The sequence below is a fragment of the Natator depressus genome, chromosome 21 (assembly GCF_965152275.1).
Source record: "Natator depressus isolate rNatDep1 chromosome 21, rNatDep2.hap1, whole genome shotgun sequence".
NCBI lineage: Eukaryota > Metazoa > Chordata > Testudines > Cheloniidae > Natator > Natator depressus.
The window spans coordinates 8544632-8685453 of NC_134254.1; the positions used below are offsets into that span (position 1 = coordinate 8544632).

The 140822-nt window shown below is 45.7% G+C and overlaps 8 protein-coding genes and 1 pseudogene across 11 annotated transcripts; 6 read left to right on the top strand and 3 right to left on the bottom strand.

Moving 5' to 3' along the window:
* Nucleotides 1-28666: 28666 nt before the first annotated feature.
* Nucleotides 28667-35773, top strand: LOC141975546 (chitotriosidase-1-like). The gene is made up of 9 exons (XM_074935994.1): nucleotides 28667-28758; nucleotides 29462-29518; nucleotides 30600-30765; nucleotides 31480-31604; nucleotides 31743-31866; nucleotides 32127-32309; nucleotides 32535-32651; nucleotides 33712-33844; nucleotides 35244-35773. The coding sequence occupies exons 1-9, from the start codon at nucleotides 28682-28684 to the stop codon at nucleotides 35525-35527; spliced, it is 1266 nt and encodes a 421-aa protein (XP_074792095.1). The 5' UTR covers nucleotides 28667-28681; the 3' UTR covers nucleotides 35528-35773.
* Nucleotides 35774-36742: 969 nt separating this feature from the next.
* On the top strand, nucleotides 36743-65289 carry LOC141975473 (chitotriosidase-1-like). Of its 2 annotated transcripts, XM_074935853.1 has the most exons (11): nucleotides 36743-36827; nucleotides 37408-37437; nucleotides 38526-38727; nucleotides 39331-39387; nucleotides 39739-39889; nucleotides 40805-40929; nucleotides 42841-42964; nucleotides 62534-62719; nucleotides 63578-63697; nucleotides 64341-64469; nucleotides 64990-65289. In XM_074935853.1, exons 1-11 carry the CDS (start codon nucleotides 36803-36805, stop codon nucleotides 65287-65289), a joined length of 1449 nt encoding a protein of 482 aa, XP_074791954.1. In that variant the 5' UTR covers nucleotides 36743-36802. The 2 variants fall into 2 exon arrangements, with proteins under 2 accessions (XP_074791954.1, XP_074791955.1); XM_074935854.1 differs by lacking the exons at nucleotides 62534-62719; nucleotides 63578-63697; nucleotides 64341-64469; nucleotides 64990-65289 and adding exons at nucleotides 44889-45071; nucleotides 45297-45413; nucleotides 47472-48272.
* LOC141975805 (chitinase-3-like protein 1) lies at nucleotides 55906-60264 on the top strand. The gene is made up of 6 exons (XM_074936467.1): nucleotides 55906-55990; nucleotides 56752-56884; nucleotides 57014-57137; nucleotides 57846-58025; nucleotides 58301-58417; nucleotides 60121-60264. The coding sequence occupies exons 1-6, from the start codon at nucleotides 55906-55908 to the stop codon at nucleotides 60262-60264; spliced, it is 783 nt and encodes a 260-aa protein (XP_074792568.1).
* Nucleotides 65290-76482: 11193 nt separating the features above from the next.
* On the top strand, nucleotides 76483-92662 carry LOC141975472 (acidic mammalian chitinase-like). The gene is made up of 12 exons (XM_074935852.1): nucleotides 76483-76657; nucleotides 77677-77706; nucleotides 85550-85579; nucleotides 87163-87364; nucleotides 88298-88354; nucleotides 88461-88626; nucleotides 89539-89663; nucleotides 90132-90255; nucleotides 90401-90586; nucleotides 91132-91251; nucleotides 91374-91515; nucleotides 92362-92662. Exons 1-12 carry the CDS (start codon nucleotides 76609-76611, stop codon nucleotides 92598-92600), a joined length of 1470 nt encoding a protein of 489 aa, XP_074791953.1. The 5' UTR covers nucleotides 76483-76608; the 3' UTR covers nucleotides 92601-92662.
* Nucleotides 77864-80884, top strand: LOC141975806 (acidic mammalian chitinase-like; annotated as a pseudogene).
* Nucleotides 92663-94649: 1987 nt separating the features above from the next.
* Nucleotides 94650-100544, top strand: CIMAP3 (ciliary microtubule associated protein 3). Its single transcript, XM_074936447.1, has 6 exons — nucleotides 94650-94774; nucleotides 95121-95263; nucleotides 95790-95888; nucleotides 97171-97304; nucleotides 99578-99695; nucleotides 100271-100544. The coding sequence occupies exons 1-6, from the start codon at nucleotides 94750-94752 to the stop codon at nucleotides 100337-100339; spliced, it is 588 nt and encodes a 195-aa protein (XP_074792548.1). The 5' UTR covers nucleotides 94650-94749; the 3' UTR covers nucleotides 100340-100544.
* Nucleotides 100545-105232: 4688 nt separating this feature from the next.
* On the bottom strand, nucleotides 105233-115246 carry LOC141975554 (acidic mammalian chitinase-like). Its single transcript, XM_074936004.1, has 11 exons — nucleotides 115199-115246; nucleotides 113830-113885; nucleotides 113376-113405; nucleotides 111889-112090; nucleotides 110737-110793; nucleotides 108150-108315; nucleotides 107755-107879; nucleotides 107179-107302; nucleotides 106848-107030; nucleotides 106273-106389; nucleotides 105233-105510 (listed from the first exon to the last, which is right to left on the bottom strand). Exons 2-11 carry the CDS (start codon nucleotides 113843-113845, stop codon nucleotides 105376-105378), a joined length of 1155 nt encoding a protein of 384 aa, XP_074792105.1. The 5' UTR covers nucleotides 113846-113885; nucleotides 115199-115246; the 3' UTR covers nucleotides 105233-105375.
* Nucleotides 115247-118321: 3075 nt separating this feature from the next.
* Nucleotides 118322-125515, bottom strand: LOC141975471 (acidic mammalian chitinase-like). The gene is made up of 11 exons (XM_074935851.1): nucleotides 125491-125515; nucleotides 125234-125263; nucleotides 124049-124253; nucleotides 123152-123208; nucleotides 122064-122229; nucleotides 121587-121711; nucleotides 121136-121259; nucleotides 120854-121036; nucleotides 119876-119992; nucleotides 119412-119547; nucleotides 118322-118590 (listed from the first exon to the last, which is right to left on the bottom strand). The coding sequence occupies exons 1-11, from the start codon at nucleotides 125513-125515 to the stop codon at nucleotides 118322-118324; spliced, it is 1437 nt and encodes a 478-aa protein (XP_074791952.1).
* Nucleotides 125516-129554: 4039 nt separating this feature from the next.
* TAF8 (TATA-box binding protein associated factor 8) lies at nucleotides 129555-140286 on the bottom strand. Of its 3 annotated transcripts, XM_074936081.1 has the most exons (9): nucleotides 140221-140261; nucleotides 139460-139603; nucleotides 138697-138853; nucleotides 137654-137752; nucleotides 136936-136998; nucleotides 135093-135217; nucleotides 134598-134745; nucleotides 134119-134261; nucleotides 129556-133655 (listed from the first exon to the last, which is right to left on the bottom strand). In XM_074936081.1, exons 3-9 carry the CDS (start codon nucleotides 138707-138709, stop codon nucleotides 133512-133514), a joined length of 735 nt encoding a protein of 244 aa, XP_074792182.1. In that variant the 5' UTR covers nucleotides 138710-138853; nucleotides 139460-139603; nucleotides 140221-140261; the 3' UTR covers nucleotides 129556-133511. The 3 variants fall into 3 exon arrangements, with proteins under 3 accessions (XP_074792180.1, XP_074792182.1, XP_074792181.1); XM_074936079.1 differs by lacking the exon at nucleotides 139460-139603 and having other exon boundaries at nucleotides 129555-133655; nucleotides 140221-140286; XM_074936080.1 differs by lacking the exon at nucleotides 140221-140261 and having other exon boundaries at nucleotides 139460-139792.
* Between the last annotated feature and the right edge of the window lie 536 nt (nucleotides 140287-140822).

Sequence of the window (140822 nt, forward strand, 5' to 3'; positions counted from 1 at the left end):
GGCTCCTGAGCGGGACACATTTTTATGCTGTCTGTCCTTAAGGTCTCCAAAGAATTGCTTAGACTAGAAGATGAACAATCCATAGGGGCCACTGAGACCCTGCACTAGGGTGACCAGACAGCAGGTGTGAAAAATCAGGACAGGGTAGGGGGTAATAGGAGCCTATATAAGAAAAAGACCCAAAAATCAGGACTGTCCCTATAAAATCGGGACATCTGGTCACCCTACCCTGGATGCCCAAAAAGCCAGCAGGTAGAGCTCTTCATATTGGATTCTAGGGGACCTGGCTCTTGGAGACGTATGAAATCTGATACCTACGCGGAGGGGCATGGCAAATGGGGCAAGTGGCATATTTAATGCAGGACTGTGGGATCAGCTGCTGCCTGAGAGTCCGAGTCTGTGCTGCACCTCCAGATATTCAACAAAAAGAAAAGGAGGACTTGTGGCACCTTAGAGACTAACAAACTTATTTGAGCACCTCCAGGAGATTCAGTGCACAAGGTGCAGCCCAGGAAAGACGAGCGCAGAAGTGGCCTTAAACCCTCCGAGTTCTGGGCTGCTCCGGTGCTTGAAACCACTCACGGCTGGTTTAACTTATGACAGCTTGGCAAAGGCCAGAATCCTAATGGCACCGTGTGCTGTGGGCCTCCTCCCCCAACCCACCCCCATCTTGTCCTGCCCTGGATGTCAGGGCTTGCGATGGATGCAATGGCTGCTATGCTGTTCCTCTGTTGTCGGAGGTCTTCCCCCATCCATTGTGGGGGCTTTACTTGACCCCCGTATGCTGCTGGAGCAGTGTATGCATGGTGGGGAGAATTTACTCCTAGATCAGAGACCATGGTGGCTGAAGCATAACAGATGGACAGACGTCAGGGAGAGGAGAGACGGCGGAGACGAGTGCCCCAAGAACAGACTCTGGCTCTGCCCCTCACTGCTGAGTGCAGTATGAACCTCCCAGCTCCCTGTGAAGAGAGAATCACCCACACAGACGGAGCAACACTCTGGCATCCAAACCTGGGTGTGACCAGAGGGTTAATCCCAAATTTAGAAAGAGATTCTTCTAATACCAGAGGGGGCGGGTGGACTTGGAAAGAGGCCCTAAAACTAGTCCCAAGTGCTCCTCGCCATGCCTGGCACTGCCCTGGAATTCTTTGCACCTGGGCGAGGAGGGTGGGACAAGGGTTGCTGCTTGGATTCCTCCTGCCCCTGCATTCGGTGCCTTCCTATGGCACGTGGACTTCGGTTCGGCCAGTACGCTGCATTAGCTCCCGCCTCGTTAATAGCGAACACAAAAATACAGCTGGAAGGCAGCAGCAGACGCAGAGTTTGTGTTCTGTTAGCCGGATAGGAGCGACACAGGCAGGCCTGGGGGATCAATCAGACTAAGCCCCTCGAGGAGCAACTGCTCTCTTAGCAAAATGGCTCGTGTGGGCTGTGATTGGCTCATTGTAAAGGAAGGGGCTATTGGCAAAAACGTCTGGATTTGGATTCTGAATCTGCACCGTTTGGATCCAGGCTTTTAGTTTGGACCCCTCTCTATTACTAACGAAGCACCTCAAAACAGCTTCATCATGAAGGACTGAACGTGCATTTCAGCACTAGCTAGTACATCAGTGTTGTTTCTGGGGACATTATATTACCCATATTAGAAGTGGAGTGAGAAGGGTGTTTAGTCTCAGAGTGTGTGCGGGGCGAGGGGAACTCTGAACCATTTACAATTTTCAGCTCAGAACCTTGGGACGTCTCCAAGGATTTGTTCTATTGCTCAATTCTGCACGTTGCTCCAGGCTCACTTTACTGAAGCCCAGGAGCTTGTTACAGGGCGTTATTAGGGAAAAGGCACATTTGGAAGTGAAACATGTTCAAGTTAAACATGGCTTGCCCTGCCAGCTGCTTGGTCATACACAGGAGCAGAACAGCCTGCTCCAGACCTTTCCCTGTGTTTCATCCCTACCCCTACCCCACTGTAGCTTGCTGTGGGACAATATGTTCCCATAAACAGATGATACTTTGCCAGAGAAGGGTTAAACTTCTCCCCTCTGAACAGAGAAAGTATGTACTTCCTAGGACAGCACCACTAGGCCAAAATGGACACAGCTTGCTCAGGCATATCTGAGGAAGGCCTTTGATTTGTTTGCTATATCTCAGGGCCCAGTTCTGCAACACTTTGAAGGAGTCGATAGAATTACTCATGCGGGTAGAGATGGCTCACATGAGTAAGGGCAACAGGATCAAAGCCTCATCCTCCAGCTGAAGAAATCTGTTTGAGGGGCTTCCTTACTAACATGGCTGATATAGTTTATATTAGAGGGGAATTGATTTGAGGGAATAAGATGAACTCCCTGAAAAATACAGAACCCAGAATCTTCCAGATAGTTTAGAGTCTTGCAGGGGACGAAAGGGAACAACTTGGCATGCGTCTACACCCTCTTCCCACCCCTCTACCCCCCCCCCCCGCCCAGGTCTTCCTCAGCAACGTTGAACGCCCTTCCAGTGCAGAGCTCGAGTGATGAATATAAAAGTTGTCTTCACGTTGTTCAGCTGTGTGTCTCTGATGCTATCTGTGAGGCCCTCAGTGTCATCCACAAAGCTCCCAAGCCTGCATAGGCGCGGGAAGGAGGAGTGCGGGGGATGCTGCAGCACCCCCAGGTTTTGTGCCCGGCATCCCGGCCGCTGGCTCCGCACCCCTGCTGCCCAGAGTCCTGGCCACCAGCCCCACTGCTGCCTGAGCGCTCTGCTGCTGGCCCCAGATCCCACTCGGTCACTGGTCCTGAATCCCACCCAGTTGCCAGCCCCGGAGTCCTGCCCAGCCACCAGGTCTGGGCCCAAGGGCTCTGCCGCTGGCCCTGCATGCGGGGTCCCAGCCGCTGGCCCCGCGCCCGGGGCTCCGCACCCGCCCCTAGCTGTGGCCCCCACCTCGACCGCCTTACCCCGTCCACATCCCCCCTTCCCCGAGCCACGGCCCTGCTCCCGGCCCCAGCTCTAGGGGGCGGTGAGGAGCGCGGACAGGGATAAAGGGAGGTGCAGCTCATCACCCCCCACTCCAAAAACTGTCCCAGCGGCACTGCAAGCCTGGGTAGAAGTCAATGCACTGCTTGCCAACCTGCCGTTCCATGCATACCCCTTAGAGTTACATCCCCACCACCACCCCACCCAGCAGCAATGGCATTGATGATTTCCACCCCCCCACACACATAGAAAGCTTTGTTCCTGTGACAATAAGGGGTGAGCAAAACCTTCTGGGCTGCAATATTTTGCTCTAATTTTGGTTGCTGGGCAGGGTGTGGAGGTGGTTGGGTTGTGTTTAGGGCCCGTGATATACAGGTCAGACTAGATGATCTGGTGGTCCTTTCTGGCCTCAAACTCTATGAAACACACCACTGCTGGTGACTGGCTCATGAGCTCTGGTGACAGAGCAAAGAAACCCAGACTAGGGGTGCATTTCTTTCTGAGGCGTGGGAGGAACCCTATCTGGGCTGAAGGCAAAGGCAGCCCTAAGGAGATGGGGAACAGGTAACAGCAGCTAGGAGGGAGGTTGTTACAATCGACGCAACAGCTCCCAAGAGCTGGTTGCACCTGGGTATGTCTCCTTTGTGTTTGTTTGGATGCGGTGACATTCGTGTTGTTCCTGACAAGCCTCCCCACGACTCACGTTCCCCAAGCTGGACGTGCCTGGTCCAGAGGAATGCAAGGAACATGCTCGTGAATTCCAAGGCAGGAATCTGTAAAGAGCCAGGCTTGGTCCAAAAGCCTTTGGCAGCCACTGGCGCTGCTGCACTTTCTCTTTATAAAAGAACGGATGTTTTGGAGAAACTTTCCCCTTCCTGTGACGGGTCTTGGCTGAGGCTGCTCGGAAGCTGTGACTGTTCAGCTGCTTTGTCAGGAAGCCCTCATCACAGCCAGGATAAGGGGAGGCCACTTTGCTGAATCTGAGACGTCAGTGGCGGCCTCGGGAAGAAAATGGAGATGCCAGGGCAGACACTGGGAGACCTCCTGTGCTGGACCAGAACCCACCCTGTTTCCAGGCACCGCGAGCCCTGCCCTGCTTTTGAACCATGGAGCCCTCTGACGAAGCAATTCATTTATAAGGATTAGGAGGCCTTTACGCGTGCTCACCAAAGGGGCATGGTCTAGTCCTCTGAGCCCAGGACTGGGAACCAGGCATGTTTGCGTTCTTCTGAGCCCGCTTGACTAAGGAGTGATTTGCCCATGGCAAGCCACTTGGCCTTGCTGAATGAGACCTGATGAGAGTGGGAAAACAAGTGAATTGCACCTGTATGATGAGCAGAACCAGAGCCGCTGGGTTTCTGGAGGGATCGATCTTGGGCACTTTTATGAGCCCCATCACCACAGTACCTGAGCACATCACCATCTATAATGTAGCCTCACATCACCCCCGTGAAGCAGGGCTGGACTGTTATCCCCATTGTACTGATGAGGAACTGAGTACAGACAGACTTGCCCCAAAGGTCACACAGGGTGATTGGGGAAGAGCAGGAATGGAACGCCGGGTGTCCCAGAGCTCAGGCTGGTGCTCTAACCACTAACCCATCCTTCCCTTGCTTGGTGTGACCAGGGGCTCAGGAATGCCAGGCTGCTACATCACAAACTACAGCCACAGCATATAATGCTGGCCTCTCAGCATACTTAGGATCTTTCCTACAACTCTGCCTGCTTGCCTGACGCAGCCTTTATTGCTAATGTCACAGCACCCGCTGGAGAAATGCATCCGTGCTGTTTGACCAGGCTTACATTTTAAAGGGACAGTCCCACACCAGGTGGCAGCTCCCAGCTGTGCAGCTAATTGCTCAGCCATTCTAGTGACAGCCATGTGAGGTGTGGGTGCCCGTGAGCCCTGGCAGCTCCAATTCCCCACCCCGTCCTGCTCAACATGCAGAAGATCACGTCATACCAGCAGGTCGGGGCATCCGTCACTGGACTTCCTCCCTGGGGCTCTCAACACAGAGGTGGCTTCCTGAGTCAGTTGCTTGTAGGTGCAGTACAAACGTTGGTGTGGATCGCTAAAGCTGCCTCTCTCCCTGTCTGCCTTCACAACCGGTGAAGTCAGCTGGGACCTCTGGCGAGGGGCAGGGGGTCTTACGGGGACAGGACTCTCGACTCTGGGAATTCATTCCCCGCCATGGGCCTAGCATAGACTAAGCCCATTGACCGTCAGGGCAGAGTGTCAGGCTTCTCTCTTTGCTCAGACCTTTTGAGGGGGTTGACATCTGCTGACTAGTTGTGCGTGCCTGCACCCTAAGATGGTGGCAGAGGACGTATTTCACACAGGAAGGAAGAATGCTGTTGTTTGCATGTCTGTTTAGATACTTCAGGTTTGTGTTGCTATCACTCTGGGTCCCCTCTCTCTAGTCATATCTGGGGCCAAGGCTTCACAGGCCTACCATTTGGAGTAGCCTAACCATCCCTGGAAGAGTAGGCGTAGCTGAGTGGAAGATGGTGGGTACCAAACGGTGCAGTCCAGCTCTTAGGCAACTGTCTCCTAGGTTACAAGACTAGATTCTATTCCTGATTCTGCTGTCTACCTGTGTCTTACCACAGGCAAGTCAGGTCCTCCATCGATGCCTCAGTTTCCCCGATAAAATGGCAATAATGATAGAGGTTTTCTTGGGTAAAGTGCTCTGAGATTTATGAACTTTGGGACGTTTTGAACTACGTAGCCAGTCAGCAGAGGTAGAGACTGGGAACACAGCTGCAAGAGTGTCCCTAGTGAGGCGACCCGGCATGCTGATTGCATCCCCCACAGCAGCCTCCAGCTGAACCGAAAAGTGTGCACACAGGGCATGGGGTGGGGGTTTTCATCCCAAATCCCTGTAGTTCAGAGGCTGAAATGGAAGCGAGAGGTAGAGGATTGCTTTATTATGTTCTCTCCTATGGGGGAGTTTCTTATACAGGGCTATGCACGTGTTTCTCTGCGGACTCGCCTCTCCAGTTATGTGTAATTAGGTGCTCATACAATTTGTCTGCTATTTCTGTAGGTTTAATGCATAGCAGGAAAATTATCCATGAGAGTTTGGCTTAGATGATCAAAACTGAATGCAGGGTAGAACCTATGGGGCCAGAGATTCCATTTTAAAATAAACCTCTCCAACTCCAACCTATTCATCATGAGGCAGCGTTGTCTACAGGTTAGAGCAGCAGACAGGGAGCCAGGAGACACTGGGATCTATCCCTAACTTCAGTGTGACACTTCAGCACATCACTCACCTGGCCATTACCTTCTGACATGGAGTCTAGTAGTGCTTAGCCAACTTTGTAAAACATGATGAAGTTCCTTGGTTAGAAGGTGCTGGACAAATACAAAGTATTATTGTTTGGGTCAGTAAAACACCAGGTCCTCAGATGGTGTAAATCAGCCGCGCCCCATTGGATTTAGCCTCTGAAAAGAGCAAAGAAGTTAGCGAGTATCGAGCAAAGTATGAGTGGAGTGTCTGACACATTACAGGGAGATAGTTTCCCTTGGATGAGGCCTTTTTCCATATTGAATTTCTGTGATCTGCGTCGACTCCGGTTTTATTAGACGTTTCTGGCAGACAGCGCTCCTGGTTGCTCTGCTCACAGCTTCGAGCCTGCAGCTCCTGCCAGGATAACCAGCATTTCTGAGTTGCCTCACGTACGGGTCCTTGAAATCTGCGGAGGCTGGAGGAGTTTGGCACTGGGGGAGTAAACAAACCATAAAAGGGTCTGAAATGTCTGTTTGCCACTCCCCCGCTTCTCGAGAGTGCTCTTGGTCTGAGCAGCTTTCGCAGGAAGTGGGCTACTGCAGGTGCTCTCCATGGTGAAGAGGAACTAATAATAGCCCACCTATTGTATCCTAGCCACTCCAGAGCTCAGAGGAAACATTGCCTGGCACATTTTTATCTGCCATAAATGGCTGGTTTTTCCCTCCCTCTCAAGGCTAGCTGGACATGAGGACTTAGATTCTGCTCTCAGTTACACCAGTAGAAAGGCAGAGAAATTCAGTGTCGCCAGCTCATGATCTCATCGCAAGCCTCGTGATATTTGATGCTTTTCTTAAAGCCCCAGCTCCTGGAGTCAAGTTATTACATGAGACTCTCAGCACTCATTTAAAACACATTTCTAGACCCCCATGGTTGTGGACAAAACCTTGACAATGTGAACCAAGTGCATCCCAAGGTTAAAAAAAATCCGGGTGGCCAATAAAGAGAACTCAAAATGTGTTGTTTTAAGAAATCTCATAAATTTGGCAAGGGGGATGATGTGATTTTTGAACTCTTGGGGAAGCTGACAATACTTATAACTCCACCGATTTCCCTGGAGCTACTTCGGATTTACACCAGTGTAACAGAACATGATGCAGCCTAGTGTTTTATTCTATCTCTGCACAGTGAGATGGAGGGGATGGGCTCACTTGATGCAACTACAGCATTCAAGCTCTTGGTGCTGATCCCACGTCCTTTTCCTCCTTCCCCCATTCTGGTAGGATTTCATTGAACCCGAGCAGCTCAGTTTTGGAATCTAGATGCGGGGCCTGGAAAGGTCTCTCTGAGCAGATGGGAGCTTGTATGTTTAAAAACAAAATCCCAACATATGTGCCACCCAAACCAGACAAAGAACTGGCTGCAGTCTCCGATGTAGATCATGAGGGATTTTTTGCTGGAAAAATGGATGTGTTCCTTTTTGAGATCGACTATCATTTTGCCCAAGGAGGAGTTAAAAAGTCCTCCACCGAACATTATTGTGCCCCACTGACTTCCTCAATCTGAGCACCCCAGCAATGGAAAGGCAGCTAAAGTCCCTGGTAATATAATTATTGTGTCAGAGCCTGCAGGCCTATTCCCCTCTTCCTGCAGGATCAAAAGACACCAGTGGGCCACGTTCTCTCCTGCGTGATATGCGTGGCACAGGAGGGAGCTGCTAGAGAGCAAGAGGAGAGAATCTGGGCATTGGCACTGCAGAGCCATGAGCCCAGATTCAAGGCTGGAACTGTTCAGAGACACTGCCAAGGCCTGCCCCATCTGTGGCGAGAGGGAGACACGGGTGCACACACACCTGCAGCCCCTCTTCCATCTCCTGCAGAATGTCTAGCTGAGGCTCTGGCTGTGTCAGCCTCCTCCTGGCACTGGCCAAGGCAGCTTTTGGTCAGACCAAAGAGGTGGAAGCTCAACTGGGAGTGGTGGGGCAGCATCCCTGTGACAGGTGTTTTCCATTTTCCCTGGATGCGTGCATGGAAGATTTCCTCAGTTCTTGGAGCAATGGCTGTCTGGGGCTCTTTGCTCAGTGTCCTCTTCTGATTCCCTTCCATACCTACGACCTGCCTCCCGCCCATCCCTGTGTTTACAATTTTGTCCCTGTACTTTGACTTCTGAGCTCTGTGATCCCTCCTTCATTGATTCCATGATGGTACCATGCACTGATTCCAATGCATGGCACCATCAATGGCCCTATGTGGTCTGTCTATGGCACCCCTCTTCCAAATCCTGCTCATCCTTACCTGAAAGCCCAGCTAAAATGGCCATCACTGTCAAAGTGGGAGTGGGCGCAGAGGCCATCAGACCTGCTTCTTCCCCTTGGAAATGTCCAAGCTGCCCTAGAGAGGGTTTTTGCGCACAGCATCTGAACGTTGTCACGGGTGGCAAATACAAAGTGAGTGGCTGAGTTAATATAAACCTTCCCCCTGCTGCTCTCCAAAAGCAATGAAATTGGTCAAAGAATCAGAAAGCACCAAGGCTGCCATGTTCTTGCCTATTGCCTTTGGAATCCACATGCACAGCTGAGCCTTCCTGCTTCAGTACCTCTTGGGCACCCGTGTAACAAATACGAATCTGTCCCTCCCTGTCAGGGCTCTCACTAGTATTCAGATCCCATCAGAGATACTGGACCATTATTTCCTTTGGCTGCCATGGGGTTACTCCAGATTTATGGCTGCTTAACAAAGCAGAAGCTGGCTTGCCTCAGAGGAGTCCAGCCCCTTTGCTGCTTGTGTCCCAGGTAAGTCACTACCAAGCAGCAGCAGGGAAGGGATATACAGGCCTTAAGGAGTCCAGTGCACACCCAGAATAGAGAGGTCAAAGAACCAGCTTGTTCTGCCCCACACGTGGGTTATATAGGGGTGAAAGGGAGCCGATGATCACGTATCTTGGTTGCCAGCCCCTGAAGCCAGCGGTAGGAAGAACGATCTTTGGAACAGACTAGACACGTTCGGCAGATTAGTCGAAAGGCCACGGATGCATTGTGCAAGTTTGGAAGAGGCTCAAGGAGATGACCCCTTGAAATGGGGCCGGGCATCAAACATCATGTGCTAAAGGGGGCTTAGACCGAGTGCTGGGCAGGAACAGAGCTTTCCGAGGGGTACGACACTGCTAACAGCTAGTGATAGCACCATCGCCACCACCATAAGCAGTGTAGGAGTTGGATCATTTTCCTTGATTCTTCATGTATAGCAAGGTCATCTGCATGATCACAGCCCCAAGGGTCCCGGCTTCTTCCCCTTTCCCCACTCACACCGCCTACCTGCCGCCATCTGACGGGGCAGACGCCTTTCGGTGCTTGTTGTCACTTCTTACTTGGCTGAAGGGGCCTGCTGTTGTGTGACATAACGTAGAGCTGGGCCCAAACCAAACCTCTGGATCTAATCACCCTTGCCCACAGACTTGGAGAATTTAGATCCAGAGCCAGACTTGGTAGCTTGCCCATTATCGAATCGGGATGGACTAAAGACCCCAGATCCAAACACCCCAAACTCTGGAGAAAACTCAGATCTTGGTTGCAGTTTCAGGACACGAGCTTGTCTCTCGACGGGAGATGCTCATTCCCTGCTGGCCCACAGGCTGAGAGGCCCTCAGATGGAACAGATTCTGGTTCTCCCTTGTGGCAGCTCCTAGCATTGAGGCAAACTCCTCATTTTAAATAGCACCTAGGCCGTGCATCACAGAACAACATTTTGGTGGTAAGTGACTTATCAGCTACCTTGGGCCTAAGCAGTTCCTGGAGCATCCTAAATTCACCCACAATTATACTGCTTAGTACCTACCCTACATGATTGCTCTATAATTACACAGGGGTGCCTAATGACACTATGATTAATTCAATAAATAAATGCATAGGACACAGGTCATACCTTCTGATCGAGGCTTGACCAATGGGCCTGGCCATGAAACCCAGCTGGGGTGGTGGTTTCCAATCAGTCTGCACCTATGAGATTAGAGACCTGGGCATGATCTTCCCTTATGGCAAAACACTCCTTAAAATCAAGTGAGACTAAATTTCTCAGTGGCCTCAGGATCGTATTGAGGGAAAAGAGGAAATAAAGGTACTTTTCACTGTGCCAATATGTAAGCATTGTGTTTGCCCATGGTAGTACTAAACTGGCTTGTCTTAGAGCATGGTCTAATTAACATGGTGCATGAAGGGGTAGAGAACTAGTCACAAGATTAACGACCTTCTCCCCCAGCAGGATTTGAACATGGCTCTCTCATACCTTCAGAGCAGTTTAAAGATTTTTGTAGGTGGGTGCAAGACAGCCTAGCTCACTGCAAAGCCACATTAAAGGAGGAACTTAACACTGCTCACAGCACAGTCAGACCTATAGGGAAGGTAGAGAATGAAGGCATGTCTACACTGCAATGTAAGGCCAGGGTCTGAATTTAGGATCAAACACACAAATCGCCCTAACCCAAGGCTCGGACTCAGGCTCCCTGGATCCCACAGGGGTGGAGGGTCTGAGCCTGAGTCAAGCCAGGACCCAGGGTTCATGCCCTATTGCTTTGCAGTGTAGACACAGCCCCACTGAACTCATGCTCTGGGAGTCCTCCAAAAATATCCCACAATCCCAAGGGCCAACTTTCTTTGTCCTCTGGACAGTCAAGTTTGGTGGACAGTCATGTTTTCCCCCAGTGCACCAGAAGCAAAGGGCTAGAGCGGCCACATTTTGGGAGGGCGCTAGGAAGTCTAGGTTATGAGTGGTCGAACATGGGCCCAGATAATGCAGTGTAGACGCTGGAGTCCCAACTTGGGACCTAGTGTTCAACAGTTGGGGTTACAAATGAGTATAGATGCTCAAACTGTAGGTTAACAAAGGAACAATCTGCTCACTCAAGTTCTACTAATCTTCGTCTTACATTGCAGTGTAGAGATACCCTGAGAGACCTTTTATTGAATGAAGAAAAGAAAGAAAGAAAGAAAGAACCAGTGATTGGCATTTACCATAAATTTTGGGTCCAGAGCTGAATTTCCCTGAAACTAAGGGGGACGTTGGTTCTGAGCTGTGGGTTCAGCCCATCTTAGTGACAGAGGTCAGGATCTGAACTGGCTTGTCTAGACAAATTCAGACCCATATGACAGTTTAGGGGTGCTCTGATCCAGGGTTATTTGTCTGGCCTGTTTTAAAGCCAAGCCCTTCGCTGGAGTTCTGTGGTGTTCAGATCTGGGACTTAGGTTCTAGCCCTTTCTCTCGTTACAAGACATAAACTCTTGGGTTCCAAAAGGATCTTGCTTCAGGGTATTGGAAGGTTCATGCCCTAAGCACAGCTGGTGTCACTCTATTTCAAAAAGCATTGTGCTATAGCCACCTTGGAGAAGCTAGAGCAGTGAGCAAAACTGGAGAGAAATCAGAAGTCTACTAAAAATACCCCAAGGAAGAACATTCTGCCCGAAGCAGTTCTCAGCAATAACAGGAGGAGAACATTGTGCTGAGCGCAGGAGAGGGATTTGCCAGTCCTGGGATGTGTTTGTGGGGAGTATTGTTTAAGAGATTAGTACTAGATTACTGACAGAGACCAGCTGTTCTCCGAATCTCGCCCCTCCCCTCCATCCCAGCCAAGGCATTTTGCTTCGCTCTGAGCCCAAAAAAGGAATGCATTTCCCTTCCTGCTTGTGTGGCGTCTGACGTGGCCGGACTTGCACACGTCAGCAGGATCGGCTCCCCACGAGGAGGCTGGTGAAAGCTGCTTATAAACATGTGACGTAGGAGACCAACAGACACACACAAAGCGGTTAACCCCTCCAAATCCAGAGCTGGCGCTGGGGGAGGGCCAGAGCTGAAGGGACAGAAATGCCACCAAGGGAAGCCAACATAAGTTCCGTCTCGCAGTAACACACACACACACACACACACACACATATTGCTAACTCCAAGCATTCACATATCATGAGTCACCCCGCCCCAACACACACACACACACACACACACACGTATTGCTAACCCCAAGCATTCAAAAATCACGCATCCCTCCGCTCCCAAAATGACAATGATTGGCTTAAAAATCATGAGGAAAAAAACCACTGGGTTCTTTTTATTTGCTCTGTGGTTTTGAGCCCTTAGGTCGCACTTGCTAATATTTTAAAGCCTTTCTCTGCAACCACGATGAGGGAAAAAGAAAAGGAGTACTTGTGGCACCTTAGAGCCTAACCAATTTATTTGAGCATAAGCTTTCATGAGCTACAGCTCACTTCATCATGATGAGGGCTACACGTTTCCTTTTAGAAGTGAAAGCTTTCATTTGTCTTGCAATTTCATGATTCCAGCAGCTGGGACTTTAATATAAGCACTAACAATTGTAAAGCTCACCATGAAATCATAAGTTGGCAACACTGCTATAAACACCCCACCCCCACCTCCCTGCAGTGCACTACAATGTGTGTGGCAGGGGGAGGGGAGGTCAATCTGCAGAAGTCAGGAGAGCACATGTGGTTATGCTACAAATTGGCAGAGGATAAAAGTCCCTGTTGGGGTCTCTGCAGGGATGTCAATTTATCTTCTCTGTGGACAGGGTGAAGGAGGGAGGTGAGTCTGGTCCATTTCACCCACTGCACTATGGCACTCAAGGGCTGAAACCCTGAAGGTAGGTGAGCAAGACACTCAACCCCTGCCCAATGAATTCCTGACAGATTCTCCTCTGTTGTGCCCAACCCAGATCAGACAGTGGGTAGCTTTTCAAACTGTTCTGAAAAATAGGAGCAGCCTTAAGATAGTCCCCTTCACCCAGTTCCTGCTTTCCATCTTCCATGTACCTAGTAAACAAGCCATCCAGCAAGCAATTGTTAACTAGAACTTAGCGAGACAAGGTGCATGAGGTAATATATGGACCATCTTCTACTGGAAGAGATGAGCTTTTGCCCTTGCGTAGAGCTCTTCTTCAGGGCTGGGAAAGGTACTCAGATTGTCACAAATTGGAACAGATTGGTTAGCAGGAGTTAACACGTTGCAAGAACTATACAAGGTGAAGTGGGCAGTTAACACCCCTGCAGACAAAGGGGTCTACAACAGATTGTTGTAATGAGTCATAAATCCAGTGTCTTTATTAAGTTCATGATTTTTATATGTCTACTCTAATATATCCTGTGTAGAGCTCTCCCACCAGCATAATTAAACCACCCCCAATGAGCGAAGGTAGCTCTCCCACCCGTCCACACCGGCACTTTTGTTGGTCGGGGGTGTGTGTGTTTCCCCCCCCCACACACTTATGACTGACAAAAGTTTTACCGACAAAAGTGCTAGGGTAGACATAGCCTTAGTGTCTAGCAACATTATGAATTTAAGCTCCCAAGCTCATCTTTTGAAGAGCTCTGTGTAAGCTCCAAAGCTTATCTGTCTTTCACCAACAGAAGTTGGTCTAATAAAAGATATTACCCCACCCTCCTTCTCTGCCTAGAATTCTGGGACTGACAACATTGTAAACTCCAAACTTGTTAATGTTTCTCTTTATTAACCCAGCTCTTTGCCCCCTGGAGCATATCTCTTGGCAGGGAAAATAATCAGTCGTTTCTTTAATGAATTTCATCTCTTTTACTGTTTCCAAACTGGCCGTAAACCTTGAGTTTAATAGGATTTCATGAATGTCAGTGGTATTTGAAATTATTTGCTGAATAATTTCTATGAGTAATTCTGGTCGGCAAACAGTTCACAAGCATTTGAAATCTAAGCTGTGCTTAGTTCTGAGTGGACACGCATTGTAGGTCACATGGTATGTTCCAGTTCTCTGACTGGAGGAGCATAACGTAGGCCACCAACAGAAATCTGGAACCTGCCAGGTTGAACATGGTTTACCATAATGAATTGCCAGGTTCATACCATCAGTCTCCCGAGGGACAGAAATTCTCCCACAATTAAATACACTGTGAAACATTCATACAGCAGCGGAGATTGCCGTGATGCTGTCAGGCATGGGATGTACCTCCAGAAGTCTTAGCACCATGAGTGATAAGCACCAGGAGGTATTAAAATAGAAATCCAGTAGAAATGCAGGGCTTTACAGCTGCTCTCCATCATGATAGGCTAAAGTAACTCAAGGGTAGATTCCTCAAGTTAACTCTAGAGTAAAATGCATCCTTACAATCAGGCTTATCGTCGGTCTACCCTTGTTTGAAAATTTAACATTTTCTAATTAAGCATGCAATTTCTCCCTCTCTCAGCTGGTCTACAGAAGGATAAGAGCCTCCCTACTGCTATCAGCTAATGGAGATACTCCTTTAACTCTGGGATATAGCCTGTGTTTTTGGTGCAGAACACTGAGGTTATATATATCCCTGCTTGGGACAAACAGTGTGGGTACAAAGGTCTCTTTTCTCTCTTCCAGTCTTGATCCAGACAGCTCCATATATGTGTGGATTGTCAGCAGGTGAGGTTGTTGATGGAAGGGGCTCAAACCATAGACATTTGGATCCACATCTAGGATTTCAAATGCCTCAAAATCCAGGTCTGGGATTTCAGTTCAGCCCCTTTTGAAGACAGGAGCCATTCGCAAAACCTGGCTCCGATTCCAGGCTTCAGATTTCAGATACCCTCAGAAAGGTTGCACATAATCGTCTCCTGTGGACTGTAATACTTCGGTATCATTTCAGTGGTTGGGTTTAGCATGAGGGTGCTGGGTGGTGTTGGTGGCCTGTAAATATACAAGAGGTCAGACTGGAGGATGGGGTGGACCCTTCTGGCCTTCAACTGTATGAGTCTAGATGCTGTTCCACCCGGGGATTTTAATTCTCAGCTGCTCTGTTACAGGAGACTTTCAGATAGAGACAGTGGGAAGATGGAGCACAAATGTCAGCATTAAACACAAGTCCTGTGGGGACTGAAGTGAGCGCATCAGCCATAGTTCTCCACTCCCCCTTGTGGTCAGGGTGGGAGGCATTCTGAAAGCACAAGGCTACTTCCCGTCTGCTAGAACTGTGGAGCTGCCGTTTTATTATTATGCCTATTGTGTGCGGTTTATCCAGCCCCTGCCGCTTCTCCTTCCCTGTGCCGTGGGAGCCATCGTGTTTCCTATGCAAACAGTAACTTTGCTAATCTCCGCCATTATCCAGCTCCCTGTTCAGGTCATAAGAACAAGAACAAATCTAGAATTCTAAGACAGCTCTCAGATTAGTGTTACTGACCGCCTTTTGCCCTGAACAGCACCCAGAGCCAACACCCTCCTCCTGCCCTCTTAAGATACTGCAGATCCAGACTCTGCAGAGAGATTATGGGGTAAAAAGGGCCAAGAATTGGGGAGGAGAACACAAGACTTTGGGTTTTTCCTTATATGATCAGTTGAGAATCGATTGTCACCTACGCTGACTACAATCACCCTCTGAATGGCTGTCAGGGAGTTGGTAATCTATGTTAGGATTTTATACTGCCACCCATCACCATAGTATCTGGGCACTTTCCATGTAAAACTGATAGCAGAATCCCTAGTGGACTTCATGGAGTCTCTGATTCTTCTCCCTTTTTGGAGTTAAAAAATAAACTTTGCGTGGGGTTGTGTTTTTGATTGTTTACATTTTGATTAATTTTGGCTTCTGGTTATTGGGAAGACAGGGAGGGTCAGCGTTGAGAGTGTCATTCTAATGGTGAAAAGGCTTTTTCGAAGAAGGTGGTCTGTGGAGAAAAGTTCTGAGGCATTTCTTGAAGATGGTCAGACTCTGGCTTTGTCCTATCTTGTCCGGAAGTCTTCAAAAAAGCCTTTCCACCATAAGAATGACACTTTCAGAGCTGCCCAGTCAAGAAGGAAAGAGACACCAAAAACCAAAACAAAACAAAAAAACCCACATAAAACTGGTGATAGAGAAGGGAGAAAGCCCCCAAAACATCTCCATTCTAAGTGTGTTGGTTGAAGAACTTTGTATATCAACTTTACAAGAGACAAAAAACAAACAAACAAAGGAACCCCTCCTTCAAAGTTGCTTTTCAGATTACAGAAGTCAACAGTGAGCTGGGGGTATCCTTCCCCAGTAAAAGCAAAGGTGTATTGTCTCCCAGACCTTGCAACCTTTTCCCTTTTCCTGGGCAGCTGTCCAAGTACATGGAAGTTTGGAAGAAGACTTGGTCCCACACAGTGTAGTTGACCTAGGACTTTATTTTCCAAAGTAGATAAGATTGAATAATTTTGACATTTTTTGTTTTCTGAACAAGGACAGGAATCTTCAGATGAGGTCATTGTCCAACAAGAGGAGACGAAACCAAGAAAGTTGGTCAAAGACAACGGAAAAAGGTATTGTAGTGCCATTAAGCGTGTACCAAAATACATGATTGCCCTCCCCCACTACTTACAAAACAACCTCTCTACCCTAACTCGCTTTCGAGATCACTATCATTGCATTATCCTGATGTCCCAGTAACAGCCAAGGAAGGATCATCATGCATCATCCAATGATGGAACTGTTCATTATAGCCATAAATGTTTCTTTTTAGGATCCTTGGCAGTATTGGCTTATTGTTTAGTGAAGTGCATTTAATTAGTACCTTATTGTGTGGAGCTCAGTTTTAATTATGTGTCTGTATAACATGTACATTCCACAGCACGTACTGGTTGATTAACATTTTCCAACACCCCATTAAACTCTTTTCCTTCTATAGATAAGTACTCCATCAGAAGACTATTTTCCTCAGCATTTCAAGTCATTGTTTCCATCCCAACTAACAATTAGCAACATAAGACATAAAGAGGCGCTGCAAGAAAATCACATTCGCTAGTTTTCAGAAGGGACCTATGAAACAAAACTCACCTACAAAAAAGGATGGTAATATTTGTAGTGAAATGGAGAGTGGAAGCTCATGTAAATTTTGCTAGAATTGAGTGCACATTTCTCGAGCTTCATGAAAATTCAAGGAAAGGATTCAAGTTGAAAGTTAATTTTTTATATTTAATGCTTTTCAGAGTAGTTGGCATCAAACATTGTTTATGTCTTTTAATATTAGTTATTTTAGTAAAAGGGGCTTCCTTTTCCAAGTTTCTGTGATCCAAGTGTTGTTTAATTGTTTGAAATTCAGCACACTGGGACCCAAAAGTAGCAATACACTTGTAAGTGTGGGAAACAGAAACCACTGCCCTTTTGCTTGCAGTCTAATGCCCCACAAATTGCAGGTTTAGGATTATCAGGCTGGGGGAATAATGGCAGAAATGGGTTGTTCACATTCAGTTCTAATTTAGCCATGAGTAGCACATGGAACTTCTCTAGGCTCTTCTAACCAGCTGGGCAGGTGCATCTCAGCACCTGTTCCTTCGATCCACTCTTCTTGTTATGTCCTGTAAATGTTTAATAGGAGACGGTTGTTATCTCTGTTACCTAGGCAGATGGTTTAGGGTTACTGAGCTGGTGAACAAGGACTAATTGGAAAGTGACAGATGTCAGCTAAGCAGAGGTGCCAGGCAGAAATAGAGCTTCATAAATAAGTAATTAGATGAGGGGGGATAGTGGTGGGGCCAGAGCTACCTCTACAGTATCCAGGGGAGAAAGGGTGCGGTCAGTAGCCAGGAACACTAGAAAGGTCCTCTCTGTTTGAGCCCTGGTGTAACTTACTTAGAGTTGGGGCTACAGCTAACCCAAGGACTGTCTCATTTGGGTCTGAGAGAAATGGATCCAAGCGTAACGCAATGGCCAGCTAATGTCGGAGTCCCCTTCAGGGCCTCCCGTGAACAGACTAGGGTTCTTTAAACACGTGGCATAAGAGTTCCCAGTCCAGAGATCTTGGGATCAGGTCCCGCTGATGACTGCTCACATTACCCGAGAGGAGGAGGAGAGAAATCTAGAAGTTTGCTGCTGATCAAGTGGAAACACAAAACAGTCTTCAGCAGGCGTTCCCTTTTCTGAAGAGAAGACATGCATGTTCTGCAGTGTATGTGCACGCGCTTTTGGTTTTCGCGGTGGGCGTGCACACATTTTGTTTGATTGTGTACACACACTTGTTTGTGTACAAGTTTGTGTTGTTGGGCGCACAGGTGCATCCATACCTGAGCTTTTATGAATCTGTGGGCATGTGTATTTAAGCACAGTTGTGCAACATCTGCATTCCCATGCATGCACCTATAAGTAAATGTGTATAAGTCTGCATGTGTGCGTACACACCCCATGCTTCCATACACCTTTCAAAAGACGTCCCTTACCTGATGTCACATAAGGAAACTATTCTTGGCTATAAAGGGAAGTCTTGGGCACAAACACTCTGATTCTGGGGTCTGCTTTTATCTATAGACAGGGCAGGCAGAATCCATAGGAGTCTCATGTTTGTACATGGCACCTAGATACTACGTGATAGGTCCATTAGAAATACAGAGACAGATGGAGGATCCTGGCACTGGAATATATTCTTAGATGCAGAGGGCATCCAGTTCATTGACAACCATGACACTGGGGTCACCACGGTCACAAAGAGCCAGGAGGCTCATTGCCTCAATCCTGCTCGCTGCGGAATGTCCTTACGATGCCTGCGGTGAAGAGCGAAGGCTTATTTGTGGAACAGGTTGGTCACAATTTGAGTCAAAGCCTTCCACAACCTCAGAGGAAGCTGGAGATACGTTTACATAGCCTAATTATAGCTGTTTGGTGCCGGCGGGAAATGGGAGAGGTGAATGATGCCCTAACAGGCAGGTATAAATGCAGATGGGATTATGGCGCTTCTTTGATTCTTCAGTAAAATTCTTTCCCCAATGGTCTGATAAAATGCACACAGGGCCCAATCCATGGCTGGTGTATGTAGATGTAGCTCCATTGGAGGCAGCTGTTATGGCCACAGAATTTTGTAAGCCCTGGTCTACACTAGGACTTAAGGTCAAATTTAGCAGCGTTAAATCGATGTAAACCTGCCCCCGTCCACACGATGAAGCCCTTTTTTTCAACTTAAAGGGCTCTTAAAATTGATTTCCTTACTCCACCCCTGACAAGTGGATTAGCACTTAAATCGGCCTTGCTGGGTCGAATTTGGGGTACTGTGGACAAAATTCGACGGTATTGGCCTCCGGGAGCTATCCCAGAGTGCTCCATTGTGACCGCTCTGGACAGCACTCTCAACTCAGATGCACTGGCCAGGTAGACAGGAAAAGAACCGCGAACTTTTGAATCTCATTTCCGGAGACTGTGGGAACTGTGGGACAGCCACCCACAGTGCAACGCTCCGGAAGTCGACGCTTGCCTCGGTACTGTGGAAGCATTCCGCCGAGTTAATGCACTTAGAGCATTTTCTGTGGGGACACACACACTTGAATATATAAAAACGATTTCTAAAAAACCGACTTCTATAAATTCGACCTAATTTCGTAGTGTAGACATACCCTAAGTCATGTGCAGTAGCGAGGGGTGAATTACAGGTGATGTCTATGGGAGTGTGTGCTTTGAAGACAGGAATGGCTGGCGTCTTAAGAAGTTAGCAGCTATTTAATTTAGTTTGACTCTGATCTACAGCGAAGAGGGACCGAGCATCCGGGGTAGATGGGCATGAAGCAGAACAGCCCCAGCCCATGTCACGAAGGGCTACTGCTGAGGAAGCTGGGCTTAAAAATAGAGTCCTTTAAACAAATCAACAGGTGTCATGTGACATTAATAAAAAAGAAATAGGACTCCCTCCTGACTGCCTTAGATAGGCAAAGTGCTCTGAAGAGACTCAGTGTGGTTATCTTCCGCGTGAGCAAACCCAGACATGTTTAAGCGTTGGGTTCCCCTCCGATGATCTGAACCAGAGCGGAGTCCTCCACCCCCATCCTCTGCTCCTGGAGCGCCGGGGGCTTCTGGATGGGCCATGTCTTCTTGTGGCTGGTGTGGAGCTGTGTGCGTGGGCTGCTGTTGTGGCCTGGCTGGTTTTGGATCAGCCGGGTTTGGGCTCCCCCTGTGGTGGTCTCATGGGTCGGCGGTATCACTACGCTCTTTTCTCCCGGTGGTGCGTGGACGGGGACTCACCAGGCTGTAATATTTGCAGGCACTCTTCCCTGGATCCAGGGATTTTTTTTTTTTTGTTCCAACATGCAGTTATTTTTTCTGCACATTTGGGGCCGGCCTTCTTCCTATCACACCTACAACAGGTGTCCGGTCCGCGGGCTCTTCTCGGCTGGCCTGTAGAAATGGAGTTTCCATCACCGCACCAGAAGCCCCAACCCATTTGAATCATTCCCCCAGCCCTAAATGAGTCGCATCGTGAAAGGAGAGCAAGAGACTGAATACCGCTGCCCCTTAACTGCTCTCAAGTTCGCTGCTGGGCAGCTGAGCCGATGCCAGATCCCTGGGTATTTCAGCTATCTCCTTACTCACACAATGAGTAACATTACACCAGATGCCATCATCCCTGTGGCACATGCAGAGTGAAGAATGCCTGATGGGTCACGTGACTCAGGGAAAATCATTCTCCCCAGCTGTGTTTACACATCAAGTTTTATAATACCAGTAAAAACTGAACAAGAATAAAAAAATTCCGTCTAGGGCCTGATTTTCAAGGGATCAGCCCAACCCGTTACTGGGACTAGCTTTTCAGAGGAACTCAGCAGCTAATGTTCAGAACTGAGGGTGAGAGGCTTTCACAAGCTGGCCACACGAACCTTGGAAGAAGGATCATGCAGTTCTCCGTGAGCTTGCTCAGTGCATCTCTAACATATCCATCAGCGTTTGGATTCTATCCCTGGTTTTGCTACCAACTCCCAATGTGGCCCTGGGGGAGGCTGCTATTCTACAGTAGTTTCCTCATCTTTAGAAGGGGAATGGCAGAGACTTATCCATTCCAACGTTGCAAGACTTAAGTCATTAGTCTACATGGAAATCTTTGAGATCCATGCATGACAGAGGCAATATAAAAGCAACGTTATGTGTATGGGTGCTAATCAGTGAAGGCGCTATGCCGAGTTGGTGGCTGGGTAAAAGCAGACGTCAGGTTGGTTGTGATGAGAGCCAAGTCTGGGGGCCTCTCTGATACTTTCCTAGCTGCTGCCAGTGCTGTCATTGATATTTACCAAGTTAAAACCTAAAGGAGGCCTATGTAGTTACTCGCTTTAAGTCATGACATTAGCAAATGAAATTAATGCGACATGTTTGCATGAATGCCCGGGACAGGCTTGTCTTAACTAGCCTACTCTTCTGAAATTCAATAAGGGTAGTTAATGCAGGGATCAGAAAAAGCTTTGCGGGAAACAGGATCACTATTTATCTGTACCAGGAAGGATTGCATCAGAGTCATTTCCCAGGAGAGCGCAGCTCAGGCCAGATATGGGCAAGGCAGAAGGGAGGTCAACAGTGCCCAGCTACAGAGGGAGACAAAAAATAAATCGCCAATGTGGTCTCGAAGTAGGGTCAAAGTTTCTGATGCTCATCCCATTTTCGCTACTCAGACGTGTTATCCCAATGTGCAAACTCTGATGTTAGGAGCTCCAAGGTCACTCATTAGCAAGACTTTAACTCAGGGAGTTTAATGAGTCACTATAGCAAGCAGACAGGAGTGAAAGTAACACCATATGACTAGCTATGAATAACAAGATGATCTGAATGCCACTGCCCCTTAAACCCTTTTTGATTGTAATTTTACACTGAAAACTCAGAGGAAAAGCAGAATCTCACATAGTTTCTTTTAGAGGACCCAGAAAAGTGTATGTATCAACTGTATGCTGCAAAAGTCCTGGCAAAGCATTGGTCTGGAGTTTCCCACTTTGGATTTTATTCTGATTTAGGCAAGGGGTTTTAAGGAGATGGCTGTGATAGAGCCATGATTGCACTGAGTGTGCGGGAGAGAGCGACACCCCTTCTAGCTGAAGTTGTAGCTGTTTGGAAGTATCAGGAATGTCCTCTGGGGACCTTCCTTATTATTGCTGGAGGATTTGTTGGGCGCCTCAAAGGAGGCGTATGGGGCACTCACCCACTTAGCTGAAGGGTGTTGAAGCTTTAACAGAGAAGCCTTTTATCCAGAATGTTCATTGTTGATGTTAAGGAGATGCTAATGGACAGCCACCCTTTTGGTCAACTTGAGGGGTTGAACCAGGGTCCTCCAGAGGTAACAGCATGATCTTAAACTAAACAGCCAAGGCTTTATAATGAATGGCTGGTAACAACTCTCATCGTCTACTTATTGGCACAGAGGAGTATCCTTAACACTCACCAGCGAATTACACTAACGATAATCCCTTCTCCTCTTGATTGCTCAACTTTCACTCTCTTGTGACCAATTACATTAGCTCTCCAGTTATCCCTTGGGTCCTGCCCTCCTAGACAGGCCTGAATTTCTAACAAAATAAGCCAGGGACCAGAGGGAGAGGGGGGTAGGGAAGGGGTAGGGAGAAGGAGAGAATCCTTTCAGGACTTCTTTACACAAGAGCTTGTGCACTCTTTTTGCTCAAGTACCACTGCCGCCCCCCCCCCCACACACACACACACACACACAGAGGTAGGCCAGCTTTACCCTGGTATCACTGAAATGCAGCCTCCTCTGGAGAAAGCCTGTTCAGAGAATTTCCAAACAGAAAGACAGATGAAATGTAACAACTAGAGGAGGCTGTTCTACAGGATCCACTAGCGCTGCTTTATAGACCAACTCCATCTGTCCTAAAATGGTTACAGCACAGAACTTCCAAAAATTCTTAATCCAGATTGAGCCACTTGCTCATTCAGTGGGACCTTAAAACAAAACAGAAAAACACTTGTTTGTGCCTCACTTTGTCCATCAGGAAGCCTGGGCATCAAGCAGAAAACGCCGTGGAAAACAGACCTTATAATACATATGGCTGGCCAGTGTTTCAATTGTGGATTATTTTATTCACTGTGATGAACCTAAACACCCAATAGATGGCACTATTGCTATAGGGGGAAAAAGCAGAGTGCTTCTCATACATAGTTCCAACTGGAAAACGGGATGATTGCATCGGACTGAGCCAAGGTGAGATCATCTCTTTTATTGGACCAACTTCCATTGGGGGGAAAAAGATATTACCCACCCACCTTGGCTCTCTAATATCCGAGGACCAACATGGCTACAATATTTAGCATTGGACAGAGCTGTCACATTCCAGCGTAAATATCCTGTTGTAGTAATTCATACACAGTCCCCAAGGTAGAAGACTGGATAGCAGAGCCTGTAACTTGCAACTTTTTTGGGTTTTTTTAGGGTGGTCCCTTGTTTCATTGATTTTATCACACAGATTAAGTTAGGCAATTGCCTTTTCCTCTTTTGGAACACTGATTCACAGACGCCTCGCATAACTAAGAGTATGGTATTGCAACTAGCAAGAGCCTGCAAACAGTGATATGTCATCCACAACACAGTGCTCCTCAGCTTCAAGGCATTCTGCACATCTGAACTAACAAACGTCTGAAGAATCCAGTGTTGTGTCATTTATTTGCATTCATTTCACGCACAGGGTCCTATCACTGAATCCTATTCTATTTTGTAATTATATACTTAAACACTGAAGAGAGCAGATTAGATAATACATCTGCCATGATCAAGTCAATGTTATAAATATTAAACAAAAACCTATAGTCAAGTGCAAATCCGGTGTTATTTATACATATTCGAACTGGGCAGTTTTTAAAAAAATGGAGTCAACAAATGGTCTTTTATCCAATTAAATATTTAAGAACTTTGATTTCAAACTTGAACAGTTTTGACAAAATCTGAATCTTTTTTCCCTTCCTTTTCTTGTTTTTACCCTTTTGCTTTCTGCCCGTCTCCCTTCTTTTTCTTTCAAAAATGGCTAAAGTTTTATTTTCCAGTTCTCTCATTTTGTTAAAAAAAAAAAAAATCACAAAAAATTCCAAGTAGTGAAAAATTGGTCGATTTTGAACCCTGCGAAAACCAATTTCAAGGGGGTTTTGGTGACACTAGGTTTCCCTTCTCTGACCAGCTTTAGTACAGATTTTTCCTACAACAGCGGTTTGTTTTCTCCCAGTAGTATTTGAATTCCCTTCTCCATTCACGCTACCACTGCTGCTAAATCTATTTTTTAACCCAGAAGTGCTTTAGACACAAGTTGATATACAAATTATACAGAGAGGATCAGATTATTTCACCTTTTACTGAAAATCAGCCACTTCCAGTTGACAGCAGCCGTTTAACAGCAAACTGCAACACTACACAACAAAAAGTGTGTAAAGATACTGTCTCCCATTGAACCTGCAGAGGAAGTTTAGGAAGGCAAAAGGGAAGGCACCAAAACTGGAGTTAGGTCTAGACACTGGGGTTAATACTCAGTCTGGTGGAAAGAGCAATGGAATACTTAATGACCACGTGTGGTCAGGAGCTATGTTTTATGGCTCATCTATAATGATTTTTGAGTTATGAAATGTCGAACGCACAGACTTGTGGGTTCTCAGTGAGTTCTGAATGTTTGCAAGTTTTCCTGCGAATTCAAAATCCAAGGAAAAGCGAACATCTTGTGGATATGGACTTATGCTGAAGCTACAGTCCAGAGCCTTCAGAGGCTTCGGCCCTTGAGTCCAGGCAGGCTGATCACATGGCAGTAGTCCCTGGTGGTTTGGTTTGCTATGGACCAATATGTAGGAAGAAAAATCACAGATTATCAGATTCTACAATAAAGGAGGGCATAGATAAATCTGTTACTTTGCTTTCATCAAAAATTAAGTTCTCTTTTCCCCTGGCAGGCTGCAAGACACTCATTGCTTAGTTATATCCAAGGCAATCCCAATCATTGTTCTCCATTGACTGGATTTTTTCCTAGGTTCACATACATTCCTGGTGCTATACAGTGCGTAAAGGGTTATTTGATGCATCCAGTGACAAGGTCTCCAGCCTCATATAAAGTCAACTGGTTTCTTGCCTTTGAGCAAAGATATGGTAATTAGCTTTTGTCCTAAACAGATTTCCACTTTCCAGACTTGTTTTAGGGCTTTATTTTCTTTCACAAGCTGGTTAAAGACCTGCCTTTAGCAGAGTCACTAGTGTAATAAAAGCAAAGTGACTGAAAAGGCCACTGTCTTAATCCTCCTTGTAGGTCTTAAAAGTCACATCTGCTGGCCTTACTGACAGGTGTTTGCTCTCTCCTCCCGCAGAGCTGTTGCAGCCACGGGAGGGGGATCCAGATTTTATTCTGTCTTGTGCATCATTCAATAGAATGGTCAGCTAAATTCCGCCTGCAGAATCCTTATTCCCTGTGATGTCAGACAGCAGGAACCCAGCCGGATTTCTAGATTCAAGAGCGAGTTTGTGACCCCAGCAGTCAGTAAAAGTATCTTTTCACTTGTAAACTGAGCAAGTTTGATCTGGGAGTGATTGAGGCACAATAAATAGATGACCTCATGGTGTCATTTTACAGGTGGGAGCATATGTGCTAGAACTAAGGGTGCATAGCCCACCACTGAAATGCAGCCACCTCTGGGGTGAACGGCAGCAGCTGGCCCATAGTGCTACAAATTTCAGCTTGGAACACTGTGGCAGATTCCTATCCCCCTTTATGAAAGAGCTATGGGATCAATAGGTCCTGGTTTTTAGCCAAGTCTTTACATGGTTTCCAATATTTTGGGAGCGCTTGACTCAATTGCAGGGAGCCGAGAGGCACTGATCATTTTGTCTTTTTCTGACACAAGGGTGAGTTCCCTCAGAGAATGTATTGTAGGAACTCCTTAAAAGCCACATCATCTACTAGTGTTACAGGAGTGCTCCGTACAAGAGAGATGTCTGTATGTATGCAAATAATTACTAGATAATGTGCCAGTAGGTAGCACGCAAGATTACGTACCATTATTTCTGGGTGTTATAGGATTAAAGCTTATGCTCAAATAAATTGGTTAGTCTCTAAGGTGCCACAAGTACTCCTTTTCTTTTTGCAAATACAGACTAACACGGCTGCTACTCTGAAACCTTCTTTTTGTTGTGCACCATATTCTGCAGTTCTTTACGGGCTGCTCTTAACTATAGCAGGGCTCCTGCCAAGGATCAGTGAATCAAAAGTATAATTAGTCAAACAGAACATGTGCCTCAAGAAATGACTTTAGATCCTTAAAATCTTGTGATTCAGTGATCACCAGTGCAATTGCAAAACCTGCCCTTGAAAATTTAGGCGATTGAGCAAAATTCCTGCACATGGCAAAATCCTTTAACTGAAGACTGGCGACATGCACTCCTCTCAGTTCAACACAGCTGCCCTGCATGGGTGTGATCAGCTATAAAGAGAAAGCCTGAGCCCAGGCCAATGCTGAGCATCAGTCTGCAGCCAGAGGCATATCCCAGGTCTACAGAACCCAGCCCAGACCATCTGCAGCCACCATGGGCAGGGCGTTTGTTTGGGTTGGTAAGTTTGCAACTGGAGATGAATTTATGTGGGATGTAACTGAACAGGACTGTTGAGTTTTATGGGATTTGGATGTGAGACTGTACCATGTATTCTTCCCCCATGGCGTGGATGAGACATTGGGTTAGGCCAATGGCATCCTGCAGAACACCCACTACTAAAAAGTGGGTGAGAGAAAAGTTGCAACTGTCTAAACTGAAACCCAACATTTCTTGGGTTAACCAATGCTGGGATGCTTGACTACAGTTGTGTTGGTGGAAAAGAGGAACAATATCACCCCCATAAGGCAACGTAGTATTATCCTTCATCTTGCAGCTGGGAAAACTTTAAGGAACTTTCTGAAGGCCGTAGAGGCAGACTGTTAGAGCTAGCGTTAGAAAGCAGGAGTTCCTGGCTCTCAGTCCTGTGCTCTTATTCCACCTCTCCCTGCAAATTACTTAATTTACTTTTCAAGATAGTTCTCTTTTAGTTCTCCTGGGTACATTACAGGAGAACCTAAGCTCCGCTCAGCTATAACTTGGACAGTCTTTGCTGCCACGTGCCGAGGCTGGAGACTGAGAGCGACTTTGTCTTTGGAACTGACTTTGCAACATGTGGTTCCCTCTGGTTTTGAGTTTATTTGTATTGCAGTAGTGCTTAAGTACCCCAGTCAGGAGCCAAGGTCCCATGATAACAAGTAAGGAAAAAGACAACCCCCTCTCCAGGTGGGGAACAAGGAAGCAGAACAGAGGTGCAGTGGCATACGTTAGATAGTCACAGTGGTCTCAGTAATAATGGGTCCAAGAGGATATGTGTGGTCATTAGTTATGCAATGGACTGTAAACTTCTTTCTAGTGGGAGAATTTCTGCATTTCTGCACATTTTAACCTTGTAACAGTTACCACTAATGAACACGAGGCTGGAAGTTAGCAGGCCTGGGGGAGGGATTTTTAAATAACAATCCTCTCTGCATGCATCCGATGAAGTGGGCTGTAGCTCACGAAAGCTTATGCTCAGATAAATTTGTTAGTCTCTAAAGAACTCCTAATCTTCTCTTCTGTTTTTATTTTGCCATAGGTTTAGCTGTCTTGCTGTTTCTCCAATGCAGTAAGTCGCCTTTTCCATGATTGTCCATTTCTTAAAAGAGTCATGGGTAGCAGAAAAGAAATCACTTTGAGTAACAGAATAAGGCCCAGTGTTTAGCTAGGATTCAGTAAAGCTGTTTCCTTGTTCAGAGGGTTAATTTTTGAAGTCTCTGTGGTCTCTGTGAGCCTGATCCAAAGCCTACTGAAGTTTCATTAACTTCAGTGGGGTTTCGATGCTACTAATAAGCTCGAGTCAGTTACCTGTATGAACGGTACCTCTGTGAGTGCATCCACAGCCTGCATAGTGTAACTTAGCTGCTTTCAGATGCAATGCTGCTTGCAGGGCAGTGGCAAACAAACAGCTGCTCTCCCATACTGTCCTATACGACCACAAGTGGCCCATACGCTGGGGGACACATTCACTTTAAGAACAGAGGCAACGGAGGTTGTTCCTACTTAGCTGACTTTTCCTGTCTCCATTCAAAAATCGGGCGCAACAGACCCTCTTCTCACGAAAGCTTATGTTCAAATAAATTTGTTAGTCTCTTAGGTGCCACAAGTCCTCCTTTTCTTTTTGTGGATACAGACTAACACGGCTGCTACTCTGAGACCTGTCTTCTGGAACTGTAACACTTAGCATGTCTTAGATGTTCAAAGTCCTGTATCACTGCTGTACTGCAATTCTCAGTGGGGTGGCCATGGGCCACCGCTGTGGGACAAAGTACAAAGCAAAATGGCAGTGAGGCCTAGCATGACCATTTCTACACCAAGATGTGCAACCCAGCTTTTCTCAAAAGCTTTCGTCACCTCAGTACCAAAGCAGACCAGTCCCATTCCCCAGAGACAGGAAAGGAATTGGAAGGGAATTCCAGGTCCTTCTGGGTTTGGGGAACCATGACTCAAGAGCTTGACTACTGATGAATACTAATGAACTCAAGACAGTCTGTGAGGTCCCATGTTATCAGCCAACTGAAGGGGTGCATCGCATTTTGATTTCTTGCCTCAATCCTCGTCTCCTCTTGACACCTCTCTCCTATTTCCACAGGCTCTGCTTGCAAACTGGTCTGTTACTTTACCAACTGGTCCCAGTACAGACCAGCCCAGGGGCGCTTCCTTCCTGAGGACATTGACCCCAACCTGTGCACTCATCTCATTTATGCCTTCGCTGGCATGGACGTCAACCGGATCACCACTGTGGAGTGGAATGATGAGCAGCATTACAAGACTTTCAACGGACTCAAAAGCAAGTGAGTCAAAGGGGAGAGGGGCCTATCTCCCAGCGCTGGGGTCTCACCCCTAGGGACTGGAGCCTCTGGGTTTATCCTGAAGGAGGAGGCAGACCTGGGATTTAAGCTAAGTCTGTTTCTAGCTTCACCGAGGGAGAAAACGCCTTTGGAATCATTATTTATCATGTGCAGCTGTGTACAAGACCAAGTCAGTCCTTGGCCCAAGGACTTTAGAGTTTAACCTATCCTCTCCACGAGAAGAGTGAATGTGACAGTTTGAAGAGACTCATGTTGACATCACCATAAGTGTTAAAAAGCCCAACTTCTTGCATCTGAGGGGGATTCTTCTCTGACAGATCTGCTCGGACACAGAACGGACATGAACAAGTTTTCAGTGGGGTTATAGCAAAATATAATGTATCATCAAGCACTGGGGCAGCAGCTAAGCTAGAGGGGGAAAAACCCCACCATTCAGTATCTCCGCAGAATCTGGGGACAGTTCCTTAAACTTCAGGGATGTCCCAACTTCTCCTTCCTCATGTTTATCTATAGGAAGGTTTGAGGATGTTTACATTGCAGAAGTATGGAAGCTTTCCCCCAGATTAAGCATCCAGATTATGTCTGCGTTTATTAAGATTGGAGAACACTTGCAAGTCCAAGTGCGAGGGATACCATGAAAGTGAGCTTTTCCAGCTGCTTTTAATGCAACCTTTTCTCCCTCCAGGAATCCTGGGTTGAAGACCCTCTTGGCCGTTGGTGGTTGGAATTTTGGCTCTGAAAAGTAAGATGAGAGGATATTTGTTTTCTGCATGCAAAGCGTGAGGTGGGGGGAGTGAATTAAGCTAAACCTCAAAATCCTGTGAAGTCCAGGAGAGTCAGAACAGTAGCATGGAGGAAGGAGATTGTGCATTCTATCTACCTACATTAGGCACTTATATGACCACCATTGCCATAGTATCCGAGTGCCCCATAACACACCTGTAGTTAGCCTCAACACCTCTGTTTTCCCCATTGTACAGATGGGGAACCGAGACACAGACACTCCGTGACTTTCCCGCGGGCGCACCCAGTCGGTGACACAGCAGGAACTGAATCTGGGTTTCCACACCCCTAGACGAGTGCCCAGTTCATTGGTGTTCTATTTCAGAGCTCAGTCTCCAAAGGCAATCAGTATCAGCTGTACACCGCCTCGTGATGCCCACATCAATCTTCAGTACAACTGGGAGTTAGTGGAGTCACTCCAGCTTGACACTGGTTTAAGAACAAGATCTCGCCTGGGGGTTGTTTACGCCCTTTTTTGACTAAAATTTGTCACTGCTGAGGTTGCCTCAGAATCTTCATTCTGGCCTTGTTGTCATGAAGAGGTGGTCTTGGAAGGCAGAAGCTCAAATACTGTGTCTGGCACTGAGATTTGTGTGGTAACATTTTGGGAAGTTTCCACATCTCTCGTGCTCTTTGACAACAATACACTTCCTAGCAGCTGTGAAGTCTTTGGTGCTGACAACAATTCATGTCATCAGTGTTTAGCAACTTAGATTTTTTTATATTCATTTGTAAAGCTTTAAACCTGAAGCTCTCCCTGAAAGCTTCCTCCATAGCAAACAATATTCAGAATACTGTTTTGCAGACAGAAAGTCTCTTTCCTGCTCTGGATGTGACGTGGGCTGGAATTTAAAGTGAACTTGGGCTGAATATGGCCCTGCGAGCACCAGTGGCCTTGCACCGGTTTCCTCCCAGCTGTATGGAGCCCTCTGTGCTGCTGAGTTTACCTTCTGGACGTAGCAACTCTAAACTAGCCCCCCAATCTGCAGCGGGTGGTTAGCGGCACGGATGGGGGAGTTAACGTGTCACTTCCGTGTTAGGTTCTCCAGCATGGTGTCCACGCCTGGTAATCGGCGGACATTCATCCTCTCTGTGGTTGAGTTCGTGCGCAAGTATGAATTTGATGGTCTGGACCTAGACTGGGAATATCCAGGTGCAAGGGGAAGCCCGCCTGAGGATAAACAGCGTTTCACTGCTCTGGTCCAGGTACAGTAAGACCTAGAAGTACAGCCCCCTCCCTCCACTGCCAAGGCAGAGATATAAGGATTCAGGACGTGTGCTTTGTCCTCACATTCCACCGGCAAACACTATGCAGTCTGCAGAGTTGAAGTCAAAGCTGGAGCGCTCTCTAAAGTAGAGACAGACAGTTTACATATGAAAGGGTCAGACAAGTGACGGAATCAAGTCACCAGAGTGTTCGACCATCTGAACCATGTTTTTTGGATCCAAGGTTTGGGCTCGTCTCTAGCTCAGAGATCTCCAAAGAGTGGGGGAAGAGTGTGATCAAGGGGCATACAGGTAAGGTCAGGGATTGGACTTCCTAGCCTGCTGGCGGCTGGCTCTAGGAATCCCCACCAGATGAGCAGACACATAATGCCACAGTATCGGAAGATATTGATCAGCCACTTTGATTACGTGCTTCCTGGAATCTACCATCAAGACCTGTGCCTTCGCAGAATCAAATCATTCACAGCATCAGCCCTGAATACGTTAATACATTGATCAAATATGTGATCTAATTGGCGTGACCCACAGCTAACAGAATGCTCAGGACCCTTCTCTAACTGTGTTTGTCAGACATGTGTGCAGTCTCTCCTTTAGTTTAGATTTACCTTCTTTAAAGAAAAAATAAAGATGGAAGGCACAATTAAAAGGGGGATAATTGATGGTTGTTTGGGGCTTTCTATTATTCCCCCTCAGGAAATGGCTGAAGAATTCAAGGAGGAAGCCAAGAGGACAGGGAAGGAGAGGCTACTGTTGACTGCTGCTGTGGCAGCTGGGAAGGAAAACGTGGATGGAGCCTACGAAGTCAAGAACATCTCAAAGTGAGTCTATCCAGCCATGCAGTTTTACAGAGGACAGTCAAGCTACAGGACCAAATTCTATTACCCAGGATGCTTTGCAACGCTTCTCTTGCAGAGGGGAAATCAATGTCATCTTAGTTCCTTATTCTCCCTTTGTAGGGCCTTAGACTTCATTAACCTCATGACATATGACTTCCACGGTTCCTGGGAAAAGATCACAGGACACGTCAGTCCTCTCTACAAAGGGAAGACCGACACTGGATCCGCTGTGTACAGTAACACGGTAAGTATCAAAGAACTCTGTCGGTGACCCCTCCGTCCTGACAAATAAATAGAGCTCAGCTGCAGGAAATGGTTGAAAAGTCACATTTCCAACAAACCTGCATGTATCATCCTTCCCCCCGGTGCAAGTATCAGAACTTGCGTCACAAGCCCCGGACAACAGACATTCAGTGGCTGTATCACAGTTTGGTTGCAAACTCCAAAAACTGTTCCAGCGCCACGGTCGCATGGAGAGACTTCATGTCTGATCCCCTCATACAGGACTATGCTGTGACATACTGGAGGAACAAGGGTGCTCCAGCTGAGAAGATCATCATGGGAATCCCCACCTATGGACGGTCTTTCACCCTCTCTTCCTCCGAGACAGGTGTTGGTGCCCCTGCCTTTGGGCCTGGATCACTCGGCCCTTTCACTCGAGAGGCAGGATTTTGGGCCTATTATGAGGTAGGGAAGAATTCACTTTTCCTGTAAGCGGCTCATTAAATGGTCCTGGGTCTATTGTGATTTAAATATGGTGCCTTGGAACTGCCCCTTTGATCCTCCTATCGGCAAACATGCTAATATTCGTAAGATTCCCCAGGAGAATCGGCATCCCCCTCTGTATTAATTCAGAGAGGCAGCCAATCTCGATGGTCTCTTCCCGTCTCTCCATTTCTGTATTTTTTTCAGATCTGTACTTTCCAGAAAGGTGCCACCACCAAAAGGATCGAGGAACAGAAAGTCCCATATTCCTTCAAGGAGAACCAGTGGGTGGGGTATGACGACCAGCAGAGCATTAAAACCAAAGTAAGCAGTTCCTATGTATTCTTCTTGCCACACATTGTGGAAGGCTGGAGGGGGGCTGTCGGAACCTTCTCCTAGCCCAGAGAGATGGGCTCCGCTTTGCCTCGTTGTGCGTATCGGCAGACAATGCTTTGTGTGTCCCTAGCACTTTGCCTCTGAGAATCTCAGTGCATTTCACCAAAGTTAACCTGTTAAGCCTCCAGTCCCGCCTACCTTCTGGGAAGGCTAGGGTTATCCCATTTTACAGATGGGGAAATCAAGGCACAGAAAGCGAACGTGACTCGCTTGAAGTCACAGCAAAAGATGAGACTAGAAGATGACTTATGTGGTGTGCTGTGAGTGGAAGCGTGGTCTGGCGGCTAACACCCAAGTGAGAGCAGGATGCATCTCCTGAGCAGTGGAGGAGTAGACAGAGTTAGAATGGAGAGTCCCCTCTGTTCCTATCTTAGTACCTGGGGTGCATAGTGATACACGGGAAAGGGAGTGAGCTGCGTGCTACAGCTGGGTCTTGTCCCCTTGCCAGGGGAGTTCGAAAGCCTTGCAGGTGAAAAACATAGAGACTACTCTCAGTGATGTTGCACGGGAGGAATCAGTCAAATTTGGCCCGTCAGCAGGTGAATTCAGCAAACAGGCCCCCCCACGAGCCCACACAATCTTTTCCTTGTGTGTAAGTGTAGCAGAGAGGATCCAGACAATGTTCTGGGGCAGGGAAGTTCCATGACTTGCAATCTGCTCCACCCTGGCAACAAAATCTTAAGGTCATATGAGATTTCAGACCAAGCAGGAAGTAGCACAGGGCTGTAAACATCCCAGACATGAGCGCCGTTAGCCCCAAAGGGATTCCTGCCTACATGAGATTCATTCGTTCAAGCATAGGCAAGCTTTTAGCATGCACTTGCCCCTTCTCCCATCCACCTCTCAACCTCATAGCTGATTGTTTTGGATTTTCAAGAGGCTCCTTAGACAATAACAGTTGCTGGAGTTCTAACAGAGGCGAGATGTTTTAACTTCCATCTCCCACCAGCAGCCAATGTCACAGTTTTGGAGTTTTTTCCCCTCCCAGGTTCAGTATCTGAAAAAGAAAAGTCTGGGAGGGGCCATGGTCTGGGCCATCGACCTGGATGATTTCAGCGACTCATTCTGCGGCCAGGGGAATTACCCTCTTCTGCAAACTCTGAAGAAAGAACTGAGATGCGGTAACACATGAGTTCGTGGTCTGCCCCACACAGATAATGCAATATCTTCTTGACACAGGTCTTTTTATTATTGGGCAAGAGAATTTGTGTGGGGTGGGGAGAGAGAATGAATTGCAAACTTGCACCACAGCCTCAGCCTCCTCTGAATGCTTTCGGGGTCCCCAGGGAAAGCCCTAATGACAAAAACATTTACGTAATAGACCATTTTTCTTTTAAATGCCCACGTCCAGCTTTTGGCGTAGAGCGCAAAGGCTGGAGCTGCATCACTGTTGCAGGGCCCAAGCCTAAAGAAGGGAGCCTGGGACACAAAACACCCTGACGAAAGTTGTCTAAAATCTTTGCATTGGGCCATGTTGTTATGCCTCCTAAAATGCACTCATGCAAGGCCATTGTGAATACTGGGGAAAAAAGCCACGTAACTAGGGAAATATAGAGAATTGGAAGAGTTTGCATCTAACGCTCATGAACTGTGCCACCAAACCTGCCAAAAGCAGATGGGAAATTACACATCAGAGACCCCTCCCCAGAATCATAGCTTTGTAGCTGATTAGCCCAAATCTGATTTACTTTAAAGCATGCCTCTGGTAACAGCCTTATTTATTAGTTTCTCCCCCAGGCCTGTTTCCATGTTGTTCCCCACGTGCCCTGTTCTCTCTGCTCTGCCAGACCACCACCTTCACACATTTGTATCCCTCTTGGAAACTCATTTCTCAGACAACCCTCCCCATCAACTTTCAACCCCACCCTATTTAGATACATTACAAAAAAGATCAACCAGAAATACTGCCATGGTTTGTGCATGCCTAAAGTAAATAGCCACACTGCATTGCTGTAACATTTGTCCTTACATATCCCATTCCCCTCACTTGTTTTCCTCCCCTATGTCCTGGGCAAACTCTTCAGAGCAAGGTCCTAGGAGACTTTGGAGTGCTATCAATAATCTATCCAGCCACCATGTATTTACGCTTCAGCATTAAGTCACCTTTAGTTTTACAGGTGTCTGTACCCAAAAAAGTCTTTGAATAGTGTCGCATAACATAGTCCATATTTATCGCACAAACAGTAATTTACCAGATCACTTTCTACGTCATTTGATTCAGAATTAGAATCTTTGTGGACTTTATGCTGTGTCCACTACAACTGCTGTGTATCAAAAGGTTGTCCTGTTGTTGGTTTGTTCTGCCCTATAGAGCCCCTGATCTAGCTATCGGCACCTTTACATCATCGCTCGTTCATATTTCACAATAAAAAGCCCCGTGTCACCTAACAATCATTTAAACCCACCACCAAGCTGTCTAAAACCTCCAAGGGATTGACCATAAAATGTCTCCCTTCGTTCCATTTTCTTTCTGACTAGTAGATGCCGATAATGTTGTTTCTTCTGTTAATGCCCCCGCAGGGCTGGTTCAGACAACGTCTGTTTCAGAAACCACTATCAGCTCCACGACATCATCGCCAACTGTTTCCTCCTCAGCCCTCAGCTTCACTACACTACCATCTATCCCCACCACAGCTACCAGCTCCACGACCAGCAGGTTCTGCCTCCATAAGGCCAATGGTATCTACGCCATCCCCGAGGCCAACGCCATGTTCTACATATGTGCCAACGGGCGCACCTTCCGAATGTCCTGCCCGGAAGGGTTGATTTACGACTACTTATGCAAATGTTGTAACTGGCCTTAAAAGCAAAGAGCCTCAAATCACCTTCATGGAGAATTAAATATGAGATCGATTTGTATCCACTCAGATAGTTTAGTTTCCTCTGCCATCAAATCAGAGCTTAGGAGATGGTCTATATTGCAAGTGTACCCAGCAACCTTCTTCTCTATCCTTGCTGAATTACTTTCAGGAGCAACAACTATCTCAGCAATGCAGGTCAGAGTTAGGGAGGAGAGTGAGCGGGAGCAAAATATTGGCACTAACAAGCCGGGCTGACAGATTCTCAAACTGTCATGCGTTTATTTCTTCATTTTGCATTGGTCTCTTTTAGAGTCTGGCTTCATCCTCTGTCCTTATTTCATGTTTGTTTGTTCCAAGAAAATAAAGCTTTCATTTCTAAATGAAGTTGTCGTACTTTTCGTCTATGGGGTAGAAGTGTCAGGCCCTATAAGCTTGTGTTGCTACTGAAAAATGGGGCAGGGAGGAGAGAAGGAATGAGGAGATTTATGGCCTCCTTACATCAATACAATACCCTAGAGTTTGACGTGTGGTTCACTAGACAGTACAGTAAAGCATAATGCTTTATCTCAGCTCCATATTATTCCTTTTGGAAAGCTCAGCAACATAAATTCAAGATGTACTGGAGTGTCTGTAGGAGAACACAATCTGCTACTAGTCCAGTCTGCCACGGGTGTCAAAGCGAGCCAAACAGTTTCTGGTAACACCCTCCCCTTGGTGAAGTAGCCACAGTAGCAGAAGTGGAAAAAAACAACCAGGCTTATCAGGGTCTGAGGCCCTTTGGGGCCAACCTTGCTGCAGTGAGAACTTGCATGCAATGATAAAGGAATGAGGCTTAGAGATTACGCAAGTCTCTCCAGTACAATGACACTATTTAAAGAGTCTTTGCTCTACATCTTCAAGAAGAGTAATAAACCACAGAAATTTGTACCCAAGATCTCCCGCTCCTTGCCTCGGCACCATTTGTGTTTGTACATCAGGACAGAGCCAGGCTGATGGTAGGTATTGCAAAACCTACACAAGCGTGCACACACACGGTGCATGCTAAAATTGCACAAGAATTCCTTCACTACAAATAGCCAGCTGAGGTGTCAGAGAGACAGAGTAAATAAGGCGGTTCCTTTGTGAAAAAGAACTTGCGGAGTTCTCGTAAATCAGGGTTATTGTGTCAGACAGGTATAAAATGTGGCAATGAAAAGCAGAGACCAACCATTTTGCAGTCAGATCCTGTTTCCTCCACACCACAGTGAGAGAATCCAGAGCAGAGCTGTATGACCCAGCATGGGACAGGCAATCATTTGGGCTGGTAAGACTGGAGCTGGTGACAACTAGTTTAACTCTTGTGCCGGGTGTCACTGAATAGTCCCTAAATTGTATGGCAGTTTGGTGAAGTGGACGCGATGGGATTCCCGGCTGGGGAAATCTCAGTGAAACAAGCACTTGGGGTGGATGTATTTGGAGACTCATTTGTTAATGGATTGTGACCAGGGCCACCACAAAGCAAATTTTAAAGCAAGAAAGTAATTGAAGATGCTTAAAACAATCTAAAATTTTGTGATTGTCCAAGCAGAAAAGTTCTTAAACATTCAGAAGAGATTTTAGAAAGAGAGAGAGTTCCAAATTCTGGCTTTCATTTTCGCATCTGCAATTTGTGCTTGCAATCAGGTGCTTCGACATTTAAATGGCCTAAATTGCACCCACAAACTGCAGGTGCAAAAAGAGGTGTTGTTAAGGCCATTGTGAAGATTTCTTAGACATGTGCATATGCCTCTTTGGGAGTAGGGAGGTGGGGTATTTATCATCCAAAACTCGAATTCTACTTTACTCTCATATAATCCACAGCATCTCAAAGATAGGTCTTTACCCTTGTTCTTGTATTTCTCTAGGTTTAGCTCTCTTGCTGTCTCTACAATGCGGTAAGTAGCCACCTTACATTGTCCCCTGGTTTTACAGAGGCCAATAGAAACGTGATTGATCACATGGGATGGGGAAGAAAAGTTGTTGGGTTTTAGTAAGTCCAGTTTGGGTGGGATTTTTGATTCTTGTACTGGGCCCTGCAGTTCAAAAGCAGAAGGGGAAAGTCCTTCTCCTTAAAAACATCTCCAAAAAAGCTGTGCAAGGCCTATTCACATCCTGCATGGGTACAAGCTGCCTGCAAGGACATGGAGTCATTTGAAAAGGAAGGAGGGAAGTTGCAAGGTTAGGAGGAACTGCAGGGATCATTCTGGCTGCACGTCTACTGCCTCCCTGCCTGAGACGACCACTAGCCAAAACCTCCCCTTCTCTGCCTCCCCCTCAATCCCAGCTACACCCATGGCAGAGAGACAGATGCACCCCCCTTCTTCCAATGATTAAATGACCCCTGTTTTACTGTAGAGCATGGGCAGTCCAGCGTGCCCACTTCAGTGCTCTGTGGTTAATATCGACTCCTCCATCTATGGCTTTCAGGTATAAATCCCAGATCTCTGCAGGCTACAGTCCTGTCTGTTAGCATTGCATTGCACAAAGGTGCACCATGATCCTTAGTCACTGACAGGGGGAGTGGATCGCAGAGCTGCTTTCATCCTTCAGAACTCAAGTCAAGAGTCCTCCTCCTTTGGCTTTTGTTCACCCAGCTATCGCATTACAAGTAATGCACCTTCTAGCATTGCAAGCTGCCATAGGCACGATAAGGCTCAGTATGTTTTGATTCATCCTGCAGATCACAGCTTGGTTATTTTATCAGGTGGGGCCTGGGCACCCCCAGGAAGAGTCTATCATGGCGCTGCCCCATAAGAGTCATGCCATGTTACGGCCTCTCATAATAGATCACTGTCTACCCGAGGCCCCAAAGGAAACGCAACAGAAACCGCAATCCACTCACAAAGCTGTATTGATATTAGAGGACTAAGAGGCCGTTTGGGCCCCTTGGGTATTGTCTTGTTGGGAGATCCCTGGGAGGTGATAGAGATAGCACAGCGATCTCAGGTTTTCATGGCACCCAGTCCTCTCACTGTCTCCCCAGGTTCTGCCTCTAAGCTGGTTTGTTACTTCACCAACTGGGCCCAGTACAGGCCTGGGGAGGGGAGATTCCTCCCTGATGACATCGACCCCCATCTCTGCACCCACCTCATTTATGCCTTTGCCGGCATGAGCGACCACGAGATCACCACCGTGCAGTGGAACGATGTGACACTTTTCGAGGCTTTCAATGGCCTTAAAGCCAAGTGAGTAACACGGGGGCGCACCTGCTTCCCTGCATCCGGGGTCTTGCCGCCAGGCTGGCTGCGGGAGAGAAGGCTCACCCTCTGGTCGAAGGGTAAGAGTTTTCCCAGGGAGTATCGTGTCATCCTCAGGGGATAGAGTGCATGTAGCCAGAAAGCAACAGAAAGCTTCCAGGGGTGGGGAATTAAACTAAACTCCACAGCTGAGCATTCACTTCAAACCCAGTTCCATGACAGAGGATGAGGGGAGCAGCTGCTCCCCACATCTCGCCAGCAGCCAGTTCGGAGCTGGATTCGCAGCTAAGCAGAGCCTGAGCAGGCGAGTCAGCCAGCTTTCCACTCCTCCTGGGTAGGCCTGGCCTGAAACCACCCTGGGCATAGTTTAGATCATCCAAAGCTCTCCAAACTACTTTAGCTAAGGCTGTCCCACAGGGACCGCTGTGCTAGCTGGATCCGAGTGCCATGCTCTCCCTTCCTTGCCCCCGACACCCACCTCCATGCAGACGGGGTAGTGGGTGGGAAGGAGACTAAGTCTGTCGAGTGAAAGATTCCCCATAGGACAGCCAAGCCAACCTTCCATTGTTTAAATGCACGTTCCCCCTGCAGGAATCGGAACCTGAAGACCCTGTTGTCCATCGGAGGATCAAACATGGGAACTGAACGGTAATACCGGGATCTGCGTTACTATTCCACTTCTGAGTGTGGAAGTTAATCTACCCTCGTGACACACCTGCTCAGAACAGCGGCGGGCTCGAACCCACCACCTCCAGCTCTGGGAAAGCTTTTAGCTTATAAACATGGAGGTTGAGGAAGGGGAAAATTGGTTCCCCCAAGAGCAGATGTAAAGGAGTATGGGCACGTCTAGTGTGCCTTCGCTGTTGCGTAATTATTGTCCTTGTAATAGGCAGTTTGCAAGCTATGAAGTGTGTATTTTGAGTGCAGCCAATTCAAAGCGTACTGGGAATCTATACTACGATATACATGAATACAGAAGGCATGTCACTTTCATTCCAGCTTCTCCCACATGGCTGCTTCGGCTGCTAATCGCTGGACATTTGTCCGCTCTGTGGTACAATTCCTCCGGACGCATGAGTTTGATGGACTCGACGTAGCCTGGATTTACCCAGGGAGGAAGGATAAGAGACATTTCACTTCTCTGATTCAGGTACAATAAAACCAGGGGGTGTGGTCACAGTCTGCAAAAGGGCTACCCAACAATGGCAGAACATACATGTCAAGCTCATAGCCTACTGCACCCAGCACATCACACACCCAGTGGATCTCCGGGGAGGTGAATTTTGTCCGTCTTTCATGGAGACGGAACCACTTTCAGAAAGAGTTTGGACATAAGGGGAATTCAGAAATACATGAACATTTACGAAGTATCACCCAGGAGAGCAACAACACAGTCATGCTGTGTCAGACTTTGGAAGGTCTGAACAATGCCCATGAAATCCTGCTGCACAGCCACTACGCTAGGATCATAGCCCAATTCCTTTCCCTCCAGGCACACTGTTGCGGGGACCCTTCTGGGTCTCATTTTCACTACAACCCATGTGCTCCAGCCTGGGGAGATGGAGAAACGTGGGCTTAGTACTAAAGAGCTGGAACATTGATACTGATCCTAAGAACATCCAGAAGTAAACGAATCAGGGTTAAAAGAACCCACAAGGAGTTTCCGAAAGGATCTACAAAAAGAAAAGCAGGACTTGTGGCACCTTAGAGACTAACACATTTATTTGAACGTAAGCTTTCAAAAGCTTATGCTCAAATAAATTTGCTCAAATAAATTCGTGTTCTTTTTGCGGATACAGACTAACACGGCTGCTACGCTGAAACCTGGCATTAAGAAAGGATCTAAACACTCCTAACTTCAAATCAGAAGCTAACCTCAGAGAGGCTAGATAGGAACACCCATGGAACCGTCACTGCAGGGTTCCTTGCACCTTCCTCTGCAGCAGCTGGTACTGACCAATGTCAGACAGGATGCTGGGCTAGATGCGCCCCCGGTCTAATTCAATGTGGGACGTGCCTATGTTAATTCGGATATTCAGGTGAGCTGCTTACTTATACCCTCTAGGAACTAGCAACGGCATTTGAGAAGGAAGCTCAGAAAACCAAAAAAGAGAAGCTTCTACTTAGTATTGCAGTGTCTGCCGGAAGGATAAATATTGACACAGGCTATGAAGTCGACAAAATCTCCAAGTAAGTGTATCCAGTGACACAATTTTACAAAGGCTTCTAGAGAAGCTGTAACCAATCAGGAAAAATACCTGAGCATCGTCGTGAACAGTTCAATGAAAACATCTGCTCAGGTAGCAGCTGTCAAAAAAAGCAAAACAAAGTTAGGACAAATGAGGAAGAGAATCTTCCTGAAATTGCTCCAATGATATTATATAATTCAGTGGTACATCCTCTGTGTTCAATGCAGGTCACCTTCTTTCAAAAAAGGATAGAGCAGAAATAGCAGGGATTCTGCCAGGCAATATTGCCCAGCGGGTAGGGCACTGGATGGGGACCCAGGAGAGCTAGGTTCAATTCCCAGCACTGCCACTGGTTAGCTGGGTGACCTTGGGCAAGTCACTTCCTTCCTGTGCCTCCATTTCCCAATGGGTAAAATGGGCATATAACAATATTGACCTCCTTTGGAAAGTGCTTTGAGATCTATGAATACATACACATGCAAATATATATAGGCAACAAAAAACTAGACACCTGGAGAGAGTTCCATAAAGAGATATTGGAGACTGGCTTAGAGAGATGAGTAAAAGGGGTTATGACAGAGAAATAAAATAGTGAATGGTATAGAAAAGGTGAAATTGCCAGCTCCTATTTACCATCTCATCATGCAACAGAAGGGGGACATGAAATCACATGAATGCCGCTGGAAATTTTACAATATAGATTAGCTTGGAGAACTCATTGCCACAAGATAAATGACAAGGATTACACTACATTCATTTAGTTTTTTTGTTTTAAGAGCTATAAATCTTCACAGCTCAGGCCATCAGCCAGTCATCAGTTGACAAGGTTAGACGGAAACTTCCCTTAGAGCAGATTCATTACACAAATGTCCCCAATGGATTTTCTGGCACCTTTCTTTAAAATATCTGGTGCTGGCCGCTATCAGACAGGATAGTGACTAGATGGACCCTGAATCTGATTCAATATGACAGTTCTTAAGGTACATAATCAACATACTTGGCCATATACAGTTACCCAGAATGCTTCATATCCTTGTATGCTGTTAGAGGTGCTAAAACTAGAATCTGGATTCTGAAACTCAATCACATGTCAGGAATGCTCCTGCCACAAGAGTTTTGTTTCCATGTTCAAGCCAGAACCAAAAAGGGTCCACGTTCTTTTTTTCTTCTGTGTACAGCTGAGTTCGGGGCAGAATGAAATCACACTATTTCCACCTCCCACGATTGCAGAAGTTTCACCAACAGAAAAAGTCAGCAGATCTTGTCAGATGAGACAAGTTGGGATGAAATGTTATGAGGACAGTTTGCAAGAGATTCCACCTTATCAGTGGATCCAAACCCACACGCTCATTGTGTGAGAGGCTGAGGGAACTGGGTTTGTTTAGTCTGCAGAAGAGAAGAGTGAGGGGGGATTTGATAGCAGCCTTCAACTACCTGAAGGGGGGTTCCAAAGAGGATAGAGCTCGGCTCTTCTCAGTGGTAGCAGAGGACAGAACAAGGAGCAATGATCTCAAGTTGCAGTGGGGGAGGTCTAGGTTGGATATTAGGAAAAACTATTTCACTAGGAGGGTGGTGAAGCACTGGAATGCGTTACCTAGGGAGGTGGTGGAATCACCATCCTAAGAGGTTTTTAAGGCCCGGTTTGACAAAGCCCTAGCTGAGATGATTTAATTGGAGTTGGTCCTGCAATGAGCAAGGGATTGGACTAGATGACCTCCTGAGGTCTCTTCCAACCCTAATCTTCTATGATTCTATGATTCCAGTTCAGCCTCAAAATTATTAAACCTAATCCAGATCCAAATGTAAATATTAGGTTGTCGATCCCTCTCCACACATTATTCCTGTGTGCCATTTTGAGGATGTTTATTTTGGGTTATGTAACTTATCTCATTCTCTTTTTCCTTTCCTGCAGGATCGTGGATTTTATTAACCTCATGACCTATGACTTCCATGGGGCCTGGGAGAAGACTACAGGACATGTCAGTCCTCTTAACAAGGGAAGGAAAGACCTTAGAAGTGCTGCATACAACAATGTTGTAAGTGCCAAAGATCCTTTTGTCTCTCCTCCCCTCATCCACCTAAAGTTTTACAAGCAATACAAGTTCTGAAAGCGAGGAAGTGACTTGCTTTGGAACTGTTTCCACAGTAACTGAGCTAGCTACCAAGTAGATAGAGAGACTCGTGACTGTGACTCCTCCACATGCCTGAGTACAAACAGCCCTGTACTTTGCCAACATTCCTACAACACAGTAAAGCAGGTCAAGGGGTATTTTCAGTGTCGACAGATGACGGGGCACGAGGGATGACGTTCATCAACAGTAGGACCACATCCTTCCAGCTCTCCTGAAGATATTCAGATGCTGGTGTTGGGCTAAAACCAGCTGCCCCAAGTTACGTGGTGGCAGATAGTGTAGGACAGCAATGTGTCTTTTTTTTAAAGTGTATTTAGTGTCTCCAGGTAAGTCCGGTGTGGTCTGTGGTTTAAGTCTGGCTTGGATCACACAGGAGAGGAATTTGGCAGTCCCAGCGTAGATGCGAGTTGAAAGTCATGAGTAACTCCATTGTAGCCCAAGAGCGGCAGTTGTGTTTAAGCAAGAGAAGAAATCTGGCCCCTTTGCTCTAATACAGCGTTTCTCAAACTGGGGTCCGCAAGGATATTCCGGGGGGTCCACGGGCCCCGCTGATCAACGCCTCCCCCTCCCTCCCAGCGCCTCCTGCACTGTTCCCTGGCATGCAGGAGGCACTGGGAGAGGAGCGGGGATGGGACATGCTCAGGGGAGGGAGTGGAAAGAGGCGGGGAAGAGGAGGGGCAGGAATGGAGCAGGGGTGGGGAGAGGTGGAGTAGGGGCAGGGCCTGAGCGGGGAGCTTGGGGGTCCAAGTAGGGTTGCCAACTGTCTGATCACACAAACCCAAACACCCTTGCCCTGCCCCTTCCCATGAGGTTCCGCCCCTGCCCCTGCCCCTGCCCCACCCCTTCTCCAAGGCCCTGCCCCACTCACTCCATCCCCCCTCCCTTCATCGCTCGCTTTCCCCCACCCTCACTCACTTTCACCGGGCTGGGGCAGAGGGTTGGGGTGCTGGAGGAAGTGAGGGGTGCGGGCTCTGGGAAGGAGTTTGGGTGCAGAAGGGGGCTCTGGGCTGGGGCAGGGGGTTGGAGTGTGGGAGGAGGTGAGGGGTGCAGGCTCTGGCCAGCAGGCACTTACATCGGGCAGCTCCCGGGCAGTGGCGCAGCGGGGCTAAGGCAGGCTCCCTGCCTGCCCTGGCCCTGTGCCATTCCTGGAAGCTGCTGGCACATTCCTGCAGCCCCTAGGGGAGGGTGAGGGGGCTCTGCGCACTGCCCACACCTGCAAGCGCCACCCCCGCAGTTCCCATTGGTTGTAGTTCCCGGCCCGCAGGATGGGGATGGGGGCACTGGGGATGGGGGCAGCACACAGAGCCCCTGGCCCACAAGAATGTGCCAGCCGCTTCCAGGAGCGGCATGGGGCCAGGGCAGGCAGGGAGCTGTGCTGCCAGACTTTCAGTGCCTAAAATCTCCCAGTTTGGCTTCAGTAGCCTCCAGGAGATGGAGCCTGATTCCAGGAGACTTCCGGCGAAACCGGGAGGGTTGGCAACCCTAGGTCCAAGAACAATTTTAAATCAAAATGGGGGTCATCAGGTTGCTAAAGTTTGAGAACCACTGTTCTGATACACAAAATTATCATGCAATTTAGCAGTCCAAATGGTGAGGCCAGGAAGAGGAAAGGACATGGTGACAAGAAAGAACATCCTGATCTCCTCACACGGGGAAACAGTTGTTTTGGGGGGAGTGATAGCTCAGTGGTTTGAGCATTGGCCTGCTAAACCCAGGGTTTGAGTTCAATTCTTGAGGGGGCCATTTTATTATTTTTTTTTTTTTTAGGGGTGGGGGGAAGGTCTCAGTTTAGGCTGCCAAATACACGTTTAATATTTCCTTCAAACAGGACAATGCTGTGAGACACTGGGAGAGAAAGGGCGCCCCAGGGGAGAAGATCATCATGGGAATCCCAGCCTATGGGCGGAGCTTCACCCTTGACACGCTGGATACAGGCGTTGGGGCCCAGGCTTCCAAGGCAGGACTGCCAGGCCCTTTCACTTCAGAAGCAGGATTTTTAGCCTATTATGAGGTAAGGGGCGTATTTGTTCCATCTGGGCGTACTTTGGGGGAAGCAGCTGTAAGAATAATCTGTGATTTTGCATAATCAAAGGGAAGCCGTGCTCAGTTTTCTAACTGAAAATGGTTTCAGTCTGCACGCCGAGGAGGAAAAGGCTACTTTCATTTCCTCCCCCGTCATGCTGGCTCCGACCCACTACCCTCAGCCTCATCCTGCCTCCGATGTGTTTTGTTTTAGATCTGCACCTTTAAACAAGGTGCCACCACGGAGATGATTGAGGAGCAGAAGGTCCCTTACTCCTATAAAGGGAACCAGTGGGTAGGGTACGATGACATGGAGAGCATTAAAACCAAGGTAAGGAGGGCCCCAACCGTTTGCTTTGGGCCGAGAGTGACCTGACGTCTGGCGCCAATGAGCGTGACACCTACTTCCCGCTGAGAGGTATGGCCACTCGGCCAAGTCACATGACAACAGTAACAGCTTCATTTTAGGCAACATGCGTGAGGTTTCATCCGCCGTAACAGGCTCCCATCGGCACTCAGGCTGAGGTTCTGCCAGCCAGGTCCATATGGGAACATTAAACAAAAGTAGCTGGAGGAATGTGACTATTGCTGCGACAAGCAAACACCGTTAGGTGCGGTGGGAGCTGCCCGTTCCCACTTTTCCATTCTAAGCTTACCACGCATTTCAGGGAAAATATTGTTCTTCTGGGCTACAGCTTCTTGTGTCCTCAGCCCAAAAGGCAGCATAGAAATGAACAGAAATCAAGAGTTTACCTGTTCGAATTCTGCCGGGGCGGGGGGGAGAAAGAATTGCCACCACCCTCCTCCCCAAAACCTATTGTAAACATTGTGCCGGTGCTCGCATGCCTGGGTACGTCTAAATCTTCCAACTTGCCAACTTGGGTTGAGCATTCAGATCAGAACTAAGGAAACAAGTTCTACGCATCTGGGGCAGCAGAACCGTGGGGGTGGATGTCTGTGCATGACACACTGAGTGCAACACGAGGAGGACTGTCAGTATCAAGTATGAGGCCATATGGCTTTCTAAGGGCAGGCAACAGAAAACAGCCTGGCTTGATGAAAAGTCGGATAAACCTACCACAGATAGGTCAGCTGGCTGCTCTGTTTATGAGCGCCATGAGGGGAGGAAGGGTCATGCTTTTCTTGCTGTCCTGAGAGAAAGCAAGTCTCCATCCCCCTCCGCACACACACAGCGCAGCAGTGGCTGCTTAGGATCAGTGCCAGACTGAGCTATGGATTTCCACCCATCAAGTTTAGGGGGAATATTCTTCTCCCCTGTCAATTAAACCTGGATCACACACCCCCTATTGTACTTTGGAGCTCTCTGTTGCGTTTTGACAAGGGACGTTGCGCTGTAGCCAGGCCTCACCACAACACTGACATCTGGGTTCGGAAGCCCTATTTTACAAGATAAATTGCCCAGGGAAATAATGCAGCTCTCAGAGCCAGTGTTTAAGTATAAAAAGCAGATGCTGGAGAGAACTCCCAATACCACCCGCAACATGTGGGTACCAGACAGGACTCAGCCAAGATGGTCAGGGACGCACCCCCATGCTCTGGGTGTCCCTAAGCCTCTGACTGCCAAATGCTGGAACTGAACAACCGGTGGATCACTCGATAATTGCCCTGTTCTGTTCATTCTCTCTGAAGCATCTGGCACTAGCTGCTGTCAGAAGACAGGATACTGGGCTGGGGGCCATTGGTCTGACCCAGTATGGCCATTCTTATGCTCTTATGAGTACTCACCAACACAGGGGTTCTCAAACTGTGGGTTGGGGCCCCAAAGTGGGTCATGACCCTGTTTTAATGGGGTTGCCAAGGTTGGCTTAGATTTGCTGGGGCCCAGGGCTAAAGCCAAAGCCAAAGCCCCATTGCCCGGGGCCGAAGCCAAAACCCTTGGGTTTCAGCCCTGGGTGGCAGGGCTCAGGTTACAGGCCCCCTGGCTAAGGCTTAGGCCCTTCGGTTTGGGCCCCCCCACACACAGCAGGGGCGGTGGGGTTTGGGCTTTGGTCCCCCCTCCTGGGGTCATGTAGTAATTTTTGTTGTCAGAAGGGTGTCACGGTCCAATCAAGTTTGAGAATCCCTGCACTAACACAATGAAATCCCTCCCTTAGATCCCAGAGGAAGGTCAAGCAGGGAACAGGTGTGAAATACGATTCACAAGAAAGCCTGTTTCAAGAGGCTTTTGCCCAAATGGAAAGAGAGTTCAAGATCTTAAAGTTTGAAGAGAGGCTGTCCCGTGCACCCCTCTTGCTTCGTCAGGGCTATTTCTCACTCTAGTATCATGTTAAAGGAGATGCCCACCTGACGAAGCTCAAATAGCACAGGGGCATCTAAATGTCTGTGCCTCATTTCACGCCCTCTGTTTTTTCCCCTTTCCCTCCCTTAGGTTAAATATTTGAAGCGTCGTGCTTTGGGAGGGGCCATGGTTTGGGCCATTGATCTGGACGATTTCAGCGGCTCTTTCTGCCATCAAGGAGCTTACCCTCTCATACAGACACTGAAGAGTAAGCTGAGCGCTGGCAGACAATGAGTGATTGCACTGAAGTGCAAAAGTTGACAATATATACAAGGAAAGTGATCACTGGAGGTTTTGGAAGCATATTGATTTACTTTGCCAGTAGATCTGAGTTAGCTTTGCTTGGGTGTCTTTAAGATAACAATTGTATAAAATTTGAACGGCAGCAGTAGTCTCCTCGGGACATGAGAAAAACCCCAGTTAAGCAGAGACAGTAACATTTCTTATTAACTATATGCACAGTGGCTGCTTCTTTTCATATTTTTAAGTTGCTTTATAGCTAAAACTGTCCACCATAAAGACAAAGGTGGGGACCACAAACACACTGGATCTGGGTTTAAATTTTCCTGCTTGTACAGATTAATAAACTATATGCTAAGAAGACCAAAGATCTATACTTGCTTAATACAGAACCACTTGAGTAAAAATCAGCATCTGAAGGCCACACACACAAAATGGGGTCAGAGATAGAGACGTTGCCTCTTAGCCAATCTGATCAACCGAGCACAATTTCCCATAGGACAAAATTTCCTTTGGGGGATTAAAAATCTAACTCATGATGGACGTAGCTGTCAAAGATTTAACGAAGCCAGAGGAGCCTTCTCAACAGCAAGCCCTAGGCACTGAACTCACTAATAGGGGACAGGATGATCCTTGCACTTTGAACTGAAGGTTACAAGAATGAGACACGTACACGCACCTCTTCATCAGACCATTCTTCCGTGAAACAGACTATCTTGCAATGCACTCTAAGGTAGAAGCCAGTGACCATGTCACAGAGCAGGATAAAGAGAAAACTGACTGTCCCTTCTGAATGCGTCCGATGAAGTGAGCTGTAGCTCACGAAAGCTTATGCTCAAATAAATTTGTTAGTCTCTAAGGTGCCACAAGTCCTCCTTTTCTTTTTGTCCCTTCTGACTAACTTTCTCTGCTCCTTCACATCACACAGACAGGATGATAGGTACTTTACAAACATTGGTAGATTAAGAGGTGGGACATACAGAGACATGCCACAAGACACTTCTTTTATGGCTCACAGGAAACACGACACAGAAGTCAGTGTTTGTAATAATCTGATGCTATGGCAATTGACACTCTCCCCATCACAAACTTTGTCCAATATATCAGTGGAGTGATTGTCCAAAGGAAAACCTTTTCTTTCCAAACTGGTGCAATTGGCCTTGAATACAGTTGGTTGTGCCAACAGTAAGTTTATTAGGCCATGTAGTTTTCCTGTCTGTACCTGCATTTCCTCAAATGCATTTTGAGGATCTAGCCTAGAAAGAGAAACTTTTCCGGATCACAAAGAGGTCCGGCCCTTATCATGGCTGCTAAAACAAACAACTTAGCTTAATATTTCAAGATTTGTGTCTCATCTCTAGCCAATGGCTTAGCATAGCTATTTTCCAGACTTTTCATTCTGCAGGCCATTTTGAGAGAGAAATTCAATCAAGTATAAACATTAGGGGCCTCATATCATTGATTGTATTTCTGAAGGAGCCAAAACTCAGGATCTGGCTGGGAGATAAGGTCCATTTGGTAGCTCTTCTTTTTCCTTATAATCAACTATGGATAAAAATCACATGGTACTATAGCAGCCTACTGACATTGCATTCTAGTCATTGCCTAATGTGATTTGCATTTGTCTTGACCCACTTATCTTTTCTAAAGACTAATATACACAACTTGGCATTTGTAGAGGGCCCTGGACAACTTCAGGATCTTGATTTGCTTTGGAACAATGAATAGTTAGCAACCTCTAGAGATGCAGCAGCTTTCAGGGAGCCAAAGCTGGGACTTGTACCACTATCTCTCTAGTATTACAAAACATTTCTTCTGGCTTGAAAAATGCAACTTCTACCAGCTAGGAAAACGCCTCTTTGTCACATTGATATAGAAGAGCAAGCAACACTGACAACTACTGGTTGGTGACTTGAATTGCATGGATAGACCCATCTGTGTCTCATTTCTTTCAATCTGTAGCAAAAGCCAGGCAGGAGGGAACTGGGGAGGGTTGAAGGCAGAAACGCTACAGTTAAGTGAGAGGAAAAGAAAAATAAGTCTCTTGGAATAACACTGTTTTCCTTATCCCAGTAAGAATGTCTGTTCAGTGTTATAAAAAAGTGGCTTTATGGTTCATCATCATTGTGGCAACATCACCCTGTTCACAGGCCTGTGAACTTCCCCTGTGCACACAGAAACATTCCTTTTCCTTGCTTCTTTCTCTAAGTGTTCACAGGAGTCTTAAATCCTCCCCCTGGGAGTGAGTCCTCCCTGTTTTTTCCAGTTATTTCCCCCCCCCCCCTTCCCCGGCTTTTAAAAGAGACCTGATTTTTTTTTTAAAAAAGTCAACTTAAAAATGTTTGTGTAATTTAGGAAAATGTGGGATCCCTTGCCACAGATTCTGGGGATGTCCCTCAAGAGCAGAATCACATTCTGCAAGAGTCTTTTATGGATTGCTTATATTTTTAGAGGCAGATTGTTCATCTCCTCCAGACTCAACAGCTTCAAAGCCACCCCTTTTCCCCCCGACACACACCACCACCACCCCCTCCAGATTCAAACTGCATTTCTACATTTGTGCTTTCATTTTGTCTCCCGTAGTGAGAGATCAGCAAGCATTTCAAAGGCAAACCCAGGAAGCATACAGCCAAAGGAACTTTCTCTTTCCTTTACCCCTTAGAATTAGGTGGACCCTGAGATTGTTATTTGCAGCAATGCTGAGCTTATCTTGCAAGAGGAGTGATAAAATAGAATAAAGCTGGATACTTGTTTTGTTTGTATAGTCCACCAACCCAGACAAACCTGGGTTTTAGATCAGGTGACGGATCATGCTGGGTTTTCAGGGCATTCAAAACACCTCTGGCTACAAATGAGATTAGTTTTGTATAGCTGATTTCCCTCACAAACTTCCCCTGTGAATGGAGATAGGAAAATCTTTTTAAAAAGGAGTACTTGTGGCACCTTAGAGACTAATCTTTGAATCAATAAGTAACTGCCAAGTTGCCTCCAGCATCTGAAACTTCCCCCAGTGACAAAGTACAGGACAACGATTTAAAGAGAAAGAGGGTTGTATTTTGCCATCTGAGCGGTCTCCTCTATTTGATGAGATCAAAGTGCTTTCCACAGATGAATCAAGCCTCACAGCCACTCTATGCTATCCCCTTACTTTTTCAATGACCCTAAGTAGACCTAGATTCTGACTCTCCGCCCTGCATATTAGCCGCCACATCGTCCTTGTTCTCTTTGTTAGAAGCTTTAGATGTATTGGTTTCCAGTGATTTTATAGGATTGTGAGTTTTGCCTACAGTTCCCCACCTCCTGACTTAAGAGGGAAAAGGCCTCTGGCCAGCCAAATACCGAGTAAGCATCTAGACTTACAAATCAGTGCATGTTTCAGAGTAGCAGCCGTGTTAGTCTGTATCCGCAAAAAGAACAGGAGTAACAAAGAGACTAACAAATTTATTTGAGCATAAGCTTTCATGAGCTACAGCTCACTTCATCGGATGCATACAGTGCATAACATTTAGAAAGAAAATGCCTGTTGGCAATGCAGAGAATAAAGATCAGCCTGCTTTCTCCTACATTAAACTGCATTCCATTTTGATGTGGGCAACACAGCTCCAACCTCTCTCCCTAAGTTTCCCTAGCAGAGTGCCTATGTGGGAAATAAAGAAAGGGGGGAAAGACACCCCTCTCCCCCCAAATAAATACCCCACAACTCCCACATGCAGTCTTTAAGGGCTTCTGATTTCACACACCCACCTTCTCCACCGATCACTGCTTGCAAGATGCTTCCTCACCCATCCCTTTGCAGCTGGGGAAGGTAATGAAAGTTATCCCAGGTGTCTTCCATTAGGGTCTCTGGCACTCACTTCCAGCCTATGTGAACACACAGAGACACACACCCAAGTGAAAAGTAAATTAAAGAAATAGTATTTTCTAAGTCAGTGGCTCTCTCGACCTTTCCAGATGACTGCACCGCCTTCAGGAGTCTGATTTGTCTTGCGTACCCCCAAGTTTCACCTCAATTAAAAACTACTTGTTTACAAAATCAGACATAAAAATATAAAAGTGTCACAGCCACTATTACTGAAAAATTGCTCACTTTTTGATTACCATATAATTATAAAATAAACCAGTTGGAATATAAATATTGTACTTACATTGCAGTGTGTAGTATACAGAGCAGGATAAACGAGTCATTGTCTGTATGAAATTTTGGCTTGTACTGACTTCGCTAGTGCTTTTTATGTAGCCTGTTGTAAAACTAAGCAAATATCTAGATTAGGTGATGTACCCCCCTGGAAGAGCTCTGTGTACCCCCAGAGGTACATGTACCCCTGGTTGAGAACCACTGGTCGAAGTGACAGATGAGAGTAGATATGGGCCAGAGCCAAAATGTGGGGTCAGATGTGAATTTCAGAGGGGAGAGTATTGGATCAGATGATCTGGTTCAGATCTGTCTCTGATTCAAAGGGCAGATTCCCACACAGGATTGTATCAGCGAGCTGATGCCCGTTCTCCTGCACACCAGCAGACCTCAATCTACATCACCCAGTTCAATCCCCGTAATGCCCCAATGAAGCAGACACAGTGGCATGGTTCTATTCCCTGCCCTGCCACTGGGCTGCTGGGTGAGGCTGGGCAAGTCACTTAGCTGATCTGTGCCTCAGTTTCCCCATCTGAAAATTGGGATAATGATGCTAATGACCGCCTTTGTAAGTGCTGTGAGACCTGAGCAGGATGGGGGGATTGTGGGATTTTGGCTGGGGATGGGGTCAAGACATCTATGCTGCTCATAAAATACAGGGGTACCAATGAACCTTAAACTCATTTCCATTAAGTAAAGGAAACATTCATTTCAGCCATATAGAGCATCCTGGCTTTTACATTTCTTACACACATACACACACACACACCCAAACAAACTAACTATTTTTGGCTTGACATTTTTCACACTTGGATTGTCTTAGGGCAGAAGAGAATCTCTTTGGGAATGCATAAGGTTAATCAGACAAGCAAGCTGTTCGTGATTTATGGGACTTAGAACTCTCAGGGTATGTCTACATTGCAATTAAAAACCGGTCGTTGACCCACACCAGCTGACTCTGGCTCGCAGTGTTCGGGCTGCAGCCCAAACTCTGGGACCCCCCCACCTCACAGGGTCCTGCAGCCAAAGCTCCAGCCCGAGCCCGGAAGTCTACATGGCAATTAAACAGCTCCTTAGCCTGCGCCCCTTGAACCCAAGTCAGCTGGCACGAACCAGTCACGGGTGTCTAACTGCAGTGTAGACATACTCTTGGTGGCCTTTCATTTTTTGATAACCGTTCTATAGACTCTTGCCACTAGCTCTAATAATACAGAAAATACCATACTCCTTTATGTACATTATCAGATACACAACCACAGCTGATCAATTTCCATGACCATAACAAGATTGATACCTGCCCATTATCCACATACGGCATTCCGGCTTTCCATTGCTATGCCTTTAATCGTGAATATTGCTAAACTACATCACTCATTTCTTAATAACTCCTATATGTTATTGTGGTCTAACTACCCAGTTACTGCCTTGTTACCGGATTGCTAAAGGCACCCCCCCCCGTCCCGCAACACACACACACACACACATACTCCCTTCTTGCAGAATTCTGTGGTGTACTGTATTTTTCATGGTTACTTGTTTGTGTCTCGCAATGAAAGTTCAGAATTTGTGATCTGGGCTTATCTTCTTGGGCCTACCAGCATTTAGCTAAGATTCAGCCTTTGGTATGACTACTCCCACAAGGCCTCCCACTAAAAAAAAACAAGCCTTTAACCATAGAAAAGCCTAAAAACCCAATTATGTGTGTTCTCCTACTTGCTGTCACAGACTTCATAATGTGCTAAGCATGCTTAGCAAAGAATTATATGTTACCCAAAACTACAAACCCTCCAAGATCAGGCCAGGGGATCAACAGTCAACAAGCAGATACTGCAGAGAAATTATAACTGCTTTCAGTAGGGTGTGATGGAATGGACAGATATGGGATTCCAGCCCTACTTTCCTCTGTAATTTCTTATGGGTGTCTTGCCCTGTCATTTGCAGGACCCTGTATGAAATCTAGCATGGAGCTCTGTTCAATTCCCTTTCAAGATGAGCTCGCAAACTAAGTAAACAAGCACAAGCTCTTTAGTTAGTAATTAAAGGTCTGAGAACAATAGACTTGATTTAGCTGCTGAAGGTTTCCATGGACGCTTAAATACAAGAGAACTAGAATTACTATAAAAAGAACGAGGAGTACTTGTGGCACCTTAGAGACTAACAAATATATTTGAGCATAAGCTTTCGTGGGCTAAAGCCCACTTCATCATGCAGTGGACTCTTTGAAATCTGCAAGCTGAAGCTGTTCCTTGAGAAGGTAACAAAACCGGCATTCTCAGACTCATCCTAAAAGCTGCAGATAAAATTTCTTTTTCTAAGCACCCACGCCTTGAGAAGATGGGTCGGAGACTTTCTGTCTAATATTGGATCCCCTAAAGGACTTCCAGACAAAATTCCTGGTTCCACAGGTTGGCAGTATAGGATGGTGTGAAGAAACTTCCGATCCTTTCTCTCAAGAAATAAGCTGAGTCTTCAAATGAACCAAACCACTCAGTGATGATTATTGTCTGATATTTTAGACTGCGTGCTCTGCATTCTAGTCACCTTACATAGAAATATGAAATGCTGGGCCAGATTTCCAGAAAAGTTGGTGCGTAATTGCACTAGCTGAAGTGTGTGTGAATGTGTGCACCTAATTTACATATGTCACTGCCATGACTACACTCCCAGTGTGGTTATTTACACGTCCAGATAGCCAGTTAGATAAGAAGGGCCAGATTCTCAGCTGGCAAACAGCAGCGGTGCTCCATTGACTTCAATGTACTGACTTCATTTACACCAGCAGAGAAAATGACCTGAAAAAAATCTAGTTTTGTTGTTCCATTATTCCAGGAGAACTGGAATTATTGCAGTGTCTTAACATCTGTCAGCTGGCACTGTGACTTGAGAGGACAGCAGCTCCTGAGTTTGGGATCGTGCCCTAAGATCTCCACAGTAAAGATTCCCCTTGGTAAATAATCCCCAACAGATTTAACAAGGAAACAGCCTCTAACTTCATTTTCCCGAGGGATCTTACTAGTATGCCCCTATATTACCTATATACCTATGTGGGGTAAAGAAAATACCATGTGAAGACCATCAGTGCCTTTGGCATTCGCTGACAGCAGTTTGGATTTGCAAAGGTCCTAACAGAGGACTCTCTTAGGGTGACATTAATAAATATCTATGTTATGGTATTGTGCTAGGAGCTGTACTACAGTAGACATAGACATGGTCCCTACTACAGCTGGCCCGGGGCTGTAGGATGGCTGGGATCTACTGGGCACTGGCTCCCTAGCAGCTGGTCACGTAGGCTGCAGGAGAGGCAGGGAGCTGGCTGGACAGACAGAATATTTTTTAAATATCCATTCAGTGAAAATTTTTCCATATCTGACGTTTTGTTACAGTTCTGAGCAAACCTTCTTTGATTCGTTCACGGTCCAGAAATTCTGGTTCCTGCTCAGCTCTAGTTCCTATTCCAAAGATGTTACCATCCAAATTACTTAACAGTGAGGACCCCTGGGACCTTCAGGGCTCCATTATACTTCTCCAAGGTCAACCGCTGCACCCTTAATTTGGCCCCCTCGTATGTACGATAAGTCTTTAATGACATGCTTACCTACTATATTTTCCACCGGACCTCTACCTCATTCAGTGCACAGGATAGATCTGCTCTGGGGGTGTGTAGTGAAGGGGGCTGATGCCTGTAGAAACCCTGCCTCCTTTGTTGTAGAAGTCGGACGGTGTGCAATAGATGAGGCAGGGGACTGCAAGATGAGAAAAGAGGGTCTCATGATGAAGGCAACTGCATGATGCCTTGCAGAACTGGGTCCTATCCCTGCTTCTGCCACAGAGTTCCCATAAGTTGCTGGGCAACTCCCTTAAACTGAACTTTCCACACGTCCGTTAACGGTGTGTTCTGGATGCCCAACTTGAGACCTTGGGAGCAAGCATTCCCAGCTGCCACTGAAGTCACTGGGAGCTGTGCGTTGAGCATGCAAAGTGCTATTTAATGCTACGTACTCTGACGTGTCAGGCGTGATGTGCCTCAAGTAAGTCATCCAAAATTAGTGGGCACTTTTCATCTTAATTTCTCGGTGCCTCATTTCCAGACCTGTAAATCAGGGATAACAGTATCCCCTCGCTGCACAGGGTATTGTGAAAATCAATCAGGTAATGTTTGTGACATTCTCAGATATTATCATGATGAACACCATAGAAAAGGCCATGAGGAAATTAATAATTCTCTATTCAGAGCAAGGTAAGTGAACAAGGCTTCAGGCTACATGCCGAGTAAGGAGGAGAAAACAAAATGTTGACTAGCTGGGCATTCAGTGAGCACCATTCATCCTGTGCACTCAGTGAGGCGGGGGGGGGAATAGTATGTGATCATATAATTGAGGATTATAGCGTAATGCATACACACAAGAGGGCAGAGTTAAGGTTGCCAGGGCCACCTTAATTCTGACATTTCCTAACTTTTGAGTGCTTGACTTTGCAACCTTAGGATACTTTTGATGTATTTTTTACGTGTAATATTATATACAGTGAAAAGTGTTGACGAGAACAGTGAACAAATTCATCCGGTGCAGGGAATATTGTGTAGTGGTTACAGCGGAGGAGTGTGGAATCAGCACTCCTGGCTTCTGTTTGTAGCTCTGCTACTGATTAACAATGTGACCTCAAGGCAAGGTGCTGATCTGCAAGGTAACCAGTGTTTCATGTTTTTCCTATGGGAGTGACTTCCCAAAAGGCATGTGGAGAACGGGAACAGCTCCACCCATCCTGAAAGGAGATTGCGTAGTCACTCCCACATCGGAAAATCCCTTCCTAGCAAAGAGGAAGAACTTGTCTCTCCTATTTTATTTCATGGCTGCTGAGTTCCTGTAAATTGGGGTGGGTGTAACAGCCAGATCCATACAAGGAAGGTCGAAGAACCCAGATGCTGACACCGTGAACCTCCATTTTCTGGGCCACCACGAGCAGAGCAATTGCACCCAGCCCATCCCATATCATGAAATGTCTTGGAGGAGCTTGCAAAAGCATTTCAGGAGAAAGCTCAAAAGACAGGGAAGCAGAAGCTCATACTGAGTGGAACAGTGGGAGCCGTGAGGGCACTAGTCGACGCAAGCTATGAAATCGACAAAATCTCAGGGTATGTGCACACAGCCCCACGTGGATTCTGCACAGAGTAATTAATCCACATGTTCAGCCATGATCCAAGATGCTTTGCATTTCCACCCGTTCCCCAGGACACCTTCTCATTCTGTGCTCTCCTCTGCAGGGCTGTAGATTTCCTTAACCTCTTGACCTTTGACTTCCATGGTTCCTGGCAAAAAGTCACAGGACATGTCAGCCCATTTCTCCAGGGTAAAGAAAACTCCAAATCCTCTTCTTTCTGTAATGTTGTAAGTGTCAATTTATGAATTTCATGGGAGATTTCTGGTACCATAACAAATGGATCATGGGGTTGAGGGATCAGGAATGTGAGTGATCAGGGTTCCAACAATAAATCAACACTTATGAGACTATCCCCTTCTAAAATCCTTAGGACTCTGTGTGTCACAACCCCAAGCAAACAGAAATGAATGAGGAAATTCTCCATTTGTTTGTGCCATCTCCATGGGTGTAGACACCCATTTGCAGAACAGTTCTTTATCTCCAGTAACTAGAAATCACATTAACATTACAGAGTGGAATTAACATCTAGGGGCAAATGTTCAGTGGCCCATCAAAAAGGCACGTGCAAAATTTGCTGATGCAAAGTTGATGAGTTTGCACATGCTGGATGAGTAATTAGCCATGCAAATACACAGCACAAAAAGACCAAACTGGCGCACGAGACAGTGGGATTCTCTCTGCAGAGGAAACCCTTTGCCACTTCAGCCTGTAGGGAATGTGCTCCCAGACCACAGAACTGTTTGCCACCATGAAGAAGATCCATGCCCAGAAATATTAGGATGCAAGCTGTCATAGAGCTCTGATTAGGATCTGTAGAGAGGTTTTCCATAGCAGAACAAGAAGCCAATCATTAAGCAAATGCCAGCAATGCTACCCTACTGTGAATTCAGTTTACGGTGCAAAATATAAACCATATGTCATACCCCCTCCTACAGGACTATGCTGTGAGATACTGGAGGAGCCAGGGTGCCCCAGCTGAGAAGCTCATCATGGGAATCCCCACCTATGGACGGTCGTTCACCCTCTCCTCCAAGACAGGCATCAGCGTGCCCGTCTCTGGGCCTGGATTACCCGTCCCATTCACTCAAAAGGCAGGATTATTGGCCTATTCTGAGGTAGGGAGGATGCTGCTCTATCTAATCTTGCCCTGATTTGGGGATGCAGCTGAATCAGTGTCTCTCTTTCTATTGGGACCAGCTGTTGGGATTAATTCACAAGGTTTTGCCCTCGCGCCCAGGAAATCACCCTTATGCAACGTGAATATCTTAAACCTTCATGGCTATTGTTTCCGGGTGACCATCAGGCTTTCCAACAACACCTTGAGAGGGACCCAGCACTGACATTCTTCTCCGGTCTGCAACTGGTGGTGTGGTTTTGTTTGTTTTTCTAGATCTGTACTTTTACACCAGGTGCCACCACCGAGCGGATTGTGAAGCAAGAGGTCCCATATTCCTACAAAGGAAACCAGTGGGCAGGGTATGACGACGAGCAAAGCATTATAACCAAAGTAAGTGTATTTAAGGAGGAGCAGGGTAAAGTCTGCTCTTCTTACGATTGTGACCCCTCCTTCCCCATTCCCCTCTCTACAGTGATCTATTCCAGGCTCTGGTTAAAAACCCATCACCAAATTGAAGGGAGGGTTGGGTTGGTTTTTCTAGCTGCTGATGGAGTCAGACACACCTGGATCCACATCTGGATCCTACCAAGGCACTCCCTGCCACGTCTCCGTTGGGGTTATAAAAATGCAATGGGAGAACAGTTGTGGAATGCGTCAGCTCAAGGGGCGCAAAATGCTGGCTCGTCCCCCGCCCACCAAGGACCCACTGCCAAACCCAGCATCTCTTTCTAGGCACAGTTCTATTTACCAGACATAGGCGACAAGCACAAAAACAATTCCTCAGCCCATACAGCACCCAGGAGCTTTTCCCCTTTCCCTCTCTTAGTCCCTCCTGCTTCATGGCCTTCTACAGGATTCTTCCCTGCCTACCTCCCCATCCCAGGGCTTTCTCCCTGGAGGCCCTGTTTCCCTAGCCGGTTCCCACTGCCTCCCCTCCCAGGGAACTCCATGCCACTCCTAATCCCCCTTCCTCACTGACATCCAGATTTTTATAGGGAACACCTGTCCTCTCTGCAGCTGCACCTGCTTAATGAGCAGTGCTGGCTGGCCCCAGCCGTTCAGCCCATCAAGGGGCAGGACACCCTTTGACACAGGAATTCACTAAAAAAGTGCTCCTGGAGGAGATTACTCCATCTCTCCTTCACCTCCCTACCCCTGCACAATGACACACGCTATACCCTGTGCAACAATATACATTGCCAGTGAAGTGCAGCCAGTGGACCAGCTTCCTGCCTTGGGAAAGAGAAAAGGTTCGTGTTCAAAGAGGAAAACGGGACGGGGGGGAATGCCTCCCAGTGCACAGAGCCAGCATGAGGCTTAACATTTAACTCTCATTGGAGCTCCCAAAATAAGACTGAAGTAGGACTTGACAGCAGGGGTGTCATTTCAGAAAAATTCCGGGCGAGGGGGTAAGGCTGGGGGATGGGAAGAGTTGTGTCAGCATTTAGAGCATTATATGTGATTGTATTATACCCAGCAAGGGCCGGGGGAATGGAGCATATGGACCTATGAAAAGTCTGGGAGGTGGGCAAACCAAGATCTGGGGGGAGGGCAACGGCCCCCATTGCCCCATAGCAAATGATGCCCCTGCTTGAGAGTTGCATAGGCCTGGGGCTGGTGGATTTCACCCATAGCGCAGAGGGGTCCAAATATTGTGTCTCACCTGCACCTAATCAGGTTTCAGAGTAGCAGCCGTATTAGTCTGTATCCTCAAAAAGAACAGGAGGACTTGTGGCACCTTAGAGACTAACACATTTATTTGAGCATAAGCTTTCGTGGGCTACAGCCCACTTCATCGGATACATAGAATGGAACATATAGTAAGAAGATATATATATATATATATGTACATACAGAGAACATGAAAAGGTGCAGTAAGAGGCTATGTTCTCTGTATGTGTATATATATATCTTCTTACTATATGTGTATGTATATATATATGTTCCATTCTATGTATCTGATGAAGTGGGCTGTAGCCCAAGAAAGCCTATGCTCAAATAAATTTGTTAGTCTCTACAGTGCCACAAGTACTCGTGTTCTTTTTGCACCTAATCAGGTTCTTCATGGGTTTTCTCCCTGCCCCCTCTGTAAGGTTCAGTATTTGAAGAACAACAAGTTGGGAGGTGCCATGATTTGGGCAGTGGACCTGGATGACTTTGCTGGCTTGTTCTGCAACCAGAAAAAACCATATCCTCTAATAGGAACTGTGAAAGCAAAGCTGAGCTCCGGCAATTGAGTCGACAGAGTGTGAAGCTATGAATGCACTACGAGGAAGACATCTCGTTTTCTTTCTTTGGATGGGGAGAGGGTTTGAAGACATGCTGGGGAACATTCATGCAGCTCAAAAATAACACTCATGTGTGGCAGACCCGCTCTCTTTCACCAGCACATCCACTAATGGTTTCCTCTCCTCTCATTTTGTAATAAAGCCATGGCCAACGGGGCCCCTTCACCTCAAAATTGCCCAAGGCAGAGAGCACCACAAACACACTCCTCACCCTTTTTCACCTTACACTGCATATTGTGTCACCCAAGTGAACCAAACCAGTGGGAGTGAAAACTGTTTAAATGAAGGAATAGGAAAGGAGATGGACTTCCCACCCCCCCACCCCAAATTCTTCCTGAGAAATAATGGTGGGTGAAATGTCCACCTCAAGCCTCCAACACAGAAAAGCACACGAATCAATTGCAAATGGAGCAGGAACCTCCAGCTCTGTAAACACAAGCTCATTAAGGGCTGCAGCAGTCTGATTATCACATCCCAAGCCCCATTATTATTATTCGCCCCCCGATAAGCTTCATCGCCTCTCTGCAAATTGGGGTTATTCCACAGCGGGCCCATAACTGTATCTTATCAAGGTCTTCAGCATAATCTTATCTTGGTCCAGTCAGTGAATGCTTGGGAAGAGATTTCCAAAGGCAAAGGAATGTTGGCAGTTTATGTTCCCCGGTACCAATTCCACTGAAAGCAGCGGCTAATCAGTCTCCTTTTAGAGCTACAGGGGGTAAGCAGTTAGCAGGTAGGGTGACCAGACAGCAAGTGCGAAAAATCAGGATGGGGGTGGGGAGGTAATTGGCGCCTATACAAGACAAAGCTCCAAATATCGGGACTGTCCCTATAAAATCGGGACATCTGGTCACCCTATTAGCAGGCTACTGGTAAAAGCCAGGATATGGCTCTCTGTTTTCAATATATCAAAGACCTATGGAGCAGTCACCCACTAGTAAACTATAATTCACCTGGAGGAAACTCTGTGTCATATTAACCTCTTCTGGTTGCCAGTGGATCTGCTGAGTGGGAGGTATGCCATGTGTGCCCCTTAGACTTTCAATGGGCATAGTCCATATACCCAACTATACTCACTACTCCAGGCTTGGAGAAAACCAATGTATTGCAACACCAATGTAAATGGAAAATGCCACCACCCTAGTACTCAGCGTCAGCTGTTATTAAATAATCATTGTCTGACCTGCCCATAACTTCCCACAACTGTGAAAATTTAAATCAGTACAAATAAAAAATGCTTAAACCCCATAATTTTGCACTACTGTGAAAATGTAAATAGATAAAAATAGAAAAAAATGCTTAAAATAAAAGTTGATTATATATCAAAATGATTTTTAAAATATCAAATTCTGCCAAGCATCATGATATTGCACTGAACGGCTCTTTAGAAGTAAATGGACAACGTTTTATCTTCTTGCAACATGAGATAGATAAGATAGATTCACATAAGGACTCATACATTAGGCAAAAGATGGGGAGCCATGTTTCTGGAATAACTCATATTAGCATTTGCTGCTTTAGCTGAGAGCCACGCTGGACAGCTGGGTTGACATTCACTCAGTTTCCTGCATCAGGCACATGAAAACCCTTACACATGCTCACTGAAAGTAAGTGATAACTGTGGCTGCAGATCAGAGCTGGTCAAACTCAGAATTTCCATTTTGCAGGAAATTCTGGCATTTTTAATATTTGTTTTCATTCTGAATTGTGGGGAAAAAAATAAAAAGGAAATTGAAATTCCCATGAAATGAAATTTGTTTAAAAATTTCATGTCAGGTCACTCAAAACATTGTGTTTTTTAAATAAAATCAAAACATTTTATTCTATTTTTGACTTTTTTCAGTCATTTTGAAATGAAAAATTGAAACATTTCACTCTGATAAGCTCAAAACACGACTTTTCCAGATGGAATTTCACCAAAATTGACATGTTCCCACAGAAAGCTTTGATTTTGATGAAATGGCATGATCTGACAGAAAAAACGTTCCATCTGAAAATTTTTGACCAGTGTTATTGTAGAGTTGGTTATTCCCCCATTTTTCCTGCCTTCCATCCTTCCTCCACCCCCGTGTTGGAGCCCGGGGAATCTTCCTACCACCAGGAGCCAACCATCATCTTCTGGCTGGGTCTCCCTTCAGAATTCTGATATTCTATGATTCTGTGATTCCCATGGCTTGGGAACATCTCCCTGACTGGCTCACTGCGCCGTCTCCTCTAGGACTATGCCATGAACCACTGGAAGGACAACGGCGCCCCAGCTGAGAAGCTGATGGTTGGATTCGGGGCCTATGCCCACACCTTAACCCTCAGCAACCCTTCCAACCATGGCCTGGCTGCCCCAACATCCGGCCCACGTGCCGCGGGAGCTTATATCCAGTCAGCCGGGACCCTAGCCTACTTTGAGGTAAAACTATGAAAACAGGTGCGGCGAATCGGAATGGTTGTTAGCTATGGGCGTTCGCACAGTATTGTTACTGGAGGACGTGTCTGCAAAAACAACGTTTCTGATAGAGACACTTGGGAACAGAATGACACAGCTATGTTTTATAACACACATGAGCTTACGCCATCATCGCAAAAATGTTACTTAGCTGCTCTAGGGGTTGTTTGCTCTGGTGAGTTCAGATAGTGTTGCCAGCAGACTGGTAACACCTTCACTGGGTGGAACCATGACCATATTTACTTTGGCTGCAAGTCGTTTGGGGCAGGGACCATCTTTGTGTTTGTACAGCACCTAGCACAATGGGGTCCTGGCCCATGAATGTGCTCCAAGGCGCTACCACAATACAACTACTAAATAATAATGTTCAGTCTTGATTCACACCTGCAGCCTTGCAATTCCACCGAAGACTGCAAAACTGTAGCCCTGTCACAACCAGGTTGTGAGTGGACAGGCCTAATGACTGGGACAGGAGTCAGGCCTAGTGGTTGGAGCAGGAATCAGGGAACTGGAGACAGGAAGCAGTGCCCAGGGTTTTTAAGAGACCCTCTCCTTTTCCTAATGCAATGTTAGTGACATGAGGTTCTGAATCACAGTGGCTTCTTGACAGCAAGAGGAAGACCTCCAGCGGATGTCTGCATCTGGTGGTATTCCTGAACATTAAAACTAGCCTGGTCGGACCTACAGGATGCAGTGTGCTGGGTCAGTCCAAAGAGACTAAGGAGTTGAATGAACAGTCAGATATAGGCCTCTAGATCAGTTAGGATAGATAGAGTCACAAACCTTCCTGGACCACCTTAACAAACAACTTTTATGTCCCAGGTCTGTACCTTCTTGAAGACTGGAGCCACCATCGTGTGGAATGCCCCTCAGGACGTCCCTTATGCCTACAAAGGAAATCAGTGGATTGGCTATGACAACCCTAAGAGCTTCGCCATCAAGGTAAACCTGTTGTCTGTCATCTCTTTGTGCTCCGGGTAAGGGTTTTCATCCCTCTATCGGGCTACAGAGCTACACTGCTCTCTGGAGCGTGGGACAGAGGCCACTATTCCATACTAATCCTTGCCAGTTAACGTCTTACAGGATCTCCACATTGCTTCTTCCTCAGCCTAGAGGATCCCACTATCGACTGAGATAAGAGTGAATTCCCCTCTGTTTCATCACGCTTCTCAGGACTAGATGTGAACCGAGACCCTTGATATTCCTTACAGGTTCCTAGGCTCAGGCAGGAAATGATCAGGGTACCAACACTATACGGTATTAACACCTTGGGATAAAGTGCACAATTTACATCCGATACGTATTGCTCTAGTTTGCTGTGAACCTGACCCAAACCCCACTGAAGTCAATGGGAGTCTTGAATAGACTTTGAATCAGGTTCTATGCCAGCTCTGTTGCTATTTAAAGATTTAGCTTGCAGCCCTTTATCTACTCCCATTGACATCCAGCCTTTAATGTGAGCAAAGACTGCAGGCTGAGGCCCTGAAACCTTCAGATAAAGTATAAGTTCAACACAAGGGAAGGCATGGTTTAGAGTATCTTTACTGATGCATTTACAACTCTGCTTAAAAATCTTCTCTCACAGGCAAAGTGGCTGTTGGAGAACAATTTTGGAGGTGCCATGGTTTGGGCTATTGATCTGGACGACTTCACTGGCACATTCTGTGGAGAAGGCAAATACCCTCTGATGAACTCCTTGAAATCTGTCTTGGGTGTCTCCACGCCCAGGAAGTAACACCCCAGTGCCTGAGGCATGGAGTGAGATGACCAGCATTCTTCTTCTCCAGGCCTGCATCTCCTCCTGTCTTACCTCCTGCAATCTCCTCCTCTTTGGCCATGCTGACACCCCTCTCAGGTCTATTCAAAGAGCTGCTGTTGAGACCATCTTCCTGGCACGTCATTCGGACCACGCCAGCCCCACCCTGCTCTGAATGTTCTTCCTTCTCCACCACACCAAATTCAAGCTTTTTGTCCTCCCCTTGAAGCCCCTTTTCGGCTCTGTTCCCCACCTTCTTACCTGCTCTCGCATCCTGTTGTCTTGCTCCCTCTGCTCTGCCAGTGAAGCCAGCCTTCTGCACCCGCTTGCTGCCTTATCCCACATGCACCTTTGCACTTGCTTCCACATCCCCCAGGCAAGGAAAAACCTCCCCAAACACCTCTGTGAAGCTGCTACCCTGCCCTCCTTTAACTCCCTCCTCGAGAGGCACGTCTAGCACCATGCCTCAGACGCTTAGAAGAAAGCACATTCTAATGCCTCCCCTTTGCATTTCTTTCTTTCAGACTGCAAGGTTCCAGCAACCACCCCGGGTACCAGTGCTAACCAGCCAGCCATGGCGGCTCCTTCCAAAGGCAGCGGCAGCTCCAGCGGAAGCTCTAGCTGCAGCAACTTCTGCTCCAGCAGAGCCAATGGCCTCTACCCAGATCCCAGTAACAACCACGCGTTCTACCACTGCATGATCAGGAAAACCTACCTGCAGTTCTGCCAGGCCAGCCTCGTCTTCAACTCCAGCTGCTCCTGCTGCAACTGGGCATGAAAAGAACCTCCACTAGATTCGCAGAGCTCATGGCAACAGGTGCAGACCTCAGACGAGAGAATGATCAATGAACGCGCATTGCATTAAAATAACAATTTGTGGTCTCTGTCACTGTGTACGCACAAAGGTAGCGCTGGGCTAACAGAGCAGAGTTTGGCCTTTTGGGCAACATAGATTAAACAGCCATTAAATAAACTGTTTTGTGATACACATTCCCACTAATATGGTACCTGAATGAAAGAGGGAGACTGCTTCCCTTTCCTGGCTTCCTGAGAAGGGAGCTTAAAGGAGACACTCTGGCCTACTGGACAGACCATGGGCCAGGGAAGCTGGACTTCTAGGCTGTTTCCAGCTCTGCCACTGACTCGTTGTGTGGCCTTAGGCAAGTCACCCCACATCCCCCCGCCCCAGTTTCACCATCGGTAAAATGGGGATAATGATCCTGGCCTCCTTTGAGATCTACACATGAAAAGCGCTATGTAAGAGCTATGTGTTATTTTGTATTATGGCATTAAGAATCGGCCCAGAACAAATAGACACCCTCTTTGCACAGAATAACATTATATCTTTAAAAGTCTCCTTGGAAATAGACAATAAAAGTAATTTTACTAGTCCTTCTTCACTTACTCCCAGTATTGTTCCAGGCTGAATTAAAGCCTTCATGAAATCTCCATGCGACACTACCTGCATAAAGAACTGGAACGCTAGAAATACTGGCAGGCTTCACCATTATATGGTTAGACCAGGGAATGAACAGAGAAAGCTTTATTATTAATAATGTTGCCCCTTTTGGCCCAAGCAGTTAGCCAAAATTCAGGGTCTGACAGGTTGTTTCGGTTAAGAGGAGAAATTGATGATAGAGGGTCAGGTACCTTTCATGCAATCATGCTTATTTACAAACAATGGACAAAGCTCTGTTTCCTTAAACAGAGTAGGAATCAAACAGCATGAGTCAGTTTCTTTGCTCCCAGTCCCAAGCCTCTTTCCAACCAGCACTCTGCCCAAAAGCTGTCTGATCTTTTCCCACATTCACAGTACACACTTGTCTCTGGTTGTGTCTTGGCTTCCTTCTCTGTCTGTCCACTGGTATTTCTGCTGCTTCTCTCTCACACACAACTGCAATCCAAGTAATCGCCAACTCTGTGTTTGTTCTCAGATCCATGAGAAAGCCCTTGGCCCACATGGCCCAGCCACTGCCCAGGGTAGCAAGCAGTCTAGTGGTTGGGTGTTGATTTTCCATTGTTTCTTCTACCACCAAACAAAGGGACATTTGTTCCCTGGTTTAGCCTGAACGGAAGCTTGCTATCACACCCAACAATTTCAACCAAACCCCAGCATAGCAATAATATTTATTATGTGTTATTAATATAATGCCCTATGTACCCATGGCATAGTGCATTTGCTTATGAAAATCTAGGCTTGAAACCTACTATATATAAAAATGAAGCAAAAATTCAGCAGATAATAGATAAAACTATGAAATATTGATGGGAGAAAGCAGAGAGTGGCAGAATGGGCAAGAAGAAGAGAAAGTGCAAAAGAGAAACAGGAATTCTAATCTCCAAAAGTACTTCGCAAAGCCATTCCAGAATCTAGTTATGCAGATTACAAATGTCTTTATACCAAGAACACAGAAAATCATCAGGAAACCAATGTTGGCTCCTCTGCCACGAGTGCAGCTAGCCGTCGTACCAAGCAGTATTTCAATCATGTCAATAATTTCCAACTCCTTTCTATGAAGATACATTGACATACACCATGTGCTCCCTGGCTGACTTGGAGCACCTGCTCCATGGCTTGATTATTCTCAGTGGAAAGAAGTGTCGCTCTCGTTCCATTAAGTCTGGCCCTTTTATAGAATCAGTGTGTACCCCTTGCTCTAATACTCAATGCATAATCAAACAGTCCTGTGGCATCTCTCCTCTTTTTCCATTTGGAATTGTCTCTACCTCAGTAGGGCCAACACCTTATGGTTTCTCTTCCTCACCATTTTGGGGCCGTGGGGAAAGTCTGCCTGAGGGATCTGAAATGAGGCGAACACCCTAGCAAAGCAAAAGGATTTCTTAGTGGAGTGGCATGTTGCACAGCAAAATATTGGTTTGCCCCATGCTTCGTTCCAGCCCGTCCAGCATAGTCACTGGCCCATGTAATGGAGTTGGGCAGACAAAAGGTAACTGCAGTGCAGGAAGCTGCGTACTTTGCACACGCTGCAGGGACTTGCAAGTGAAGCGATGTATTTTGAGTGTGCGCAATTTCAGATCTGAATACGCTTTGAGCATGGGGGAGGTTGGAATTTAGATTCAGACCCAGACTTCAGCTCTTGCTGGGCTGGGCTGGGCTGGGCCATCAACTGCAAAGACCACCTAAACCTTGGGGAGATTTAGATTCTGCTCTCGTTACTGAACTCCACAGCTTGGGCCCATCTCTACTAACTACTGTGGATGCATTCTTCATGAGCCTTCACATTACTTGTTCTCTGTCTGTTACCATTTATTTCTGGAAGGGGAAAAAAGGATTAAAGTTAAATACTGAGCATTGCCTCTTTGTCTTTGTCCTCAGTGTGCAACCAGTGCCTAAGTCCTGATTGAGTCCTGTAGGCATGATTACAATATTATTGTTAGTAGAAGCCATGCTTCACATTTCCACCTTCCTCTGCAGCATGGGGTGTTGATAGCCTACTGGGAACAGCTAGGCATGTCTCACCTAATCAGTTTCCTGCCATTGCAAGAATCACAGGCATTGGTGATGCTTTCGTCTCTGGGCACACCACTGTTTCATTTCCCAAGGAGTAAAAAGTTTTAGTTTAACTAAAGTCATTGGGCTCAACACAGGGGCATTTGGGTAAAATCTCTGGTCAAACTATATCTGTTTGTTAGTGCCTGTATCAGCACCACCTTCAAATGCATAGATTGGCTTTGAATTCTGACCTATCCAAGCCTGAAAAACAATATTTCATAACACTCTGTATCCTTCATTGTACAAAGCCACTGTTGCCTTCATTGACCTTCACATCTCTCCTCATTTACCTTCCCACAATCAGAATCATAGAAATATAGGGCTGGAAGGGACCTCAAGATATCATCTAGTCCAGCCCTCTGCGCTGACGCAGGACCAAATAAGCCTAGACCATCCCTGACAGGTGTTTGTCCAACCTGTTCTTAACCCTCCAATGTCAGAGATTCCACAACCTCCTTTGGAAGCTTATTCCAAAGCTTAACTACCCTGAGAGTTAGAAAGCTTTTCTTAATATCTAACCTAGGTCTCCCTTGCTGCAGATTAGGGCCATTATGTCTTGTTCTACCTGCAGTGGACATGGAGAACAATTGATTTCCAGACTAATCTCCGTAACAAGGGCAGGTGGAACAAAGGACTTATATAAAGCAACAGACCTTATACATTAAGGTTACTGGTATTTTCCCCAGTACGTCTTTTTGCACACTGCTTTTGTTACCGCACTGCCCGAGAAGCACGTTGGGAAAAATTTCCCAGGAGGCTCTGCCTTCTCACATCCATTAGATAAAAATAATTTGAAATGATTGCCTATGTCTTATTCATCTGCTTTTGAGTGAGTTCAGACCCAGCATGGTCCTTTGTGTTTTTTTCCAGAGACTCATGAAATGAAATCTAGATGACTTGGTGGAAATTCTCTGTCATTCCATTTTACAGGTTGTTACAAAATGTTTCAGGGCACAGGGACTTGGGGGTCTCTATGCTATGCTTTTACAACACCCTTTTCACTAGCATTGCTAGTGTTTCACGCTCCCAGTGTCTAAGCTTGGCCAGAAAACAAAGACCAATGGTGCCATCTGGTCTAATAGGGGGATGTTGGGAAATGCATAGAGTAGGGGACAAGGAGTCAAACTCCAAATTCTTTGCTGGGGCAAATGGGCAAAACTTCACTGAAGTCAACAGAGATGCACTCATTAACACCAACTGAAAATTGGGCTTCTAGACTCCTGATTCTATTTCCAGTCTGGCACTGATTTGGTGGGTGACACTGAGCAAGTCATATGACCTCTCTAGCAGCTTTTTGGTGGCCCATGTGAAATGAATTAGCAGGTCTCAGCCTATTTCCTAGTTCCTATCTCAAAAGCACCAACTTAACTGGCCCTTGTAAGGGATCGGGACACAGGTGGTGTGGTCTGGCCTAGCAGTCACAGCTGGGCCAGTGTCCACAAATAGTTAAGGGTAGCCACAAGGCAGTAGTGGTGGGGATCAGAGTAATTACTAGAGCCAGGATCAACAGGTACGGGGGTCAGGGTCAGAAACCAGAGATGGTTACCATGCTCAAATCAGGACGCGAGAGTCAGGATCAGAGTCAGGCTGGGGTCAGAGACCGGCGATCAGAAAACAAGGTGAACTCTGGAGTCACAGCAGGCCAATGATCTGTACGATGGCCCAAACAGCTTCCTGGAGCACTGTGCAGGGTTAAACAGCGTGCATGGGCCAATTAGAAGGCTGCAGGCTGCTGTCTCTCTCAACCCTTTGGGTGGTACTTCCTGAGGGACCTAATTCTACAGTGCTCCGTGTAGCTAGCTCTGTGTAGCCTCCTTGTGGCAATGTGGGAATATCAGCTGTCCCCAGCTCTGAAGACCCAGGTTCTAGACCTGTGGATTTTTACAGGACCAGCTGAAACACTGACTAGCCAAGGGTTGGCTGGGCCATAATGAAGCTGGAAATAAGCTACAGGTGTTGAGCAGATAGATCTTTGTTCATATGGCATAGCAGTGAAGCGGCATGTCTTTCACAGACGCTGCAAATACATACACCCGTTATGAACACAAGACATAAAAATGGACACAAAGTATGGTGACGTACACACATAGCTGACATTCAGTCAGCAGGACACAGGAGGAATACGGACTGACAAGTGACCGGTAGGTATTGGAACAGACTCTTAAAACACCACTCCACCAGAAGAACCAAGTGCAGGGCAGTATCTTGTCATCGCAAGACACCCCCCAACTCTAACATCAAACTGCTTGCAAGTCTATACAGGACTTTGTGCAATAGAAGACAATACCTTAGTTCCCAAGCTACAAGAAAAGGAGTTGTTTTAAGTTATATATACATGATGAGAGAGATTTTGAGAGAGTGTAATAGGCATTTATATTTAACATTCTGTTATGGTATTCATGTTTAATGTTGCTGTCTCAAATGTGAGAAAAGGGCTATTTCCCTAGCTTTCCAATATGGACGTTGTCGTAAGACAGTATGCTTATGTCTAGGAACTTAGAAAACTTTAAGAAAATGCTTGATGAGAAAAATAGTACAGGTGGAGAAAGGAATAACGCCTGAAACGTGCACTGTCTTGGCTCTCTCTTTTTATGCTCAAACACTGAACATGGTGCCAGAAATGAGATGGCTCCTGCAGGTCTATGAAATCAGAGATGTAGAATGTTGTGGGGAGGGGGGTCAAACAAAGAGAAAGTCATCATAATCCTCATGGCAGCATACCAGATTCCTGTCCCTGAGCACAGGAACATAAAAGGAGATGTATTAGCAATGGACTAGCCTAGCAAGGTAGTTCATACAAATGTTCTTTATACTCACTTTAAGGCCCCTTTACGCTGGCCATGTGGTGTCAAGTGGGCTTAGTGTCAATGAGAATCTGGCCCAATAAATCAAGCAAAATTTACATCTCTCTACAATAAATTTCTGTGTTGCAAACATGAAACATGCCTATTTCAACGCCACCTTCAAATGTCAACGTTAGCTTTTAATTCTGACCTTTTCAAGCCTGAAAAACAATACTCCATATCACTCCATCTCCTTCATAGAACAAAGCCATTGGTATGCTGATTGATCTTTACATTTCTCTGCATTTACCTTCCCACAATGTCCAGACTAAGCTCAGTAACAAGGGCAAGTAGGACAAAGGATTTATATAAAGAAACAGAACTTATATGCAAAGTTTACTGGTATTTTTCCAATTTTTGTTTTTGAATCGCTTTCGTTATTGCACCACCCGAAAAGCATGTTGGAAACAATTTCTCAGGAGGCTCTGCTCTCTTACCTGCATTACATAAAAATAACTTAATCTTATGAATTTGCTTTTGAGTGAGTTCAGAATCAGCGCGTGATATGGGATGGTTTGAAAATTCCTTTGTGTTTTTTCCCCCAGGGTCTCAAACTAAGTCTAGGTGACCCAGTGAAAATTCTCTGTCACTTCGGTTTATTACAAAACACTGCATAGGACAAGGTTGAGAGGGTCTATGCTGTGTTTTTACGCCACTGTGTGTTTCATGTTCCAATGTCTGAGCTTGGACATTTGTGGCTATTGGGCAAGGAGGCTACATAGACATGGCTACTGCAGCATGATGCAGTCACCACAAGGAGTTGGTGACCAGTTATCCCATCCTGAAATACCCCCGTGTGGCTGAAGAGGCAACCATATAATGTGAGAGCAGTGAGATCAGGCTTGGAACATCACTCATATAAAAGGGACAGCTGGTAGTTCTGTGTCATGGTCAGTATCACCAACTGAGCAGAGATATGCCTAAATTGAAAAGCAATGTATTGCAATAGCGTTTTCGTGTTGAGAGTTTGACCAGTACGTTCAAGGATGGGAAACCATTCAAGTAGAAAATGACCGTAAACCACTGGAGAGCACTTTAAAAAATCATTTCTAGTGGCCTTAAAATGCCTTCACCTCCGCAACTGAAAATACATGTAAATTGTAGCATTGCAAGCCACAAGAAAGGGACTTAGATGTCTATAGCTAGCTTCTTATCCAGAGCAAGCCTTGGAGCATGAAAATATGGTAACTGAACACGAATATGAGATCCTCGATCTGATAGCAATACAAAAATCATGGAAAGACACAGAAAGCATTGACCAAGCAAGGCATGTGTTAGTTTCAAGGCAAACAAACTTTACAAGACTTGGAATTACTCATGTCGGCTGTTCGGTCAGGATGGCCAGACACCAGGGCAGAAGCGCCACCTGCCACCCAAGAATGCTAGAGCTAGGGAGCTGAGCTGAACATTCAAGATAGCATCATAATGCCCAGATTTTTTTAAAACAAAAACTCTGTCAAGAATCCAGAGCCACTCTGAAACAGCAGCCTGGATCTGGGATTCCAAAGACATCATGTACCAGCCAAACATGACGAAGGCTATCTGACACGTGGGGAGCAGCTGGGATACATCTGGGGAAACGCAGGGCAAGCAGCAAAAAGGGACCATTAAAATACACTGCATCCCCCACAGACCTTGGAGCAAAGTAGGAATAGACCTTTTCATGGCAAACCACACTCAGAGCAAACTAGGGAAAGTGGTCTAGATGAAATTACTATAAGATGGGTACAAAACTGGTCGAAAGACCATACTCACAGAGTAGTTATCACTGACTCGCTGGCAAACTGGGAGGGTGTATCTATTGGGGTCCTGCAGGGGTCAGTCCTGGATCCAGTACTATTCTATATTTTCATAAATGACTTGGGTAATGGAGCGAAGAGTGTGCTTATAAAATTTGTGAATGACCCCAAGCTGAGAGGGCGTGACAAGCACTTTAGAGGGCAGGATTCAAATTCAAAACTACCTTGACAAATTGGAGAATTGGTCTGAAATCAAGAAGATGAAATTCAATAAAGACAAATGCAAAGTTCTACACTTAGGAAGGACAAATCAAATGCATAAATATAAAATGGGGAATAACTGGCTAGGTGCTAGCACTGCTGAAAAGGATTTAGGGGTTATAAATTAAAAACTGAATATGAGTCAGCAATGTGATGCAGTTGTAAAAAAGACTAATATCATTCTGGGGTGTATTAACAGGCGTGTCATGAGCAAGACATGGGAAGTAATTGTCCTGCTCTGCTTGGCACTGGTGAGGCCTCAGCTAAGCTGCTGTGTCCGGTTTGGGGCACCATGCCTTAAGAAAGAGGTGGACAAAATCGGAAAGAGTCCAGAGGACAGCAACCCAAACAATAAAAAAACCCAGGTTAAAAACTTATGAGGAAAGGGTGAAAACACTGGACATGTTTGGCCTTGAGAAAAGAAGATTGAAGGGGGATCTGATAGTCAAATAAGTTAAGGGCTGTTATAAAGAGGGTGGCAATCAATTGTTCCCCATGCATGCTGAAGGTAGGACTCATAGTAAATTGGCATCATCTGCAGCAATGAAGATTGAAGATAGATATTAGGAAAATCTTTCTATTATAAGGATAGTTTAGTACTGGAACGGGCTTCCAAGGGAGGGTTTGGAATTCCCAGCACTGGAGGTTTTTAAAAACAGGTTGGACAAACTCGTCAGGGATAGTCTATGTTCACTTGGTCCTGCCTCTGTGCAAAGGGCTGGGCTAGATGACTTTGAGGTCCCTTCCAGCCCTACATTTCTATGATTCTAAGATTGTGGGAAGGTAAATGAGGAGAAACGTTGATGCCCAAGCTATGGCAGAAAACTAGGGGCAACAGCTATACCAAAACCAGGAAAGGACCACTCCCTCCCAGCTAACTCCTGGAAGATATAAATTATGAGCTGTGCTTACAAACTTCTGGAGAGTCTAATTCTGCAGTGAATCTTTCCCACAGCAGAGCAGACTCTGGGTGATGACCAGGCAGGATTTAGACCTAATAGGAACACTTGTGACCAAGTTCTTGCTCTTGCCACCTGTATAGAAAACAGCTTCCAGCAAAAGGAAAAGACAGGGCTGTGTATTTTTATTTGCCAGCCACGTATGATACTCCGTTTACAACAATGAAGTCATTGTTGCCCTTTCTTTGACCCAAGTGGCGAATCCGATTTCTGGGCCATGGGAATGTTCCCGTTGGAAGTCTGGTACTCTTTTTGATGCAATCTTATTTTTTAACAAGGTGTCATGGGCGCCTCTACTCATCGTTTGTCAGCACCTCCTCCTGGCCACTCTGGGGATTAGCTCTTTCAGCCCGACGCCCTCTCCTTGTAGTTCCTCAGCCCGCCGTCTCACTTCCTTGGTCTGTGGGCCCTCTCTTGCTCCTCGGAAGCTGCAGGCCCTCATCTTCATGGCTCAGCCCTCGGCCAAGTCACAAGATTCCTCCCCTTCCAGAGTAACATCAACATCTTCCTCGCCATCCCAGGCAGTCCTTAAGCCCACTGCCCTGGCCGGGCCACTCCCTCAGCAGCTAGAAAGCTTGGCCCCAGACAGCCTCCAAGTCCACTGCCCAGATTGTGCCACTCACTCAGGGCCTGGTAGGGGAACCCAGGTCCGCCCTCTACTCCGGGTTCCAGTCCAGAGCCCTATCTCCAGCAGCGAAGCTCTGGGCAACCACAAACCTTCCTGCCCGCCCTTGGACTACTTCCAACCTTGGTTACCCCAGGCTCTCGTTCTCCACCATTCTAGCCAATCCCCTTTCCTCTGGGTCTGCTAGACAAACCCCTCCTTTTGGGTCCAAATCCCTTCCTCTCCTTTGTCCTAGGAAAAGTGACTGCAGCCCCTTTCCTCCTGTCAGCTCCCTGGTTTCACAGCAGCCCTGCCTGAGCTTCAATTAATTAGGGCTCAACTCTCATCGTAAATGTCCCCCCCCAGCTTGCAGCCTAATAGGTTAATTGGCTCCTTTGGCCTACGTTAACCCCTTCAGGGCGAGCGTGGAGAGCACACCCCATCACACAAGGAACGGACAAAGTCCTGCTTCTCCGAGTGCAGGAGGAACGAACAAAAGGAGCAATTTCTGAGCTCATAGGTCCAAGCCTCTTTAGCCAACAGACCCCAGAGCATTCTCTCTAGCTTTTTCAAGGGTCACACGGGGAAAGATCTATGGCATGGCCACTGCTGGCTCGGGTCAGCTGGCACAGGCTGGCAGGGCTGGGGCAGTGGGGCTAGAAATAGCTGAGTGGATGTTCAGTCTTAGGCTGGAGCCTAAACTCGAGGGACTCTCCACCTGAGTCGGGCCAGCTGCAGGCTTATTATCCCTATGTAGATGTACCCACTGTGCTCATGAGCTACTGCTTGGCTTTCTTGCTTTTTGCCTCTGTCTGTTCCTGTATGCAGCGTAGCTGTAGCCATGTGTCGGTCCCAGGATATTAGACAGACAAGGTGGGTGAGGAAATATATTTTACTTGACCAGCTTCTGTTGGTGAGAGAGACAAGCTTTCAAACCACACAGAGCTCTCCCTCAGCTCTGGGACCTGAAGAATCATGGACTGAATGGAGACATTGGATTTACAGCTTATCACAACAGTCTGTAACCCACTAACCCCCTATTGACTGCAGAAGTGTTAACAGGCCACTCTACCTTGACTGATCCCTTAGAATATGGGCTAACTAGGTATGCTCAGGTTTCAGAGTAGCAGCCGTGTTAGTCTGTATTCGCAAAAAGAAAAGGAGGACTTGTGGCCCCTTAGAGATTAACCAATTTATTTGAGCATAAGCTTTTGTGAGCAAGAGCTCACTTCATCGGATGTGAGCTGTTGCTCACGAAAGCTTATGCTCAAATAAATTGGTTAGTCTCTAAGGTGCCACTAGTCCTCCTTTTCTTTTTAGGTACGCTCAGCAATCTATTCCACCTTGCATTTAGCTGTGACCTCGACCTAACAAAGAGCTCTGTCTCTCTCACCAACAGAAGCTGGTCCAATAAAAGATATTACTACTCACCCACTTTGTCTCTCTCTTCTTGTCTGTTCTCAGTTTCTGTGTGTTCTCGCACACCTCCCACACACCCACTCCTGCTGACAACCCCTTGCCTACATGGAGATAGCTTCTGGGCCTTGTTTTAGATGTACCCGCCCCCAAAGCTTTCTTACAACTACCTTAAATGAATGGCGCAATCACACCTCAGTTTAAGCGAGGTTTTAACTCAACCCACAACGAAGTGTCACCCAGCTCATAACATTATTCTTGTCTTAAATAGATGTAACTGAGAGCAGAACTAGACCCTAAGTGTCTTTAGTTGGCAAAAATGGCTCAGGTGAGCTGGTTAACTAAATTGTGTATAAAAATCCTACACCTTCTTGATTCCAGCCAGACTAGAACCTAGACTAGAAAAGCCTTGTATACGCAGATTATATAACACAATATCTGTGGTTGTACAGTAACTATTTAGTACTGTGTAATCTATTATATAATCTAAAATTAATCAGTAGAACAAGCATTCCCAACAACAGTAACACTGTAATCTATTTCTACCAGGGTCCAGCAGCTCTGTAAAATATAAAGACTGGTAACACTGTTTTCTTAGACTCAGATTCTCAAACGGGTCCACTGTACCGCAGATACTGGTTTCCATTTTAGAACGTGTTACATGCTGCTAATCATCAAATGCCAGAATCTTCCCTTGGCTTTGGTGATAGTAGGATAGCACGGCCCAGAGGGAAGTATGCCATAAAAGCCAGAGAGAGGCAATGCTGGATCAGAACAGAGGCAAGATGGCCAAGCTGATGCTTCTTACCAGTAAGTCCAGTTCTGTAACTTCTCTTATAGTGGCATGTACTTGGGGCAGCTAACCACTCCCACCGTTCATGGTAAAGCTAGTGTGCTAGTTCTATCAAAGTGAACACGAGCGTGTCTCCTCCAGCTGATGTATGGCCCAGAACCCCAGTATCAGGGAATGATAAGTAGCACTGCCCCTAGAATTTAAAAACAAGTGCAGCAAAAATTCTGAGCAATGCTAAAATGTAAAAAGAGAGAGAGAGAGAGAGAGATGTTTTAAAAGACTTACAAAGAGACTAGTTAAAGGAAACTGGAAGTTTGTAAATATAAATGTTAGTTAAAAATACAGCAAGATGTTTTCCCACATGCATAATTGGAGAGAAAACGGGCTACTGCAAGGGACAAAGAGGGAGGCAGTGTTTCCTAGTGGATAGAGCACCAGCAAGGCATTCAAGAGACCTGGGTTCCATTCATAGCTCTGCCACGGCCTGCTGAGTGACCTTGAGCAAGTCACCTCCCTGCTCTGTGCTCTGATACTGACCACCTTTGTAAAGCACTTTGAGCTCTGTGGACGAAAAGTTCTTTATAAGAGCTAGGTATTAATAATAATGATACTTTATAATAATCTGTGATATGAGTTATATATATTTTATTTCAGAGGGGCAGCCGTGTTAGTCTGTATCAGCAAAAATAACAAGGAGTCCTTGTGGCACCTTAGAGACTAACATTTATTGTATTAAACACTTGCTGTTAGAAAGCAAACATGAGAAAGCAAAAATAAACACACTTCTTGATATTCCCATTGTTTTCATATGCATTCCCAGTGTTGTTTAAACAGCTGCTGAATTGTAAAATACACTTCAAAGATATGAAGACTCAAAGATGTCAATGAACCAAAGAGAATTGCTTTCTTTACTATGCCATACTCTAAAATGCACAGTAATGAGGCTCAGGAGATATTTTAGGTGAAGCCCTGATACCAGTCAAGTGGTTGCCTAGTCCCAGGTTTAAAGTGGTAATTATTCTCTTTTTCTTTAAAGGGTTGGCACGCCTGCTGAATGCACAGATAGGTAGGAGGTTTTTTTATTCTGAAAACACATTATTATTTTTGTTTCCCCTTTGGGACAGGAGGATATTTTAATATATTCTGTATTATTTTAGGAGTACTTAGAGACTAACAAATTTATTTGAGCACAAGCTTTCATGAGCTACAGCTCACTTCATCGGATGCGTCCACTGAATAGGTAGGTCAGAACTTGACCTCTATCTTAGTCATTACCAACACTTGGGTAGTGTTATGGGGACAGTTCCACTTCAGAAGATAAATGGACATCCTAGACATCGGACAAGGATCTGATATTCAGATGTTGAATAGCAGGGCAAGTCATAAGGTCACCCCTGTTCTGGTATGTGCACTGAGCCTATGAGGGGCTTCCTCAAGCACACAACTGCACCTACCACCTAGTTCTAAGCACTCATGGGCATTATGGGTTAAATCCTCATCCCATCCTAAGGACGCACAAGACCCAAAGAGGAGTAGAACCACTGTGCAGGAGAAGAGGGGTAGACTGTGGAGAAGCCATGCACTCAGGAAGTGGGAGCATGACCAGTGTCACCATTGTGGAGCCAGCAGTAACAGGACAATGAACCATTCAGTGGGTTAAAAAGGATTGGAGATAGATGTATGTAATGATCCCCACAGGTATCTGGACTACTTCCACGTATGACAGCCATATGGCTTCCATGGCTCCTGGGAAGGATACACTGGAGAGAACAGCCCTCTCTACAAAGACCCAGCTGACACTGGTAGCAATGTCTACTTCAATGTTGTAAGTATATCTTGAAAGCTTAGGGCCAGGGTCCTTTCGGTCTGTAATGACATCAGCCTTTACAATTGCAGAGGTGTAAGAATTAACATGGCAATTAACAGTCCTTGGAGAGACTAACTCGTCTGTTGCCTATAGGATTATGCCATGAATTACTGGAAGGTCAACGGTACCCCAGCTGAGAAGCTCATTGTTGGATTACCAACCTATGGACACACCTTCATCCTAAGCAACCCCTCCAACACTACTGTCGGCACTCCAACCTCAGCACCGGGGCCTGCTGGACCTGACACAAGACAGTCTGGGTTCTGGGCTTACTATGAGATATGTGTGCTCGCTCATACCACACAAATATTAAATCACTAATACTCACGGAGAACTGTTAGCCAGTGCGTCATAGGCTGAAATTAGGTCTAACAAACGATCCCATTGACTAATTGCAACTAGCTAACTAATTCATCAAAAATTACAGTTTGTTCATGGACAAAGAGAAGAGAAACAAGGATCTAGATTCACAGAATACCTTATTTTTAGTGATTTATTCTGCCTGATTTAAAAATAGACTATATTACCCTAGCTAATTTCAGCTGAATGTATCAGAAACAGAATAAAATGCACCCTCATCCTTGCACACCATAAATGCCTTCTTAGACACAAAGGGTAAATTAACGGATTATTAATTACTGAGTCTACAAGGTAAAGCAATCAGGGAGCCTACTCGAATTCTTTCCCCTGCAGTGTGTCTAATTCTTCCACATCATCTCTTGGTGTTATTTAAATTAATTTAAATGAAGCTGATTAAGGAGTACAAATCCTTAGAGACGATACTTATGGTCATAATTAACGAGTAAGTCAAAGAAACTGTCACAGTTCTCTTTTACAGGACACTTGTTAAAATCCTCACTTCCACTTTGCTTAGATCTGCACCTTCCTGAAGAACAGAGCCACCCAGGCTTGGGATACCCCTCAGGATGTCCCCTATGCCCTCAGGGCAACGAGTGGCTTGGATATGACAATATCAAGAGCTTCAACATCAAGGTATGATGAGACCTTCTGGTGTAACTAATGCCAGACGAGGCTTCCATTCAGCATGAGCATTTGGGCTGATTTTAGCTTCTCTCCTGTGGCTCAGTGGCTGATGAAGAATAACTTTGGAGGCGCTATGGTTTGGTCTCTCAACCTGGATGACTTCACTGGCACGTTCTACAACCAGGGCAAATTCCTCCTGATCAACACTCTGAAGAATGCTCTTGGACTGCAGAGCACTAGTGAGTAACTCCAGCGGGACGGGCTCCCAGAATTAACTCCCTGATCGCACATAGAGATGAGAATCTGCATGCTAGCAGGGGTCTATAATGTTGCTTTTGGCCTGATTCAATGCACCCCTGAATAGCCACTCTCTCAAGAGTAATAACATATAGACAAGTGACTATCCACAACTCCCTGTTTTAGAACATTTCTACCCTTTCCTCTTTGTAGGAATGCCATAGAGTTAGGTGCAAAGTCAGATGTTAAGTGACACAGGGGACTAACACTGCAGCTTTTCATCTCCCTGAGACTTCGCTCAATCCAAGTCATGATTAAGGATATGAAAACATGGCTTTCAGTCTTTTGAAGTGTGGTCACAAGGCAAAAACAGTTCGCAGTTCAGAACGATTGATAGTGTCTGCCCGCAATTAGACAGGGGCTGGAACAGCAGGATCGAGACTGAGCTCTACTCACAGAGCTGTGGGGAGGACCTAGGAGCGGGGAAGACGGGGCTGCTGTGGATCAGGAGTGAATAAACTTTGCCTAAACTTTGGGATGCTTCGGGAAGCTGAAACTGGATCCAAATCTGAATGTAATGGTTTCGTTTCCTCTTTATAATGAAGCAATCAGAAGCCCAAACTTCAGCAAATATGAATTCAGGAACTAAAATTTGTTTCTTGGGACTCCTTCGCTGCTGAAATGGTGGGGGCCATGAAAACGGGTGGGTAGATGGATAGCTCATCCTGAATGGAGTGCAAACCTGGCCCATTTCCTGGTAGAATCACAGTGGAATGGTAATGATCTGCTTTTATTTCAGGCTGCACTGCCTCTGCTCAGCCCATTTCTCCAATCACAGAAGCTTCCAGTAGCGGAAGCGGGAGTGGCAATTCTGGTAGCAACCCCAGCAGTGGTTCAGGCAGCAGCTCAAGCAGCTCTGAAGGCACCAGCTTCTGTGCTAGCGTGGCCAGTGGCCTCTTCCCAGATCCATCCAACAGTAACAGCTTCTACCACGGCATGAATGGGAAAACCTACCTGCAAAATTGCCAGGCTGGCCTGGTCTTCGACTCCAGCTGCTCCTGCTGCAACTGGGCATGAACTGATCAGGTTATGATAACTAATTAACCATCCTAATATGACCAAAATTCGACAAATTCATTATGATGAAATAAAGCATTCAGCAAAAAACCATTGTGTGACTAACTGCATCTTCTTTAAGAGCAGCTGAATTTTCATTGCCATGATATGACAGTGGGGGGTCTCCTCAATCAATTTGCTCACATTACTGTAATATCCAAGCACCTCACAACTTTTAATGTAGCTATCCTCACAACACCCCTGTGAGGCAGAGTGGGGCATTGTCCCCGTTATATAGATGGGAAACTGAGGCACAGAGAGGTTAAATGCCTTGCCCCAGATCATACAAGAAGTCTGTCGTGGAGCAGAAATTGAACCCAGCTCTCCCAAGACCCAAGCTAGCATCCTCACCAAGCTCACACTAAACCACCAAACCTCCAGCTATGCACTGCCAAAGCACCATCTCTGTAATGGTAGCTGACTGCACTTTGGTCACATTCGTAACATTATCTCCAGGGATATGCAGGGACGTCTTTTTGATGGTACCGTCAAATAAATCAGGGATTATTATTGTTTAACAAATAGCTAGGGGTGCTAAGCCGCTTATTTTAATACTTCAACTACCTCAGTCAAATCAGATTCTCAGTAGAAGACATTGGTCCGGTCCCAAAGGAATTCTGTGTGTGACCTGCTCTGCTTGCTATACAGGTAATCCATCACCACTCAGTGTGGTGCTCTGTCCCCCTCTAGTGGTGTCTGGGCCACAGTTAGAGGGGCACAATCCAGCATACACACAATGATCAAACAATGCACTTTCAAAGGACTTTTATTATGGGTTATAAAAAAACCCAACAACCAATGATGAAAGAACAACAAAAATCGCAACGTGTGACAGAAGGCAGAGTGTCTCACTCTGTAGGATCCTCTGCCTTCAGCTGTCTTGCAGCCCCACCTCCCACCCCCCTGGCATATAGACTGACACAGTTAAGTTTAAAGGTGGCGTCTAACAAGGAGATCAAAGCTTTATACCGCACATATTGTTTTGCGGGTAAAATACAGACACAGCAATCTCACCAACAGATACTATAGTGATAGAAGATAGACAGACAGGTAGGTAGGTAGGTAGAGAAAACCTGTTAATGTAAGGGTTGACAGAAACCTTCACATCTGAAAATCCAAGTGATCCACCACACCACACCACACACTTCATTCCCCACAACAGACGTATTTAAGCAGTGTGATCTATTATAATATGACAAAGAGCCATGGCCTTGCAGTGAACAACGTTATGTCGGCTGCTTGATGGCAGAGCCGCGGTTCATAGTTCAAGGGAATCCTTTCTTTGATTTTGGTGAACATGGGTGTGACAGATAGGGCAATTTCCTGAAGTATCTTTGGGAGGTCTTATCGTATTAAGTTTTTGTGTCATTGTGGGCCAGGGTTTGTATGTAATTCCATGGGGGAGAGGAAAACACAGCCCCCTCATGAACTAAGAACAGTGGGATGTGATGAGGCAAATTAACTCAGGCTGTAACACCTCCTGAGAGGTCCCACCCCTGAGAAGGTTCACCTATATTGGCTCAAACTGGATTCTCCAGAGGCCAACAGAATGAATAAATGGATAAATAACCTGAGTTTAAACTGACTCTGGGCCTGCTTTCTGACCCAGCAAACAGACAGAACCTTGTGACCAAGGTAGGAGAGGACCCCAATCTTTAGGGAAGGGTTGCAAGGACTGACACTGACCAGAGCTCTTATGGAGACTGAGGGGATGATCTCTGGTAAGCTTATTAGCATCTATATAGGTTATTTAATTGTTTTAATAGGTTTTCTTTGCAATGCTCTCACCAGAACAATAGATGTGCTTGCTTAGAAAAAGCTCTGTGGTAACTTAGAACCCTGGGCTGTTTATAGGGTTGCCAGCTTTGGTTGGCCGAATTCCTGGAGATTTCATCACGACATAATCTTTAATTAAAGATGAATCTTTAATTCCTGAAGCCTCCCAGGCAATCCTGGAAGGTTGGCAACCCTAGCTGTTTATGGGCTCTGAGGAGAACACCAAAGTGCAGGAACAAGGCCTCTTTGGACAGTCTGCCTTGCTGAGGGAACTCACAGTGTACGCCAGGGACTCAGCAGCTTGGGGAAACCCTGGTCAGGTGTCTCCACCCAAGAGAGGTGACAGTTGAGGAGCAGGGAGCCTAGCATGGGTGCCCTTGCTGGGCCATAACATGCAGTTCCCCTCAACCGTGACAATGGCTTTCCAGTACGAGCTAAGGTTGCAAATGAACTTGACAACTCAAAGCACCAAACCAAGTTATAACAAGGGCAAATGGCTGGAAATTGAAGCCAGACAAATTCAGATTAGAAATAAGGGTGAAAATTTTTAACAGTGAGGGTAATTAACTATTGGAACAATTTATCCAGGGCTGTGCTAGATTCTCCGACACTGGCAATATTTAAATCAAGACTGGATGTTTTTCTATAAGATCTGCTCTAGTTCAAACAGGAATTAATTCAAGGCAGTGTAATGGCCTGTGTGAGACAGGAAGTCAGACTAATCACAATGGTCCCTTGTGGTTTATAATCTATTAATCCAGTTCACATTTTGGTTTTTGCCTATTTCTACAATCTAACTCAGCCAAATAGAATACATGGGGAGTCAGTTCACTTTGCACAAGAGATGGAGATACTGGGCCCAATTCTGATCTCATTTTACAATTAGTAAATTGCTTAACTCCATTGATTTCTGGGCTGAAGTGGGATTCAAGTCCCACTCCCACTTAAAGGAAGCAGATTGTGGATGTCATAGCATACACACAGAGAAATTATATAAAAACATAAGTACTCTTGCTGGAAGGTTGCAACATAACATGACTTATTTTTTAGAATTCAAAACAATAACACACCAGAGAGAGACAAAGCAGGCTGCTCCCTAAAACAGCGAGGTACAGCTCACTCCACCTTACTTTAGGCTGGCTGGTTTCAAACTAATTGCTGCTAGACCTAGTTTGCACACTTCCCTACAGAGTCCCCTAGCTAGTAAGCAGGCCCAGGGAAAAACCCTGACATTTAGAGTGACAGCCTATGATTTGAACAGTGTTTAAATAAACCACAATAGTTACATAAAGTCTTTAGTTCTCTTGGCATCTCCAATCTCATTCAAATAACAATATTACAGTTGTTTTATCTGGACCAGTGGTTCCCAGACTTGTTCCGCCGCTTATCCAGAGAAAGCCCCTGCCGCGTCCGCAGGTTCGGCCGATCGCGGCTCCCAGTGGCCGCGGTTCGCTGCTCCAGGCCAATGGGAGCGGCATGGGCCGAGGAACGTACTGGCCGCCGCTTCCCGCAGCCCGCATTGGCCTGGAGAAGCAAACTGCGGCCGGGGGAGCTGCGATTGGCCGAACCTGTGGACGCGGCAGGGGCTTTCTCTGGACAAGCGGCGGAACAAGTTTAGGAACCACTGATCAAGTAACATTCAACAAACCTATTAAAAGGTTATTTGCATTGCAAATAATACATTACAATACATTTTCATTAGGGACATTAAAATAGTATAAGAACCAGCACATTGGAAAATGCATGTTTATCTTTTATATCTCCTTAGGTCTGCCCTTTCCACATTGGCAGGACTATTACACAAGATAGGTTACCTAGAAAATTGGAATCTATTTTATTACAAAGGAAGGTTGGAAAGTTTTGTTGATTTATCCATTAGCTAACCATTAAACTCTGTTAGATACCGCATCGTTTGTGTCTGTTTGGTGACAAGGTGACTGTGTGATAAAGAAGGAGGCTACATGGTATAAAAGGACGAGAGAAACGTCATTGGATCAGTACAGAAGTAAATCATGGCCAAGCTGATCCTCCTCACCAGTAAGTCCGTGCGTATTATTTTATATTGGTGCATATTTTTCACAAGAACTGTGCAGTTCTATTCTTGGTCACTTTAAGCTGCAACTGCAAAGAGACGTAGCACATCAGTAGGTCCTTATGGAGCACTCATTCTGTGCTGCATTGGAGCATGTGCTGAAGATCAGATTCACCGTACTAAATCAAGCCATTTGGTCCAGCTAGACCAGTGGTTTTCAGCCTGTGGTCCATGGATCTCTGGGGGTTCGCAGACTATGTCTAGGGGGTCCACAAAAGGTTGTCATTACCTTCTAACAGTGGTTTTCAATCTGTGGTCCACAGACTATGTCTAAGATTTCCAAAGGTGTCCGCACCTCCATTCGAAATTGTTTAGGGGTCCACAAATGAAAAAGGGTTGAAAACCACTCATCTAGACTAGTGCTTTGCCCATAGCAATGGACAATGCCTGTGCTTGGAAGGTCAAAGAACTTCCCAATGATGCACCAACCAATTGCGCAATGCTGTGCATAGGGTGGAAAATTCCTTCCTGACCTCCTATGGCATCAGTTTAACAGCCTGAGATATGATATGTGATCATTCCTATCCTCAGGACTTATCGGTCAATTATCTGACCTTCTTTATAAATACAGCTACAGTATTTGACTCAATCTTCCATGAATGATGTATGCTAAATTCAATCCCTGAATATCTACAACTTCCATTGATATCACTTATTCATGGGCAGGATTTGACCACTTGTTTGCAAGGTACGTCCTTGGGAAGGTCTTATTCATGAGTGCAATACGGCATCTTATGACTAGAATTGATTGGAGGTATTTGAGCCCTAGGCTTGTGAACTGTTTGTGCATTTTGCATTTTATTCCGATAGTTTCTTTACTTTTGCTTTTCTTGACAGGTCTGGCACTTTTGCTGAATGCTCAGCTGGGTGAGTATTTTTCTTAAATGACTTTGTTCTTTCTTTGATATTTGCCATATCTTACTTGTATTGTGTCCCACCCATGAATTAAGCCCTATATAGCTATTTGCAATGTCTGAGGTGCATTTAAAATGGATCCAAACAAAACAGTGACGTCCCATCTACATCCCACTCACATAGCCCCTCTACAGGAGATAGCAGTCGAACAGATATACATAGAGCATGGTGAACAAACAATTCTGTGAAGCTGGGAATGGGCGACAGGGGATGCATCACCTGATGATTACCTGCTCTGTTCATTCCCTCTGGGGCACCTGGCACTGGCCACTGTCATAAGACAGGATACTGGGCTAGATGGACCATGGGCCTGACCCAGTCTGGCCGTGCTTGTGTTCTTAGGATAGCTCATCCACAATGGCAAGTAGAGGAAAACAGGAAAGCATAAGATAAACATAAACTCTTAGATATAACCCATCCCTTGGTTCCTTACAGACCTCCATTGTATGAGGAGCAAGATGGGCTTTAAGGAGAGCCCAAAATTCAAATGCGTGGCGTTCATAATTTAATCAGTGCACTCCGAACAGTGCATTAAGCCATCACATTCAATCAGTGACCAAGCTCCATTTTCCTTCTCTGCCGGACAAAACTGATGAACTGTTCTGCTGTTTTAAAAGTAAAAGGTATAAAATCCACCTGAAATTGACAGGCTCCAATTCTCCTGTCACTTACACTGCTTTTACTAATAGTGTAACGGGACTGACTTTAGTGGCATCACTCCTGATTTACACCCTTGGGAGTGAGTGGAGAATGGGCCCATAGTTGATATTGACTAGAGCTGGTTGAAATTTTGAAGTCTTGTTTTTGGGTTTGGGTTTTTTTTAAATCACCCAAACAGCTGGTGACACTTTTTGAAATTGAAAATGTTGACTTTTCAAAATGATAAATGTTCAGATTTGAATGAAGGGGGGAAACAGGGTTTGTTTTTTTAATTCCCTCCTTTTTTATCAGCTCTCATATTAATAGAATAGACCAATGCCTTAGAATTCAAATAATACTGTTTGCCTGCCATAATTAGCAATGTTATCCAACCTTGCCATTAGTAGCTTGGTTGCTTCCATCATTGGTATCCTCAGTGGATCAAATCAGGATATCTGGATTATATCATCAAGACATTAACTGGACATTCATGGGCTCATTCATACCTTCTACATTTTATGAATTGTGGATCCACAGACACTGGTACCAGGCCTAAATGGGGGAGTTTGAAGAAGCTATGCAGCAGCCTTCCTTGTCTTCTATTCCTATGTTTCTACACTGTGCAAAAGTGCTGCATTTTTCCTGAGGGTTTATTTTGTCGGAATTGACTTTACTGAAACTACCTCAAAGCAGCAAGCACCATGTCCAGTAGTAAGTGTTTTCAGAGCTGGGTCTTAAAGGATTAGAATGCTCCTCAGCATCATCTCTACTCTGAGGTCCCCTTGGTGTAGCCAGAAAGAGTCCTATCTGTGGCCATGCTTCATTTTCATGAACAGGCGTAGTTTATTATAACAAATATCTCTGTAACATCTCCCCCTCCTCTCGGCCAAAAACAGGTTGTGCCTATCTGCTGACATGCTACTTCACCAACTGGGCCCAGTACAGACCAGGCCTTGGGCGCTTCATGCCTGATAACATCGACCCATGCCTCTGTACTCATCTGATCTATGCCTTTGCTGGCATGAAGAACAATCAGATCACTACCATCGAATGGAACGACCTGACTCTTTACAAATCCTTCAATGGTTTGAAAAACCAGTGAGTAACCCAATGACAAGAGACTAAAGATAGATTTGTGCATTAACACCTGACTGTATACACTAGATCCTTAAAAACCTCTGCATTATTATGAACAAGGCACTGAGACTTCAGAGTGAAGCACACATGACTGCTAGCTTTATGGATCATGTCTGCTTTGCAGGGGCATCTGCACAGTGCTGGCTGAGCTCCCAAAGTCCTGACCAGCCTGCACTGGGCTCAGCATGAAACCTAGAGACAGTGTCTTCTTTGGTTGCTCTAAAGTGCTAGGCATAGTCCCAAAACACCATAGTAACCACCCTTGAAGATTTGAGGTATTGTTGTAGAGGGAGATGGTACAGCAGCTCAAGAGACTCCATGTCTAGATCATTATTTACCTTCAGTTACTATGATCCTATATCCAAAATAGATTTCTGGGAACTTAAAGCAATATACTTAAGTGTATATTCTATTTATGTATATTATATATAATATGTTCGCATTAAATACATATTTAAATCAAACTGAGCTAATTTCAACAATGAGTGATCAATTGGGAGATGGCCTATCAATTTCTAAGGCTCACTTAGGGGTGAAATGTGACACGGTGGATAGGAATCAGATCTGGGGTCCTTTCCTGGCTCTGCCACTAACGTGCTGTATGACCTAGGGCAAGTCACTTCCACTCTCTTTGCCTCAGTTCCCCCATCTGTAAAACAGGGACAATGAGATGCTTATCCCTCTGTAAAGTGTGTTGAGGTCTATGGCTATAAAAGAACCTCTATAAAGAGCTAAGTATTACTGAGTAAGGCAAGGCAACACAATGAATCTCAGAGCACACTAGTCTCTCTTCTATCTCAGGACAGCAATTACAATACAGTGGGACATACCAAACCAGAATTCCTCCATTTGTTCTTTATTCATACCGCCCCCCCCCCATCTCAATCTTTGTAGGAATGGACAGCTGAAGACCCTCTTGGCTATCGGAGGATGGAATTTTGGAACAGCTCCGTAAGTCCAACCCATCCCTTTCTCTCTGACTGCATCCTGGTATTTTGAACATTTGAGGGAGTGAGCGAGGCAACAACCTGACTCCCTTCCCCTTTTTCCTCCCTAGATTTGCTGCGATGGTTTCCACTCCCGAGACTCGCCAGACCTTCATCAGCTCCGTTATCACATTCCTGCGCCAGTATGAATTTGATGGGCTAGACTTTGACTGGGAATACCCTGGCTCCAGAGGCAGCCCAGCTCAGGATAAGAGCCTCTTCACCGTCCTTGTTCAGGTAAGGAGGAAGCCAGCTCCTCGGTGCTGAAAGAAACCTCAGTAAAAAGAAGAAAAAAAGTCACATTGTTTGTACAATGCACTACAAATGCTCCAGAGATGCATGTAAAATGTAAACGCATATAGGATACCAAATACTGGTGATATTAGCAGAATTATTTATTCATTAATTAGTATTCAGCTCAGCAAATCTCCATGGGATTCTATAGCATAGACAAGAATGGTGGATCTGACCATAAATCAGCTGTAGGTTTATGATCATATGGAAGAGCCCTTAGTACTTGTAATTTCACAGCTGATGAATATTAAGGACGGGGGTGAAAATTTCAAAAGTGTGTAAGTGACTTAGACGCTAAAGCCCCATTTTCAAAAGTGACTTAAACACTTAGACCCAAATTTTCAAAAGTATCTAGGTGTGTAAAAATTCAGACAGGTACCTAGTGTGATTTTCAGAAATGCATGAGCACACTGGACACCTAACTCCTCTTAATTTAAATGGGAATTATGCAGCTAACCCACTTAGGTGCCTTTGAAAATCTGACTAGTCAACTATCTGCATCTTTAGGTGCCTAAGTGCCTTTGCAAATCTACCCTTAGGAGTCTCAACGTCATTGAAAAATCAATGGGACTTGGGCTCTCAAGTGCCTAAGTCACTTTTGAAAGTGGCACTTAGGAGCCTAACTCACTTAGACGCTTTTGAAAATGTTACCCGTCTTCTTCACATTGCCAGACAGAATTAACAAAACATGGGTGGACAAAACCGAGCAGTCTAATGGCCCTACTCATTGCAGTAAGAATTCTCAAGGAGGGAATGGGGCCATTTCTAATTCACCAGGTGCACATCGAGGGCGACAAGTGTTCAGTGTTGCTGCTCCTAACCAATTATGGGTTGTTGTTTTTTAATCTGCCTTAGGAAATGCTAGAAGCCTTCGAGCACGAAGCCAAGCAGGTTAACAAACCCAGGCTCCTGGTCACCGCTGCTGTGGCTGCAGGGCTCTCTAACATTGAGTCAGGCTACCAGATTCCTCAGCTCAGCCAGTGAGTACCATGCTTTCAGATATACTCTTCATCCCTTGCTTAAAGCACAGGCCACATTCGAGACAACGAATATATTTCACTGTGAAAACCAGCTTCATGTCCAAAAGCCTCAAGCCTGGCTGCCAAATTAGGCACCTAAATAAAGAAAGCCCTGATTTTCAAAGGTGCTGGGCACTCACTAAAACTTATGGGAGCTCTGGGGCTCGGCACCTCTGAAAACTCAGACCAATATGGATTTAGGTGCTTGACTTGAGCCACTGAAGTTTGAAAAATTTGGCATCTGTAGTGAACTTTTGGCACTTAAAGCTGAATCTATCCTTTATCTACAGAGAATCTTTAAAGAAGATGCTAAAAATACAAGGGCTGTTTATATCACTGCTTCTGATTAGGCTTTGAAAAGCCACTGTTGATGAGGAAATGAACCATTCCGCGATGAAGACAATAGCGAAGGTAATTTTATCTCCTCAGGTATCTGGACTACTTTCACGTGATGACCTACGACTTCCATGGCTCTTGGGAGGGATACACTGGAGAGAACAGCCCCCTGTTTCAAGGCCCCACTGACACTGGCAGCAATATCTATCTCAATATTGTAAGTATATCTTGACCAAGATCCTTTAAGGCCTATAATGATAGGAAATTAAGAACAAAGAACTGATCCTTGAAAACTGCAGTGATGGAAGAATTTACCTGCCACTTGTGATCCAGAGTCTGTAACTCACTGACTGTTTTTATAGGACGATGCCATGAATTATTGGAAGAACAACGGTGCCCCAGCTGAGAAGCTTATTGTTGGATTCCCAACCTATGGACACACCTTCATCCTGAGCAATCCATCCAACACTGCTGTCGGCGCTCCAACCTCAGGACCGGGGCCTGCTGGACCTTACACGAAACAGTCTGGGTTCTGGGCTTACTATGAGGTTTGTGTGCTATGTAGTTGCAGTGCACAAGTGAACAAAAATATCTGCTTGTTAAAACAATCTCAGGCCATCACAATGCATATAAATCAGAGTATAAATACTTCTATCCGAATAATTGTAACTGAGTATACAGAAAAGCAATTGTGACATCTAATATTAATGAATACTTAATCAACCCCCATCATGGATTAACTGTTTTTCCTCTTTCTGCTTAGTTACTGCTAGAATTAGGCCCAAACCAAAACTCAGGATCCATACGCCCCAGACCTCTGGAAGCAGAGTATGAAACACGAATTTAAATTTCATAGCTTAGCTCCTCAGTGACTGACAATAAAAAGCTGACATCTGTCTACTATGTGCTAGAGAACAGGCACCCGAGTATAGGAGCCCACAAGGGCCACCCATAAAGTATGAGATGAAAACAAGTGAATCTGCTTTGTACAAGAGTTGTTGCTTCAAAACTGCTGTTCCGTTTTCTGTCCATTGGCTATCTGGTTGCAGCAGTGATGGAGGATTTTGTTTCTGTTTCACCCCCCTGTTTTTAGATCTGCACCTTCCTGAAGAATGGAGCCACTCAAGTGTGGGATACCCCTCAAAATGTCCCCTATGCATACCAAAGCACTGAGTGGGTGGGATACGACAACATCAAGAGCTTCAACATCAAGGTATGATGGGACCCTCTGACCTGTCAAAACCAGTGGGATCCCATTCTGCATCACTGTAGTTCCTTGAGTCTCTTTTTTGCGGGGTTTGGACTGATCTTGGCTTCTTTCCTGGCCCTTAACAGGCACAGTGGTTAATGAAGAACAACTTTGGCGGTGCTATGGTATGGACAATTGACCTGGATGACTTCACTGGCACGTTCTGCAACCAGGGCAAATTCCCCTTGATCAGCACCCTGAAGAACACTCTTGGACTGCAGAGCACAAGTGAGTGACTCCAGCAGGACAGGCTCCCAGAATTAGCACCCTTTCCTCAGATGTAGATGAGAATTTGAATACGCCCACTGGTGCATAAAGAAAAGGAGTACTTGTGGCACCTTAGAGACTAACCAATTTATTTGAGCATGAGCTATGCTGAGCTACACCCTCTCAAAAGAAGCAATTTTATATCCCTTCCTACAATTCACCTTCCATTAAATTCTCCTTTTGTGACTCCCCACCCCACCTTCCAGTCAAAGCACGGCTCTTTAGAGAGACCAGATTTGCTGGGATTCAAACGAACTGGTTTACTAAGGGGACTCCCGGCTGTTGCTAACCTAGCTTGAGCTAGTTTACAGATGCCCCTACCATCTGGCAGAGCCCTTTAAAGATCTGTGTTCTGGAAAAAATTAACAGCTGCTCTAGTGGATCCCCTTAGAGATCAATCTCCTTTTACTTGAAGCTTGATTATTTTACATTTCTGGGCCCTGATTGCCCAGTAATTCCACTGCGTGCAACAGGTTTACAACAGAGGTGAGTCTGAACCTCTGAATCCATCAAGGAGGTACCCACTGATCACCCGATCCAAAACCTGCTTACGCCAATGAAAAGATTCCCATGGCTGTCAGTGGGAATTGGATCAGATCCTTCTTCTTCCAGTGTTTGATGCAGTCATCATGAGGCTCAGCCAGCGCACGGGGGGGGCCTGTCCCTCTCAAAGCCAGCAGACTGTGCATGGTATTGCGTGCTTCTAAGCACTGCATCTAATAACCACGGTCAGACACTAGAGTGATTGGGCATGTTATAAAATAATGGATCGTTATAGACCGATCTGTACCTCATTTTCTGCTTCAGGCTGCACCGCTCCTGCTCAGCCCATTTCTCCAATCACAGCGGCTCCCAGTAGCAGAGGAAGTGGAAGTGGAAGCTCTGGTAGTGGCCGTGGGTTCTGTGCTGGCAAAGCCAATGGCCTCTACCCTGTTGCCAACAACAGGAATGCTTTCTGGCACTGTCTGAATGGCATCACTTATGAGCAGCATTGCCAAACTGGCCTGGTCTTTGATACGAGCTGCAGCTGCTGCAATTGGGCATAAACCAGGATCTCCAAGCAGATGAATTTGATCCAAATTCCCTATTGCTTTATGCATATCACTGAAACCCCAAAATTCTGAAATAAAAGCCTGTAGCAAAAGCCCTCGTGTGTTTGTCTGTTTTGCTGGACAGTGACTTCAGCGTCACTTTTTATTGTTTTAGATTTATTTTTAGATAATGTGTCATTTTTAATTTGCCCCTGGGGACAGAAATTTTATTCTTTGTATTAAAGGATCACCAACTGAGATCGGGGCCCTATTTTGGTAGGCACTGTACATGCACACAATAAGAGACAGTCCCTGCCCCCAAAGAGTTTACAGTTGACACACAAGCACACAAGACAAGGTAAAGGAAGGTTTATTATCCCCATTTTGGGGAGCTTAGAGAGACAGAGTGACATGCCCAAGGTCACATGGGGGGGTCTATAGCAAAGTCAGGAATGAGCTCCTAAATACCAAACCAAAGACTTAATCACAAACCAACCAATATTGTTCTCAAGGAAAAATGCATGTGTCCCAAAGTGTGAAATGTGCCATTTAAAACTGTTTTTATCACACCGTCAGCTAGACCTTTGCTGAGCAGAATGAAACACAACAGTAAAAACACCAGAAGCTGCGAGAGTCTTGTCTAGCACTCCTATAGCTGCTCCCAGCAATGGAGCAGCACCCAAATTAACAACAGAGGGAAATTTCTGGCCAATAAGTCGAGTGAAGAAATCCTCCCAAAAGGAGCCAAATCCAGCATTCTGCCCACTCGTGCCAACTGTACATTTTGACAGCCATGACAGCAGCTCCTACTGCCTCAAACTTAGGTGAGATAAGAAATAAAATGCTGGCAGAGTTAAACCAGACTAAGACTGATTTTTAAGCATGGGGGAGGGAAAAATATGAGAAAATTTGAAAGAACTGAGATTTAGTTTGGTGCTTTGGGAAAAAAAAGACATGCTGGAGGTGTTGCTATTCTATTCTGCTCTGCTTTTATCATTATTTTTGTATTGTGATAGCACCTAGGGCCCCTGGGCATAGACTGGGACCCCATTGTGCTAGGTGCTGTACAAACACAGAACCAAAAGACGATTCTTGCCCCCCCACCACCCAAGAGAGGACCATCTAATAAAACAAGAGACAGCAGCTTGAGACAAAGCCAGGTGGGGGAAACAATGAGACAATATTGGTCGGAATGAGAGGCAGTGGTCTTAGCATGCCAGCTGCCTATCTACTGCCAGTTATAAGACATCTATCTAGAAAGCATCTAAAACAAGGTGTGTGCCAGGGGGCGAGGCTGTAGGATAGGGATGCTTTTAAACATAGGTGCTGCACCCCCTGGCCTGAAGTGATTTCCATCATACACAGGGTTTACAGTTTGGTTCAATGGCTCTCAGCACCCCCCTCCTCCCCCCCCTCCCACACACACTTTACACATTGTTCCAGCACCCCTGCTTTTAAACAAGGCGGCATGCTGATAGGATCTGGCCCCCTGTGGTATTTCTCATCTGAATTTTCTGTGGCTTGGATGCATATTATTCAGACCCTTTACTGAGAGTCCCTTTTTGCTAGAAGAAAAGGAGGACTTGTGGCACCTTAGAGAGAACCAATTTATTTGAGCATCAGCTTTCGTGAGCTACAGCTCACTTCATGCGATGCACGGGTCCTCCTTTTCTTTTTGCGGACACAGACTAACAGGGCTGCTCCGCTGACACCTTTTCGCTGGGTAACCTCAGCCTAACCCTGCAGGCTGGGGCCAGGGGATACGAATGGGTCAGGTCAGAGCAGCCTCCCCTCACCTCCAGCCTCACTGCGAGCAGGAGACCAGCGCAGCGAGCCCGTCCGCGGAAGGACCGCCAGAAAACAGCCTTGCCTGGGCTCAGACCCTGCACCCGGGGTGCCCCGCCGGGGCTGCTGTTGTCTTTTGGCTCCGCCGGCAAATCGCTGCTCTGTGCGGTGCGTCCCGGCAGGGCGGCTCTGCAGCGGGCAGGGCGCCGCGGCCAGTGGGCCCCCCCCCCCCGGGGCCGCAGCCCGGCGCTGGGCGCCCGCGGGCAGGAGCGCGGAGCAGCCCGGGGGTCGCGGGGGCGGCCCCAGCCGCTCGGGGAGCCCGGGAGTCCCCGCCCCCTCCCGCGGCCATGGCAACGGGCCGTACACACGGGCCGGCGGCATGATCTGGGAGTGGGAGCTGACCGGTGAGCGGAGCCGCGCCCAGCCCGGGCACCTCCCGGGGCGGGGGGCTCCCCCATCCGCCTCCGGCCCGGGCACCTCCCGGGGGGGGGGCTGCCCTACCCCCGCCAGCCTCCGGCCCGGGCACCTCGGGGGGGAGGAAGGGGCTTCCCCGCCCGCACCGAGCCCAGGCACCTGCGGGGGGGGGGCTCCCTCGCCCACCTCCGGCCAGGGCCCCCCCCGGGGGCTCCCCAGGCGATGCTGAGCAGAGCCACTGCCTGTGGCTAAATCACACCCCACGCGGGGGGGGGGGGGGGGCAGGTCGCCACGTGCTTGTTCTAACTCCATCCTTCTTCTTTCTTGCATCTGTAGCGGTGCAGAAGCGAAACTCGTTTGGATCATGTCAAGCCAGGAAAATGTTCCCCTTTCACCATGCCCCAGACAGACTGGGGAACCAGCTGGTCCCCATCCTTGGGGACCCCTGTCGTGGGCCCGGGAGTTACCACACTGAAGAGGTGAGTCTTCTGCAGTAGAGCTCCCATCCCAGGGTAGTAGGATGAAGAGCCAGCTTTTGTCGCCAACCAAGATTGAGTCTCACCTGGCCTGGGGTATTTAACGTATTTAATGAGACAGTCCCGGCCTTGGAAAACTGTCTATAGAGACAAGGGGAATTTTTTTCAAGAGCACATAAACAACGTAGATGCCTAAGTCCCATTTTGAATTGTACCCAATAGAAACAAAAGAAGGCATTATTATCCCTCATTTTCCAGCTGAGGCAGAGAGAGAATTAAGTGACTTCCCCTGAATCATACACAGAGGCTGTGACACAGCCAGGAATTGAATCCACCTCTGATTCCCTGCCTCCTGCTTTAATCACAAGACCATCCCACCTGTGACAGAGACAATTGAAAAAAGGCCTTTTCTTGAGATAAGAGACTTTAACAACAGGTTGGTCTCTAGCTGCTCAAATGCATTAAACCATAAACGGACGGGAATGACATCATAACTGGCACTAAACATGCTTCTGCTTTTTACATACAGAGGAGTAGCATGATATACGCCTTGACTCATAAACCAGAGAGCCTCAAAGGTTATGTACTGGGAGCAAGAACATCCCTACGTTTCCCACCAGACTGCAAGGTAAGGAAAGCACACTCTACTGTGCGTCAAGGCTGCTGTGTGTTCCTGGGGGTGGTTAAAAAAATGAATGCACTGTAATTCCATCACAAGTGCTTGTGATATGTATGCCCAATTTCCATTCACGTTGCTGGCTACTGCAGATATTTGATGACAGAATTAAGCAGGTAGGGCCAGATTTTCCAAAGCATCCCTCCATCCATTTAAGCACCTAAATAAGTGTCCCAATTTTCAGAATCACTGAACATGCCAGGTGCACATTGGGTGCTGAGCTCTTTGGCAATTCTGATCCCTGGTTCACACAAACCTAAAAGGAGTCTTACTCTGAATTTTTTGGGGGGAAAAATACTTTTTCATTTACTAGTCACAGCTCTATAAAAATAAGATAGTTCTACAAGGATTGCTTGTTTAGAAATTTATTCACTCTGGGTGAAATTCACCCTTGTGCTGAAGGCTAGCTCAATGCACCACTGAAATTCCACCTAAGAAACAGAAATTAAGCGATGGATGGATCTTATGCTGATCCTCTGCCCAGTGCTGAATTTCTCCCTCAGTTGCATATATATATATATATTTCATTATAGATTACTCTGATATGCTGAAGTGTGGGGAAAGTATTCAACTATCCCCTCTATGGCTGATAAAGTAACCAAATACAAGGAATCCTTCTGTCACCTTCATTGCATGAACTTCTTAACCTGCTGAAGTAGCTCTTTGTTCTTACCTTCCTCAGCCAAGAGGATGTTTATCAGAAATAGATGCTGTTTATGAATTATAGATGGTGTCTAGATACAATGATGATGGGCACTTCAGAAATAGATTGAATCAGTTAAAGGGACAAACACAGACCAAACTCTGGAGGCTCGGTAATTGCAGGTTTCCACAGAAATACCCTACATACCTGCAGATCCCTTCATTGCTCCCAGAAGATGATAATTTTAGGAGTGATAGGGCACATACCGATATAAGATTAGTAGGAAAGTTTCATAGACGCCTCCAAGAAAACTGCCCAGCTTTAAGGTTTGTGCTTTTCGGCCAAAGCCTCTCTAGCAATCCAAAAACAGAACAGAATTACAGACTTCCTAAAATATATGGGTCCTGTCCTGATTCTTATTTACACTCCAACCACTTTACACTGCTTTGGCAGCGTGCGTACATTTACATTTGCAAGCACTTTAAGGCCCCTTGACATGGTCAGAGCAGCTAGACTGTAAATGAGCATCAGGCCCCCAGTGCTAACTTCATTTCTTTTCTTTTCTTTTTGAATCTGCTGCCTGATAAATAGACTGTCACCCCTGGTCCTGGAACACACCAATCAGCATGGGTCAAAGACCGGAAGTTCCAGCCTGCCTACGCCCCATTTTCTGTCAAGTCATCACGATTTCCGCAGAAGGCTCTGGATAGAGAGTTTTTCCCTGGGTACCATAAATCTGTTTCTCACTCCTTTAGTAGCAAGGTAAAAGCCAGCCTAGGCATTAACGGATAGGATTGCAAAGGCACAAATGGGAGGTAGGCAACTGCGTACCCTAACTGCCCTGTGTTGTGTACCTTGAAAATCTCACCTGGAGTGTACAAAGACACCCTACACCCCGAGGTTCCAATGTTGCCAAGACAGGGTAAATTTCAGCCAGATTTATCGGTAGAAGCAAATGGCTCCAAAAAAAGCACAAATCGATCTTCAGATGGGAATCTACCACACATGCCACATTTATTGTGATCACTTAAGATGTCACTAACAAAAGTGGAGGATGAGGCCCAAAATCCTGCTTTCATAAAATAGAATGTAAATTTCAATTTAACCACAGCACAAAACCAGGAAATCTTTTGGCACAATTCAGCGAAACGGAATCTCCGCTCAAGATAAGCTCAGGGCTCCAATAGAAAGGGTGCTAAACATGTTAGCGTTAAAGCCCATTGATTGAGCATGACAGAGGAAATTGCACAGCATCAGTGCTGCCCTACATCGGGCTCCAGTTAGTGTCTTAAGCTCTTCATTTTCATGAGCATTAAAAAACTGCCCCATATTCACCAACAGATTGGAAAAAAATAGCAAGGTTATGGTGATCTCCAAAAAATACTTCTGGAAACAGAAACACTATGCAACAGAAAGAGATTAAAGTTAAAGCTACTATTGCATAGATGTATTTTAGTGGACAAAGTCAGCTTTTGTGGTTTGTAGTCACAATCTGTAGTGTAACAGTCTGACTTCTGTTGCTTTGATTATTTAGATCATAGTAAGACAAGAAATATTCACAGCAAAAAAGAGAGACTATGTTGTCTGTTTTACAGATCTCCTTTTCACATGGCATGTTTAGAAGCATGCCTTTAGAAATCAGCATCCATGAACCTCTCTCCACTATGAATTTGTTGCAGGGATCTCGTTTTTTTTTTCAATCTTTTGACATGTTTGCAGCGTACCCTGAGTCTGAAGGACTGAATCAAATACAGAGAGGAGAGATGTAACCAGGGACTGCCCCAATAGCAGTGCCTAATCGATTTCATAAATGATCTGGAAAAAGGGGGAAACAGTGAGGTGGCAAAATTTGCAGATGATACAAAACTACTCAAGATAGTTAAGTCCCGGGCAGACTGCAAAGAGCTACAAAGGGATCTCTCAAAACTGGGTAACTGGGCATCAAAGTGGCAGATGAAATTCAATGTTGATAAATGCAAAGTCATGCACATTGGAAAACATAATCCTAACTATACATATAACATGATGGGGTCTACATTAGCTGTTACCACTCAAGAAAGAGATCTTGGAGTCATTGTGGAGAGTTCTCTGAAAACATCCACTCCATGTGCAGTGGCAGTCAAAACAGTGAACAGAATGTTGGGAATCATTAAGAAAGGGATACAGAAAATATCCTACTGCCTCCATATAAATCCATAGTACGCCTGCATCTTGAATACTGTGTGCAGATGTGGTCGCCCCATCTCAAAAAAGATATATTGGAATTGGAAAAGGTTCCGAAAAAGGCAACAAAAATCATTAGGGGTATGGAATGGCTTCCATATGAGGAGAGATTAATAAGACTGGGACTTTTCAGCTTGGAAAAGAGACAACTAAGGGGGAATATGATAGGGGTCTATAATATCATGATTGGTGTGGAGAAAGTAAATAAGGAAGTGTTATTGACTCCTCATTACAGAAGAACTAGGGGTCATCAAATTAATAGGCAGAAGGTTTAAAAAAACAAAAGGAAGTATTTTTTCCACACAACACACAGTCAACCTGCGGAACTCATTGCCAGAGGATGTTGTGAAGGCCGAGACTATAACAAGGTTAAAAAAAGAACTAGATAAATTAATGGAGGATAGATCCATCAATGACTATTAGCCAGGATGGGCAGGGATGGTACCCCTAGCCTCTGTTTGCCAGAAGCTGGGAGTGGACGACAGGGGATGGATCACTTGATGATTACCTGCTCTGTTCATTCCCTCTAAAGCACCTGGCATTGGCCACTGTCAGAAGACAGGATACTGAGCTAGATGGATCTTTGGTCTGACCTAGTATGGCTGTTTTTATGTGATGACTACTCAAGATTTAGAATCCCAGTGTGATGAACCAAAGACCATATCATGCACATCTCCTCCTGGAGCAACATGGCACTTGTAAATCAGCAGAGTATAAACTCCCTGTCTAAATCAGTTGCAGAAATTAGATCTATTTTGTGTTCATCTTCCTTTAGACCTGGAACTTATGAAGCAGACAAGCTGCCACACAAGAAAATCACCTGGCCAATGAAGTTTGGGTCTCCAGATTGGTCTTTAGTACCAGTGCTAGAGAGGAGGACTTTAAGAACAGAGGTATGGAATTTATGTAAAGGTATCCACATAGTTATTCTTTACTTTTGAGATGGGACTTGGTTGATCAAGGCATCAGACAAAGGAAACCATACAGTTACCCAGAGGGACTAATGTCATTCTCCCCGTGCAGCATGCTGTACATAGAGAAAGAGAGGAAAATTACTAGAAATCCAAGGGGCTTAGAAGCAATGGGAAGGAAACATGACTGTTAATGAAGTTATGGTTGGGCATGCAGGGACTAATTTATGAAGAATGGGTCTGGAGAGAGGGCCGAAACAGTAAACTGTAAGTTATCTAGGACAGGACAGTTCCGGTCTAAGGATATAAAGAACCTCATGAAATATGCTAGGGCAATGTCTCATGTTTCCCTCTAATGCAAATCCACACAGAGGCTAATACTGCTAACAGCTAATGAGAGTTAGTCCTGTAACTCAAGCGATAGAGAGTCAGAGTTCAAACCGCACTCCCGACTCACACTGGAGCTTCTTAAACTTGCCTATTTCTTTCAGCGCTGTTTTACAATGTGCTCTACTTTTAAAAGCTCTTACATCCATCCATATTTATTTCTGTTTTAGCTGATTACAGATAAAGAATTCAGGAAACATCGCAATCGATTGGCCTACTTGAGGTTATACTACAGCTGAATAGTTCTACCCACCAGAGCGTATCTTTTCCTGTCCAATTAAGCTTCCCAATTCTGTTTTTAGCTGCACCAAGAATCGGGGTGTAAAACTAGTTCTCCTATGCTACTCGGACTCCAAAATCAGGCTGCTTCATAAGGAACTGACCAGTGTTTACATTAGGGCTTAATTGGTGTCATTTCACTTTAAAAAAAAAAAAAAAAAACACGTCAGGTTTAGAACATGCTCCAGTGTCAAAGTGTATGTGGGCAGTGTGTGTGGGGGGGGCGGAGTTTAATAAAAGCATGACTTTTGGTGCTAGTGGGTTTGATTCTCTACTGCGCTGGGTCTTGCACTGTGATTGACAGTAGTGCAAGGTGGGTTTAAAAGGCTAGCAAATCGGAATGTGCAGGAATAAGCAAAGTAGTGGAGGATTAGGCCCAGTGGCTAAACTTGGCATGGCAGTAACAGTGTTGGTGCTGCATTTCCAGCCAGCAGCAGGTGGTTATGTTCACCTCATAAGCCTGAGGATCCTCGTCACGTAGATTGAAATCCATAGGAGTTAGGCTCCTAAATGCCGTTTAGGTTCTGGCCCATACCATTTGTTGCTCTTTCACAGAGATTGTGATGGAAGACAGATGCTGCCAGAAGGTCATCAGCTGTGGATCTAGAAAGTCTGCTTAGTGTTAATAAAAAATAGAAGGGGTTGGGTTTTTTTAATTCTAGCAACGTCCTGCTTATTGGAGGACCCTAGAAAAGCAAGCTGCCCCAGGGCATATCTACAATACAAGCTGGAATTCATGACCTGGAGGTGTTTGGGGGAGGGGGGGAAGAGTTAAGAAGGGGTTGAAGATGCACATGCTTATCCATTTCCTGTGTTCTTTCTTCCCACTCCCTTGCATGCTTGCAAGTCTCTCAAAGAATAGATGGATTCTGAAACTAGTAACTCCACCACTGGAATGATCCTCCAACGCGGATACCCCCTTCTAGCCATAAGCCCTCCTGCCCCTTCCCCAAATGCAATTAATAAAATCTAGCGAAAAAAATAGAAACAAAAACCCAGTCCTGAGCTGAGCTTTTACGCCAAACAGGGAAAAGTGCCAGAAATTCCATAAAGTCCATTGGAGACTTTGTTATTGATCCTGATTTTACAGGGAAGGTGCTCAGATGCTACAGTGAGGGACAGCAGCATAAAACCCGACAATGGATAGATAATTTCCATGCCAAGCCTGTATTACCTTCTGAAACCATTATAATACAAGAGTAATCCCTTGTCACGCTAAAGCTGGCAGGATATAGCTCTGAACGCAGAGGCTTTAGCGGCAGTTGCTGATATTTCTTAAGCAACGTGTTATCAGTCCTCATAGTAACTGTGCTTCCTCTTATTACACACCCTCAGAAATGCGTAGTTTTTCTTGACGGCATAATTTATCTAAATTCATGCTAGGATATCAGGGCAAGGAGGTAATGTTTGTGCATAGTGTGGGAAGTCCCATTATGCCAGTCACTATATCGTTTTCATACATTTATTCAGAAGCCACGGACCTCAGTGCATTTTCGTTTGTGCAACAGCTGCAGTACAATATTCATGGGATTGCTACTCTTCAATAAAGTTACAGGAATTCACCTGGAAATTTTGTGCACAGGTCACATTACTGAGAGCCTTCACTGTCATAGGGGAATAACTCAGCTAGTGAACATACCAAGTCAGCTACATAAAATCTTTCAGGCATTCTCTCAATGGAGAAAGCTTTCCAGAGAGTTAGATGTATTTATTTCAATGTGTTAGATTTCTTTGGGACTTGTGGAATTAAAATTACACACTCTTTTAGCTTTAATCTTTCCTCAGAACCCTAGGGATTGATGACATTATTATTTAATATTTACCTCACTCAAAGGCCCCTTGCCAGGCAGAGCCCCATTATTTTAGGCACATAAACACTGGCATCTCACCTGGACCAAGATGGTGAAGCGATGCTTGTCCTCGGGGGCGGGGGAGCCCCTAGAACGTGTTCAAAGTCCAGGTCGATCCCATCAAACCCATACTGATGGAGGTACCCAATGACGGAGTTGATGAAAGTTTTGCTGACAGTGGCTGTGGCCACCATGGTAGTGAACCTGGGAAGAACGGATTTCTTAGTTAGACTGGCAAACCATCCTCACTTTGACTCCCAACCCTACTATTCATCAGCAGCAACTCCTCCGTCTATTTTCCTGGTCACCCCTTTTGTAAATGCAGCTCCCTGCCTTCCCAGGCCAAGTCAGCCTCCCTTTCATTGTCTCTGCCATCATTTTCATCTGTCATCAGAGTTGCACATGGTTCACAAGTGTCTCTTTCACCATTGTCATCACCTTTAACGTTCCCTTTGTGCAGAGGGTCAGCCTGAGCCCATTTAGGCCCCCCAAAAGAGGGCTTATTTGGTGCTGGCCCTCTGGACAGGAGTAAATTTCATCTTTGGAACATGTTAAGTGCCACATGAAGACTCTTTTATTCATCACTATCCTAATCTTCATCCCCCCAGACTCTCCTCATCACCATAGCCATCCTCCTCTTCCTCCATCACCTATCATTCTCGCTATCATTATCCCCATCAACGCCACCCGCTCCGGCTCTGCTCTTGACCAGGGGACCATCAACAGCCATCACCAGCGTGTCACCAGAATGTTCATTTCCATCCCTAGCCATCACACACAACTTAGGGAACTCACGTCTGGGTCCCAACGTTCCATCCTCCAATGGCTAGCACGGTGACCATTTTCTTGTTGCTGTGGGAGAGAGTAGGAAAAACAATGAAATATATTTAGAGAGAGCAAGGCATCTGTTTGTTTTTTTAAAAATCAAGCTTTTCCTTCTAGAAGGGCAGATCCTCAGCTGGTGTAAATCAGCGTCACTCCATTACAGCCAATGGAACGACGTCAGTTCACACCAGCTGAGGAGCTGGCCCAGAGATGTAGGAACTAATAGTTACTGACCATTGAACCATGGGCCGAGGACATTATTGTTCCATTCGTACGGAGCTCTCTCATTGTTGCTCTTGGTGGCAAAGGCATAAGTTACATAGGTACTGAAGCATAGGGCCACATTTGCTGGTTTATATGTAGCAGTTCTATAAATCAGAGTAATAAAATAAATAATAATAAATTGACCACCGATAGAAACATCACATAAGATGTAACAGACAAATATCATCAAAAAACAACCTGACACATTGCCCCCACGTAGCCAGAAAGGTGGTCTCAAGCCATCATTTTCCTCCCACTCCACTTCTTCTGCTAAAGTAGGTATCAACTGGTGATTTGGTCCCTCCCCTTTTGCCTACCAGTGGAGAGGGATATACAGCTGGCCCACGAGTTGCAGAACTTGTATGGGATGTATGGGCCCCAAAGCAACGATACCCCTATTGGCCTCTTGCTTTGCTTGTGCTGAACATGTGTAACTGAACAAGTTATATAAGAAAAAGAGTTGAAGGTTTTGTATAGAGGGGTGATCAATACAGTATCACCATAATGCACAAGATACTAAGAACTAATGCAAGTTAAACAAGGTAAACAATTACGTTGAGATTACATATGGCCCAATCTCTACAGCCACTGGACTCTCCCTTACCTGCTCTATCAACCACTCCTCCTTGGCACAGACACCGTGCCAACACTGTGAAAATGCTGTTATCTGAAAGGCCCAGGGTGCCTCTTGTGTGTTTGAACTTGCTTTAGAAAAAGATTGAAGAATTCACTGGAGAAGAGCTAGCCAGCCATTGGGAGTCAAGGTAGTGTGCTAAAAAGCCGCTCAGATTTTCTTCCAAGCAAACAACACTACAGAGCCCCGAAGAAATATCTACAGAAGCAAGGCTGGAATTTGCATTGTATCAGTAATGTTCATGAACCCAATGTATTCTTTTCCCCATAGGCTATTATTCCTGACTCCCCACATTATTATCTCCCCACACTAGGCTTAGTTGTGTCCTTCAGGTGAGGAAGGAACCAATTGTTTTTCAGAATAATTGTTTCTCATTCAAATCAGCTGGCTTTACAGCTGCATAAAGATGACTCATGCTCTTTGGGCTTGGGAACTTGATCTCCCAACACCTGTTCACCTGGGAAGTGAAAGTCGGACATGAGCAATGGCCCATCTAGTCCAATATCCTGTCCCCAACAATGGCCAGTGCAGCAGGTGCTTCAGAGGAAGGTGCAAAACACCCTGCAATAGGCACTGATGAAACCATAAAATAGCTCGTCTTTGTGATGTTGGAAGGAAAACTGAAGGGAATTCATATGGTGCCGCAAACACAAAGCAAAACACGCTCATGAATAAGGCAATACTTTCTTGCTTTTGGTTGCATTTATTTATAAAGGAAGGGACTCCAAGAGTGCTTACTATAGGAATGCTACAGCATTTTGAGACACATTACATTGGGGTTCCAAAGCAAAACATGGACAGCATATTTTATGTAATCCCAAGATTCAGAATCAACACAGTACTGAAATGGGATAGCCAGACTATGTGATCTGCTGAAAGCCTGGATCTGAACTCTTTCTGGAACAGGGCCCCACCTCTGGATACTCCAAATTTCTGGGCTGTTGATAGTTTTGGTTTGACCCACTACAGAGATGGGGCTAGATCTAAATGTAGAATTTCACCAGAGTTTGGAGGTTTGGGGACAAAGGGGTTTGGAGCTCGGTCTCTCTTGGTATATTTTATACATAATTAGAATTATCTCTGGTGTTTCGTGAGAGGGTTCATACATACACTATGACAGCATATGGAATGGGTCTGAAGGACCAGACTGAATGCAGTAACTTCTGCTCCACAGCCAGAATGTCAGCTTGGCCCTTGCATCATGGTACACCGTGGCAGCTTTGTCAGCACAAGATTTATTTACAGGTGTTTGAATCCAAAAAAAGCAGATTAGGAAAAACAGAGTTTAGTCGTTTCTGCAACTAGGGCCTGATCCAATAGAAAAACTCCCCTTGACTTCAGTGGACATTGGATCAGGTCCCTGGACAATAAATATGATGTTTCCCTCCCTGCTATGCTCCTTTCTTGTCCAACGATTTGGCTCTCAGTTTCCAAGGAGAACCTTCAGCTTCCCTACAAGAGGGTTGGCTCCTGCACCACAGAAAGAGCCAGTGAAATCATCCATGCCAAGAGCCCAAACCATGGCTCCTCCGTAGCGCTTCTCCTTCAGGAACTGGGTCTGCAGAAAAAGAACAGACAGCTATGTGCAACGTCCACTGCTATTTAAAACTGGCATGCAGTAATGTGCCTTAGGGAACAACACTGAATTGGGAGAGGGGTGGCTCAGATGAGGTCTTTTGTACCTCTAACTTTGCCTCCATTGATACCAGGTAACCAGAAATTGTTTCAGAGGAAGCATAGCATCTGCTAAGCAATAAAGTGGCCCACGCAAATACATTTACAGTACAGCGTGCAGCGCAGCACCGTATGTGCCCAGTGCAGCAAGAATGCACCAAGCAGACTTCCGTGAAATATATGTAGGATCATCCTTGTGTGGTGGAGCCACCTGGGATTGCTAAGAACAGGTGAAACTTACTCAAAGCTCCTGTTATTTCCAGTTGTGCCTGTCTAACCAATCACAGTGCAGGCCTTGAAATAAATTCATTTCTCCGGAGAGGTTTCTATAGTATTTTAGTGCCATTTCAATTATATAAACTTTAGGAAGAAACGTAATGTCTCCACTTGAGCTCTGAGTCTTCTTCCTCGTGAGCCCTACCACTCCATTCCTAACAAGGTCTGCTCAGAGGGCTACATCCCCAGCTGGTGTAGGTTGGCATCATTCCACTGACTTCTAGGGGGCCACACTGATTTACATCGTCTGAGGATTTGGCCCCATGCCTCTGCCCGGAAGTTGGCATTGTCTCATCTACTAAGGGACACTTATGTGTTCCTGTTTCCAAGGCTTTCTAATGAGGATCTTGTGAAAATGACAAGAACCCACCTTGATCTCAAAGCTCCTCACATTGTCATATCCGACCCACTCTCTGTCTTTGAAGGCATATGGGACCTTCTGCGCTTCAATCCAGCTGGTGGTGGCTCCTTTTAAGAACGTGCAAACCTGTGTAAATGAAAGTCAGTAACAGCCAGTGAGCCAGATTCACTACATATGAGGACACATTCTAAGTTTAAACAGAAAGTATGGGGGGGAAGAGATGACTTAAGCAATCTATAGTCCTGTCCATTACAACAAATGTCTGTCACATACTAGAAAAGTATAAACAAATAAAAAAGCAAGTTTGCTCTAGAAATCTTGTATGGAGGAAGAATGGTACAGTGGTTAGCGCACTGGCTTGGGACCCAGGTTCAAATCCCTGCTCCACCATAGACTCCCCGGTGTGACCTCAGGCAAATCTCTCTGTGCCTCAGTTTCCAATCTGTAAAACAGGGATAATCTCCCTGCCCTACCTCACAGGGTGGTCAGGAGGACAAATACATTAAAGATAAGTGCTCAGACACTACAGTAATAGGGGGCCATGGAAGAACCAGCGATAGATATAACTTGCTTGAAATGCTTACCTCAAAGTAAGCCAAGATGCCAGATTCACGGGTATACACCCCAGGAGACCCACCCCCAGAGGCTGGAGCACCAACCCCAGTATTCGTAGTGGAAAGCTTGAAAGTTCGTCCATACGTTGGGAATCCCATAATGAGTTTCTCAGCTGGAGCACCATTATCCTGCCAGTATTTCATAGCATATTCCTGTAGGAAGAAAACCGTTCACAGTAACATGACTTTCACCCCAGACAAATACCAAACCCTGGGCCTGATCCATTGAAGTTGGTGGAAAGATTCCTATTGACTTCAATGGTACTTGGATCTAGCCCTGTATTGTTATTTGTTTTCTTACACAGTTGTAGAAAGGAACTTTGTCATAGTCATCTGAGCCCTTGTGCAAGGGGCTGTTGTGTCCCGTGACCGACACCCAACTTCCATGGAAGTCGTAGGTCATCACATTGATAAAATCAAGACTCCTAAATGCAAACAAAACAAATGCCACAGTAAGGAATCCATTTCCTAAAAGACTAAGACCTCTTCACTCTGAAGGGCTTAAGAACACCCAGACTAAAGAAGTACAAGACAAGCTAGATTGTGATAAAGATGGCAAGTCCTTCAGGATCATCCTTAGATATTGGATAACAACATTTGATGTAGAGAGCGATCTAAACTGAAACCTTTTCTCCAAGCTCCCAAACTTTGGTGGTTTGGATAAAATTGGACTAGGATCCGAATTAACCCTGGGGTTGATTTCATTGGATTATTCTTTAATGTGGATAGGAAAGAAGAGCAAGACAGACAAACTTCAGGATTATTACCTAACAACATCTACTGGGACTACATCCAAAGTTAAGCCAACAGACCCTACAATGCACAGACTTTTCCTTATGTTCTCGCTAGCCACCTTGCAGAAATCATTTTGACTTACCTCCCCAGTGCAGCAACTTCATATCCAGCATCCATGGTGTCTTTACTGGAAGACACAGCTGCTGAAACCAATAGCCTTGCACGTCCTGTTCTTTGTCCTTCTTCAACAAAAGCTGCTACCATTTCCTGCAAGTATAAAACAAAGAGCAACGGTCAGTCTTGTTCACTTGAGATAAAGAACAATCTAATGGGAATTAGGCCTTTTTTAAAATTTGCAAACGTCTGCAAATAATTTGAATACCCCTAACGTTGTCTGTGATCACCCTTCATCTCATGTCAAAACAAGCACTTTTCAGACACAACTAACAAATTACAGGGCTACACGTCAGCAATTAACTAAAACATTTCAATGACTTTGATGAGCTTTGGATCATGCTATTGACTGTACTCCTGTACCTGAACTAAAATGGTGAAGCGATGCTTGTCCTCTGGAGGGCTTCCCCTGGAACCAGGATATTCCCAGTCGAGATCTAGCCCGTCAAACTTATACTTGCGGAGAAAATCAATCACTGAATTGATGAATGTTTTACGATTAGCAGGCAAGGAAACCATGGCAGTAAATCTGGAAGAAATCATTTTTGTCTGACGATTGCATTATTAGCCCCACCCGCCTCCTCCAGTCTTTCCAGATGGCCAGATCCTGAGCTGGTGTAAATCAAGGTAGCGCCACTGATTTCAATGGTGTTATGTTGTTTTCCGCCAGCTGAGGACCTGGCCCATAGTTTCCATCATACCATCTATTATCTCAACAGCCTTATCTCTCTGCTGATGTCTAATGCTTTTCATTATTGTTTTTGTAATCAGATTTCTCTAAACCTTTTCCCTTTATCTCTTCCCCCTGCACATCGTTGCAACATTACCTCCTCTTTTCATCATCTAACCATCAATTACTAACAAAACAGAGGTCTAAGCATAAGGCTTGATCATGTGCTGAGCCCCCAGACCCCGGTCCAGCAAAGCCCAGCTTTAAGTCCAGGAGTAGTCCCCGTGAAGGCAATTGCACTGCTCACATACTTAAAGTTAAGCACATGCTTAGGTGCTTTGCTGGATAGGACCAGAGGGCTCAGCACCTTGTAGGATTTATCCCATAGCACATGATCCAAAGCCCGCTGAAGTTAACGAGAGTCTGTCTATTGAATTCAATAGGCTTTAGATATATCCAGGCTTGGAAGGATTCAGTTTTTAAATCAGAAAAATGTCAGTACACAAGGTACGCTCATACCTTAAATACTGCATGCAGATCTGGTCACCCCATCTCAAAAGAGATGCATTAGAATTGGAAAAGGTACAGAGAAGGGAAACAAAACTGATTTGGGGTATGGAACAGCATCCATACGAGGAGAGATTAAAAAGACGGGGATTATTCATCTTAGAAAAGAGAAGACTTAGGGGGATATAGAGGTCTATAAAATCATGAAAGATTTGGAGAAAGTGAATAGGGAATTGTTATTTACCCCTTAACATGGCACAAGAATTAGGGATCATCCATGGAAATTAATAGACAGCAGCTTTAAACTAACATAAGGAAGCACTTCTTCACACAACGCACAGTCAACCTGCGGAACGCATTGCCAGGAGATGTTGTGAAGGCTATAAATATAACTGGGTTCAAAAAAGAATTAGATACGTTCATGAAAGATTGACCATCTTGGCTAATAGCTGTTGATGGACCTGGGATGCAATCCCATGCTCTGTATGTCCCTAAATCTCTGACTGCCAGAAGCTGGGATTGGACAGCAAGGGTTGGATCATTCAATAATTGCCTTGTTCTGTTCATTCTTCTGAAACATTTGGCACTGGTCACAGGCGGAAGACAGGATACTGGGCTAGGCAGACCACGATCTGACCCAGTATGGCCATTCTTATGTTCTTATGATTTCACCACACACACAAACTGATGAAAAAATGTTTCCAGCAATAATAATAAAAATTTACAGATAGACCAAGTAAGAAAAATGCTGCCCGACAACTTCTTAGAGTCAAAATCCAGTGCTTTAGACTTCTGAATTAGGTTTCTTACAAATGTACTAGCCAATGAATAGTCCAAACAGGTATGACTTGTTGATATAAGGACATGTGATGTTGACAATTTGTATTTTAAGAGTTAATAAAGCTTTAACTTTTTGAATCTCAGCATCTACAGTCATTAAATAATTGTCTGACATCCCCCCATAATTTCATGCAACTCTAAAAATTTAAATTTAAAAATTCTTAGAAATAAACATTGATGTTATCCATCAAAATTATTTTTAAAAATATATCAAATTTGGCCAAGTCCAAATACATCCCATTATCCAGACTCTGGAATAATAATTATTATTATTTGTGTTGCAGTATCACCTAGAGGCTCAAAACTGGTGCTCCATTGTACTGGGCACTGTATAAACACATAGTAAAAGTCAGTCATTGCCCCAAAGAGTTTACAATCCAAATAGACAAGACAGACCAAGGGTGTTAAGGGAAAGCGAGGCACAGAGAAGGAAGTGACTTGCCCAAGATCACATAGCAAGTCAGTGGCAGAGCTGGGAATAGAACCCAAATCTGAGTCCCAGCCCAATGTTCTGTCCAGCCAATCAGCCTTCCTCTTCATGCAGTAAGAAATCACATGCTCTTATGGATAAAGCACTGGATTGGGACTCAGAAGAGCTGGGGTTCTATTCCTGACTCTACCATTGTTCTGTTGTGTGACCTTGAGCAAGTCACTTCATGGTTCTGTGTCTCAGTTTCCCCATCTGTACAATGGGAATAATGATACTGACCTCGTTTGTAAAACGTTTTGACATATTCTGATGAAGTAAGCATTATTATTATTGTTGTTATTACTACTGTTACCCATGTCCTCTATCCCACATTGAGCGTTATACTTTCTCATTTTGATTGCCACTGTCTTCGTTAACAGTCAATACAACTGTTAAAGGAATATAGGACCCTCTTCCTTGCCGTCACCAACACCATCTTAAAAAATGAAGGGAAAAGTTCTTACTTTTGAGTACCAAAGTTTCCACCTCCAACAGCCAGGAGCGTGACAAGTTTCTTATTTCTAGAAAGCAGGAAAAAGTATTTGGGGGGGGAGGGGGGAGATTAAGTCAATAAAGATGATTATGTATTTATTTTTTAAATCTATTGTCAGCTTTTAAACAATCTTCTCTATTCACACCTCCTTAGTGGAGTTATTCCAAGTTTACACCCCTCTGACTGAGGTCAGAACCTTGCCCATTATCCTTTGCTCAGGACACTGAAGTCTACTGGCATGAAACTGATTTGCATTCACAGATTCAACACCGATACATCTAGAGATAGGTTCGAACAAAGGCCTGAAACTCAAAAAGCCCCTCCTAAATTTCTGAGGGATTGAAGTCTGGATCTGAATATCATAATAAGGGCCTTTCTGGAACTCCTGATTTGAACACCTCTTAGGTGTTGGTGAGGGTTGCAATGCAAACCCAGTTCTAAATTTTGCAGAGCAAACCTCTCTCTGTTTACTGTGTTTCTTCATGGTATGATGAGGCAACCAGAATAATCTAAACCTGCCTTAAGCAGAATTTTAAACAACAATTATCAAGTGAACTGCAAAGAAAACAACCCATTTACTTCCTGTTTTGCTACTTGCTGATGAACAAAGACCAAAACTCTTGGAAAAGGTTTACATTTTGATTGGTTTTGTTTGTTTTTTCTTGGTTGTTGGGGCCCTGATTGTTCTTTGTATTCAGACCTTGTCTATCCTAGGAAATTCTGTGCACAGCCGGTGAACTAGCAGGGTTATAACATGAAAGATACCAGAGAAGACTTATTTTTTAATTGGTAGGGGAAATGATTTGTACTTAGACTGTATAAAACTCTGGATTTGGTTTGTTTTTACTAATAGCTGCTTTAACTAAATGCTCTTTTTAAGAAAAGGATTTTGCAAACACATTTCCCAATCCACATTTCTGAAACACTCAAAAGTCCTTCAACTAAAAACTAAGGGAAAATATGATTTTGACATCCTGGTTATTTCTAAGAATAAAAAACAAGCAGGAAAAAAACCTGAAACACAAGGAAGCAAAAAGGGGCACAAAACCCCATGTTATTCATTTATAGGTCACCTTTAAATGAACTAGTTTTTAAAATCCTCTACACATTAGACGTTACTTACTTCTCCTTTAGGGCATTGAACTGCCTGTAGAGGGTTTCATCATTCCATTCCACAGTGGTGATCTTATGGTTATTCATCCCAGCAAAAGCATAGATCAAGTGGGTACACAGGAGTGGGTCCACATTTTCTGGAGTGTACTTGGCTGGTCCTGTCCTGTACTGAGACCAATTAGTAAAGTAGCACACAAGTTTGTAGGCAGAGCCTGGTTAAAAAAAAAAAGAACAAACAGTGGCACCAGTGGTGTTAGTAATACGTCATAGGTGGGATAAATCTAGGAATCTCATGGGCTGACAGCCACCCCAAACATGGCATGGCTACACAATCAACTGGTTAGAATTCGTGAGCCATGGTCTCATCTGTATATACTGTATTAACGACTGATGTCTCAGGGCTGTAAACTTTAAATCCCTACGTGGGGGGCAGGGGGCAGATTTTTTAAAGATATTTAAGTGCCTAGTAAGATTTTCAAAAGCTCCAAAGCACCCAGCTCCCAGGAAGTCAGACACCTCTCTACATCTTTAGGCACTGGCTTAAATACCTTTACAAATCTGGCCCAACATTCCTTGGCTACTAAGCACCAAACTATAAATGGAGTCAGTACTCCAGATTCCCATCAGTGCTTCTGCATGGTTCTCTTGCTTCCCAGTTCACGGCAGACAATGTAGTGGAAAGGACACACATGTTTCATCCTCATAGACAATATGACATCTGGTACTTTATCTATTACAGATGTGTGTGGCTGGCAATATAGACAAATGACACCATTTTCACATTAGATTGGGGTGCTGGAACAATTTTTATAGTGGGGGTGCTGATGATGGAAACCATGGAAGCCATGTATTTGGGTTGTTATTACTATTTCAAGCCGGGGGTATGGCAGCACCCCCAGCACCAGCACCCTTGTTTTAGACAATATATAATTCAATAAAGGGCCTCATGTGAGTCCAACAAGTAAAACATACACCAGTTGCCCTAATGACAGGTTTCAGAGTAGCAGCTGTGTTAGTCGGTATCCGCAAAAAGAAAAGGAGGACTTGTGGCACCTTAGAGACTAACAAATTTATTTGAGCATAAGCTTTCGTGAGCTACAGCCCACTTCATCGGATGCATTCAGTTGCCCTAAGTTATACATATGTTCGTTCCATGTGGAAACACCAGGTTAGTTTAAAGCTTCCCCTGCCCTTGTCAAGACTATGTAACACTTTCTCATCCTTTGCCAGTCCTAAAGTCCATATTCAGTGCCTGATTTTACTCTCGCACTGGTGTAAATCAGGAGTAGCTCCTTCGAAGGCAATGGAGTTGCACCATTGGGAGAGGATTATTATGTCATCAGTCTTCACTTAGGCAAAATTCTCATGAACTTCAGTGACAGATTTGCCTGTAGTAGGAATGGGTGAAAACTGAACAGGGACTTGGGGATTTGACCCATTGTCTCTATTTATATTATCGGCCCCCAGACACCTAACCAGGGAACAAGACATTCTTACCCAGCTGCAGCTGCACAAGAATGGCCAAGCCTGCAAACCAAATGAAAATGCATTAGAAAATAAGTCAGTCTGGTACTTCGTACTCTTGGCACCCATTCACTTAGGGTGAAATTCATTCCTGCGCAGAGGGGCCAGCACCATTTAAACCCCCATTCGCGCCCTCAAAGTGCTGCATAGGCCTTCTGCACGTGGGTGAATCTTACCCATTAAGCATAAGGTAGCCAAAATCCATTAGAGCAAAGTCTGTGCTGAAACATCCCCATGTAGGATGCTGCTGTTTCATAGATTTTGAAGGCCAGAAGGGGCCATTAGAAAATCTAGTCTGACCTCCTGCATAACACGTTAGAAAGGCGACAGATTTGTTTGAGTCTCATCCACAGCTTTCAATTCCTGGGCAAGGATTCCCCAACTGTAATGGTTAAAGTGTCATTGGGAAGGGATCAGATTTACTCACCAGCCCATAGCAGCATCTTCCCCACCTCAGCTTCAGATTTTGGCTTCAGGAATTACCTATAAATGGGAAGGGGGAAAAAAAAAAGAAAGACTTGTATAGGAAACATGGGAGCAACAGGTTTCAGAGTAACAGCCGTGTTAGTCTGTATTCGTAAAAAGAAAAAAGAAAAGGAGTACTTGTGGCACCTTAGAGACTAACCAGTTTATTTGAGCATGAGCTTTCGTGAGCTACAGCTCACTTCATCGGATGCATAGCATATCGTGGAAACTGCAGAAGACATTATATACACACAGAGACCATGAAACAAAACTTCCTCCCACCCCACTGTCCTGCTGCTAACAGCTTATCTAAAGTGATCATCAAGGAAGGCCATTTCCAGCACAAATCCAGGTATTCTCACCCTTCCCCCCCCCCCACACACACACACAGACACACATACAAACTCACTCTCCTGCTGGTAATAGCCCATCCCTCTTTGAAACCTCTCTTTATAATGCGCATGATAATCAAGGTGGGTCATTTCCAGCACTAATCCAGGTTTTCTCACCACCCCCCCCCACGGTCTGTGGGGGGGGGGGGGGAGGGTGAGAATACCTGGATTTGTGCTGGAAATGGCCTTCCTTGATGATCACTTTAGATAAGCTGTTAGCAGCAGGACAGTGGGGTGGGAGGAAGTTTTGTTTCATGGTCTCTGTGTGTATATAATGTCTTCTGCAGTTTCCACGATATGCTATGCATCCGATGAAGTGAGCTGTAGCTCACGAAAGCTCATGCTCAAATAAACTGGTTAGTCTCTAAGGTGCCACAAGTACTCCTTTTCTTTTTTCTTTTTATGGGAGCAACAGTGGAAGTTGCAGGGTAGACAGGGGTCCAGGCAGCTGCCCATGTTTGATGCAACTCTTCTCAATACTGTATAAGTCTAGGTGACCCAGCAGCTGAAATTCCAGTGATCCCCAGTACAACTGCTCCCAATGTTGTCCCCTCTGTTGGAGCTGAACTGGACATAACAATGAAGTAAAATTTTAGAACGGGGTCCTAGTGCGGACAGGACTGAAACAGGAAAGAACAAATATTAGTGCTCTGCTAACAATAGTTTAAAAACACATGGGAATAACTGCAGCAGCTATGCACACATAAAAGCAAGCGTATAATGTGCGGTTATAAGACACATACTTTCTCAATGCACTTGGCAAAAAATCTTTTTAAAACCAAACCTATAAAATAAATCATGCATTTTAAGTTACATTTAGGTTTCTAGAGTCTCCTGTATCCAACTTAGACCTGTTGCCACAACTTACAATTCAACTCACAAAACAAAGCTAAAATTAAATGAACCCCTCCTTGATATGCCCTGCATACAACCACTGACCTGGCAAATCCCAGCAGCATAACCCAGGGTAGCTACCTGCTTCTTTCTGCTGCCTGCCTCTGCCTATTATATATACAGGAAGGATATCCACTCCCATACAAATATACATACTGAGCTCGCATTTGTTAACTCCCCACTTCCTGCATTTTTCCCTCATAAACCCCATGATCAGACCAATGTTTTCAGGAAATAACCATAACAGAATTGCGCCATAAAAAGGCAGCTGGTAAAACTTGTTCTAAAGCAGTCACCAGCTTAGGTAAGAGCAGCAGTTCTGATCAATTTTACCCCATTTACCAGGCCAGTCAGCGGCCCACTCACTCCTCCACCACTTTTACATTGCATAATTCAGCATAGAGCGCTCGCCAGGCATCACAGAGTGTGGTGCAATGTACCATGGTGCCATTATTTTGCACTTTTATCCATGCATTAATTACTATTATTAAATATTACCGTAACAATTAAAGGCTTAACTGATTGTGCTGGGCGTATAGTAAGAGAGAGTCTCTGCCCTAGAAACCACTGTATAAAAAGACAAGACAGAGAAAGAGAGGCAGAATGGAAATGTATGTCTTGCCACTTGCTCTCATCCCTTGTTGGTTAAGTGCCCCAGTTACTAATTATCTGCCTCCTTCCATTTACAGAAGTAGAGTGGCATGAAGTTTGTCCTGATATTCATCTTCCCTTTCTTCCACTGCTCCTAGCATAACCCAAGGGGGTATTGCACTAAATCATTCCGCTTCCTCCTTCAAGGTTTACACCTTTCATACGTTTGTAGGCTAGTATGCTCCTCCTTTTACTCACTGTGGAGCCAAACTGCAGTATAGGTTGTTTAGCTCTCTTCATCTTTTCTCATCTACCAATACCTCCAGCTCCCTGATCTTGTCCGAGATCCCTCTAATGTTGCCACTCTGTTCCATGTCATGTTCTAAGTGCACACCTTTGTCCAGTATGATTGTATCTCACCCTTCTCAACTTTTTCTTCCTCCGTTTCACCAAGACTAAAATTCATGGATGAGTAGAAGGATATGGCAAGATGTTAGAGACAAAGAAGGCTCCTGGTCAAGTTCTGACCCAGTGGACCTAACTGAGCCTCGTTTATACTTATTCAACCTGAATGACATCTTGAGCCAGATCCTGAGCTGGTGTAAACTGACATAGCTCCACTGAAGTCAATGGAGCTGGGCCCATTTACACCCACATGGGATCTGGCCCAAATCTCTGTTGAACAGGTTTATATAGAAGGTCATGATAAATCCCCCAGATTTTTTTTCCCTTTGCCACTCTCAGGAGAGAATATGGGAAGCAAACAATGCTTCCTCTGAGATATCTCATCTGCAGCCTACACTGTGACTGTCCAGAGAGGCGAAAGATACCAAACGCCTACTCCCTGCTGCAACGATGGATCCGCAAGTGGAAATAACCACCCAGACAATGAACCCGCCATTCCTGAAACTCATGTGAAGTGACTGCCTGGTTCCTGTGTTCAGTTCCAGCCTCCAAGGGAAGACAGGCAATGGGAGGTCTTAAAAGAAAATACGGAGATCACTTCTAAGTCATTGGCCAGATCCTAAGCTGTTGTAAAAGGTAAATGGTTCTGTTGATTTGAAGCGGTGTTACACCCATTTATACCAGCTGAGGATTTGGACCAATAGGATGATGTCTGATTTTTTCAGCCCCAGTTCCACCCTCAGTTACACGCATGACACAGTAGCCCCCTCAACCTGTGATTTCCCTCGGTTTCATTAAAAACCTTGAACAGCAAGAGCAATGGGCTAGATGAGACGTTACTCCTTAGGAGGCTGGTATTTTACAGGCAGCCAGCCAGCTGGCAGAAGCCAATGCAATCAAACCTGCAGCAGCAGGGTAATCTCCTGGCGATTACGTTCCATGAACTGGTCTGAAAAGCAGAGGTAGCAGGTGCAAAGATGTCTTCCTGTTAGGGTCCTTTCTGTGAATTAAAAATACCCTAAACTAGAGTCTATGGCATGAGAACACAGCATAAGAACTGAATAGAATAGAGCTTATCACCTTCTTTCTGAGGAGGCCTGTCAAGAACCCCTCTAGACCAGGGGCCTGAGTCTCTGCTCCTTTACACCAGTTTTACCACTGCGTCGCTCCTATTATCTTTATTATTTATATTTGGCCCAGTGAAGTTACTCTAGGATTTACACCAGCGGTCAGTGAGAGGAGAAGTAGGGCCAAGCTGTGCTTTTTATGTTTGTTAAGTAGCTAGGGTCATTATGAAAGATAAATGTATGCTTCAAGGTACCCACTTGAATTCAATGAGATTTGCTACTATGATTTGTCTTCCCAATGTATGTTCTATCGTGACTTACGGCCGCAGGAACCTTCATTATCTTGAAGTCTTCTGATGCTTAAAGGGGCACCCTGAGATAATTTAACACACATTAGGAGCTATAGGTTGTAGTGGACTGTGCCACTGGGTGCAAGGCTGTGCTATACAACAACCGCAGCTATTCATTTCCCACATTTCTCCAAGCAGGCTCGACCACTGCGTGAAGATGTCTTGTGGAACCTTCACCAGCAGGGGAGGGAAGTAAATCCCCAAATAAGGACTTGGTCGGCCCAGGGGATAGGGAACTGTACTGGGTATCAGGAGATCTAGGTTGCGTTTTCAGCTTGGGCACTAATTTGCTACGTCATCTTGGGAAAATCACTTCCACTCTCTGTGCACGAGATTCTCCATCTGTAAAATGGGTATAAGGCTATTTACCTTCCTTTGAGATTGAGGGAAGAAAAGTGAGATAACTATTAATTATTATTATTAAAAATTATATGAGCTGAGATGAAGAAGGACACAAATCTGAACCGCAGAAAGATGTCTTAGGAAATATCTGACTAAGCCAGGCTCAGCCTGTGTTGAATATCTTGCCTATGTAGTTTTGCAATGCATTAGCAGAGAAGACACTATATAAAAGAGATTATTATTTATTACTGTTAAAAACAGGGTCACCAATCACACAGCAGACAGACAACATACATATTAATGCCTTATCGCCACCACTTGGCTTTTTTTAATAGGGCAAGAGGGATTCTGCCGGGAATGATTCGAGTTACAGTATGTTACTCATCAGTGTTTGTTCTGAGCTGGGACTGGGGTTAATATTTTGGATAATTACAGCACTTGCAGCTCTCATCAAAGACGAGGCCAGCTGCACAGGTAAAGTGGTGAGTCCTGCCTCCAGCACATATGTAGAATTTTGTATTATCTTTGGGGTCGGCATAGGTACCATCTTGTCTACCAGCACAAAATGAACCATCTCCCCCCTCAGTTGGGGGAATAACTGGAGAGGTAGTTGTACTGTCGTCTGGAGAAGGTGTGGGGTCTGGTGGAGGGATGTCTGTTGGGCAGTTGGGCACAATCGGATCTAAAATGAATAATTAACAAGTCATTAAGATACATGGATTCAGCCAGATTTCATCTACACATGTATTCCTGTGTGCCTGTCTATGTTTCTGGACTCTGTGCTTCATAACTTGTAATGGCTGTTATCTTGTTTATCACCTGGGGCTCCTGGACTACGAGCACGATCCTGCATAACTTGAGCTGAAGGACTGGCCCCACCCCCACAGGTAAGAGCTGTAGCAGATTCACATCCTCTGCAGATCAGGCACAGAACGGGCATGGTTCACACACTGACAAGCATGTTTCAGAGACATGGTCTAGACGTCTAATCCTGCCTCTGGATTAACATGGCCTTGATGAAGTCACGTAACAATTCAGTGCCTCAATTTCCCCATCTGTAAAACAGGGCAAGTTATATTTATCTGCCTTATATATGTTGTGAGGATTAACTATCTTACAAAGCTCTTCCAAAATGTAAAGTGCTATATAATGGCTCAGAGTTAAGACACCACACATAGCAAAATGCTGAACTTTGCCTCATCAGCAGTTTTCTAAAACTCATATTTACCACATGACAAGCACTTGCATTTTTATAGGCGTGCAAATGGAAACAGGAGATCCAGCTACAAATATGTGGTTTTGGGGCGACACTCACCTCTGTGCAGAGGGCTAGCACAAAACCAAAAATTCAGGCAGTGCTTATGTTCTACTTAATAGCTATATTGAGAACTAGTCCATGTTCTGGCCCTCTGCAGAGGAGGGAATTTCACCTTAGCAGTGTGACAAATATATACTGAACCTCCTAATTATATAGGCCTGAAATACTCATTAGCACCTTCTTACCTTTTGTTTCGAGGAGTCTCTTCAGCTCACTTATTAGAGGATACTTTCCTTCATTGCAGAAAGAGCCCAGGAAATCATCCAGGTCAATAGCCCACACCATGGCACCTCCAAAATGTTTCTCCTTCAAGTATTTGACCTATCAAAAAAATTCGTACAACTATCAATAAAATTTCCACAGCGGCTTAAGAATTCCTTTAAGAATTTCAACACACACACAGTGAAACCAGTAACTGGCTAGACAGCCATAGATCACATAACTTCTAGGCAGTAAAGCCCCAGCTCAAAAATAAATGCTTTGGGAAACATTCCCATCACATTCACAGTGCCTTAGTGCAATACGAAAGAGGCTGAAAATATCTCCCTTTATCGAGAGACTCTGAAATGCACGGAATTTAAGCCAAGTGCTTCCTAATAGCAGGAGCAGAGCATAAGTAAAGCTCACTTTAAAATGTTAAAGGTCTTACTTTGTGTTTATAGCTGCACATGTTGTCATATCCAACCCATTCATTCCCCTTAATGGCATAGGGGACTTTCTGGTCCTGAATCCATCGTACCTGAGCAGTCTTTAGGAATGTGCAGATCTGCCAAAACAGCATGGGGTTAACACACAGTGGACCTCGTTCAGGAGCCAAAAGGTGAAGTCAATGGGCTAGATCTTGTCCCCCCTTTTAGTCTGCAATCCAGCAGCCTAAGTGGTCAGCTAGGAGTTACTCTGGTGGTGTAGAATTGGTGTACCCTGCCTTACCACCTCCTTGCAGCCCCTAGGCCACACAGCTGACAGGAGAGAAGGTGATCACATCACAGCTATACTCCAATCCCCCAGAATAGCCCCTTAGGCTTTGCAGCAGCAAAGAGTAGCTTAGAGCAGCCTTACCTTAATTTGCATCAGGGACTGAATTGGCCTGGGGAATAGGGGAGAAGAAGTGGACACAAAGGGGGGTGGTACAGCCACGTTTGCCCCACCTCCCATTTGGGACCGGAGCTGAATGGAGCTCTTCCAGACCTGAAGATCTAGCCTGCTAGTGTCCCTGCAGTACAATACTAGTGTAAGTGGGAAGAGAATCTGTCCACTGTACAGGAAGAGAGAGAAGCTTAACCAAGAGATAGAAACTCAGCAACCAACCTAAGCAAAAAAGAAATATGTCACCTATAAATCATAAAAGTACATGCCATAAAACACTAATTATGGGCCAGATTCTCAGCGGCTACAAACTGGCATAGCTCCATTGAAATCAATGGGTCTGATTCACATTTACACTCAGAACCCTCTACCTCTCTAGCAGTGTAAAGGGGCCCTTAAAGTGAGCATACGGCCCCTTTGCACTGCCAGAGAGAAGTAAAGGCGTCTTAGTTTCGCCTGAGAACCAGGACTAATGGAACTAGCTCAGTTTACATCAGCTCAGGATCTGGGCCACAAAATGTAATTTTCTCAAGCTTCTCACCTCATAATAAGCCCAGAAACCAGCTTCCCGGGTGTAAGGCCCAGAAGACCCAGCCCCAGAGGCTGGGGCACCCACAGATGTGTCACTGCTGCTAAGCCTAAAGGTACGCCCGTAGGTGGGGAATCCCATCAGGAGCTTCTCGGCTGGGACACCGTTATCATTCCAGTATTCCATGGCATATTTCTGCAGAGATCCAAATGGAAAACCTTTTTACCACCAGTGCCCGTTATCTCAGCTCCCTCTTGGAGAAATAAAAAGGGAGTTTGCTGTCTGTTCCCTTACACAGTTGAAGTACTTGAAATCACCATAGTCGGCAGAGCCTTCACAGAGCAGGCTGTTGTGCCCTGTGAAGGAATCCCAGCCTCCATGGAAGTCGTAGGACATCACGCTGATGAAATCGAGAAGCCTGGTTTAAATTAAATGAAACAAACAAGCAAAAAAAGAAAACACAGTTAGGAATATGATTTCCTGATGGACAAATGAGTCAGCAGACAATACATCATCCCACATTGACCTAAAGGATGCACAAGACTTTGGGCCTGAATATCCATTGCCTAGAACCTTATGCTGTCATTTACGCCTGCCCAAAGGGAGTGTAAATGCTACCATGGGGATTTAGTAGCGTTTTGCACCCACCTATTTTGCATGGGTACTAATGATGAGGCAAGGGGCAAGGCAGCAGAGAACCAGGCCAATCGCATGTCAAGCACAATGCGGGAACCAGTCTACTCACTTCCCTATCTCAGCAATTTCATATCCAGCGTCAATAGTTCCTTTGCCAGCAGATACCGCTGCGGTAACCAACAGCCTTGGGAGTCCAGCGCTTGCAGCCTCAGCTTTAAAGGCTTCCAGCATTTCCTGAAAATGGAAATGAGAGCGTTGGCAGTGATTCTTGTAAAAATGTCATTCCTGTCTAGCAGGGAATATCTATCTAGAAACAGCCCCGCAACCTGCCCTTTGCCATACACTCCTAAAGATCTTCACAAGGTTCCTTCCATGTCTCATTGTCCCCAAAGCCCTTGCAAGATGGAATAGTATCTTAAACAAGGTCTGATACCATATGTCCACAATAGTTGGACTCAAGGAACTAAAGGTGAACTAAAATAATGCAGTGCCAATGTAAACGCTGCTGATACACAGCTTGGTGGTTCAGATCTGACTCACTCCAGCTTATATACAGAATAACTGAGATAGCGCACTGGTTACTCACCTGAATCAAGATGGTGAAGCGATGTTTGTCCTCGGGGGGGCTACCTCTAGAACCTGGGTATTCAAAATCCAGGTCGATCCCATCAAACCCAAACTTACGGAGGTATGCGATCACCGAGTCAATGAACGTTTTACGATTAACTGGTGAGGCAACCATTTCAGTGAATCTGGAAGAGGATAATTCTTAGACAACTTGGCCCCCTTTTTTTCCCTCCATCAACACATGGAACAGCAGACTTGTTCAGTTCCTCTTTTATAAATGTAATTGTCTTAATACATAACAATCTAATTAAAACCCACTTCCATTAATCACCTCCCTTGCTGTCATTAGCAAAGTGTACCCAATAATCCACAATTAATAAATTCTGTTATCACCAAACTCCAGAGTCTGAAGACCTGCGTATTTATCTCAGTCTGCCCTCATCTTTATCCTCCTCCTTCTCCACCATGAAACTATCCTCACCAAAATTCATCCCAACCTGTTCTCTACCACTGTCGTGTGTCCACTAGTACCACCATCTCATTCTCTGCATGATCTGTTTACTCAGAGTACCCTTAATCACTTTCCTAGCCATTATCTTCACTATCAGCTTGATCCACCATCCAATGAAGTCAATGGAAAGACTCCCACTGGATCAGGACCCATCTTCATTATCTCATCATCGTTACACTACCATTTTCTGTTTAATGCTCCCATTATCCGCTTGGGATTTCCAACCACTGCAATATCCAACCTAACTTTTCCCAGCCATCCCCTGCTTACCCATTCTCCACAATCACCTGCCATTCGTATCATGAATGTCTAATCACCATTAACTATCTATATTTTCATAATTCATCACCATTCTTCTCCTTATTTCTTCAACCATTGTCACCAGCAACCACAGTATCATCAATACCCAGTTCTTCAGCTACCCAGTCACTACCACAGTTTACATCTGGTCATTCACATCATCATCGTGGGCCTAATCCTATCCCCCGTGAAGTCAATAGCAAAGCTCTCACTGACTCCAAAGGAGCAGCAGGAGGCTGTATGTTGTCAAGGTCTCAGCATCGTCTTTGTCATTAAGTCAAGGGAAAAGTTCTCACTTCTGAGTGCCAAAGTTCCACCCTCCAATAGCCAGGCTGGTTACAAGTTTGTCGTTTCTGTGACATGAGAAAAGAAAAAGGAAGGTCAGTAAGCAGCAGTCACTTGGTTGCGTTTGAGACTTGGCTCAGTTGTGAACTTTTTGTTGTTGTTATTATTTTTCATTTGAGAAAACCTATTCAGTTCTTTTTGGTGATCATAATTCAGTATTGGTAACAGTGTTGACTAGAGGCCCCAAGCCAGATTAAAACCCCATTGTGCTAGGTGTTGTACAAACACATAGCAACAGACCGACCCTGCCCTGAAGAGCCAACAGTCTAAACAGACAAGACACACAACGGGTGGGACAAAAAGAAATGTTAGCATCCCCATTTTACAGATGGGAAGAGTGAGGCACAGAGAGACCAACTCTGTCAGAGCTGGGATTTGAACCGAGAGTTCCTAAATTTCTGTGCGATGCCCAGCCACAGGGTTCCTCCTCTTTGGTTTAAAAACTGTGTTTTTGTAAAAAAAAAAAAATTTACACTTGAACTGGACTCCTGTGTCAGACCACATTCCAGCCATGAGTAACCTAATGCATCCAAAATGTACTAATCTGAAAATGGGGTTGAATACAATTGACCCTTAGGACTTGATCATGGAACCTTTACTCACACTGGTGCACACTTACACAGTTCCACCAAAATCAGCGGGACTACTTGTGTGAGTAAAGTCCCATGAAGGTTGTGGAACAGAGCTCTTAATGAAAGCATTGCTGCTAGATATCTATTAAACTATTCCTGTTCTCTAATAAAGAAATTCTTCATTGCTGATAGAAAAATCTCAATTTTACCTGGCAACAAGTGGTATTTTTTAAAAGCAAAATTTGCTTTAAATCTTGTACATTGGAAAGTGCTGACCTTTTCTTTAGTGCTTGAAATTCTGGGAAGAGTCTGTCTTCATCATTCCATTCATATGGGGCAATCTTATTTTGATTCATAGTTGCAAAGGCATAGACCAAGTGGGTGCATAGATTTGGGTCCACATTGTTTGGGAAGTACTTGGCAGGTTCTGGCCTGTACTGAGACCAATTAGTGAAGTAACACACAAGTTTGTAGGCAGAGCCTGGCAAGAGAAAAGCAAATTCCAGATATTAAGATGGAAACGTCGGTTTGTTTCTTGATGGAGACATCCGGTGTTATTGAGTGTGGAATCAGACATGCGATTCTCCTTTCACCAATGTTGGTGCAGGAGTAAATCCACGATGTCAATGGAACAACACTGAGGTAACGAGGAAATTCTAGCCTTTTCTTGCTCATCTTCTGATCGTACAAATAGATGCACCGGTCCTGAGTGTGAATGGGGATTTCATTTAACAGTCACTTTCTACTCACAAATTCTGCATACGCAATGCTACCCTGGTATGTATATTTTCTGCATCTACATCTAGGAGTCAGTCACATGTCCCATTCAAGCAACTTCCCAATGACATGTTCCCACATGTTCCCAATGACAAATATAGCAATAAACAGCGTTTTTGAGACATCACCAAGGTCGGGGCATTCCCTTTCAACCAACCACAACGCAGAGATAAACATTGGGCCCAGAGCAGAACAATTATGTTATCGACAGGATAATCTTGCTTAGTTAGAAACCAAGGCCCAGGGTGAGTAGACTCAGCTATCGGTCAGCATTAGAGGAAAAAAAAGAGTACTGGTTTTATTGCCCCTTGCTCCAATTTAATACCGAGGTGCATGAAAGACACGTGCCCATTCTCGAAGTCAGAGAATGGTTGTTAGAAGGAGCAAAAATGGATGGAGCCAACAAAGGGAAACATTAAAGAATAATGAAGAGGGATCAGTGAGTCAGATCCTCAGCACAAAAGCTTATGCTCAAATAAATTGGTTAGTCTCTAAGGTGCCACAAGTCCTCCTTTTCTTTTTGCGAATACAGACTAACACGGCTGCTACTCTGAAACCATAACTACACTGAAATCGAGCTACACCGATTGACACCAGCTGAAGGTCTGGCTAACTGTTCTTTCTAACTGTATTGCAGTTTCATCAGGACCCTGTGCACAAAAAGAAAGAATAAGATGCTCTTACCCAGCTGCAACTGCACCAGAATGGCCAAACCTGCAAAAAAGGAAGAATGCATTAAAAATAAACTTGACTAGAGCCTTTCAATGCTTAAATCAGTCCCAGAGCAAGTAAAACTATTCCATGTACATTGTTACCCAGACACCTGCTAGGACCAGTTCTAGAACACACTGTCCCTGGGCAAAAGGCTGTTGCCTCTGAGACCAGTCATCCAGGGAAGTTATATCCTGACGTAGTCAGCAAAGGCGGAGAGAGTTACTCACCGACCCACAGCAACACCTTTCCCATCTTTCCTTCCAAGGGAATGTCCCACCGAGGGAACTCAGAAGTGCTTTATGTGGCAGAGGCAAGTCCTTATCAGTGTGGAACCTAAACACCTGCGTAAAAGACAGCAGAACGGGGCCCCCAACCACAAACAAAATAAAACAAACAGATAGAAAAGCTCATTTATTCAAGGGCATCAACACCTCCAGTGCCAAGGCTGGGGGTGGGAAGTTGGAACCAGATCCCCTTCCATTTATCTAAGGGAGTGGAGAGCACCAATTCCCTCTGGGCGAAATGCCGCCCGAAGCAGAGGGCCAGCAGAATGCCAGGCACCGCTTATTCCCTCAAAATGGTTTTGAAGGAACCAAACTAAAATGTTAACAAAAAATATTACTGCCTAGATCTTGTGCTGCAGGTGGGGACTCACACACACCACCCCAGGAGGGTTCGGCAACAGTGTCTCCATCCTTTGCACCTCCCCAATTCTGGGCTCCAGGCTGCCAACAGCTTCAGGTGGCCCCAGGCCAATATGGCAGCTGAGGCTCATCAGAGTGCAGGGAAGGCCTGGCCATACCCATTTCCCTCAGCCAGGCCCTCTGTGCCAGACACGGAGACCAGAGGATGCATAGGGATTGCTACACTGGCCTTGAGACATTGGCAAATACCCCTACACTGGGATGATCCTGCCATGGCTAGCTACGGCAGCTTTTTGGCTCAAAGAAGCCCCAACACAGGGGAGAATCTGGACCTCTATAAGTCTAAACCTACGGCCACTGAAGTTAGTGGGAATGCTCCTGTTAAAGTCGATGAAAGTGCATTAGGTCACTGGATCTGGCCTAAGGTGCTTATTTCCCCCCCCCCACACACCCCGACCTCATGTAACTTGTTTATCCATTAACGGCCAGTTCAGACACCCAAGGGAAATCCTGGCCCCACTGAATTCCCAAGCAAAATTCCTGTTGACTTCAGTGGAGCCTGCATGTCAACCCAAGCATCTAGCTTTCAGCAAGGGCCCGTCTTGCTTTCAGTTTTCTAGCGTGGTTGGCTGGGACGCAGTGAGCTTACATAACTTCAGTGGCACTGCCCTCCTCAGAAACTTTAATCCCCTTGTCACCCAGGCTATATTGGCAACACACCAAAAGATAAGGACCGAGAGGGATAGACACAAGGGGGTGGATACAAGATATGCCAAGAGAGGGCCCCTGATAAGACCCAAGCATGCCAGGTGCAAAAAAACCCCAATACAATTAACCTTCAGAGAGTGACAAATGGCCTGGAGATGACTTACTTTAGCGATTAGTCTAAGGCTGTTGAGCAGCTACCCATCGCTGCTTGCATAACTGGTTGGGAGAGCTAGATTATGCATATCTCTAATATACTCCCCCTTTTCCTGCACCTCAGCCTACTTCTGTGCTGAACCACCGGCCAGAGCTCAAGTCTTTTCAGGACCTTAAACAAAAAGAATTAAACTGCCATGACAGAGAGCATGCTTCCCAGTACTGGATGTTCTGTCCAGTTCCTCCACCAGCCAAAGACAAGCTTTATGAAAGGCGAGCATCTCTTCTATTTCTTGCCAATGTCTCCTCTTCTTCTCAGAGCATTCCAGCTCAATAGATCTCACTTCATACAAGAGTTATGCGCAGGAAATGTTTCTCTGTTGACGGTCAGGACCAATACCCTTGCTTCTGATTGTGATTGGAAGGGATTCATACCAACCATCTTGTAAAACCGTGTCATGCATGTCAGAATCAAATACTGTGTCTTTCTCTCCGCCAGCCTCAAGAATCTCTTGGGCCACCTTCTCAGTACACAGAGTGTCACTCTCTGGTATTTTGGTACGTTTCAGAAAACTAAGCCTTAAGATCTGATGCACTCATTACACTTCCCTAGGCCTTTTCTAGAACCCTAAAGTCCTCAAATAGTCTCCAGTACTTGACTTGGGACCAGTTCCTAAGGCTACCCACACTGCTCCGTGATATAAATGATAACCAATTCATGGTAACACTGCACTCATAGAAGTCTAAATGAAACCAATTGAAATGATGAAGTCACAATGAAATGTTTTTACCCTTATTGAAGCAACGAGAAAGTCGAAAGGATTCATCTCAAGGACTTGGGGAATTACAGACCTGTCAGCCTAACTTTGATCCCTGGGAAGATACTGGAACCAATTATTAAATCATCAGTTTGTAAGTACCCAGAGGCTAATAGGGTTATAAGGAATAGTCAGCATGGGACTTCAGTAGGACTATTCTCCCCGTAGGAAAATCGTGATACTTACTTCCTTAATTCAGCTATTTCATATGCAGCATCAATAGTCTCTGACAGTCCACACAGCTGCTGTGATCAACGGCCTCCAGCATCCAGTGCTTGCAGCCTGAGCCGTAAAGGCTTCCAGCGTTTCCTAAGGGGGGAAATAAGGACCGCGGTCACTCTTGTGGGAAGCTCATTCGCTTTCCTCAGTACTGAAGTGAATGGGCCAGTACCAGCTGTGCTAGCTCGTATGAGCCACCCATGCAGGCACCCGGTGCATAGCATTCTCTCAATAGTCTGCACAGACAGCTAGCCCAGGCCTTCACTTAGTCACAGAGCAGGGTTTGACAGATGCTGAGTCTCCACAGCTCTTATTGAGGTCAGTGGGGTGAATACATGCTAAAGGTTAAGCATGTGCTCAAATTCCTTTCTGGATGGGGGCACAGGATGCGATAGCACGTCGGTTTCTCACCTGAATCAAGATGGCGAAGCAATGCTTGTCCTCTGGCGGGCTGCCCCTAGGACCCAGGTATTTGAAGTCCAGGTCACTCCCATCGAACTCAGACTTATGGAGGTAGGTGATCCCTGAGTTGATGCTTTTATGGTTACCTGGTGGAGTAACCATGTCAGTGAACCTGGGAAGAAAAGGTGTCCTAACTGGACAATAGCACTATCACTTTCACTCCTAATTCTTATGTGAGTGACACCCCCAGTTCTGATCCCACTGAGAACGGGATTTGGAGTCAGGGAGCCCATTACCAGGAACAGGACACCAGCTAGGTCTCTACAGTATCTGCAGATTAATGCAGTGACCATAAACTCTGGGACAAAGAAAAGACAAGGGAGAATCAAATGGTTACATAAAAAGTTTAATCAGGTCTGATGGTGGTGGTACTTTATATCCCAACTGACAAGGCTCCAAGGACAAAATGCAATGAATCTTGCTAGAAAGAGTGACCGGTTATGGGGTGATTACACTCAAGGCTCTGCCTCTTCATCCCTTGCAACTCTTCCTGACTACACAGATGCAGTGGGATAAAGCTGCCTGTTCCCCATTGCCTTCCTGGTATAGCCATCCAAAGGAGACAGTGTGGCCTCGCAGATAGGGCACTGGGGACTGGGACTGAGGAAATCTGGGGTTTTGTTCCTGGCTCTGCCACGAGCCTGCTGGGTGACTTTGTGCAAGTCGCTTCCTCTCACTGTGCCTCAGTTTTCCCATATGTAAAATGGGGATAATGACACTGATTTCCTTTGTAAAGTGCTGTGAAATCTACACCTGGAAAGTGCTGTATAAGAGCTAGGTATTATTCAGATATAACGGGTCCCCAATCCTGTAGTTCAAGAACTACTTCTTCTGGCAGGGATGGATGTAGTGATTCCAGATCAGGATATGGGATGTGCTCATTTGTATCCTGATACCCAGAATGACCTCCCAGCTCACAACAATGGTAGTGGTTGGCCTTGGGAACAAACCAAACGTTGCATGCATATTTATGGACGAGGCAAATACTTCGTGTGCTTGGCAAATTAGAAAAGAGGAAGGGCTTTCTCGTTCTCATACTCCCCCCATCCCTCCCTCAGGAGAGAGGAGAAATGAAACCCATCAGAAAGGAGTGCAACGATTTGCAAAAAAATGAGCAGATTTCAGTCCAGACTAACAACAGCCCACCGCCTTGCGTTACATAAAGTAGGATTAATTTAGGGTCCGATGCTGCACCCAGTTCATGTGCACAGTGCCTCACGTTATGAACAGGACAGGGAGCACAGGGAACAGAAATTCTGCATTAATGACACATTGCTGTTTGGCCATGGTTACTCTGCCTCATAGCGTAAGGGGGTCCTAAGAAGGGAGTGTATAGCTAAGCACCATATTAACACTCTTGGTGATTGAGATCAGTCTTAACCTTCGGTCTGTGCAGACATGCCCATTTTCTCCTCAACCCTCATTTACCCTGTGCTGTTGTGGGGAAAGGAGCAGTTGCACGCAGAGTTTAAGACTCCTTGCTTCTCAGTGCAGAGGACTATGCCTAGCACGGAGCCTCAGTTGCATTCACGTGCAGTCTTCCGCTCACACAGGAGCACAAGATCCTTTCAGGCTCTTCTGTGAGTCACCCAAGGAGCTGCAGGGGCCAGGGCTTTTTTTTTTTTTTTTGCAACTCCAATGAAAGCAATGGAGCTAGATCAGGGTAAAACTGGAATAATGCACTGGGGTACCAGACCCCAGATGCAGTCCATGCTAGTGCAGTGACAGTCTTCAGTACCAGGCATTGCTCTCCAGCTCAGAAATGTGGCAAAATTCCAGGGCTGGCCTGGATGGTGGAGTTCTTACTCCAGAACATGGAGGAAAAGGCTGAATACAAACAACTAAGGGAAGCTGTTAATCCTGGATAGACATTCAATCAATCCCTAAGTGCATCCAAGGTTCACACGTCGACAGTGACTCGCTGTTATTAGAGACAGAACTTCTTTTATTATGAACTTAAAAATAATTATTTTCATTCTACTTTTGTCCAACTCAGGTTTTTATCATCAAAAAAGCCTAATCCAAAATGCCCAAACAAAAATATAAATTTATAAATATACAATGTCTGTATGTACATACATTCTTCTATACAACAAATGCACTGGCAGGCTTGACAATGGCACGTACAGGGCTCTTTCGCTAGGGATAACGTTTAAGAGCTTCTGGCTGGATTCTGAGCCTCCCACGATGGAACAATTCAACCTCAGGGAAAAAGGAATTTTACATGTTGGTCCTGGTGGCATTTAGGCCCCAATCCTGCTTCTGCTGAAGTCAATGGCAAATCTCCCACTGACTTGGATGGTACAGAATGAAACCCACAGATGGCAGGCTCCGGCCTTTGCATTTAGAATCTCCCTTTAGCAACCAGTTTTTATCCTCATTCTATTATACATGGGAGTGATGTGACATCACCATTAACTACAAACAGCCACTGCTTTGGCCAAGGTTGTCTTCTGAAGGGAGGAGGATTCTGGCAGAAAAACAAGGCACGTCCAAGCATGGACACTTCTTTACTCCATCATCTCAGCCACAGCACACAGAGCCCTTGCTTTCTGAAAGCAGGGTCTCAGCACAATAATTGGCTTGAGTGAAGAGGCTGTTGTGATTACTCCCCCCTAGCACCTCCCCATGCCACACTTGTCCTTCAGCTGGGAGGACAAGGAGACTTCTTCTAGTGGGTAATGTATTGACGCATAAGAGAGCAGCACCCAACTCTCTCCGCTGGGCAATGCTGCCAGCCTGCCAGGGGCATTGCTTCCTGATCACAGTCTCATGAGACAGCATGGTGAATTGTTCCAGGAATCATCAAACCAGCTAGTACCGGGGGAAGAGACTGGAAGACAAAGGGATATATTTCTAGATAGCTGGAGAGTGATAGGTGAGAGGGCAACTGTATAAACCACAGGGTACATGGACAGAGAAAGGGAGGTAGAGCACCAAGAGACTGATATTTCCCACAGATTTCTGGTTCCTTGCCCAAATGCGCAGTAGGCTGGATGTTAGTGGAGTGACAGAAAGGGTTGAGCACGACCAATTTCATTGCAGAGATAGAGAGCTTAAAGAGCTGGATTACTGAGGTGGAAAGGGAATGAGATTTTGATACTTTTCATCTCAGGATCTTTTCCACATATGCCTTCTAAAAAAAAGGCCTGATCAATTTTGCTTTCAGTTTCAATAGCTCTAAAGCGTTTCGTTTCTATTTTTCCAAAATTTAATTTAAAAAATGCTTTAAAATCATCAACCTGCTGCCTACTTTTCTTTCTCGGGCAGCCCAATTTTGGGAGGGGTAGTGGTTTAGCTAAACCTGTATACATGTGCTTCAGAGCAAAACCTTCCCGCTTCCAACAATAATAGTGTTTAACAAGGCAGTCTGAAGCGGTCAAGCCATTTGCAATTGACAGTCTGACCTCTGCAACCACTATGGGTGCAATGTTTTCATCTGCCATGAAATCTCTGCCATTGCTGAATATTTTCACAGAGGCATCTTTTCATTTAGCACTAGCAGTCAGAGAAAGCTATTTGGTATTAGGGGCAATCCCTCGCTGGGTCCATGGATTTACAGCATGGAGTTTCTCTACTCAGGTTTTACTCATCCTTACTCAAGGAAAACTGTTGAAGTCAACCAGTGTTTTGTCTGAATAAAGGCTGAGTGAAAGTTAAGTAAGGGCCTCAGGATCCAGGCTTGAGTGAAGTCTTATACCATTCCTAGGTCACTGGTCATGCAAGAAAGAGCGGTGTTTTTTGGCTGTTAAAGAAAAGGAGTCTTTCCAGTGAATAAAAGCCCTCTATTTCCACAGGACAAAATGGACCATAAGGACAGTCCGTCAATTGATTCTCATTCCGTATTCCAAATTTTCTAGCACAGTGGGTTTCAAACAGCTGGCAGACTCTCAGGGGACCTGATTGCACTGAAACCAAACAGAATCGAAAGGGAGCCTGAAGCAGCTGTTAGATCTTGCCATTCAGACAGCTGGAAAACATTCTCTAACTGGAAAGGTATAAACAGCATGCTTACTGCTTTTAAGTGCAGCTGTAGTCAGAAAAGCATGGCATTCTGGACCTCTGTATTTATTCCCCTCCTCTTAAGTGACACACCAGATGCACTCAGTTTACCAGATTTAAAAACAAAAAACAAATCAACTTTTAACTGCCAACATTATAAACAAAGTTTGAGAACTGAAAATGCACCAGGGATTCTTCTGCCTCTTACTGGACACTCTCCTCACAAATAAAGCCTCTGCACAGTGAATTTAGCAGATGCTGTGCAAAGCAGAGAGAAATCCAGCCCTATGGCTAACAGGCATAAAAATCTTGGACTTTTGCCAGACAAATGCACCAACAAGACAAAGACACACAAGAAGCTGATCTATTGATTAAGAGGGAACCATTCTGACAGATCTGTTGAGTAAGAAGGGGACCACAGTTAATTTTCTCACTATAAATGCACTTTAAAAAATAGTGTGAACATTTTCTGCAACTCCACATTTAAACACTAGAATAAGTGGCATACTTGGGCAGTCTCCCTCATGACCCCGATACACATGCATAACCCTGCCCATTGCTCCTGAACAAGGGGATTTAGGCCAAACCAAAACACCAACAACTCTGAATATTCAGCAACTTTGGATCTGGGTCTAGATTTCATGGCAGGACCTCTAGCTCTGGACAACCTCAAACTCTAGGGAAATTTAAGATATGGAGCTTTGCGCAGCAGCCCAAGCCAATCTCTGGTTCAAATAGAGATCACAGTTAACAAGGGACCATGGTGTGAATCCTGTGCACACCAGTGCAGACAGGCAGAGCGGAATGGACAAGTCTTCCTTTGAGTCAAGACGAGGACTCCACCAGCCTGTGGAAGCACATCGATTCTTGCATTCTACACAGTCCACTGGGAAATGTTAAGCAGTGAAAACCCTTCTGCGTGCCTCCTCCTTACAGGACGAATCCATCCCATGAAGAGGGGCAATGTCACAGCTGCAGCTAGGTGTTCTCTGGAGTAGATGGGCTGATTCCAGTGTGAGGACTGGTGGCTTCCATGCCCCTTCCCTACTGACCGTGCCAAGCCATGGGGGTAGGGGGGAGGAGAAGTGTAGTCTGGTATGTACAGGAGGTCATCCCTCTGCTTCAACCACTCGACCAGCAGTATCTCCCCTCTTTGTCCTGCACCACTCATAGCAGCAAAGGAAACCTCCGTGGGACAGCCACCTGGCCTCCTCTTCCTCCATGCAGTCAGCTTGCTGCAGCTTACTTCTTCCTGCGGATCTTGGGTTTTTTCACTGGCCGGAGGTAGGGATTGTCTATTAGGCTCTCCTCTCCGTTGCGGCTGCCGGACAGGGATGCATTTTGCTGTAGCACTGAAGCATTCTCTTTCTCAGCTCCCGAATCATCCTGCCAAGTAAAAACAATAAATATTTGAAGTTAGGAACAGCTGAGCTGAGGGGGTCTGCAGACCAAAGAGATACACAGCAACCAAGAGCAATAGGGATAACGAACAATGAGCAGCACTCAGGGAGATGACCCTTGTTTCCTACTGGGAGTAGATGCCTATGGGAACAGTACAGGATTCTAGGGAAATCGTCTTTCCTCTGAGGTTGCAGTGAAAGTGCCCTCATATAGTCAGGATCCAACATTAACAGCCACAAGGCTCTATTCTGTGAGCTGAAGCATGACAAAGATCTATGACATTTTGCATGTCATTTATACTGGTGCAAAGGGGACATAAAATGGTACCCAAATCAACGCTTGACACTCTGCCCAGGCATGTCAATGATGATTCAAAAGGGCAAGACAGGATAATCAGACCCAAGGAGGATCACAATGGAGAGTTCCAAGTTTCTGATCCTGGGCATACCGTGCTCATGTGGAGGGGGAGGTTTTCCGTGTCCGTCTGATCATCTTGCTCGGATGAATCCGTTTCCTCCATCTGCTGCATCTCCAGCTCAGAGGGGAGAAGAGCAGTCAGGTACGGTATTGTGAAAGGTCTGGCAGCAATCACTAGGGATGGGGAAAGGAGGGCATGGTTAGCAACTTAGGAGACTTGCTTCTCAATTAAATGTGTGTTATTTCTAAGCCAACAGCTGTCAGGAAGCACTGAAGCAAACGTATTATTAAAAAAGCCCCAAATGTGTTTAACCTCTCCTGAGACTCAGTCCCCTATCTGTAAAATGGGGCTAACAGTCTTTCCTTACTCCACAGGGTTGTTGTGAGGATAAATACATGAAAGAGTCTGTAGTACTCCGATATTACATGGGGGCCATGCAAGAACCCAAGATAGATAAAGAAATCATTTATATTTAGTGTCTGGCATTGGGCATCTTAGATAGCTCTTACATGGGAACGTGCTAACATCATCCTTGAAGAGACTCTGCGTCTCTCCCGTCTTTGCCATGAAGCGAGTCAGAGCTCTTTCCACATCACGCCTCTGCGACGCTGCCTTTTCCCGTAGTATCTGGTAATCTGAAACTGGCTCCCGGTACGTCTGTTGGGCAGGGAGGGAGAGAACAAGGAGATGTGCAGACTTAGGACTTGCAGGTACTAGCTCTGTAATAGAGTTACCGGATGCAGGACAGCCAGCTCAAGTTAAAGACACTATTGGTGAGTGGATGACACAACAAAACACAGAGCTCTCAACTAACAATGCCTTGCAGAGAGCTGCAGAGCTCAGAAATACAGAAACCTGCGGCCCAGTAAATGAGATGATTCACAGTAAATGAGAAAGTATCCTAGATAAATGGGTACCAGGCTTACATTAACAGTGCTTATGTTGCTGCTGCTGCAATGCCAAAGAGACGATGAATGACATTTTGTAAAGTCTTTTCCACTCACCGGAGTTTTGATGTAGGTGTGAGGATCCGGGAACTCAGGAAAATGGCCGGGGATGTGGGATGGATGGGGTTTGTTCTGTCCCGCCGTCAGGGCTTTGGGAGTCACGGGCTGATTTGTCACAGGCGCTGCAGTTAAATAATAAAAACTTAGTCCTCATTTTTCAGCCCAATCCCCAGCATAAGAGGAGTGTAAGCAGAAATTGAGCTGATCTCTCTATCTATAGTATAACCAGGGACAGACCATTTCCCCTAGGCAACCGTTTCAGACTCCATTCTAGATCACTCCAAGGAACAATGATTAGTTGAAATTGACAATGAACTGCACTCAGCCCACCATGTAAGTATGTGGACACCAAACCCCATACAGAGAAGTTCAATGGGCAATGAGGTAACACTAGAACAGTACCAACTATTTTGACAAATGGGGCCCTATTCCTTCATTTATCATTTGTCAGTTACAGAAAATCTGAATACAAACTGCTCTTCCAGTAGGTAGTCGTCTCCATCGTGCCTCAAAAGAACAGAAACTCTTTGGGTGCTGTGACGAAGCGGGAATGTTCTTAATGTTTTCTCTGAATGCTGTGTGGGTGCCTCAGTTTCCCCTATGCAGTTCTTCAGTATCTAGGTGGTGGGATAAGGGGGTGTGATTGTTGCAGAGCCCTAAAGGGGCTGCACAGAGAATGGCCGACACCCCGTCTCCTGGCAACTGATGCCCTGGGCCCCTCTCCTCTGCAAAGGTGCCAGCTGAAGGTGTTGGAGAACAAAGAGGTCAGCTGACCTCCTGGCCCGGGAAAGAGACAAAGGCTGGAGGAGGAGTGGGGGGGGTGGAGGAGGCTGGGGGAGACTGCTGGAGAGAGTTTCAGTTTTGGAGCTGGCGGGGAAAATGGAAGGAGGGCCAGATGGGCCTCTGGCCTCCCTGTCCCCCCATGGGGAAATGGAGGGGGGGGCCAGATGGGGCTCTGGCCTCCCTGCTCCCCAAAGATGGACCTGACTGAGGGGTCCTGGTCTCTGTACCTACAAGCTCTGTTTTAGACAATGTTCCTGTTATCTAATAAATCTTCTGTTTTACTGGCTGGCTGAGAGTAATGTCTGACTGTGGAATTGGGGTGCAAGACCCTCTGGCTTCCCCAGGAGCCCCGCCTGTGCAGACTCACTGTGGGGAGCACACGGTGTGGAAGGGGATGCTGAATGCTCCAAGGTCAGACCCAGAAAGGTGGAAGCTGTGTGAGCTTTTTGCCCTGGAGACAGTATGCTCACAGAGAGGAGGCTCCCCCAGAGTCCTGACTGGCTTTGTAGGGAGTAGTTCCAGAGCATCGCCCAGTGAAGTCGTGACAGGTGCATTCAGAGGGGCTGGTGGAGTGCGAAATACAAGTGCATTCACCCATTTGGTGGGCGTACCCCCAAGCTAAGATTTTACGGTCCACAAAATTTTAGAAATGGCCAAAAACATTTACAGGCACAGAATTACTTGTGGATTCACAGGTTAGTCAATTTCTCTTCCGTTTGTCGTCAATTTCATCTTCTGGTTGTTGTGCACTAGCCCGACTCTGCAATGTTTAGGATACAAAACCTCAAGAGAGATTTTTATTTGTTAAAAATGTTACTTTAAACAAAATAAAGTCCCATGGAAACAGTCTGTTGGTCTCAGGATCCATAAAATCTGGTTTTTTTTTTTTTTTTACTATACGTAGGTTTTCAACCAAACATCACCTGACAGAATCCCTTTAACAACCATTTCAATCTATCTATATTGCTTTGAATTATTTATCTACTATTGTTTTGCATGGCACCAATTTACTTGCTTAGTACAAATTAATTTCCTTGCTAGATGATAACCCACGTACGTGCAGTGATGACCATCCGCTGGGAGCGCTTGGCATATGCAGGGAGAGTTTCTACATTGAACCCTGAAACACAGGAGATGGGGAAACAGAAATCACGCGAGTATCAACAAAACAAGGACTGACGAACGTGGGCGCTTGCCCATATAGAAAACACTGCTTCTTGGCTCAATTCTGATCTCACTGAAGTCTATAGGAATTTTGCTATTTACTTCAATGGGAATAGGACAGAACTCCAAATGATCTCAGTCTATATTTATACCTATCTGAGCATGAAAATGAGGCCTTTCCACTAAGACCTGGATCATTGAGACCACCCTCTTCTCCTGTTCTATTGTCTATCTTTTTTCTCTCCAGAACCCTCAAAGTTTAGTAACTCTCTCTCCAGCTGAAGAAGACTAGACGCAGAGAAATCTGGAGGAATTTAATACCACTGAGCGTCATCCAGAAAGATATAAACTACTCTCCCAACCCGATCCCAACTGCTCAGGAACCTAGCACTCTGCTGCTGTAACACTAATGGACCTTGTAAGTCCTTGGAAGCTCTCTCACGATCTCAGTAGCCCCAATCTGAAAGGCAATGTTATTCTTAGTCAGGCTGGTAAGATGCCAAACAAGCCATGTTCCAATACCAGCAGGAGCAAGCGCAGCAAAACAACCCTCCACCCAACCCTTCATGATGCAACCATTGGAGCTTGCTGTGAACCAGTCTGATGCTCACCCATTTCGACTAAGGTAACAACAATATCCGAAAGGGTCGGCTGAGTTCTTGCTGTATGCTCACAGTAGGACTTGGCGCTCCTTCCGATTTCTGACACATCTGGAAAGAAATGTCCAGCAGAACACGGACATTTGAAACAGACCATGGCTTACAGATTTATATCAGACTAATCCTGATTTCAGACACTTATACCTGATGAGAGCTTCAATGAGCCCTTTCATTGAGGTTAGAAAGGAAAGAAAAGGTCTTTTGGAATACAAAGTCTTATGCTGGATTTTTAATTTTTTTGTAAAAAAAATGGCTTTGCATCATTTAATGGAGACATTAAGATCAAATAATCAGACAGCGTCTACCAAGTTTGCAGCACATTCATTTGCAAGCATGCAAAACCCCAGGTTTGTGAACTCAGAAAAACATGTATGCTAAGCAGTGAGTGCACAAATCAGAAAGTTAGGTGCATAGTTGTCTATCTTAGGTACGTCTATGGTCCCCTTTACTAGAGCATCAACACCTCACAAACTTTACTGTATTTATCCTCAAACCAACCCTGTGAAGCAGGGCAGAGCTATTTACCCCCATTTTACAGATGGGGAACAGAGGCAAAGAGACACTAAGTGACTTGCTCAAGGTTTCAAAGGGAGTCCGGGGCAGGGCAGGAAACTGAACTCAAGTCTCTTAAGTACTAGGCTAGTGCCTTAACCACTGGATCATCCTTTCATTCTCTAGTTACCTCATTTACACAAATGAATAAGTGCTTGCAAAATATATACATTTAAGATTGGAAGCCTGTTTGAAAATGTTGCCCTAAACTTTAGAAAGAGACCAATGTAAAGCTTCAGTAATTAAGAAGCAATTAACTACTCTGGTGATCTGTCAGGTCTGTTTACATTATAGCAATGTTGCTGTATCATGGGTGCTCATTTCTATTTCCAGTGGGAATACTTGATTTTAAGACCACTGTATTTTATTTCAGAAACTATGCTGGCCTCTCAAATCTCTGCTTTATTGGTTGAAATAGCTGCACCTGTGATACAGATACTTACAGCTCTGTAACATTTCTGTCAGGGTTTCCACCGCTGCCTTTTCGGCGCTCTCAAACCCAGCCTCTGTCAGCAGGGAGCTGACCACAACCTGCAGAGTCCTTCTCCGAGCCAAGTAATAATTATCTGCGGGCGTTGTTGAGTGTTTGCCTCCTGATCTCTATAGAAACAGATCCCCACACACACACAAAAACAGGAGATGTCAACAATGACTTCAACGAAGTGAAAACCACCACCACTTGATCACAGAGGAGTAGGGTACAGAAGGATATCATGCAAGAGTCTAATACCAGTTCCCCAAACCTCAACTCTGCCAATATCACCTCAGCCCTGACTTCAATACCCCCTCCTATTCCAGTCTGGCAAAAGAACAGATTGGAAATAAGCATTAGGAATCACACTGATTCTGTTGCATTGTCACGCTAAGTCGCCAGATGGGACAGGACTAGAATTAGACTCACAGCACTGGAACAATTTGGAGTGCTCGGGGGCAGAACTGTGAGCATGTTGCAAGTGGAACTTTAACAAAGCAGCGTGGTGTAGTGTTTACAGCAGGATACTAGGAGCCAGGCCTCCAGCTCTGCCTTGATTTAACAAATATAAAATAAACCATAAGTCTCTCCTTCACAGTTTGCTTGTCTTCTCAGATTGTAGGCTCCTGGACTTAGGGCCAGTGTCTTGTACATTAGGGTAGCACTTAGCACTTGGCTGCTACTGAAATCCAAATACATAATAGAAATAAATTAGAAGTAATGAGCAACAGCACCTCCTATCTGATTCACTGGCAGTTGTGGGTGTGTAGTGCCTCTGAAAAACAGCCCATTCACATCTCTGTGCCTCAGTCCCCCACTTGCAAAACAGCCGTGACACCATACTGCCAGACCACGTCCTGTTTCTCTAGCAGGAGAATCTCAAAGAATCCCACCTGTGTTACTGCAGGAGGATCTCAAAGACAGACGAGCCCCCCTTTTCCACAGGAGCATGTTACTAGCCCCCTCGTGCCCAGGGGCAAACAGCAGCCCAGGGAGGGGAAAGCAGGTCCGCAGCAAACCAGATGAGCTGGGCCCAGTCTCTGCTTCACACCCTAGCCAAGTGTGGCACCTCCCGCCCCAGGGCCCCACGTGCCCCCTCCTCTGCTCCATCCCCTCACAGTGCCAGGCTCTGCCCGACCAACGGGACCCACCCCTGGGCTAAGCCCTGCCAGGGCACTAGACACTGGGGCTCGCCTCGCAGCCACCCATGCACTGTCCCTTTAAGACCCGCCCACGCCAATCTTCATGTGATTGGCAGCGACCGCGGTCAATCAGGCTACAGGCACTTCGGCCAATCGAAGGCCAGCTCCAAACCCCGCCTACTCCAGCAGGTCAGCCAATCAGGGCCTCCCTCTCTTCGGCCCAGCAGGCCCCGAAGCCGCCCACCCGAGCCGCAGCCGCTTCAACGCGCGTCGGATGAGCCGGTCCTCCGGCCACCTTGACCCGTGCGCTGGCCATTCCCCAAGAAACTTAACCCCCCGGTATCCGCCGTTACCGTGCCCGAGCCGCTGGACACCGTGTCCGCCATCTTGAATCCATGGGCGACGACGCGCGTGCGTGGCCGCGCGGGGCATTATGGGAGTTGTAGTCTTGACGAGAGGCTGGGGCTGCAGGGGCAACCCAGTGGCATAGGGGCTGTGATGGGGAAGCTCGTGCTGAGTCTGGGCTGCAGAGGAGCCCTAGGGCTGGGGACCTGAGCGGGAGCTGTCTACCTGAGTCTGGATAGAGCCTGAAACAGCTCTAAGAAGTGTGAATTGCACAGACCCAGTGATTTAAAGGGTATCACCGTTCACTATTTCACTGTGAATCAAGGGACGACAGAGTCTGGCTTAGGGGTGGAATTTGCGAGGGCACCGTTAATTTATTTTTCCAGTTCACAGCCTGGGCCAGTCTCAGGAAGACAGGACTTTGTGTGGGACTGGTCCAGTGCGCTACTGAAAATCCTGGAAACCTTCTGCAGTAGCCCTTCTCCCATTGCTTCTCCCAAAATACTGTTCCCCAAATTGGTGTGACCCCAGGATCTACCCCCAAATGTGTTAAAGATCCACTCAATCTGTACCCTAGTCAGATGGTACAAGGGCCGCCAGAAAGCAGTGC

Bases quoted from the DNA above. Each gene is read 5' to 3' on its own strand.
- LOC141975546 (XM_074935994.1), top strand. From the start codon at position 28,682: ATGGACGTCAACCGGATCACCACTGTGGAGTGGAATGATGAGCAGCAT. The intron at 31,867-32,126 runs GTAAGTATCAAA...CCCCTCATACAG, and splicing joins CCGCTGTGTACAGTAACACG to GACTATGCTGTGACATACTG. The intron at 32,652-33,711 runs GTAAGCAGTTCC...TTCCCCTCCCAG, and splicing joins AGCAGAGCATTAAAACCAAA to GTTCAGTATCTGAAAAAGAA.
- LOC141975473 (XM_074935853.1), top strand. From the start codon at position 36,803: ATGGGACAGGCAATCATTTGGGCTG. The intron at 40,930-42,840 runs GTAAGTGTATCC...CCTTTCCTGCAG, and splicing joins GAAGTCGACAAAATCTCCAA to GATCGTGGATTTTATTAACC. The intron at 64,470-64,989 runs GTCTCCACGCCC...TCAGACGCTTAG, and splicing joins CCTTGAAATCTGTCTTGGGT to AAGAAAGCACATTCTAATGC.
- LOC141975805 (XM_074936467.1), top strand. From the start codon at position 55,906: ATGTTTGTGACATTCTCAGATATTATCATGATGAACACCATAGAAAAG. The intron at 55,991-56,751 runs GTAAGTGAACAA...TATCATGAAATG, and splicing joins AATTCTCTATTCAGAGCAAG to TCTTGGAGGAGCTTGCAAAA. The intron at 56,885-57,013 runs GTATGTGCACAC...TCTCCTCTGCAG, and splicing joins GAAATCGACAAAATCTCAGG to GGCTGTAGATTTCCTTAACC.
- LOC141975472 (XM_074935852.1), top strand. From the start codon at position 76,609: ATGCTGGATCAGAACAGAGGCAAGATGGCCAAGCTGATGCTTCTTACC. The intron at 85,580-87,162 runs GTGAGTATTTTT...GGCCAAAAACAG, and splicing joins TTTGCTGAATGCTCAGCTGG to GTTGTGCCTATCTGCTGACA. The intron at 87,365-88,297 runs GTGAGTAACCCA...CAATCTTTGTAG, and splicing joins TTCAATGGTTTGAAAAACCA to GAATGGACAGCTGAAGACCC.
- CIMAP3 (XM_074936447.1), top strand. From the start codon at position 94,750: ATGATCTGGGAGTGGGAGCTGACCG. The intron at 94,775-95,120 runs GTGAGCGGAGCC...TTGCATCTGTAG, and splicing joins CTGGGAGTGGGAGCTGACCG to CGGTGCAGAAGCGAAACTCG. The intron at 95,264-95,789 runs GTGAGTCTTCTG...TTTTACATACAG, and splicing joins GGAGTTACCACACTGAAGAG to AGGAGTAGCATGATATACGC.
- LOC141975554 (XM_074936004.1), bottom strand. The intron at 110,794-111,888 runs GTAAGTAACGTC...CCTGCTTTCTAG, and splicing joins TTCAATGCCCTAAAGGAGAA to AAATAAGAAACTTGTCACGC. The intron at 107,031-107,178 runs GTAAGAAAACAA...TTCTTCCTACAG, and splicing joins AAGTTCCTTTCTACAACTGT to GAATATGCTATGAAATACTG.
- LOC141975471 (XM_074935851.1), bottom strand. From the start codon at position 125,515: ATGGGAAAGGTGTTGCTGTGGGTCG. The intron at 124,254-125,233 runs GTAAGAGCATCT...TTCTCTTGCCAG, and splicing joins TCTGGTGCAGTTGCAGCTGG to GCTCTGCCTACAAACTTGTG. The intron at 118,591-119,411 runs GTAAGAAGGTGC...TATTCATTTTAG, and splicing joins GAGACTCCTCGAAACAAAAG to ATCCGATTGTGCCCAACTGC.
- TAF8 (XM_074936079.1), bottom strand. From the start codon at position 140,253: ATGGCGGACACGGTGTCCAGCGGCTCGGGCACG. The intron at 135,218-136,935 runs GTACGTGGGTTA...ATTTAACTGCAG, and splicing joins GCGGATGGTCATCACTGCAC to CGCCTGTGACAAATCAGCCC. The intron at 134,262-134,597 runs GTAAGAGCTATC...CCCCATCCCTAG, and splicing joins TGATGTTAGCACGTTCCCAT to TGATTGCTGCCAGACCTTTC.